The sequence below is a fragment of the Erinaceus europaeus genome, chromosome 3 (assembly GCF_950295315.1).
Source record: "Erinaceus europaeus chromosome 3, mEriEur2.1, whole genome shotgun sequence".
Taxonomy (NCBI): domain Eukaryota; kingdom Metazoa; phylum Chordata; class Mammalia; order Eulipotyphla; family Erinaceidae; genus Erinaceus; species Erinaceus europaeus.
Window position 1 is genome coordinate 65041476 of NC_080164.1, and position 144179 is coordinate 65185654.

The 144179-nt window shown below is 41.0% G+C and overlaps 3 protein-coding genes, 1 non-coding gene and 1 pseudogene across 5 annotated transcripts in view; 1 reads left to right on the top strand and 4 right to left on the bottom strand.

Moving 5' to 3' along the window:
* Nucleotides 1–11794: 11794 nt before the first annotated feature.
* ZC3H6 (zinc finger CCCH-type containing 6) lies at nucleotides 11795–85406 on the bottom strand. Of its 2 annotated transcripts, none has more exons than XM_060187331.1 (12): nucleotides 85002–85406; nucleotides 59965–60145; nucleotides 46775–46897; nucleotides 40252–40528; nucleotides 35533–35666; nucleotides 33832–33948; nucleotides 32684–32797; nucleotides 24095–24202; nucleotides 21297–21550; nucleotides 15594–16105; nucleotides 14788–15021; nucleotides 11795–14238 (listed from the first exon to the last, which is right to left on the bottom strand). In XM_060187331.1, the coding sequence occupies exons 1-12, from the start codon at nucleotides 85031–85033 to the stop codon at nucleotides 12782–12784; spliced, it is 3543 nt and encodes a 1180-aa protein (XP_060043314.1). In that variant the 5' UTR covers nucleotides 85034–85406; the 3' UTR covers nucleotides 11795–12781. The 2 variants fall into 2 exon arrangements, with proteins under 2 accessions (XP_060043314.1, XP_060043315.1); XM_060187332.1 differs by having other exon boundaries at nucleotides 40336–40528; nucleotides 85002–85405.
* Nucleotides 38004–38106, bottom strand: LOC132537875 (U6 spliceosomal RNA). Its single transcript, XR_009549298.1, has one exon. It is a non-coding gene; the product is annotated as a U6 spliceosomal RNA (small nuclear RNA).
* A 7388-nt stretch (nucleotides 85407–92794) lies between the features above and the next one.
* ZC3H8 (zinc finger CCCH-type containing 8) lies at nucleotides 92795–121526 on the top strand. Its single transcript, XM_060187336.1, has 9 exons — nucleotides 92795–92930; nucleotides 103304–103400; nucleotides 104732–104969; nucleotides 106998–107131; nucleotides 109582–109704; nucleotides 111040–111151; nucleotides 111949–112058; nucleotides 114056–114104; nucleotides 116890–121526. The coding sequence occupies exons 1-8, from the start codon at nucleotides 92851–92853 to the stop codon at nucleotides 114083–114085; spliced, it is 924 nt and encodes a 307-aa protein (XP_060043319.1). The 5' UTR covers nucleotides 92795–92850; the 3' UTR covers nucleotides 114086–114104; nucleotides 116890–121526.
* On the bottom strand, nucleotides 101461–102867 carry LOC132537489 (small nuclear ribonucleoprotein G-like; annotated as a pseudogene).
* Nucleotides 121527–126063: 4537 nt separating the features above from the next.
* The window catches only part of FBLN7 (fibulin 7), a 59290-nt gene continuing 41174 nt past the window's right edge, over nucleotides 126064–144179 (bottom strand). Inside the window, exons 4-8 of the mRNA XM_016192149.2 lie at nucleotides 142518–142643; nucleotides 136313–136453; nucleotides 135580–135717; nucleotides 129179–129317; nucleotides 126064–126996 (exon numbers count right to left, since the gene is read on the bottom strand). Of these exons, the coding sequence (XP_016047635.1) occupies nucleotides 126624–126996; nucleotides 129179–129317; nucleotides 135580–135717; nucleotides 136313–136453; nucleotides 142518–142643 (917 nt within the window). The 3' untranslated portion in view covers nucleotides 126064–126623. The remainder of the gene's footprint in view (nucleotides 126997–129178; nucleotides 129318–135579; nucleotides 135718–136312; nucleotides 136454–142517; nucleotides 142644–144179) is intronic.

Here is a 144179-nt window from a genome sequence, read left to right on the forward strand (position 1 = left end):
TCCCTTTATGATCAGAACACTACAAAAAATGGGAATAGATGGAAAATTCCTGAAGATAGTGGAGTCTATATATAGCAAACCTACAGCCAACATCATACTCAATGGTGAAAAACTGGAAGCATTTCCCCTCAGATCAAGTACTAGACAGGGCTGTCCACTATCACCATTCCTAGTCAACATAGTGTTGGAAGTTCTTGCCATAGCAATCAGGCAGGAGCAAGGAATTAAAGGCATACAGATTGGAAGAGAAGAAGTCAAACTCTCCTTATTTGCAGATGACATGATAGTATACACAGAAAAACCTAAGGAATCCAGCAAGAAGCTTTTGGAAATCATCAGGCAATACAGTAATGTGTCAGGCTATAAAATTAACATTCAAAAGTCAGTGGCATTCCTCTATGCAAACACTAAGTTAGAAGAAATTGAAATCCAGAAATCAGTTCCTTTTTCTATAGCAACAAAAACAATAAAATATCTAGGAGTAAACCTAACCAAAGAAGTGAAAGACTTGTATACTGAAAATTATGAGTCACTACTCAAAGAAATTGAAAAAGACACAAAGAAGTGGAAAGATATTCCATGTTCATGGGTTGGAAGAATTAACATCATCAAAATGAATATATTACTCAGAGCCATCTACAAATTTAATGCTATCCCCATCAAGATCCCAAGCACATTTTTTAGGAGAATAGAACAAATGCTACAAATGTTTATCTGGAACCAGAAAAGACCTAGAATTGCCAAAACAATCTTGAGAAAAAAGAACAGAACTGGAGGCATCACACTCCCAGATCTCAAACTGTATTATAGGGCCATTGTCATCAAAACTGCTTGGTACTGGAACATGAACAGACACACTGACCAGTGGAATAGAATTGAGAGCCCAGAAATGAGGCCCCACACCTATGGACATCTAATCTTTGACAAAGGGGCCCAGACTATTACATGGGGAAAGCAGAGTCTCTTCAACAAATGGTATTAGAAACAATGGGTTGAAACATGCAGAAGAATGAAACTGAATCACTGTATTTCACCAAATACAAAAGTAAATTCCAAGTGGATCAAGGACTTGGATGTTAGACCAGAAACTATCAGATACTTAGAGGAAAATATTGGAAGAACTTTTTTCCGCATAAATTTTAAAGACATTTTCAATGAAACGAATCCAATTACAAGGAAGACAAAGGCAAGTATAAACCTATGGGACTACATCAAATTAAAAAGCTTCTTCACAGCAAAAGAAACCACTACCCAAATCAAGAGACCCCTCACAGAATGGGAGAAGATCTTTACATGCCATACATCAGATAAGAGTTTAATAACCAACATATATAAAGAGTTTGCCAGACTCAACAACAAGACAACAAATAACCCCATCCAAAAATGGGGGGAGGACTTGGACAGAATATTCACCACAGAAGAGATCCAAAAGGCCGAGAAACACATGAAAAAATGCTCCAAGTCTCTGATTGTCAGAGAAATGCAAATCAAGACAACAATGAGATATCACTTCACTCCTGTGAGAATTTCACACATCAGAAAAGGTAACAGCAGCAAATGCTGGAGAGGGTGTGGGGTCAAAGGAACCCTCCTGCACTGCTGGTGGGAATGTCAATTGGTCCAACCTCTGTGGAGAACAGTCTGGAGAACTCTCAGAAGGCTAGAAATGGACCTACCCTATGACCCTGCAATTCCCCTCCTGGGGATATATCCTAAGGAACCCAACACATCCATCCAAAAAGATCTGTGTACACATATGTTCTTAGCAGCACAATTTGTAATAGCCAAAACCTGGAAGCAACCCAGGTGTCCAACAACAGATGAGTGGCTGAGCAAGTTGTGGTATATATACACAATGGAATACTACTCAGCTGTAAAAAATGGTGACTTCACCGTTTTCAGCCGATCTTGGATGGACCTTGAAAAAATCATGTTGAGTGAAATAAGTCAGAAACTGAAGGATGAATATGGGATGATCTCACTCTCAGGCCGAACTTGAAAAACAAGATTAGAAAAGAAAACACAAGTCGAACCTGAAATGGAATTGGAGTATTACACCAAAGTAAAAGACTCTGGGGTGGGTGGGTGGGTGGGGAGAATACAGGTCCATGAAAGATGATGAATGACATAGTGGGGTTGTATTGTTAAATGGGAATCTGGGGAATGTTATGCATGTACAAACTATTGTATTTACTGTTGAATGTAAAACATTAATTCCCCAATAAAGAAATAAATTATTTAAAAAAAAAAAAGAATTCACCAGGAGTCAGGCAGTAGTGCAGCAGGTTTAAGCACACATGGCACACAGCGCAAGGATCAGCATAAGGATCCTGGTTCTAGCCCCCAGCTTCCCACCTGCTAGAGAGTCACTTCACAGGTGGTGAATCACGTCTGCAGGTGTCTATGTTTCTCTGCCTCTCTCTGTCTTCCCCTCCTCTCTCCATTTCTCTCTGTTCTGTCCAACGATGACGACATCAATAACTACAACAACAATGAAAAACAACAAGGGCAGCAAAAGGGAAAATAAGTAAATATATGTATATATAGGAATTCACCTTGCTCAGATAATTTAGCAGCATTCCAGTTCTCACAACATGAGGAGAATGAGCATATGTGAGTCTGGGACACAATTCAGGGGCTGCTTGTCTGGAGCCCTTGAACTGATATTTACTAGGTTTTATTTTATTTTATTGTTATCACCAAAGCTTCACCACTCTGGGATAACTTCCAGACAGAGAGACAGAGACAGAGGGAAGGAAGTAGTCAGAGCACTGAAGATTCCTCCAATGTAATGGGACTGGGCTTGAACCTGGGTTGCAAGCATGGCACATCAGGCATACCACCCAAGTGAGCTATTTTATCATCCTCCTCTTTGGTACATTTTGCTTTAGTATGTGTAGTGGAGAAGAACTCTTCTCAGAGTCAGTGCAGATGGACCAAGATTTGTGTTCACAAGTGCCAGGGAGAGGTTACAGTACCAAGGTCAGTTCAGCCTAGATGGTGACCAATAATCTGAATTTGCAGGTGCTCTGCAGTTACTAGGTTGCTGTGAGTCTGAATTCAGGTCTAAAAGGATGCTGGGACCTCACTTTAAGTCAAATGACAGCATGTACACTCTGGTACTGGTAGGAGACAGCATCTGGCAAGGGAACAGAGTAAGCAGTGAAGCACCTTGCAAGCTGGCTATGCTCTGGTCAGCAAATCGTTTGCTGGCTATAAGGGTGTGATTTATTTGCTGGTAGGCAGATGGTCTGGGAAGGACCCCTTTGCCAGTAGCTACTAGCACTCTGGCTAACTGTCTTACTTTCTTTGATTGAGTGGGCTCCTAGCTAGGGATGGAAAACTCCTCCTGCACTCTGCCCTAGGGGTTTGTTACTTCACTATCATCTCTCAGTCCTGCTATCAGCAGGGTTCTAACAGTTGTCAGGACGCTTGATGCTATGACTCCGTTTGATTTATAGCTTTTAGTTTCTTGTTTCTCATGATGTGAAGCTGTAGGTGTAAAATTCTAATAGAATCGGGGTGCTGAGAATTCAGTGGTGACACACCTGGTTTTGCTTAGCACATACATTAAATTGCACAAGGATCCAGGTTCAAACCCCTGGTCCCCTCCTGCAGGGGGAAAGAAAGCTTCATGAGTGGTGAAACAGGGCTGCAGGTATTTCTCTCTCTCTCTGTCTGTCTCCCCCTTCCCTCTCAAATTTTTCTCTGGATCTATCCAATAATAAATAAATAAAACAAACATTTAAAGTATTTTAAAAAAATTCAGTACAACCTGTCCCCGTCTTCCTCAGATAGAAAAGCTCTGAACCTTACCGATTTTTCTGATTGTTATAGTTTTTTCTTTGTCTCTCGTGAAGGATGTCTCTGTGTTCTTATCAACTGGATACTGACCTTTTCTCCCTTGCTCTGAAAGCTTGTGTGGGATTCACCTATATTTCTGCGAGGGTTTTTCCTTCCATGTACTGTTGTAGTTTATTCTTGAAGGAAGAAAAACCATAGATCCTCCCTACTGGCTAGCTTGGCTCCACTTTCAACAAATCTTCTTAAATTACTGACTACATCTCATTTTTCCAGTGGTTATGAGGAAAGTGTTGCTCAGTGAAGTCCTGACTTGTCCATTGTTCCATTGCTCAGAAGAGATTGCACTGGGCTTGATACTACTAGCTCTCAAAAAGACAGGGATTACTCAGAAATCTTGAGATGTTCTGTCTTTGGCCACACGACACTCTAGGAAAGGAGCCAGGAAACACTCTTAATGTTCCTGACCTTTGAGAGACACATGACCAGTTGCTTCTTTATGAATTCTGACACTGAAGGGAAGAATAATTTATTTGCTTTTTGAGAACTTTTCCTGTGAGGAGATCCTATTTTGACTCTCAAGAGTTCCCACTCTGTTCCCATTTGCCAGCAACCTCTCAGACACAGATCCTTTAATGGAAAATTAATTTAAGGTAATGCAAGAGATACTTCTCAGGATAGGGCTGGCATCAGGAGATAGACCTTAGATACTGTTAATGTGTTTGGCTAAGTGAAGTAATATTTCTGTGTACAAAAGTTAAATTGATGCTCAGTTCACTTCCATTTCCATCTTTTAAGAAGATCTGGGTGGGTCCCATTTAAAGTTAATACATACCATGGTTACACTATATTCTGTCTTTAAATCTGGAGATTTATTGAAACAAGTCAAAATACTGCAAAAGAGATATTAATAGAATCACTTTTATTCAGACAATAGAAAGATGCCACAGAAAAAAATTACAGAAACTTGCTACAATAGAGTACAACTTAGAAAATTAGTGAGGAAAAAAAGTATTTATGATTTTACCAAGCAAATTGTTAGTTATTTATCTATTCAAAGTATACTCTTGCTGGTATTTTTTGACCAATTAGCATTTACTAAAACCTTTGAAAGTGAAATAATCAAGGCATCATTTCCCCAACATTTGAGATAGAACTTAAGGAGTTGAAATATCACTAGGAAGTTTAAATGCAAACAAAATACGTCATGTTGAAAAAGATTAACTTGGATTTCAGCCCACAGCTACTTGTGAATCTGATTTAAAAAAAAAAAAAGGTGGGGGGCAGGGAGGCAATTATAAGTATGGACACAGTTTTCCATCTATCTCTCTCTCTCTCACCTCTTTCTCTCTTCTCTCTTCTCTCTCTCTGCTAAAAACAAAACAAAATGATCTGGGCTCTGGAACTCTGGAACACTTGCCCTTTATGAAGAGAGAGGAGGGCAGTAGATTTACAGTCAAGAATGTAAATACTTTTTAAACTTTGGCAAGTAAGTATACAAATGATTATTTCCTGATTGTCACATTTAAAAAGAAATATTTTACTTCCTGAAGAGATAATCTTCTAGCTTACTTCCCTCAAACACTTGGAGGGAAACTCTTGTAAAATAGAGGTGGAATAAATTATTTTACCTGTAATAGTGTTTAGATTATTATTTTTTCCCTTTTCTATTTAAAAAACATACAAAATATATAGTTTATTGTTGGCAACTAACCCAAAGATATTGCTCATTAATGAAAGTTTGGGAAAAACATGGCTAATCTTTTAAAATTAGATCTTTGTATATTTAATTCCTTTATAACAAACTATATGTCAGACTGCAAATTATATCAGCAAAAGTATTTCTACATCTTAACCCTAATACCTTTAAAAAGGCTTTAAAAGTAGTAATGAGTCAAGAAGTTGATAATTCACACAGCTGACTTTTTCTAAAATGCTACAATTAACTTTAACAGTATATTGATTTCATTACATACAATTAACTTTATTCACATAAAACTCTAAGCTTGAAAAACAAGTCAAGGATAAGTAATGCTATAAAATACTATTCTAAAAACTGGCAATTTGATTTGAGGAAACAGACATTTTATGCCCACAATGATTTGGCCAGCTGTAGCACATGACTGTGCTACTCTAGAGGGTAATGAAGGATGTGTGAGAACAACTTCATAACACCCAAATTCATGGGCAAGGGTAGATAGCATAATGGTTATACAAAAAGACTCTCATGCTCAAGGCTCCGAGGTCCCAGGTTCAATCCCCCACACCATCATAACCCAGAGCTGATCAGTGCTCTGGTTAAAAAAAAAAAAAAAAATCTAATTTATGACTTGAAAGGGAAAATTAGCGCTTATGGCATTAGAATAAAAAAAAAAATCAATGTAACTATGATTCACTATGCTAGGCCTATCTTCATACTTTTGGTTGATAGTTTGAGAACAACAGTGAGAAATTAAGAGAAACATTTTAAATGAAAGTATAATAAAACTGATTAAGCAGTTCTTTCTGGTTACATATGTATATATGAATACATCATACATCTGTAACAATGAATTCTTAATCTATTCATAGTTCTATATTGAAGGAGTAAAATTATCTTGCATATTTGAAGGACTCTTAAGAATTTTGAATTACTACAGAAACATTTCACTCCCAAATTAAGCTACCATAATGATAACTTCAAATTGTTTAGTTGGGAAGGGGGGAAGAGGAAACAAAAACAAAACAAAAAAAGTAGGTGCCCTGCACCTACCAAAAGAGGTATTTATGAGGTCTACTTTCACAATTTTCTTATAGACTGTAGTTAAAGCTTCACCCTGTTTTTTCTCTCTCGTCTCACCTTAAGTAAAGTTTAATACATTTTAGAAAATGTTTTGACCATTACAATCCATTTTCAGAAAACTTCTATCACCACAGAATTAATGTGTGTGTGTGTGTGGGTGTGTGCGCGCGCGCGCGTGTATTTTATAAAAATGTTCACAAAAAAGGTAGAAATATGGAGATAAAAAGTAGATGATTACCATACCACTTGGAGCAATATTTGGAAATGGGAACTGATTACCAAAAAATCCAAAAGAGCATTTTGTGTTTTATGGTGGTTTGTGGGATTGAACCTGAAACTTTGGAGTCTTAGACATGAGATTCTGTTTGTATAACCATTATCCAATCTTCCCTGCTCGACATGTACTTTTTTCTAATATAATCATGAGATGGCTCTGCCACAACTATTGTATTAATTGGCAGCACCTGTAAAATCTAAACTTGGATGGATATCAAGAAGCAATTAACAATTAACAAAGTACTCACCATGTGCCTAAAACTAGGCTTGCTGCTTTTAGGAGACACAAATGGGTCCTCTCTTCAAAAGTGTAAAATAACAGCATAAAGTTTGCTTTTTGTTTCTTATTTTAAAATTACAAATTATAAACATTATGTTGATATTCACCTAAAAGTAGGTTAATTTGAGTTTAATTAAAATTGCCAGATACTGTTAATAACATAGTCAAACACAAAACTCTAGCAATAAAGTTATTAGGAGGTATTGAAACTGGTCCAGAAAAATCACATTAAAATACTTGGGGAAAGCACATAGCATAAACACTAAATATAACATCTCTAAACACTCAAAATCTGTTTAGTTATATTTGCCAAGGCTTAGGCTTCTCAAATGAAACTTTATTTAAGCTAATTAAGTTTACTAATGACATCTCCTACTAGATATAATTTTGAACATATCATCAAATGCTACCAAACCATTTTGAATAGATTATCACAACTATTAATTTTAGAAATTCACAGAAAGTCCAATTACTACAAGTTGCAGGGATCCTATCGGTAGACTGCTTGCTTATAGCCCACTGCTCTAAGGTGCAGTCTTGAGCACAGACCATAAAGTTAGCCCTCAGTACAGAAGAGTAAATTCAGAGAGAATATCACCTCCACAAGACTGTGTCATACTAATGGGAAGATTTTGACAAGATCTCATGTGTAATTTCGTAGGAACTTTGAAACTTCAAGTCACCAATATCCAAAGGAAAATGGCATCTTTATCTGGTAAGATATTACTCAGGAAAACCTCAATGTCACATGCTTATAGAAATATATACACTAAGAGGTGTGCATAAATATTGGTTTTCAATGGTTCTGATGTTGAATGATTTGGTCAGTTTGCCCACACATCACATGCTATGACTGAAGCAAACGTACCATGCACTATAATGGTCATAGTATTTTTGGTTCTCCATCTATATCCAGTCTATAGTAAAAAAAGGCAAACAGATCAGATCTAGAATAGACATTCTACACCTATACAGCCTGAAGCAGGGAAGTCCTGCGTCCTATTGATGTACAAAATATTTAAGGAAACCACTAACATGATAGGTTAATATTCTCTAAAACAGCAGACAATTCATTCTATTGTGCCTTCAGGGCGTATCATCTGAAATGTCATAAAACTGCTGAGTCACATAAACCATAATATGTTTTATTAAATTTGTACAATCCCATGCACCTTAGAGTGGGTGTACTGATTGTGAAAGTTATAAAGCAATTTTATATCTACAAATACTAAATAATAATCAATTCCTTCCTAACATCGAATTTTGGCAGTCAAAATTATACTCATTTCACAGATCTGGAACTAGGCATTGAGAAAAATGCCTATAAGTTAATTCAGAATATCAGTTCATTATCTGTAATCCTCTTGCCATTACAAGTTTTTCCTTTCTCTCTAATTCAGCAACAAGGCTCAGATGAAACCTCATACAGAATTTCCTTACTAATTAACAATTCTTTCCCTCTTAAGTAGAACTAGCAAGAGAAACTACTCTTTATAGAGACTTATGGCAAGTTAAAAAGACAAAAAGTAATCGAAGAAAGTATTTCATAATTAGGCTACTGCTTGCAGACTATTTCTGGAGTTTGTTACATACTTCTGGGTAACACAGAGGATCCAAATAGAAGCAGACCTAATTTCTGAGATCTTGACATCATGTCAGTGTTTGGAGGTCCTAGCCAGGAAGGCTACAGAGATAGTTCAGAGCGAAAACTAAACTAGATGTGGGAGAATCAAATGCTCAGTCTAAATTATGACTGCATGTGTAACCCAATTCAACACCCTGATATAAGTTACTCTATTCAACATCAAAGTGAACAGTTATAAAATTTCTATCACAAACTAGTAGGAGTAGTTAAGTTACATCTCAAAGAGTCTAGTTTTTTTAAAGACACAAGCTTTATCTCTAAATGAGTGATTTCTAAGAATAGGGAAATATTTTTCAGTGCACTTCTCACTTACTTGGTAAATGTAGTGTTACATTTTCAAGGTAAATCAAGGCACATGAATTCTAAAAATACCAATTCACCTTAAAGAGAAACTTATTCATTAGGGAAAGAGGCTAACTGTTAAAGTTTGGTGATAGAACAGGAAAAAAGAATAATATTTAAATAATTCAGGCATAGAATATCCTCTAAGCTAAAGTTATCTCAACAAAAATATATCAAAATAAAACCATTATTTCAGATATAAATAAAGCATTTTCATAGAAAATATATAGTTATATTTGAAAGCTCAAACTTTCTTGTTAAATAGCCTCAGGACAATAGCTGGTATATAGGAGCTCAAGAATACTGAGTAAATAAACATTATATAGTTTGCATTTATATTTTTGTACCTTATTTTTTTAATCTTTTAATATTTTTCTTAGGCAAATCTTCTATATATTTGAATTCCATTTTGATCCTTCAGAAGCCAAATTTTCTTTCTTGTATGATATTTTAAAATATAAGCAGCATATTTAAGACAATAATTATAAAGTATAAGAATGAAGATTTGCTAAGATTTTTTTTAACTTAAAGTAATTCAATGACTTTAAGTGATTTAACTCTGATAAAGGAATATTATATTTATTTTTGTCAGTTTTCTCCATTTTATTGACTAAAATTACTAGTAAAGTATATTTGGAGAGAAAATTTTTTTTGTCTTTTTTTTTTTTCCACTACGGTTATAACTGAGGCTTTGTAACTGCAGAATTGCAGTTTTCCTTTTTGATAGAGCATGAGAAACAGAGAGAAAGAGACAGAAATAGAAGAGGACACACACCACACCACTATTCCACTGCTCATGAGACTTCCTGCCTGCAGGGTCTGAACTCAGGTGCATGATAGGTAACATGTGCTCCAGAAATTGACTTACTTGTTGGTCCCTAGGGAAAAAAAACTTTCTACAGTGGCTTTCAACTGCCTTTAAACCAGAAAAAATGTTATCCAGGTCATTTGAGGAAACAATGTAACCAAAATATAAACAATAAGAATTCACATTCTCTAGAATGCTAACAAAATTCTTAGGCAGGCAGCGTTCTTGTTCACTTAATTGCTATCCAATTTTAGCATCAAATTAAAACAAAGAAAAGTTAAAAAGCAAAAAAGTGAATAGAAGGACATGTAGGGGCAGGAGATAGATAGCAGAGTTTCTCATGCCTGAGGCTCCAGAGTCCCAGGTTCAATCCCCTGCACCACCATAAACCAGAGCTGAGCAGTGCTTGGTGAAAAAAAAAAAAGAAAAGACATATAGGAGGGGGTCAGGTGGCACACCTGGTAAAGAACACAAACTACCATACGTAAAGGACCCGAGTTCAAGCCTTAGGTGGAAAACAGTGCTACAGGTGTGTTTCTCTCCCTCCCTCCCTAGTTCCATTCCCCTCTCAATTTCTTTCCATCCTGTTAAATTAAAAAAGAAAAAGGCCACCAGGAGTGGTGGTCATTTTGTTGTGCAAGCACTGACAGGGGCTGGGAGATGGTGCACTCACAGAGCTTACATCATGTTACCATGAGCAGGGACCTGGGTCTAAGTCTTTGGTCCTTACCTGCAGGGGGGAAGTTGTATAAGCAGTGAAGTAGTACTGCAGGTGTCACTTTCTCTCCCTCACTTGCCTCTCAACTACTGTCTCTATAAAGAAAGAAGAGGCGAGGCGAGGCGAGGCGAGGCGAGGAGAGGAAGGGAGGGGAGGGGAGGGAAGAGAGGAGGGGAAAAGCAGGGGAGAGAAGGGGAGAGGAAAGGAGAGGGGAGGGGAGATTAGGGGAGGAGAGAGGAGAGAGAGGAGAGAGAGGAGAGGAGAGGAGGGGAGAGGGGAGGGGAGAGGAAAGGAGAGGAGAGGGGAGAGGGGAGGGGAGAGGGGAGGGGAGAGAGGAAGAGAGGGGAAGGGAGGGGAGGAGAGGGGAGGGGAGAGGGGAGGAGAGGGGAGGGGAGAGGGGAAGAGAGGGGAGGGAAGGAGAGGGGAGGGAAGGAGAGATTGGAGAGAGATTGGAGGAGAGGAGAGGAGGAGGGGAGGGGAGGGGAGGGGAGGGGAGGGGAGGGGAGGAGAGGAGAGGAGAGGAGGAAAAAATAATGGCCACCAAGAGTAGTGGATTCATTGTGTAAGCACCAAACCCCAGCAATAACCCTGGTGGCAGTGAGAGAGAGGGAGGGAGGGAGGCAGGGACGGGGGGGGGGGGGAGAGAGAGAGAGAGAGAGATTGGAAGAAATGGAGGAAAGGAGGGAGGAAGGAAAGAAAGGACAGACATGCACTAAATGCCACCTGTTAGGTTCCTACAGAAATATTTTGCTATTTACATGTTTTTTATCATAGCCCCTATGTATTTCTAAAATTACTTCTCATGGGTAGCTGTTTTCATACAAGGACTGACTTCCTTTAGTTTATCTTTTATGATATGCTTCATTTCAGTCTACCTATTGAAGTTGTTATAAGCACACACTGCCATATATCTCAAGTTCAAGATATGAATATCAGTATGTAATATTTAGTTTCAATAATAAAGAATATACATATATATAACAAATAGGGATTCCATTATTTACATACTATAGTAAATACATTAGAATGTGTACAAATTACTTTTCATAAAATTACAATTTTTAATCAATTTAGTAGATTTCACTGTGAAAACATTACTTAAAACACTAGGCAGTCTCCTCTGCTATAGGATGCCAGTCAGATGAGATCGAAAGATATTCTTTATTGATAGTATACAGTTAACTATACCTTCAATCTCTGTTTATGCTTGTTATCTAGGGAAAAATATAGAACTTGTACATTTAAAACATTATCAATGCAATAATCACTACAGAGCCTCACTGGATCTTTTAAAACTTGTCTGAAAATTTCCAAAGTCATGATGAATACAATTATTGCAGTTATATCATTTGTAAAAGTAATAAATTATGCTGCTAAAAAACAAAAAAAAGTGAAACACATTAACATCATAATATAACACAACAGTGATTCATATCTATTTAATATGAAAATTGTAAGTCATGTTAGAGAACTTGGGATTTTTTTTCACTTTAACAAAAACAACTTGTATTTCTCTAACTTCTATATACAGTATACAATAAAATACTTCAAAGATAAGACATTTAAATGTTTCACTTACACAAATACTATTGCCAATACTAATAAAAGTGATGCCCTTAAACATGAACTTCTTTGCTCATTGAAATTAAGAAAATGTTTATTTTACAATTTTGTTAGCAGTGAGCATTACATTTAATCTTTTCTGTGTTGACAAATAGAGGATTCTAGTCAAAATACTGTTTCTCAAAAGTAATATATATCATATTGCTTAAAACTAACAACCATATAAAAGTGGTAATCATTTATCTAAACAGTGATTATGAAAGACAACTGGCATATATTCAAGCAGAATGCAGAGTTCATGATGGTTTATTAACAATAATGGTACTTTCACTGAAGCTAACATGATATGTAGATCTATGTCAATTACTACAGTCTCTCAAAGTTATAAAAATATTATATAAAATACCACAGGCTTTAGAGGATATAACTTCTTGTGGTTCTGATACTAGCAGCTGAAAAGTATTTATAATTTAAAAATAAATAAACTATAGAGGTAACCAGTTACAAAACAGCAGAGGACTGCAATAGTCACAAAAAAGAAAAAGAATTGCTTAAATACACAACAGTTAACAAAATGGTGAAGCAGTTGGGTCAAAAGTTTTAAAAACCTCTTTTAGAGATTTGTCATCTGCTTCTCTACTGGGATCATTATCTGGAGTGGGGCTCACCTGTTCTGACTGTTTTCCCTGCCTTGGATCGCTATACTGGGGTCTTATTAAGCCTGATAATGCCTGAATAGGAAGACTGTGAACTGCTGGGACCTGAACCACATTGGAACCCCCGAGACTATCTGCCTGTGGGCCAACTGGCTCATCCGCAGTGACTTCCACATTTACAGAGGTTTTCTGTGGCAGGACTGCACCTCCTGGAGAAGGTTCATTTTTGTCACTACTTTTTAAAACACCAGCTTTTTTCTGGTTGTCTGTATGTTCTGTTACTAGATCTGATGTAGATGATGAACCATGGTCCCTAGGGTCATACAGACTAATACCACTAAGAACTGAACTTGTAGTTACCAGTGAAAGGCCAGCTGAAGAGGAGAGTTTAGGGGCATATGGAGGCAAGGCCCTAGGACTAGAATTGCTAATTACTGTCCCTGAGGGCTGTGAGGAGCCAGAGTTTGATCGAACTAAATGAGGGGCACTCTTTGACATATGTGAATCCTTCAGAACAGCTTGATGAGACTCTGTATTATGCAGTCTGTGGAGTCTAGGATCAAAATTTTTTTGCAGCCTAGGATCTCCTAATTTGCTTCCTGAACTATGTAAGTCTCCAAATTGCTCTAGGTAGCCTTCTCTGTTTGTTGTGTTAATTTTGGTTTTGGCTGCTAATTTTGAATCACTGGGCCCTGTGTTTTGATGATCACTTTTTGTATTCCATAATCGATTTAGCCTCTGGTCTGCTATCAGAGGGGGCAGAGGTAAATTGATTGAAGATACTGGATCAGGCTTAGGTAAAGGAACTGGAAGTAAATCTTCTGGAGCCCACACGATGTGTTTTGCAAAGTTGGGTTTGGCTAGGATAATATCCATTTTAATGTGACTGAACTGCCTCAATTGAGATCTTGGGTCCTGGAGCACTACACCAGGGGGAGAATCCAAAGGTATTAAGAAAGCTTTTTCTCTAAGTTCTCTCTCTGTGTCTTCATCATCATCATATCCTCTTCTGTTTTTGACATTAGTGTCAGCATTTGCATGATGTAAATCTAACTTTGCTCCACCAACAGAACCACTTCCACTTCCATTTCCTCTTGACTTCCTGGGATCCCATGCAAGTCTAAAATCCAGTGGAGAAGACTCAGGTTTTCTAATGTCTTGTCTTGGGATAGTCCTCAGTCTAGGATCAACAACTTGGCTTCTTTTTCTTTTGTCTTTAGCAAGTCTTGGATCTGTAGGAGTGCTGAGTTCTGTGGAAGCTTGTTGATTTCTTAATGTTTCTGTTTGTTTCTGTAATGTTTTCAATATTGACTTGACACTGCTTCCTTCTTCCTCTTCACTACTTGAATACCAGTTAACAGTATCATCTAAATGTAGACAAAAACTTATTATAAAAAATGAAGGATTTATATTTGGCTTTGGTTGAGGTTTTAAAGCACACTATTTCTTTTTTTTTTTTTTAAAGCACACTATTTCTAAAATAAATGTAACTCCAATGTAATAAATATGTCACAGTTTCAACAATAAATAAGATGTAACATGAAAATTACTTCATTCACTACTTCTATAAAGAAATAGTTATAGTATTAGAACATGTGTAAAGTCCTCCCAGTTAGGAAAAAGTCAAGACCTTCCATTCTAAGGGGTCGATGGGGGCTTTGTGCCACCCACACTTAACCCACTGTGCTACTGCCCGACTGCCCCTAAACTGAATCTTTTGCAATGAACTGTTAGTGCATTAAAGGCAACTGAAAATCACAATCAGTTGTTCCAAGAAGAAAGAAGCTATGAAGTAAATTGAAAATATAATAGGTCACTCAAAGACACTCAGTTCTCCAGTTTTAACCTACTCAAGACCATTTCAGAAATAAATGGTGATATAAATAGGTAAGATATTTCTATAACACTCGACTTACCTTCTTCTTTGCTTGGTGCCTTTTGAGGTTGAATGCTACTTGGTTCTTCACCTTCTTGGCATTTCTGAGTAAGTCTGACAAAAAGTGCTCTTTGTACTGCTGGAAGGAGAGCTGATGTAGCTAGGGGACTATGACCTGCCACATTGCTGGTGCCTTCAGACTCACTTCCATGATTAGGCGAGTCTTGAACAACGGGAGGCTGATGCTGGGCAAATTCATAATGCCACATCCCATCTACACACACAACACAGACACAGACATTGATGTAACATAAAACTTCACTACAGAATACCACTGTGATAAAAACTGAAGCTCCAATTATCACATTTGATTATCCGATTACTATGTGGTTACAAGTTATCTAAAGTTTTGTTGTTATGCATACTTGGTTAAATTCAAATCACATTTTAAGGTTTCAATTTTATCATTCTTTATTTAAATTTAGCTTTATTTCAAACATACACTCTTGGGAGTTGGGCGGTAGCGCAGCAGGTTAAGCACACATGGTGCGAAGCACAAGGACTGCCTTAAAGATCCTGGTTCAAGCCCCGGCTCCCCACCTGCAGGGAAGTTGCTTCACAAGCAGTGAAGCAGGTCTGCAGGTGTCTTTCTCTCCCCCTCTCTGTCTTCCCCTCCTCTCTCCATTTCTCTCTGTCCTATCCAACAATGACTACAACAATAAACAACAAGGGCAACAAAAGGGAATAAATAAATATTTAAAAAACAGATTCTTGTTATGATTTAAATAAACAGAATATACTAAATGTTTAAAATTAGAAATGAGTTATTTCAAAATATAAACTTACCACTGGAGCTACTGGGTGACTGAAAATTTTGTAGAGCATGCTGTGAATAGTAGCTATCATAAAACTCAGCTGGATTTTGCAGAGATTCATAACTGGTATTGAGCTGCATTTCACCTGGATTTTGCAGGTGTGATAAACCTGGAGAACAGTGATTTTCTCTAGGTACTTTCATCATGTGTTCTGGAAAACCTGAACAATGGTAAGCATCATTCATATTTGGTGGTGTCAAAGGCATATCCGGTTGGACAATTACTCCAGCTTGAGTAGGAGGGCCTACAATTCCAGGTGGACCAGGTGGCAAAGGTGGGCTCTGTGGCACAGGGAGACCAGGAGGTCCTGCACATGGTTGATGTCTGGGGGAGCCTGGGTGCATTACAGGGCTGTTGTGTTCCTGAGACATATTAGGTCCAGGACCTGGACTTGACTCAGAACTATAGATGTGTTGAGAATGTGGGCTGTTTTCCTGAAACTGTGGTCCTGGTGGTGAGGCACTGTTATAAAATGCTGGTGGCCTACAGATAAAATAAAATGTATTAGTTCAAAGAAAGTAGAAAATAAGAATGTTACATTTCTAAACAGATATTGGTTAAGTGTGTTTTTCTATATTAGAGTGGATTATTATGTTTTCAAGAATCAATTTACAGAAATTTATGGAAACACCAATATATACATCTTGCCTCTGGCTTTCTTTTTTTCCACCAGGGTTACTGCTAGGACTTGGTGCCTTCAAAGCTCCATTGTTCCTTATAGCAACTCTTTTGTGATAGAGGGTGAGAGACAGAGAAATGGAGAGACACCTGCAGTACTGCTCTACTGCATGCAAAACTTCCTCCTGCAGATGGAATCTAGGGACTTGAACTTGAGTCCTTGTGCATGATTACATGCACTCTACCAGGTAGGCCACCACATAATTCAAGTGTCTCTCAATTGTTGCGTACTTTCAACTGTTCTAAAATTTAATACTGTTATTTTGAAAAATACAGAAAAAGTACAAAGATATGTAAGAATTACCTCTAATTCCCACAGTCATAAAAGTTTTTGTTGATTTTCTTTTTGTTCTTTTTTTACACATACATAGACTTTTTTTTCTCCTATAACAAAGCTAGGCTTACATAAACATATAACTTTCATTACACTTTTAAAATGACTACTGCTGGCATTAAAAAAAAAGGTTTTGGGAGTAGGGTGGTAGTGCAGCAGGTTAAGTACACATGGTGCAAAGTGTAGGATCCCGGTTAGAGCCTCCTGCTCCCCACCTGCAGGGGAGCAGAGAGGCAGGTCTGCAGGAGACTTTCTCTCCTCTCTCCATTTCTCTCTATCCTATCCAACAACAACGACATCAATAAGACAAGGGCAACAAAAGGGAATAAATAAATAAATAAGACTGTTTTTGAATGCTGTCCTCTTGGACATCTTAAAAATTTAACTACTATCTTAAATCCTTTTTAAAAATTTCAGACAGGGAGTTGAGCGGTAGCACAGTGAGTAAAGTGCAGGTGGCACAAAGCACAAGGACCAGCAGAAGGTTTTTGGTTCAAGCCGCCGCTCCCCACCTGTAGGGAAGGTGCTTCATAGGTGGTGAAGCAGGTCTACAGGTGTCTCTCTTTCTCTCCCCCTCTCTGTCTTGCCCTCCTCTCTCCATTTCTCTCTGTCCTATCCAACAACGACATCAGTAACAACAACAATAACTACAACAATAAAAAAGGGCAACAAAGGGAATAAATAAATATTTAAAAAACTTTTCAGACAGAGGTGAGTCAGGTGGAACTGAGTACACATTATATTATGTGTACTCAGTTGAGTACACATAATATAATGTGCAAGGACCTGGGTTCAAGCCCGTAGTCCCCACCTGCAGGAGTAAAACTTGACCAGTGTAGAAGCAGCTGCAGATGTCTCCCTTATCTCCGTCTCCCCTTCCCCTCTTGATTTCTGTCTCTATCCAATAATAAATAATAAATAGTTTTACATAAACATTTTTCAGATAGAGATAAAGCGTCTTTTTCTGGCCTGCCCACTCCTGGTCTTTTAGTGGTATACTATCATTTGCTTTTGTTATTTTTTATTAATTAAACTAAAAATATATTATGCTAGAAGCAGAAAGAAATAGGGCATGAGATGGAGAAAGAGACAAGAGAGACCCCTGAAGCTCTGCTTCAAGCAGTTGAGAAGCCTCCCTCCTAAAGGTGGGGGAAGGGGCTCAAACCTAGTCCTTGTACATGGTAACTTGTGCACTTTATCCATTGAGCCACTACCTGGCCCCTGCTTTTGCCATAACCTTCCTCTCCCACCCCTCTGCTTCTCTTTAATATTAAAATTTCTGCTTTCACTCTCTTTTCTTCAGCAGCTGCCAAAAGACCACTCTTATGATCAATTACAACTGAAACTTCTGAAGAAATCCACTGAGCCACAGGTAAGTACAGGCACATGTGGCAAAAGGTACAGGAGAAACTCTCAAGACAAAAATCGCTTGAACTAGGAGCTGGCAGCTGGCAATCAGTTCCATTTTGGTAGCTATACAGTAGAAAATAGGTTTGGCCCCAAGAAGGTGGGGAATCTATAAGGGAAAAGTCAGGTTGAAAACTAAACCCATGTGGCCTGCCCATATTGTGGCAGCTGACTTTCAGAGACCAGACTACAAACTGAAACAAGGCAGCAAGACTCTATTTTGTCTGTGGTCCAGGAGGTGGTACAGTGCATAAGGCATTGGACTCTCATGCATGAGGCCCTGAGTTCAATCCCTGGTAGCACATGTACCAGAGTGATGTCTGGTTCTTTCTCTCTCTTTCCTCCTATATTTTCATAAATACATAAATAAATAAATAAATAAAATGTTAAAATAAATTTTAAAAGACTCTATCTGTCTCACTAAATCTATGGATGAATCTCCCCTCCCCACCACTATGACTAAATATATAAAACAAAGCCACAGTGTCACTTGCTGGCTACACAGCACATAACATGTTTAACCAAAACATGGGGGAAAAACACAGTTGTTCAAATATGTAATGAACTGGAAAAAAAAAAGTGAGACTTTTTAATTCAGAAAAGTCATTATGAAGGCAATTCACAAGTCTAATCACAACATACAGACACAAATTCAAGAACTCAGAGGTCATTTCATCGAAGAGTTATAAGACACACAAAGAAAACTTTGAGTAGAGCTACAGGATGCAAAGGACACTCTGGGTGGAGTTAAGTCCTATATAAGAAGTCTAGTAAATATTGGGTTGTTAGAAAAAGTATGACAGATTTTTGCACAAAGAAACAGAAAAAATACACTATGATTTTTTTCCAACATCCTGATAGAATAAATCATCTTGAGGTGAGAATATCAGAGCTGGAAAATAAAACCACCACACTTTCTGAGTTCAGAGTTGTTGGAGAGGAAAGGATTATGAAAAAAATGAAGCAATTATCTGTGAAACAACAGACTGCATCAGAAAAATGAATGTAAGAGTCTTTGAAATAACTGAGGACGAGAGGGAGAGAGGGTCAGAGAACATATTCAAAGAAATCATAGCAGCAAAATTCCCACCGCTGTGCAACATTAAAAAAAAAAAAAAAAGCGAGTCAGGCGGTAGCGCAGCGCGTTATGCTCACGTGGCGCGCAAAGCGCAAGGTCCCATTCAAGCCCCTGGCTCCCCATCTGCAGGGGAGTCGCTTCACAGGCAGTGCAGCAGGTCTGCAGGTGTCTGTCTTTCTCTCCCCTTCTCTGTCTTCCCCTCCTCTCTCCATTTCTCTCTGTCCTATCCAACACCAACAACATCAATAATAACTACAACAATAAAACAACAAGGGCAACAAAAGGAAATAAATAAATATTTTAAAAAAGACATGCAGGAAGCTTAATGAACACACAAGTTCTTGAATCCTAGAAGGCTCAATCACAACACATCAAAACAAAACTATCCAAAAACAAGGACAAGGAAAAAAATATTGCAAGCTGCAGGGGGAATAAAAATCTGATACACAGAGATAGAACCATCAAACTTTCATCAGTTTTCTTATTACAAACTCTAGAGGCAAGAATGGAGTGGAATGTCATATTCAAAGTATTAAAATATAAGAACTTCCAGCCACTTCCAAATATCCTATCCTGCCAAATTATCCTTCAAGTATGAAGGATAAGTAAAAAAATTTTCCAAAATACAGAAATTGAAGGAATTCACCACCACCAATCATGTCTTGCAATAACTACTAAAGTGAATCCCACATGAAAAAAAGCAAAGAAATTCCCACTCTGAATGATGTGCTTATTGTTAGAAAGAACCAGGAACACAAACAACAACATGCTATTAAAAAAAAAAAAGGAGAAAATAAAGACATAGGAAAGGAGAGGGCAAATGGACAGAGTAATACAACTAATGTTGGTGAACCAAGACCAACTTAAAAGAGACTATAATACCCACCTGCAGGGAAGTTGCTTCACAGAAGATGAAGCAGGTCTGGAGGTGAAGCAGGTCTACAGGTGTCTTATCTTTATCTCCCCCTCTGTCTTCCCCTCCTCTCTCCATTTCTCTCTGTCCTATCTAACAACGACATCAGTAACAACAACAACTACTACAGCAACAATAAAAAGACAACAAGGGCAACAAAAGGGTAAATAAATAAAATAATTAAAAAATAAAAAAAACTATAATAAACATTGTAAGTTAGACACAACACTCATGGTAACTCAATGCCATTCTTTCAGGACATTGAACTTGGCCAAAAATTTGTGTGGAACCACAAAAGAATTATAAACTGCCAAAGCATCATGGAGAAAACAAAAGAAATTTTAGGGTATTATGGTCCCCAACTTCAGTTTATACTACAAAGCAACAGTGATTTAAGTAGTGTGTTACTGTAATAGAAAAAAGCATGTGAATCAATGGAACAGAATAAAAACCCAGGTGCCCACAGATACACATATAACAAATGTAGGACAAAGGGGCCAAGACCAGTCATAAGGGGAAAAAAGTTCCCTCAATAAATGGTGATGGGAAAACTGGACATCTGAGGTCCTAAGTTGGTGATGGGAATGTTTTTCAGACACCCATCACACATAGTTGGGAAATTGGGCCTATATGTAGACAAATGTGCTGTAAACCATTAACCTTCCAATAAAGTGAAATAAAGCAAGCAAACAACAACAGAAAAAATCAAGAACAACACTTCCCATTTACCCAGCAGTGTCCTTCTATGTGAAGGGATTTTTGAAACTGCATTAAGAATCCTTCCATCACCACCAACAAAAAAGAAAAAAGTACTAATGGTTGACAGTAGAGTGGGAACAAAGAGGAAGGAGGAAGATGCCAGCTAGATATATATCAGCCATCTATGTTAAGTGACATAGTGACAACAAGAAAAAGTTAATTTCTTGAATTTTTAGGGGGAAAATGCTATTTTCGGTTTTTTAAAAATTTTTAAAAAATTATTTATTTTCCCTTTTGTTGCCCTTTTTTATTGTTGTTGTAGTTATTGTTGTTGTTATTGCTGTTGTCATTGTTAGAGAGGACAGAGAGAAATGGAGAGAGGAGGGGAAGACAGAGAGGGGGAGAGAAAGACAGACACCTGCAGACCTGCTTCATCGCCTGTGAAGCGACTCCCCTGCAGGTGGGGAGCTGGAGGCTTGAACCAGGATCCTTATGCTTTGTGCCATGTGCGCTTAACCCACTGCACTACCACCTGACTCCCTATTTTAGATATTTTAAAACTTACTTTTTTCCAATCTTATGTGCTAAGTCCACAGTAGGTTTTACAACTATTTCAAAAAGAGATGGAATTTTCTTGAAATCATCAGAGAGATCTGCCTGAAAATCATCTTCAGGATCAGAAAAGGGAAAATGCTCTGATGGGGTTGGCAGAAGCCCAACTCCTGGAGGTGGCTTGGGCAGAGGAATTATGCCTCGCTTTCTAAGTTCTTCTAGTTCTCTTTCATCTTCATTTGCAGCTTCTTCATCAGTATTCAACACCTAAAAATAATTGACAAAAATTACTATTTCAAAACACCTTCCTCAATTTAAAACTGTGAGGACTTTAGTAAATATTTTTTTTGGGGGGGAAGAGTGTCCTCAAACATGTGATTTCATTGCCTCTGAGTCAAATTTTCATTCAAACAGAGACAGAAGAAGAGATATCACAGCACTAGTTCCCCTACTACATTGGATCCCCATGTGGTGCTGGGACTCAAACCTGGGTAATGCACAGGTAAGGAACTCCATGCCCTGCCCTGTAAGCATATTAGCTTTCTCTTCTTTTTAACAAAAAATGAGTTAACTGTCTCTGATTCATTTTAATAATTTTCAGCTTACTGTATGATAACTCAGAAAGATAACTCACAAAGCAGGGCATGATCCCTGCCCCACTAGGGAAAGAGAGAGGCAGACTGGAAATATGGATCCATCTGCCAATGCCCATGTTCAGTAGGGAAGCAGTTACAAAAGCCAGACCTTCTGCACCCCACAATTATCCTGGTTCCATACTCCCAGAGGGATAAAGAATAGGAAAGCTATCAAGGGAGGGGATTAGATATGGAGCTCTGGGGGTGGGCAATGTTTTATCCTATGGTCTTGTCAATGTTTTCATTTTATAAATAAATAATAAAAAATAAAAAAAGAAGAGAACAACAACTACCAGGTGGCTTAACTCATATGTGGAATACAGAGACTTGAAACACATGAACTTGTAAAAAAAGGTCAAATAGTTTCTAAGACTGTGTGAGAACTATGGTGGTTGCTGGAGTGGTGGTGGGGTGGTGGGGTGTCAAAGAACTTTTGGTGGTGGATGTGATGTGGAACTATATCTTTCTAATCTTTTTTTTTTTTTACACATTTTTTGTTTTTATTTAATCATATAGAGACAGAGAGAAATTGAGATGGGGAAGGGAGGTAGGGAGTGAGAGAGACAGAAAGACACCTGCAGTCTTGTTTTACTACTCGTGAAGTTTCCCCCTGCAGGTGGGGAATGGGGGCTTGAACCCAGGTCCTTGCGCACTGTAATGTGTGTTCAACCAAGTGCACTACCACCCAGCCCCCTGTAAGCTATTATGTGTAAACTATTATTAAATCACTAGTAAAAATAAACAAATAATAAAATAATAAAAAAACACAGGTCCAGGGCCAGCGAAATAGCTCACTTGGACAATGTGTTGCTTTGTGCCACCCAGGTTTGTTCCTGACCGCTGCACTGATGGAAAGGAAGTTTAAGTATTGAGGTCTCTTTCTATCTCTCTGCCTCTCTAGTAGAAGAGGAGGAGGAGAAGTAGGTTCAAAAAAGTAAAGGATATTTCCCCCCAAAATTACTTTTTAAATGGCAGAACAAGAGTAAGAAGATTCTTAAGTTCTTTTTTTCCTCCTTAAATTTTTTTTTTTAATTACCTCTAAGGTTATTGCTGGAGCTTGGTGCCTGCATGGCAAATCCACTGTTCCTGATGGCCATTTTATTCCTTTTTTCTTTTCTTTTCTTTTTATTTATAAAATGGAAATATTGACAAGACTATAGGCTAAGAGGGGTATAATTCCATACAATTCCCACTACCAGAATTCTGTATCCCATCCTGCTGGGAGAGACTCCAAGCTGTCAGAGGTGAAGTCAATGGGCTGTTGAAGTTGATTCTCTATGAGTCCAGCACCATCCCTTCCCTTGATCGCTTTCCTATTCTTTATCCCTCTGGGAGTATGGACCCAGGATCATTATGGGGTACAGAAGGTGGAAGGTCTGGCTTTTGTAATTGCTTCCCTGCTGAACATGGGTGTTGGCAGGTAGGGCTCTTGGACACATTGGTGGGGTCATCTCCTTTTCTTTTTTACATAGAAATTGAGGAGACAGAGACACTTGCAGCACACCTTTACTGCTCCTGAAGCTCTCCCCCTCACCCCTGCAGATGGGGGCTGAGGATTGGGATCAGGGACTTGAACCAGGGTCCTTGCACAGGGTAGCATGTGTACTCTACCAGGTATATGACTGCTTGGCCCTAATTCTTAATTTCTAATCCAATATTTGCTTTGTTTTGTTAGTCATTTTTGAAGTCTCACCACTATGGATTTTTCCCCTCCCCCTAGATAGAAAAAGTGAGACAGAGAGAAGGAAAGAAACCACAGCACTGAAGTTTCCTTCAATGCAGGGGGAGGCTGGGTTCAGACCTGGTCTCAGACAGGGCAAAGCAAAACACTATTATTTCTGCCTTTCTAGAAAGCTATATCAAGAAAATAAAACAAATAAAAATAGAAGTTCTTCACTTTATCATTGATTCCTCAGGTGTTTCATAAAATATGATTTATAAACTAGAATTCAAGCCAAACAAATCTATGGAGAGATCTCACATTTAATCAAAGTGTAAAAATATTACTCATTGTGGTCTGGGAGGTGGCGCAGTGGATAAAGCATTGGACTCTCAGGTATGAAGTCCTGAGTTCAATCCCCGGCAACACATATACCAGAGTGATATCAGTCTGGTTCTTTCTCTCTGTCCTATCTTTCTCATAAATAAATAAAATAATTTAAAAAATATTACTCACTTTATCCAAAAGTTTCTTTGTTTCTTTAGTTAGATCATCATGTGAAAATTTGCAATTGTCTCCTTGGTAACATTTTGCTCCACTATGATAGAACTTGCATGGAAATTCATGTAAACAAAAATGTCAAGGAACAAAGCAACTAGAATCAAACTCTAAATTTTTAAAAAGTATGTATTATTAAAAAAATAATTCCTATTAACATGAAAGAGAGATACAGACACACAGAACCAGAGCATCAACTGTCATATGGGATGCTAGTGACTTAATTCAGGACCTCATGCTTCTACATCCAACACTCCACACACTGTGCCACATCTCAGCCCACTATTTGTTATTTATTTATTTCCCCTTTTTGTTGCCCTTGTTTTTTCATTGTTGTTGTAGTTGTTGTTACTGATGTCATCGTGGTTGGATAGGACAGAGAGAAATGGAGAGAGGAGGGGAAGACAGAGAGGGGGAGAGAAAGACAGACACCAGCAGACCTGCTTCACCACCTGTGAAGCGACCTTCCTGCAGGTTGGGAGCTGGGGGCTTGAACCGGGATCCTTGCTCGGGTCCTTGTGCTTTTTTTTGCACTACATTCACTTAACCTGCTGCGCTACTGCCCAACTCCCAAATAAAGATAACTTAAAAAATTTAAAAATCTTATGTACTATGTGGAATCTAGAGATCTGATTTACATGAATTTTCCAAGAAAAAATAAATCCAAACAAAACAGAAGCAAGCAAATTGTAAGACTTGTGAGAACTATGGTGGTTATCTTTGGGAGGTGGGAGGGTAGGGACATGAAACTGGTGGTGGGTGTGATGTGGAAATATACATTGTAATTTTACAATTTATTTTGTTTTTACCAGAGCACTGCTCAGCTCTTGCTTATGGTGGTACAGGGGATTGAACCTGGGAATTCAGGGCCTCAGGCATGAGGCTCTCTTTGCATAACCATTATGCTATCTCCCCTTGCCGTAATCTTACAATTTTGTAACTTACTATTAATAAATAAGTAAATTATAAAACTAAAAAATATGTAAATCATACAGTTGAGTAGATTTAAAAAGTTACAATCATAGCTCTATCATACTTTTGTCAAAATATGTAAAGATGCATATACATATTCACTCATATATAAATACCTTAACATAGAAAAATATCTGACTTTAGGGGCCAGGTGGTGGCACATCTGTTTGAGCACACATGTCACAATGCATAAGGCCTTTGGTTTGAGCCCCAGTCCCCACCTGCAGGGGGAAAGCTTCACAAGTGGTGAAGCAGTGCTACAGGTGTCTCTCTATCACCCCCTTCCCTCTCAATTTCTGGCTATCTCTATCCAACAAATACATAAAAATAAAAAAAAAAGTTTAGTTTGAAATATATTAAGTATACCAGAATGGAGAGAATAATAAAATAAGTGTTATTATGCTGGCCACATAGAATACTCTAGTTCTCATCTTCACAACTCTTTCTCCAAACATTAAAGTATTTTAAAACACATTTCAAATACGTTTTATCTGGGAGTTGGGTGGCAGCGCAGCGGGTTAAGTGCACATGGTGCAAAGCGCAAGGACCAGCGTAAGGATCCCAGTTTGAGCCCCCGGCTCCCCACCTGCAGGGAAGTCGCTTCACAGGCAGTGAAGCAGGTCTGCAGGTGTCTATCTTTCTCTCCCCTTCTCTGTCTTCTCCTCCTCTCTCCATTTCTCTCTGTTCTACTCAACAATGACGACATCAACAACAATAATAATTACAACAAAACAAGGGCAACAAAAAGGGAATATTAAAAAATACATTTTATCTGTAAATGTTTTCATACTTGTTTCAAATAAATAAGAAATATTAAAAATATAACTTTACTACCTATCTGAAAAAATAATGTATTAATTTCATCTAATACCCTGTCAATACACAAAATTTCCACCTTGCTTACAAAAATGTAAGTAAAAAGTTTCTTCTGCCTCCCCCCCTTTATAAACCAGAGCACTGCTCAGCTTTGGCTTATGGTGATACTGGGGACTGAACCTCAGACCTCAGAATCTCGGGCATAAACATCCTTTTTGCATAACCATTATGCTAGCTCCCCAGCCATAATATATATATATATATATGTAGTTGCTTTATTCAGATTAGGGTCCAAACAAGATCCACAAATTGTATATAGCTAATATATTGTTCAAGTTTCTCTTACTGATCTCTAAAATTTTCTTCCCTCCTTTTGTGATGTATAACTTATTTAATTAGACATTTATAGTGTTTAAATACTTAGCACTGCATTGTATCAGGAAGCATTTAGTGTCTGCTTGTTTCATTTTAGTCAAGTTAAGATTGATCAGTTGGTTTAGGTCTATCATTAATGACAATGTTTCTCATTAATTTTTCAACTAGTGATTTTAGCAGACATCTGTAATCACTGCTAAGATTCATTAATTCATTATAATTTGCAGAATGATAGGACTGCTAAGTCAAAGGATATGTTCATGTGTAATTTTTACAGGTACTACCAAGCTTCCTTCCAGTAGCGTTCACTATTTCAAATTTCTATCAACAAGCTGAATGCATTTTGTATTTTATTTATTATTTTTTTTGTCTCAGGATTATTGCTGGAGTCTTACTGCTCCCACAGCCACTTTTTCTTTTCCCTTTCTTTCTTTGATATAAAGAAACTGAGAGGGGAAAGGGGAGACAGAGAGAGAGAGAGAGACAGACACCTGAGTATTTGCTTCACCACTTGTGAAGCTTCCCCTCTACAGGTGGGGAATGGGGCTCAAAACCAGGTCCTTGTACACAGTAAAGTGCGCTCTTAGCCAGTACAACTATTTTTTAAGGCCTTGCTAACAAACTTTGTTTTTTTGTTGTTGCTTTTTACCAAATCTGATTAACTGCAAATAGTATCTCAGTGGATGAAATCGCATTCCTCATACTATAAGCAGAATAAAGCATATTTGGGGGTTGGGCAGTGTCACACTCTGTTAAACTCACATAGTACTAAGTGCAAAGAGCCATGAAAGGATCTGAGTTCAAGCCCTCCTACCACTGCAGGGGGGACACTTCACAAATGGCGAAGCAGGTCTGCAGGTCTATCTCTGTATCTCCCACTTCCTTCTTAATTTCTGTCTTATCCAATAAAATGGAAATGGCCACCAGTAACAATGGATTCATACGTATAAACATAGTGCCAACACCCAGCCCCAGTGCTAATTTTATAGGCAAAATATTATTAATTTTTTAACCAGAGCACTGCTCAGCTCTGGGTTATGGTGGTGCAGGGGATAGAACCTGGGACTCTGGAGCCTCAGGCATGAGGGTCTCTTTGCATAACCATTATGCTATCTACCCCTAGAAGTACATTTTCATACCTCTTTTTTTTTTTTTAAGAATTTGTTTATTTATTCATGAGAAAGATAGGCAGAGAGAGAAAGAACCAGACATCACTCTGGCACATGTGCTGCCGGGAATTGAAGTCAGGACATCATGGTTGAGAATCTAACGCTTTATCCACTGTGCCACCTCCCAGACCACCATAACTCTTTCAAAAATGTCACTATGCCAGACCACCAAAGTACCATTAACCTCCCACTGAAGTTTATTGGACCTCTCTATCCTTTTTTTGCATTATAAGAGTATGATACATACATGATTTCACCACTCCTAAACTGAAATTTTTTATTCTTTTTTTTTCAAATAGAGAAAATGAGAGAGAGAGACAGAGAGAGGAAGAGAAACCACAGCACTGGGACTTCTCCTGGTGCCATGGTTCTGACTTTGGTAACCTCAGTTCTGCAGTCTAAAATTCAAAGGTGTGTCTTAATTTGTTTTTTTTCCTCCAGGGTATCGCTGGGGCTCGGTGTCTACACTACGAATCCATTGCTAATGTGGCCATTCTCTCTGTTGTTATTGAATATGACAGAGAGAAATTAAAGAGGGAAGTGGGAGATAAGGAGAAAGATAAGACACCTGCTGACCTTTGTTTCTTTATATACTCTCTATATAGTAGGATAATTACATATTTCCCCATTACTTAAGAACTTTAATATCGTGGTCCGGGAGGTGGCGCAGTGATAAAGCTTTGAACTCTCAAGCATGAGGTCCTGAGTTTGATCCCTGGCAGCACATGTACCAGAGTGATGTCTGGTTTTTTTTCTCTCTCCTCCTATCTTTCTCATTAATAAATAATTTTTTTAAAAAAAAAGAACTTTAATATCTCTTGAGATAATGAATCCCTTTGTTGCTTGTCAAAAAAGCTTTTTCTTTTCTTTTTTGCCTCCAGGGTTATTGTTGAGCTCAGTGCTGGCATTATGAATCCACTGCTCCTGGCAGCCATTTTTTCTCCCACATTTTTATTCAATAGGAGAGAAACTGAGAGTAATGGGGAGATAGAGGAAGAAAGACACCTGCAGACCCGCTTCACTGATTGTGAAGCACTCCCCCTGCAGGTAGGGAGTGGGGGCTCCAACCTAGATCCTTGCACAGGTCCTTGTGCTTCCTACTATGTGCACTTAACCAATTGCACCACCACCCACCCCACCTGAAAAGTTTTTTTGTATTCCTTAAAATCTAAGTCATAACCTAGCAGGGTACAGTATTCTTGGGTGGAGGTGTGTTCCATTCAAAAATTTTAAATATTTTATGTCATTCCTTTTTGGTCTTTATAGTTTTTAGCAAGAAACAGTTGATAGTTTTATAAGGGCTTGTTTATAAGTAACTCACTGCTTTTCACTTGCTTTTATTTTTTAAAGATTAAGTCATATATTTGTGAGAAAGAGAGAAAAAGAACCAGAACATCACTCCAGCATATAGGTTGCTAGGGCTTAAACTCGGGACCGTGAAGAGCCCAATGCCTGATTCACTGGGCCTCCTTTCTTGATGCTTTCAGGATTCTCTTTGATCCCTGCTATTTATTTCTACGTTTCCTTATGTTTGCCATTGCTTGGGTTTCACTGCTTCGGGTCAACTTTTTCACATAGAGGGGAAGAAGGAAAGATACAACAGCACCAATACTTCCTTCAGGCAGTGGTGGCTGGGCTCAAATCCAGGTTGCGTACATGACAAAACAGGCACACTATCAATAGGTGTTATCTGGCTGGCCTGATCTTTGCCATTTTAACTATAATGTGTCTTGCTGTGTAGTAGTGTGGGTTCACTTTGCTTGGAACTCTTATTACTTACTGGATCTGAGGTTCTGTTTTAATACTGGGAAATTCTCAGTTACTTTTTCTTTTTTTCAAGTAAGATTTATTACTTTCTTTCCTCCCTGTGGCACTCCTCTGATATGTTGTTCCTCTTGATGTTTTTCCACAACTCTTCTGTATTTCTGCCTGAATTAACTTCATTTGCTTTATTTTTTTATTGGTAGGAACAGTAATAAATTGAGAAGGGGAGAGAGAGAGACACCTGCTGTACTGTTTCTCCACATGTGAAGCTTCCCCTCTGCAGGTGGGTACTGGAGACCTGAACCCAGTCCTTGTGCACTCCGCTCCTATGTGTACTCCACTAGATGCGCCACCACTTGGCCCCACTGCATTTGTATTAGTTCTTCATTGTGTTCTGTTCTATATGGTTTCCTCTGCCTTCTCACCCAGCTCCCACCCTTTACTGCCTTTCTAGTTGTATTCCTTATCTGGAGTCATATTTCCTGTTGCCTTGTCGAATTTTTTCACTGAACTCATTTTTGTTGAGTATTCTTAGAACCACCGCTCTGAAGTCTTCTTTAGGAAATTTACATAATTCTGTTGAATTTGAAGGTTTTCTGGGCTATTGTCTTGATCCACCTGTGGGGTGGTTTCTTCTGTCTTCCTATTTGGTGCTCTGTCAATATCTGGGCTGTGGACCTGGACAGTGACAAAGGGCTACTTGGGTGGTAACCAGTGGTACAAGGTTTTGATGCCCAGAAGTGACTACATGGCTATGGATGAAGGGTCAGGTTTAAAAGGAGGCTGAAGTCTCAGTCCTAGGTAGTAACATAATGCATACTCTGAGCCTGGCAAGGAGCAGAGTCTGCAAAGTGTGAATCTACAAGGAAGCAAGGTTAGCCGTGGAGTCCCTTTGCTATAATTTGGGAGGTCTTAAGGGTGCTTGCTGTTTGTAAGAGTGAAACTTGTTAGCTACTAACCTGCTGTGGGCTGGGTCTACCCAACATATAGCCTGCAGGAGGTAGCACTCTTGATAAATGTCAGCTAAATTCATTAAGGTTAGAACTATTCTAGAATTTGCCCCCAGAATCTATTACTTAATTCCAGTATGTGGCCCAACAGTCCTGTTCTCAGCAATATTTCTGAGGTATCAGTTAGATGGCTATTACAATTTCCACTAGATACAGTTTCTTGACTCTTATTTCAGTTGTCAGTATAGAATCATAGTAGAATTGGGATGTGGGAATTCAGTATAACCTACCCCGTTCCCCAGATTTAAAATTTCATATATTGGATTTTTTTTTTCTTGACTGAAGCTTGTTGAAACAAAGGGGTTTCTTTTTTTTTTCTTCTTTTTTTAAAATATATTTATTTATTCCCTTTTGTTGCCTTTGTTGTAATTCTTATTGTTGTCATCATTGTTGGATAGGACAGAGAGAAATGGAGGGAGGAGGGGAAGACAGAGAGGGGGAGAGAAAGACAGACACCTACAGACCTGCTTCACTGCTTGTGAAGCAACTCCCCTGCAGGTGGAGAGCCAGGGGCTTGAACCGGGATCCTTACGCTGGTCCTTGTGCTTTGTGCCACATGCACTTAACCTGATGCACTACCACCTGACTCCCAGGGGTTTCTTTCTTAGGGAGGGAGTCTCTCTGTATCTCATGGCATGGATATTAACTTTTTATCTCTTGCTATGGAAATGTGTTCATCTAGGTCTCAGGGATGTCTCTGTGCTGTTTCATGTTTTGATGTAGCTTTGCTCTTATTGTGGGAGGAGATAAGCACAGGTCCACCCTATCTGGCCACTGTGGCCCCTAACCAACAATTAGGACTTCTATTTTTTAACTAAGTGAAGCATTTTGCCAGCACCTTTAGGAAACAGTCTCTTGAAATACCTATAGGTTGAGTATATTTGATATAAAATGTATTTACTTTATAGATTTCTCCCCACAAAGGAAGGTTATTTTCCTTCTCTGAAGAAAAATTGTATTTGTCCTTCTTAAGTATAATGGATGACTAAACTTATCTCATGTAATAGACTTTTAAATTTAAACTTTTAAATCTTTCTAGGTTGTACTTATGGTTTATTTTTAATTTTTAAATTATTTTTGCCACCAGGGTTATTGCTGGGGCTTGGTGCCTGCACAACAAATCCAGTGGTCATTTCTCCTTTTGTCTCCAGGGTTATTGCTGGGGCTTGGTGTCTGCAATACAAATCCACTGCTCCTGGAGGTCATTTTTCCCCTTTTGTTGCTCTTGTTATCATTGTTATTATTATTGTTGTTATTAGATAGGGCAGAGAGAAATTGAGAGAAGATATGGGAAGACAGAGAGGGGGAAAGACACCTGCAGACCTGCTTCAGCACTTTGATCCATGTGCGCTTAACCTGCTGTACTACCACCCAACCCCCCACATTTTTTAAACCTCCGTGTGCCTTAAAGCTTTATTTACTTATTTATTTATTTCTGCCACCAAGTTTATTGCTGGGGCTCAGTGCTGGCTCTATGAATCCACTGCTCCCAGCAGCCCCCCCTTTTTTTTGTCTGTCTGCTTTATTTGATAGGACAGAGAGAAAGAAATTTAGAGAGGAGGGGAGACAGACAGAAAGATAGATGACAGACAGATAGATAGATAGATAGATAGACAGACAGATAAAGACACCTGCAGGCGTACTTCACTGCTCGTGCAGTATCCACCCTGCAGGTGAGGAGGAGTGGGAGCTTGAACCTGGATACTTGCACATGGTAACATATGCATTTAACCTGGTGGGCCACCAGCCAGTCCCACAACCTTTAATAATTTTGACTACCATATCTTTCCTTTTCCTTTCCCTTTCCCTTCTCCTTCCTTCCTTCGTTCCTTCCTTCCCTTCCCTTCTTTCATTCCTTCCAGTTTATCACTGGGGCTTGGTGCCAGCACTACGAATCCACTGCTCCTGGTGGCTGTTTTTTTCCATTTTATTTAACAGGATAGAGAGAAACTGAGAGGGGAGGGGAGACAGAAAGGGAGAAAGATACCTGCAGAACTGTGTCGCAGCTTGTAAAGCATCCTCCCTTCAGGTGGGGAGCCAGGCACTTCAACCTGGATCCTTGCACTTAATACTATGTGTACTTAACCGGGTGTGCCACCACCCGGCCCCCAATATTTTCTCCCTCCCTTCCTCCCTTCCTTACCTCCTTCTTCCTTCCCTCCCTCCATTCCTTTTTTCCTTCTGTCCTTTCAGGGTTTCGCTGAGGATTCCTGCCTACATTATTCCACTCTTTCAAGCAGACTTCCTTCCTCTTCTTTTTTCTAGATAGAGGATAAGGTGGGGGCACAATACTGATTCCTGATTCAAGAAGTTTCACCTTTTCATGGAACTCTCATGTGGTGGCTATGGGCTCAAACCCGCCTACTCAAGCATGGTAGAGTGTGTGGTCTACCAAGTGAGCTATCTCTCAGCCCCTGGTTAACATACTTTTGAGAAAGGATATTATGCATATAAATACAGTTCTCTCCTTTCGTACAGTATCCTTGTAAATAAAATCTGCAGATCTCTTTTCTCTTCTCCAATTCAGCATCATGATCAAATTTACATTGGTCTCCCTGTTCACAGAAAAATAAAAAATAAATAATCGCATTAAAATTCCTCCATGGTGTTTCAAGGTAGAACTATGTACAACCTCCATAATGCCCAGGAACATTTGACTTCTTTGAATAATGAGTTAGTCATTCAAATAGTTCTTTAGAATTGGAGCAGTATTACAATGACCATAATCCCAGATGACTCTACCTGGGTTCCACCAGCATTTCTAGATGAGCTACTATGGGCGCTGAGTTAATTTACATAACCTTTTAGTTTCTGTATAAAATGGGGGTTAATAAAGGAAGTTCCTTCAGAGGATCACTGTAAGGGTTAAAACATTTAATATTAGTAATGTACTTTGAAGTCTACTTACTACACAGCATATACATTTGTTAAATAAAATCTGGCTTTATTATCCTAGAATGTAACTGAATGAGCTCTTACATGTATTTCCATGTAAGATACATGTTGAAGAACCAGTTTATTATAAGATTAAAAAATGAATCATCTCCAAAAGACTTTTTCTTCTTAAAATATTATTAAATTTTATTTACCTGATAGGACAGAGAGAAAATGAGAGGGAGAAACAGAGAGAGAGACAGAGAGACACCTGTACCTGCAGCACTGCTTCACTGCTCATGAAGTTTTCCCCTGCAGGTGGAGATCAGGAGCTTAAACCTGGGTCCCTGCATGTGGTAACACATGCAGTTAACCAGGTGCACCACCACCCAACCCCCCTCCCCAATTTATTTTCAATTTTTAATAACTTATTTTTATGATAAAGAGAAGGGGAAAGCAAAACAGAGCATCACTTAGAAAGGCACTTAATTTTTAAAAATGTAGTGCCAGGGATCAAACACTGGGCCTTTTGCTTGCATTCTACCACCAACCTACCTCAATTCAGTTTTTATTTTATATTTTATGAGAAACAAAAAGTAAGAAAGGAGAGACATCAAAGCATTGCTCCACCAATCAAGAATTTCTACCCATTTCTAAGACTCTGGAAGATAAAAATTATAAGTTAAAATGATTTATGATATCCTTATCAATTTACCTTAATACATCTCCCTTCCAGAAAATATTTACAGATTTGTTTTCCTTTGTGTTCCACTGTGTGCTGATTAATGAATTCCTGAGTCATAACCTTCCATTTTTTCCCTGGTTTACTATACTGCAAGGAAGAAAAAAAAAACATTTGAATGCAACACATGAATGTTGAATAGGTACTAAAACACAGTCAAATGGGGCTCAGAAATTAAAGGTGGTCAAGACTGAACATTTTGAAATTATTTACATGTGGAAAGAGATATGCTTCCAGTATTCTGATTGCTAAAGATGCTCACTTCTATTTTAGTTATGAAGCATAATTATATTTGAAAATTATGAAAAACTTAAAAGTTAAAAAAATTCTCAGTTTGGGTAAAACTAAAATAAAATATGCATTAGATGTATTGGTGACAGATTTTTTTCAAATTGTTTTAGTACGGAAATAATGACTTATGAGATAGTTGTCACATTAGTGCAGTTTCTTATTTCTCTGTGGTAGACATGTGATAGAAAACTTAAAATATTCATATTATTTGAAATTGAATTTGGAAGGATTATTTTTATTCCCTATTTTTTGTTGAGGGACTAATGGTTTACAGTATAATCTTTTTTTTTTTCCTTACCACTCCCATTACCAAAGGTCTGTGTCCCTATCAGTTCTCCCAGTCTTACATATAGGTTGACTTTTTTTTTTGCATTTATATTTTCAATTCTCTATATTTTCATGAGTGAAACCATTCTGTATTTGTCCTTCACTTTCTTACTTGCTTCACTAAGCTAATATTCTCCAATTCCATCCATTTTATTCCACAGGACATATCATCTTTTTTTTAATCACTGTGTAATACTCCATTGAGTATCGAAAGGATTATTTCAAAGGAAGGCACATGAAGATTTATTCATAAAAATAATTACTATAAACCCTCCTGCAGACTTATTCATAAAAATAATTACTACAAACCCTCCTGTACTGCTGGTAGACATGTAAATTGATCTAACGTCTGGAGAACTCTCAGAAGGCTAGAAGTGGACCTACCCTATGACCCTGCAATTCCTCTCTCGGGGATATATCCTAAGGAACCAAACACACCCACCCAAAAAGATTTGTGTATACCTATGTTCATAGCAGCACAATTTGTAATAGCCAAAACCTGGGAGCAACCCAGGTATCCAACAACAGATTGAGTGGCTGAGCAAGTTGTGGTCTATATACACAATGGAATACTACTCAGCTATTGAAAATTGATGATTTCTTTACCTCATCTTGGATGGAACTTAAAGGAATCATGTTAAGTCAGATAAGCCAAAAAGAGAAGGCTGAATATGGGATGATCCCACTCATAGACAGAAGTGGAAAAATAAGATCAGAAGAGAAAACACTAAGCAGAACTTGGACTGGAGTTGGTGTACTGCACCAAAGTAAAGACAGGGGTGGAGTGGAGGGAAGTGTTCAGATCCTGGACCAGGATGGCAGAGGAGGACCATGTGGGGGTTGAACTGTTATGTGGAAAGCTGAGAAATACTACACATGTACCAACTATTGTATTTTACAGTAAACCATTAATTCCCCAATAAAGAAAAGTATAATAATATATAAAGTAGCATTATAATCACATATACAATAAAGTAGCATTATAATTACAGTGCCTTCTTTTGCAGCCAAATGGATTAAAATATGAAAAAGCTCCTCTCATTAAGTTCTCAGTACCTCTTGAAAGTCATCTGTTCCTGAAAAAATATTAGACCCTTTATTGGTTCTTCCCCCACGGTCTTTGCGTTTGATTTTCTTCAGCAAACCACGTCCACGACCAACATTGTAACTTTTAGTCCTCTGTTCAATACCTTAAAAAAAAAGTGAACAAACACTTCAAACTTTGAAGAAAAAGCACGCCTGTTAATCTGTTAGTTTATAGAGAATATCATATTTGACACTGTCCATAGTATACACTGTATTCTTTTTTCCTTGAAATGCAATCAAAATTAAATGTTTACACTTTACTTCCTAAGTACTGTTTTTCTTCTCCTTCCTCTTCTTCTTCTTCATTTTTATTTATTTGACAGGACAGAGAGAAATTGAGAGGGGAAGGAAAGATAGGGAGAGTGAAAGATAGACACCTGAAGACCTGCTTTACCACTCATGAAGCTTCTTCCCTGCAGGTGGGGAGCAGGGGGTCAAGCCTGGATACTTGCACATGGTGCTATGTGCACTTAACCAAGTGTACCACCACCTTGCCCCCAGTACTGCTTCTTACCCTTTTTAAAAAATATATTTATTTATTTTCCCTTTTGTTGCCCTTGTTGTTTTATTGTTGTAGTTATTATTGTTGTTGTTATTGATGTCATTGTTAGGACAAAGAGAAATGGAGAGAGATAGGGAAGACAGAGAGGAGGAGAGAAAGACAGACACCTGCAGACCTGCTTCACTGCCTGTGAAATGACTCCTCTGCAGGTGGGGAGCTGAAGGCTCTGACCGGGATTCTTACGCCAGTCCTTGTGCTTCATGCCACGTACGCTTAACCCACTGCACTACTGCCCAACTTCCTACTCTTTTTTTTTTTTTAAATGCTGTCCCAGGTACGAACTTAGGGCCTCATGTATATATGATGCCATTGAGCAATTTCTCTAGCTCATTTTTTGTCAGTGTATATCCTTACAAGACAGAGATGCAAATAGACAAACACCAAAACACTGCACTATCCATCATGCTCTCATGTGTTTATGGGGATCAAAACAGGAGTCTCATAACTAGTATACATTCTACCTACTGAGCTTTCTCCTGGTCCCCATTCTTTTGTTATTTAAGGAAGATTAATATAAAGAAGGCAGAGAACAAGTGCATGTGGCTAGAGAAGGCAAATCTAATTTTATTATTTTTCAACTTTCTTTAGAATGAAAAATAAAGCTTTTTGCTTTTAAGAGAACCAACATTATATTCACTTCTAAGAAAGACATTGTCATTGACTTATTTGTAGCAAATCATAATTCTACTGATAGTTTATAGTAGTTATAATATATCTATAAGTAAAATCTATATCTTTTAACTTGGAAAAAACTTGGCATTTAAAGTTATCTAAAAATGCCCTCAAATTGTAAAAGTTATTATTATACAATAAGCTATAGTACAAAATTATTTCTCATTTTACCAAGGTCATATTGAACTAATAAGTTTTCAAATAACCTTTACCTATAAAAAAAACATTTTAAAACAATTCACTTCATTCAAATAAATATGAAAACTTTAAAATAACATACCAACTCAAAGAATCATGCTGATGGAGATTTTGAGAAATTTCATACACTTGCAGGGTATCATAGTGGTCCAACTTTTTGGGTATCATTGACTTATGGATAAAAATATATTACAAAATTTTAATTCCTTTATTATTTTTATTAATTTATTGGATAGAGATAACCAGAAATCAAGAGGGAAGAGGGTGACAGGGAGGGAGAGACACAGAGAAGCCTGCAACACAGCTTCACCACTTGCAAAGCTTTCCTCATGCAGGTAGGGACTAGGGGCTCAAACCCAGGTCTTTGCACACTGTAACATGTGTGTTCAACCAGGTGCACCACTATTTTTGTGTGTTCTTTGTTTGGTTACCTTTTTTTTTTTTTTAGAATTTATTTATTTATTCATGAGAGAGATAGGAGAGAAAGAACCAAATATCACTCTGGTACCTGTGCTGCCGGGGATCGAACCTGGGACCCCATGGTTGAGGATCCAATGCTCTAGATCTACTGCGCTACCTCCTGGAACACGGTTATCTTTTTTGGTTTTTTTTTATTTTTTTAAATATTTATTTTCCCTTTTGTTGCCCTTGTTTTTTTATTGTTGTTGTAGTTATTACTGTTGTTGTTATTGATGTCATTATTGTTAGATAGGACAGAGAGAAGTGCAGAGAGGAGGGGAAGACAAAGAGAAGGAGAGAAAGATAAACACCTGTAAACCTGCTTTACTGCCTGTGAAGTAACTCCCCTGCAAGTGGGGAGCTGGGGGCTCGAACCAGGATCCTTGCGCTCTGTGCCACATGTGCTTAACCCGCTGTGCTACCACCCGACTCCCCTTTTTTCTTTTTCTTAAATATTTTTGTTTTAGTTCTAATGAGAAAGATACAGAAAGGTCCAGAGAGAAAGACAAGAACACTGCTCAGCTCTGGTTTATGGTGGTGCTGTGGATTGAACCTGGGACCTTGAGTCTCAGGCATGAGAGTCTTTTGTGCAGGGGCCATGCTAATCTTCTCTGTATCCTTACAATTTTAGTATATTCTTGAAGTAAGCATGATAATCTTTTACGTAACCATTATGTTGTCTTCCCAGCCCCTTGGTTATCTTTTCTACACAAAGAAAATGTTTTCTGCATTTGATCATTATTGCTTTCATAACTCAGGAGTAGGGGTGTGGGTGGTTATGCATAATGGTTATACAAAGAGACTCTCATTCCTGAGGCTCCAGTCTCAGGTTCAATCCCCCACACCATCATAAGTCAGAGTTAAGCAGTGCTCAGGGATCAGTCCACTTGGGGAGTGTGGGGGGGAATGTAGAGAGACCTTAACTACTTGTTTCTATTGTGTTTTTTTTCAAGTTCTTTCTGTTTGTTCTGTTAAATAATTGACTGTTTTATTTTATTTTTGACATTCATCTTTCATTCTGAGTTTTTTGTTTGTTTTGTTTTTACCAGACATAACCGTCATACCTCGACTCCAAGAACAAACTTACTTATTAAAATAGCATATACAGGGCCAGAGAAACAGCTCACTGGGTAGATGCCAGGTACATCATCTAGGTTCAAATCCTACTACTACGTAAGATGTGCTATGGCACTGGGAGAAGCTCTGGTGTTGTGGTCTCTCTCTTTCTCTGAATGAAAAACTGGCCTAGGGCATTAAAATCATGCATGTGTGAGGCGGCTTCAACTCTGCCAACAAATAAGTAATAAATAAAACAAAATAGCATATGCACAGACAAATTTCTTTTGCCTTGGTTCTTCTAGATTCTTATTTTCCAAATGAATTTAGCTGGGAATTAAAAAAAAAAAAAGCAAAAATCTATGTAAATAACAAAATGTAATCATAATTGTACAACAATAATTAAGGGATAGTCACATAGAGTTTGGCTGCTTATTATATAACTTCACCCCAGTCTCATCCTATTCAAATTTTCTTCAAGCAAACATACTGACTGGAAAATCTTTAGGACTGATCTGTCACATGACCCATAGTTTCTATGACAAACTGATCTAGTTCTATCCTTACTGAATTATATTAACATAGTCATACAAACTGAAACAATAAGCCAAGGGCTCGAACTGGGATCATTACACGGGTCCTTGTACTTTACACCATGTGCACTTAACCCACTACGCTAGCTACCTCAGGCCAATTAGGGTAAATTTCTAATTAAAATGTTAAGATGTTTAGATTGAGATCTTTACAGATTTTTGTCCTCAAGGTCTCAGGAATTTTTGAATTCAGGATCCACAAGAATAAAGTGATCTTGAAAAGGGACAAAAAGAGAGTCAGGCAGTAGCACAGCGGGTTAAGCGCATGTGGCACAAAGCCCAAGGACCGGTGTAAGGGTCTTGGTTTGAGTCCCTGTGAAATAGGTCTTCACGTGTCTGTCTTTCTCTCCTCCTCTCTACCTCCCCTCCTCGCTCCATTTCTCTCTGTCCTATCCAATCACAATAACAACAATAACTACAACAATAAAACAACAGGGCAACAAAATGGAATAATTTTTTTTTTTTAATTTAAAAAACATTTAAAAAAAGAAAAGGGACAAAGAAATGTAAGGGTTTTTTTGCCTCCAGGCTTATCGATGGGGCCCTGGTACCTGCACTACAAATCCACTGCGCCTGCAGGTACCTTTTCTTATCCTTGTTGTTGCTATTGCTGTCGTTATTGGATAAGACAGAGAGAAATGGAGAGAGGAGGGGAAAACAGAGAGTGGGAGAGAAAGACAGACACCTGCAGACCTGCTTCACCACTTGTGAAGCAACCCCCCTGCAGGTAGGAAGCCAGGGGATTGAACCGGGATCCTTATGCTGGTTCTTGCGCTTTGCGCCATGTGTGCTTAACCTGGTGCACTACCTCCCACCCCCCCATAACTACTCATTTTAATTGGGTTCTCAAATTCTAAAGCTAATTTATAATTTTATTTATTTATTTGTTTGTTAGTTATCACTAACGCTCAGTGCATGCACAATGACCCCATCATTCCTGACAGTATTTATTTCCTTTTTCTCTTACTCTGATAGATACAGAGAGAAATAGAGATAGAAAGACACCTGCAGCACTTATCCACTGCTCATGAAGCTTCCCAACCTACAGGTAGGGGCTGGGGACTTAAAGCCAGGTCTTTGTCCAAGGTACTCTGTGTGCCCTACCAGCTGTGCCACTGCCTGGCCCCAGACTGACAATTTTAAACTTACCTTGTTGACCTCCTTTCACTCTTTGTTTTTTTCCTTGTTCTTTAGAATATGATGATCCTAAACCAGTATTTGAGGTTTCTTTACCTTGTCTGTATTGCTTTAGCTGATTGGCAAAATCTTCCTCTGTTTCCTGATTATAGTTACCAAAGTTGTCATCACTGTAGATACCAAAGTTGTCATCACTGTAGTTACTGTATTCATCATACTCTTTACTCTTAAATTTTTTGTTATGTTGGCTCTTCTTTGATGTCACATAGCTTCCTGATATATGACCATGCTAAATGAAAACGGACAATCATATTAGTATTTTTCAATCATCTATAGTAATTCATAATAACATAAAATACCTTTTTTAATGAAAAAAGAGGAAAAAAAAACAGTTGTAAGTTTTTCTCTCTTGGCTAGCACTTAATGTATGACACTATTTAAAACAAAGTTGATGGGGTCAAGTGGTGGCAGTGCACTGATTGAGCACACATGTTACACTGTACAAGGACCTGTGTTCAACCCCCAGCCCACATCTGTAGGGGGAAAGCTTTGTAAGCAGTGAAGCTATGCTGCAGGTATCTCCGTCTCTCTTCCTCTCTATCTCTCCTTTCCCTCTCAATTTAATAAGTAAATAAAATGAATTTATTTTTTAAAAGTTCAAAAAGCTAAATGTTACTCTAATATTATTAAATAGTATAATGTTCCAAGATCTTAGTGTGTTTTGTTGCTGTCTTGTTTTCTGTGTCCATGTACTTTTTTTTTCTGCTTCATGTCTTATTTTATACAAATAGGAATACTTAAAAAAAACAGTATTTAACAGGGTTCCCTACCCCAAGAAATTAAAAGGTCTTTTTCTTTTCAGTAATTACAGAGCTAAAGTAGTAAGCAAAAATCAATTTAAAATTTTGAAGACATTGTACTGGGTTTTTTAATTGTCTTAAGCAGTGCTTTAAAAGTTTATAAACTGTTCTCAGTTTAGAACTTCAGATATTCAGAAAGGTATTGATACTGCTAAAAGGCAGTTATTTGTACCTTTACTAGCACATTTGTTACCTTTGTTTTAAGGTTTATTTATTTATTTATTTATTTATTTATTTACTGCCTCCAGGGTTATCTCTAGGGCTCGGTGCCTGTGCTACAAATCCACTGCTCCTGGAGGCTAATTTTTTCCATTTTGTTGCCCTTGTTATTACTGGATAGGACAGAGAGAAATCGAGAGAGGAAGGGAAGACAGAGGGGGAGAGAAAGATAGACACCTGCAGACCTGCTTCACCACCTGTGAAGTGACTCCTCTGCAGGTGGGGAGCCAGGGGCTTGAACCGGGATCCTTTTGCCCATCCTCGCACTTTGCATCATGTACACTTAACCTGCTTCGCTACCACCTGGCCCCCTATTTGTTTGTTTTATGAGAGTAAAAGAGAGGGAGAGACAGGAAGTGGACCACTACTGTGACATGTATCGTCCTAGGGATGGGACCCAGAGTCTCACATATGCTGGAAATGTGCTCAATCTACTACTATGTCACCTCTGAGGCTACTGCCACGATTTTTTAAAAGCCACGGTGAAAAGTCAAACAAAAAGTAATTATTTAAGTTGGTGATTTGCTTAATGGTGCTTCATTTGCTTTTAAAAAATTGTTTTTTAATTTGTTCATTTCATGTGACATAGAGTTTCACATGAGAGAGGGAAAAAAGACACAGCCCCAGTCTGGCACATACATCATTGGAGATAGAACTGAGAGTCTCAGACACAAGTTCTGTGCACTGCCAACTGAAGCACTTCCCTACCTAAAGAATGTGATTAAGTTAGTTTGTCAATAATATATTTTAATCTTTTATGACTTAAAAAATGATAGCTGAAGCTCCCAGACCTATGGTCATCTAATTTTTGACAAGGAGCCCAAACTACTAAGTGGAGAAAAAGGAAAGTCTCTTCAATAAATGGTATTGGGAAAATTGGGTTGAAATAAATATGCAGGAGAATGAAACTGAACCACTACATTTCACTTCCACACAACAGTAAACTCTAAATGGATCAAGGACTTGGATATTAGATCAGAAACTATCAGATACTTAGAGGAAAATACTGACAGAACTCTTTTCCATTTAAATTTTATAGATATCTTCAATGACACAAGTCCAATTCCAAGAATGACTAAAACAAACAAGCAAATAAATAAACAAACCAATGGGACTACATCAAATTGAAAAGCTTCTGCATAGCAAAAGAAACCATGACCCAATAAAGAGACCGTGTACAGAATAGGAGAAGATCTTTACATGCCATACATCAGACAAAAGGTAATAACCAAAATATAAGGAGCTTACCAAATTCAGCAAACAAAAAACAAACAAACCCATCCAAAAATGGGGAGAGGATATGAACAGACTATTTACCAAGGAAAAGATCCAAAAGGCCAACAGACATATGAAAAAATAATTCAAATCATTGATTGTCAGAGAAATGCAAATAGTGACAATAATGAGATACCACTTCCTTCCTGTGAGAATGTCATTCATCAGAAAAGGTAGCAACAGCAAATGCTGGAGAGGCTGTGAAGGCAAAGGAACCTTCCTGAATTGCTGTTGGGAATGTAAATTGGCCCAACCCCTGTGGAGAGCAGTCTGGAGTACTCTCAGAAGGCTAGAAATGAAGCAAAAATGGGAGTCAGGCGCTAGAACAGCAGGTTAAGTACAGGTGGCACAAAGCACAAGGACTGGCATAAGGATCCCGGTTTGAGCCCCCAGCTCCCCACTTGCAGGGGAGTCACTTCACAAGTGGTGAAGCAGGTCTGCAGGTGTCTTTCTCTCCTCATCTCTCTGTCCTGTCTAACAATAATGACATCAATTACAACAATAAAACAACAAGAGCAACAAAAGGGAATATATATATATGAAATGAACCTAAGATATGACCCAGCAATTTTTCTTCTAGGTATATATCTTAAAAAAATTTTTTTTAATGATCTTTATTTATTAGATAGGGATAGTCAGAAATTGAGAGTAAGGAGGAATAGAAAAGAAGCGAGAGAGAGAGAGACACACCTTCACCATTTGCAAAGCTTTCCCCCTGCAAATGGAGACTGGGGTCTCAAACCTGGTTCTTGTGCGTAACATGTGCACTCAACTAAGTACACCACCACCCAGCCCCTCAGGGTATTTATTCTAAGGAATCAAACATACCCATCCAAAAAGATCTATAAACACCTATATTCATAGCAGCACAATCTGTAATAGCCAGAACCTGGAAGCAACCTAGGTGTCCAACAACAGATGAGTGGCTGAGTAAGTTGTGGTACATATACACAATGGAGTACTACTTAGCTGTTAAGAACAATGAATTCAAAAAAAATTAAAAAAAAAACAAAACAAACAAACAAAAAAGTGGGTGGGGGTATAGCATAATGGTTATGCAAAGAGACTTTCATGCCTGAGGCTCTCAAGTGCCAGGTTCAATCCCCCACACCACCATAAGCCAGAGCTGAACAGTGCTCTGGTAAAAAAAAAAAAAAAAAAAAAAGAACAATGAATCCACCTTCATCTCATCTTGAAGGTGCTTGAAGGGATCATGTTAAGTGAGGTAAGCCAGAAAGAGAAAAATGAACATGAGATTATCTCACTCATGGGCAGAAGTTGAGAAATAAGAGCAGGAAGGAGAAACAGAAAGTAAAACTTGGACTGGGTTTGGTGTATTGCACCAGAGTAAAGGACTCTGGGGAGAGGGAGTGTTTTCAGGTCCTGGTCCATAATAGTGGAGAAGTACCTAGGCTGGGGGTGAGAGTGTTTTGCAGAAAACTAAAAAATTTTATGAGAGCAGGCCGCGGACTCTGGCAAAAGAATCAATGATGAAATAGATGATACCAAAGTTAAAGAAACACAGGAAGAGAAAATTAAATGTGAAGTAAAAACAGGAATGTAAACAAATTTCAAAAAAAACCCCAAGTTAGGCACTCAAGAAACTCTACATCACTGAAGACTTTGCAACATACAAAATCAAGAAGTAAGGAATATGATGCATATAGTGATAATGTCTACAGTCAGAACTCAGAAGATAATGTTGCCAAAGAACTTCAACAGTATACACAAGCTAAAGAAATGGCAAATGATCTCAGTCTTTGCCATCTCCTGAAGAATCTATGAAGAAAGGCAGAGCAAAGGATACCCAAAAAGCTGTTAAGCAAAATAATAAAAACGTTAAAACTATTCACAAGAAGAGGCCAGGCGGTGGTGCACCTGGTTGAGCACACGTTACAGTGCACATGGACCCAGGTTCGAGTCTCTGGTCCCCACCTGCAGGGGGAAAGCTTAACGAGTGGTGAAGCAGTGATGCAGCATCTCTCTGTCTCTCTCTCTCTCTCTCTATCACCGCCTTCCTTCTCAATTTCTGCCTGTGTGTCTAACCAATAAATATATAAAGATTAAACAATTTAAATTAAAAAAACCAAAACTATTCACAAGAATGGTAAACAGAAGAAAACAATGTGAAAATGGCCTGGCTCTGGAGACAAAAGAACAAATGTTTCACTAAGGAAGAGTGGCTCACAGCAACAGGATGCCAATGCTAATGAGAAGCTGCAGCAAGTGAGAATGAGTCAACAATTCACCAACCAATATAAGTGGAATGCAATGGAAAACATATTTGTAAATATTTTCTTGAATGGAAATGCATTTTGGGAGATCAATATAAATTTGATCATGATGAAGAGAGATAGAGAAGAAAAATGAAATGTGCAAGTTTTATGTACAAGGATATTGTACCAGAGGTGAAAATTGTCTATATTTGCATAATGAATATCCCTGCAAGTTTTACCATACAGGAGCAAAATGTTAGGGAGAGTACTGCAAGTTTCCTCATGATCCACTGACTGCTGAGACACAAGAACTGTTGGCTAAAGCTTAGATTCAGGAAAGAAATCACGATGAAAATAAAATACATAAAAAGCTGGACAGAGCTTGTGTCTTCAAGACTGTTCAAGGCTAGAGATTTGGAGTGGTTTGATTCCTTATTTAAAGCGCCCTCTTGTGTCATGATGGTGTGCAACTTTCGTGAATGGCTGGGAGACAAAATTTAGTATATAAATGAAGGAGTTAGTCTTCACTGAAAGTTACGAGAGATGAATATATGGTAAATGCTGGCTGGTGGATAAATGTGATAATAATAAAAATACAGTAACAGCAATAACAACAACAATGATAAACAACAAGGGCAACAAAAGGGAAAATAAATAAATATTTTAAAAAATATTTTAAATCTTAAAAAAAAAAAAAAAGCCTTGTGGTCCGGGAGGTGGCACAGTGGATAAAGCATTGGACTCTCAAACATGAGGTCCCGAGTTCAATCCCTGGCAGAACATGTACCAGAGTGATAGCTGGTTCCTTCTATCTCTCATTCTATCTTTCTAAGAAAGGAAGAAAGAAAGAAAGAAAGAAAGAAAGAAAGAAAGAAAGAAAGGCCTTAAAACCATAATGAGGGAGTCGGGCAGTAGCGCAGCAGGTTAAGTGCATATGGCATGAAGCCCCTGCCTCCTCACCTGCAAACACTTAGATCCCCCCTTCCCTCTCAATTTCTGTCTCTATCCAATGATGAATAAATAAAAATATTTCTTTTAAAAAAAGAAAGAAAACCTATATGTTAACAAAACCAAATCAGAAAGTAACAAGGGAAAAACTGAAAAAACCTGTATCTTGTCGGTGAAGACTACAGTCATTGAGAAAAAAAAAAGTTCCGGGGAGTCCGGCAGTAGCGCAGCACGTTAAATGCATGTGGCACAAAGCGCAAGGAACAGCATAAGGGTCCCAGTTTGAGCCCCCCCCCGGATCCCTAGCTGCAGCGGAGTTGTTTCACAGGCAGTGAAGCAGGTCTGCAGGTGTCTTTTTCTCCCCCTATCTGCCCTCCCCTCCTCTCTCCACTTTTCTCTGTCCTGTCTAACAACAATGACATCAATAACAACAACAATAACTACAACAATAAAACAACAAGGGCAACAAAAGGGAATGAATAAATACAAAATATATATAAAATTTTTTTAAAAAAAGTTATTCAGAAAGTTAAAAATGTAATTAATTATCAGGTGATCCAGCAATTCCACTCCCAGGCATATAACTTAAATAACTAAAAACTGGGTCTCAAAAAGTCATCGGTGTACCAATGTTCATAGCAAAACTATTTGTAATAATAAAAAAATAGAAGCATACTGCACCAAAGGATTATCTAACCTTAAAAATGTATGAAATTCTAATACAACATGATCAACCTTGATAAAATTATAAGTAAATTACATGCTAGATACAAAAGGACAAGTACCCCATGATTCTATCTATATGAGATACCTAGGGTAGAAAAATTTATAGAGACATACACTGAGGAATGGTATACACAGTTTTTGTCTGGGATGTTCAAAAAGTCCTGGAAATAGTGATAATGGCTGTACAACACTGTAAATATACCTAATGCCACTCAATTCACTGAACTGTATATTTTAGCATGGTAAATTTTACATTATATAAACTTTATTGCAATTTTTAAAAGGCAATACCTGAGAAAATGGAATGTCATAATCCCTGTAGGAGCCACTTCTCTTCTTGTGGTAACTTTCACTATGTTCAACATCTGAATCCAGGCTGTAGTCTGAACTATCATCACTAGATGGAGAATTATGCTAAAAGAAAGAAAAAGATCTGTTTATACATGTAGAAAGAAAATTCAACTAGTAAGTAGACAAGTTTTTAACTCAAAAACTGCCAAAGGTCATAACTGTTCCATTTTTACTAAAAACGTTGGAGGAAAAAGTACTGGGTTGTCGAGAAAAGTCATGAAGTTGTTTTTTTTTTTTCTTCCAGGGTTATTGATGGGCTCAGTGCCTGCACCATGAATCCACCGCTCCTGGAGGCCATTTTTTCACCCTTTTGTTGCCCTTGTTGTTGTAGCCTCGTTGTGGTTATTATTATTGCCATTGTTGATGTTGTTCATTGTTGGACAGGACAGAGAGAAATGGAGAGAGGAGGGGAAGACAGAGAGGGGGAGAGAAAGATAGACACCTGCAGACCTGCTTCATCGCCTGTGAAGCGACTCCCCTGCAGGTGGGGAGCTGGGGGCTCCCGGATCCTTATGCCAGTCCTTGCGCTTTGCGCCACCTGCGCTTAACCCACTGCGCCACCACCGGACCCCCTATGAAGTATTTTTCTATGCAAAATGTGTTCTAACTTCCCTGAGCAGATGACCTCAGCAGTGTGTCCTGGAACCCCACCTCCCCAGAGCCCTGTCCCACTAGGGAAAGGTAAAAACAGGCTGGGGATATGGATCAATAGGTCAACGACCATGTCCAGTGGAGAAGCAATTATAGAAGCCAGACCTCCCACCTTCTGCATAAAGATCTCTGGTCCACACTCCCAGAGGGATAAAGAACAGAGAACCGATGGGATACAGAACTCAGGTGCTGTGAATTGAATGGGATTGTACTGCTCTTATCCTACAATCTTGTCGATCATTAATTAATAATTAAAAAGGTGTCATAACTTCCCTGACAACTCAATATGTCTTCCCATCTTCTCAGTAGCTTTATGCAAACATTTCCCTTTGGCTCAAGGGATATGTCATCTTATCTTTAAGTGAATATTAAGTAAAATTGGTTCCTTATCACTGAAGGAGGGATCCTAGAACATGGAGTATGAATTAATTCATTTCCTTAAAGTGGTTTTAGACTCCATATTCCATTGCATAAGTACTCAAAGGCTAAATAACAAAACACTACAAAGTATAAATATGAAATAAATCCAAACCACAATATTGAACAAAATAAGTGGAAACTACAAGTGACTGATGACTAACACATAGTAAGAGTAAGCTTTTTCAAGTATAAGTGCAATTCCAAATAATAAAATTCACCAAATAGTCTACATCCAGTAAAAATAATTAACACACACACACACACTTCTTTAAAGAGTTCTTCAAGTTCTTATCAATGAAGACACTGGCTCTTTTTTTATTCATGCATGAATTTCCAGTATCTAGGTCTAGAACAACCTCAGGAAAAAAAAAAAGCTGCTGAATTAAATCTGATTTCACAGAAGTGTGTTTTCCTTTATCTCTAAATCTTCTTTAAAGGAAGGCAAACTATTACATTTTGTTCTTAAATGCTTTGTGGCTTCCTACTAAGTGAAAATGCAAAATATAAAACTAATTATATGGGTTGGGCAGTGATGTAACTCTTTGAGAGCATACAATGAATGCCCAAGGGCCCAAGTTCAAATCCCCAGCCACCACTTGTGTGTGTGTGTGTGTGTGGGGGGGGTTTACAGGTGATGAAGCAGTGCTGTATGTGTCTCTTTCTCTTTCCTTCTCTCCCTCTCTTAATTTCTCTGTCCTATCAAATAAACAAAATTAAAAACAAATAATTGGTTTTATTTATTTTTTATATTTTATTTGGTAGAGAAATTTAGAGGGAAGGGAAATATGGAGAGGGTGAGAGAGAGACAGAGACAGAGAAACACTGCAGGGACTTGAACCCTGGTCTTAGAGCACAGTAACAGATGCATTTAACCAAGTGGATTACTGCCCAACACATATAATAAAACCAATTGTAAGTATTCCTCCAATATTAAAAAAAAAATCTCTTAGAATAAACCAAAATGTTAGTGGCTGTTACTGTAGTTAAATTTAGGTGGTTTCAAAATTATTTTTTTATTTAATTAAAAAAAATTTTTTTTAATTGCCACCAGTGTCATCACTGTGGCTCAGTGCCTATACAGCTCTGGGTAGCCATTTTTTCTTCCTGTCCCTTTCTATTTTATTGGATAGGACAGAAAAAACTTGAAAGAGAGGAGTGGATAGAGAGAGGGAGAGAGGAAGATAGATACCTACAGACCTGCTTCACTGTTCATGAAGCATCCCCCCTGCAGGTGGGGAGCAGAGGCTCAAACCTGGGTCCTTGTACCTGGTATTATGTGCATTTAACTGGGCATGCCACCAGTATTTAATTGTCTAATTTTCTTGGAAACATACATTTACCTTTAGAAATTATCATTATTATTATTACCACCAAGGTTATTGCTGGGGCTTGGTGCCAGCACTATGAATCCATAGCTCCTAGCATATATATTTGCTTTTCTTTTGTTTTTATTTGACAAGACAGAGGGAAACTGAAAAGGAATGGGAGACAGAGAGGTACAGAGACAGACAGACAGACAGACAGACAGAGATAGGGAGGGGGGAGAGACACCTGTAGACCTGCTTCACTGCAGAGTCTCAAAATGTGCTCCTTGCTCATGGTAGTATGTGCACTTAGCCTGGTGTGCCAATGAGTCCTCCTCCCCCTTTAGAAATTATTTTAAAGCCTATATTAATAACTGTTTTCTTCATCCACTGCGTCATCTTCCGGACCACCTTAATAACTGTTTTCTTTTGCTGTGCTGTTTTTCTACTTTTCCAAGTTAGGTGTTAAACTCTATTTCATCTTTATCGCTGATTATTTAATACTATGATGCTATATTTTTTCATCTGATAATTGCTTTATTTACATTTCAAAAATAATTAAGATGTTATTCTCATTATTTTCACAGAACTCAACAATTTTATAAAAGATGTAGGACTGGGGAGATAGCATAATGGTTTGCAAAAGTACTTTTATGTCTGAGGCTCTGGGGCCCCAGGTTCAATCAACAGCACCACTATGAACCAGAATTGAGCAGTGCTTTTGGGGGTGTGGGTATATCCCCTGCTCTGTGTCTTTCTCTCTGTAAAAAATAAACAAAATAATTTAAAGTTGGTTTTTTTTTTCCTACCAGAGCACTGCTCAGCTCTGGCTTATGGTGGTTTGTGAGCTTGAACCTGGGACTTTGGAACCTCAGGCAAGAGAGTCTCTTTGCATAACCATTATGCTGTATACCCCACCCTCTCCACCTCCCCCCCCCCTTTTTTTTAATGAGAGAAATCAGAGCACTACTCTGCTCTGACATGTGGTGTCAGGGATCATAGTTGGGGTCTCACGCTTCCATGTCTTATGTCCTACTCTTTATCTCCCAGGAAAAATCCTACAGGTTTTTTTTTTTTTTTTTTAAGGATGTGAAAGAGAGAGATAGAAGTGAAAGAAACACTACTCAGCTATAAAAATGGTGACTTCACCATTTTTAGCCAATCTTGGATGGACCTTGAAAAATTCATGTTAAGTGAAGTAAGTCAGAAACAGAAGGATGAATATGGGATGATCTTACTCTCAGGCAGAAGTTGTAAAACAAGATCAGAAGAGAAAACACAAGTAGAACCTGAACTGAATTGGCATACTGAACCAAAGTAAAAGACTATGGGGGAGGGGGGAATACAGGTCCAAGAAGGACCTAGTGGGGGTTGTATTGTTATATGGAAAACTGAGAAATGTTATGCATGTACAAACTACTGTATTTACTGTAGAATGTAAAACATTAATTCCCCAATAAAGAAATTTAAAAAAAAAGAATTTCACTGATGTTTCCAGCGTCAGGGAAGTAAAAGCATATGAGAATTGTTTTCTCCTGAATTCTCAAAGAACAGACATATAATTATCAATTTTATTAATGTTTATAATAAAATGAAAAGATGACTTTTGGTAAAGAAAGGAAAAGAAAATGACCAAAAAGAAACAAAAGGAAAGCATGATGATTAAGTAATTATTGTTAGCTCGAGATTATGTAATTCTTAAGAAAAACAAACATCAAAAGCAATAAAGTCAATGTTTTTTCTTTTCTCTGAAAAAAAAAAAGAAGAAGAAGTGAAAGAAACAAAGACATACTTGCAGAACTACACCACTCATGAAGTTTTTTCCATACAGGTAGAGACTGGGGGATTGAACCTAGATTCTTGAGCATGGCAGGTGGTGGGTGTATACCACCATCCAACCTCAAAATTCTCCAGTTTTAAAGTGTTTCTCCCACTGACACTAGTTTTAAAGTGTGTTTCTCCCACTGACACTAGTTTTAAAGTGTTTCTCCCATTGACACTATTTCTAACCAAATGTCATATGACAAAACAGAAAGCCAAGCTTGTTTACTGATATAACTAGTAATGTCTCATTTTATTGCACTGTGGTTTAAAATTATTATTTGTACTATATCAAATAAATTAGAATTTTTTAAAAACTTTTAAAAATATTTATTTACTCCTTTTGTTGCCCTTGTTTTATTGTTGTAGTTATTATTGTTGTTACTGATGTTGTTGTCATTGGACAGGACAGAGAGAAATGGAGAGAGGAGCGGAAGAAAAGAGGGGGAGAGAAAGCTAGACCCCTGCAGACCTGCTTCACCGCTTGTGAAGCAACTCCCCTGCAGGTGGGGAGCCAGGGGCTCAATCTGGGATCCTTACACCGAACTCATGCCACCTGCACTTAACCTGCTGCTACCGTCTAACTCCCTACAATTTTCTTTATGGGCTATTATATAGTTTGTTTTGATGAATATCCCAGTATAATTGAGAAGAAGATATACTGCCAAGATTCAGAGGCTAAAATATGTTTCTCTTAATTTTTTTTTTTTGCCTCCAGGGTTATTGCATGGGCTCAGTGCCTTGTACTACCAGTCCATTGCTCCTGAAGGCCATTTTTTCCATTACTGTTGTGGGATAGGACAGAGAGAATTGAGAGAGGAGAGGAAGGTTGGGAGGGAGAGAAAGACAGCTGTAAACCTGTTTCACTGCTTGTGAAGCGACACCCTCCCCCTCCCCCACAGGTGGGGAGCCAGATCCTTGGGCTGGTCCTTGCACTTCCTGTGGGCTTAGTCTTGTTTCCCTACCGCTCAGCGCCCTATAATATCTTTTAATATTCTAATTTCTTCCACTTGACGTATCTCTTTGGGCTAAAAAAGGTTATTGTTTGAAGATTTCAGGGAGTTGGGTGGTAGTGCAGTGGGTTAAGCGCAGGTGGCAGGTGGTGCAAAGCACAAGGACCAGCTGAAGGATCCCTACCTGCAGGGGGGTTGCCTCACAGTGAAGCAGGTCTGCAGGTGTCTATCTTCCTCTCCGTATTCCCCTCCTCTCTCAAATTCTGTCCTATCCAAACAACAACAATAATAATAACAACAGCAATAATAAGGGCAACAAAAGGGTAAAAATAGCCTCCAAGGGCAGTAGATTCCTAGTGCAGGCACCAAGTCCCAGCAATAACCCTGGAGGCAAAAAAAGAAAGAAAGAAAGAAAGAAAGAAAGGAAGGAAGGAAGGAAGGAAGGAAGGAAGGAAGGAGAGAAAAGAAAAGAAGCGAAAAGAAAAAGACACCTGCTTCACAGCTTGTGAAACGAATTCCCTGCAGGTGGGGGGGGGGAGGTGAAGGGAGGGCTCAAACCAGGATCCTTACATGAATCCTTGCGTTTTGCACTATGTGCACTTAACCCAGTGCGCCACCGTGCAGCCCCTCCTAATTTGTTTATGCGCTTATTTTTAGATAGTGAGAGATTACATAACTGAAGCTCCTTTCTGTGTGATGGGGAGCAGGTTCAAACCTGAGGTGAGTATATTGCAACGCAGCACACTATTCTACTGAGCTATTTCACTAGTCTGTTCCTATTTTATGAAAGTTACTGTTACTGGTGGGTATATAGTTAAAATATATAATTTTTATGTTTCTTATGCACTTTAATATTTAACATTATAAAATGCCAATTTTGTATTTTTTAACCTAAATTAGATGCTTTCATATATAAGCACTGTAACTCTTCCTTCCCCTTCTTTGCATTTATTTACTGTAACTACTCATTTTAAAAATCTTTCTTTTGAAGGGTCGGAGCTTCCAGCTTCCCACCTGTAGGGGTTCACTTCACGGATGGTGTCTTTATATTCCCCTCTCTGTCTTCCCCTCCTTTCTCGATTTTTCTCTGTCCTATCCAGCAATAACAACAAGGGCAAAAAAAAAAAAAAAAAAGGGAAAAATGGCCTCCTGGAGTAGTGGATTCATAGTGCAGACACTGAACCCTGGAAGCAAAAAAAAAAAAAATCTTTCTTTTGTAGCTAGAGCTAGATTTGATTTTACTGAGGGTATTATATTTTGTTATTTTTAAATTTATTTTCCTTTTTGTTGCCCTTGTTTTTTTATCGTTGTTGTGGTTATTATTGTTGTTGTTATTGATGTCGTTGCTGCTGTATAGGACAGAAACAGAAAGAGGAGGGGAAGACAGAGAGGGGGAGAGAAAGATAGACAACTGCAGACCTGCTTCACCGCCTATGAAGCGACTCCCCTGCAGATGGGGAGGTGGGGGCTTGAACTGGGATCCTTCCACTTTGCCCTGTGTGCGCTTAACCCGTTGTGCTACCTACTGCCTGACCCCCATATTTTGTTATTTTAAAGATTGATTTTTATTTCAAAATTGTTTCCCTCATACCGCCTTTTTGGAGTGTCGGGCATTAGAGTCTGTTTGCACTGCCTTTTTAAAGTAACCTTAGTAACTGTTTCATCTATGCATATACTACTTTTTAACTAGTGGGACCAATCTTGAAATTAGCAATAACTTCTGCTTTTGCTTGTTCTCAGGGTAATAATCTAAAGTAATACCCTATACTCTCACTTTGTAACTGAAAGGCAATCCGTAAGCTTAGTTTGCTTACTATATTCTCTTCCTACTTTTTCAAAGTTCTCATATATAATATACTGCTCAGTGTATGTCCATGTCTTAAAGTGACAAGGAAATACTCAAGTATAATTACCACCAAGTTAGCCATTTTGGCTTTCTGAACTTATTCTCTAGTAGATTTTTTAAAAAATATTTTCATTTATTTTATTGAGAAAGAGTAGATACAGAGGGAAAGATACTTAGAGAAAGAGACCAGAACACTGCTCGGTTCTGGCTTATGGTGGTGCTGGGGATTGAACCTGAGATCTCAGAGCCTCAGGCTTTTAAGGCATTTGCATAACCATTATGCAACCTCCCCAGCCCCTCTCTAGTTGATTCTATAGAAAGGCTAATAGTAACAAGCTTTTGTAAGACCTAGTATCTATAGCTCATTATTTTATTTCTTTAACTGCATTCTTCAAATGTATTTCCCCATTGTTTTCTGACTTAAAATACTAATGTCAAAATTTTGTATGAATATGATTTCTTTCTCTCTCTCTTTTTAAAGATGTGTGTGTTTATCTTCACAACAGAAAGAAACTAAAGCACTGTTCAACTCTGGTACTTGGATTGAACCATGAAAATCAGGGGCCTCAGGCATATAAATCTGGTATATATCTCTGGCCCTATCTTTTTTTCCATATAAGGAATTTTCTCTTCTTATCTAGATAAGCAAAAGATTACATCAAATTCTACTTGTTGTTTAATCATAGTTTTTATTCCTTTAAATAGTTTTTATTGGATAGAGGAAAAGAGGAATCGAGAAAATAGTGGAGAGGCAGAGGAGGAAAGGGAAAAGAAGGAGGGAAGAAGGGAGAGAGACCTGCAAAACTGCTTCACTGCTTGCAAAGCACTCCCCCCTCCCATGGGGGACAGTAGCTTGACCCTTGTGCATTGTAATATATGCATTTAACTGGGTGTGCCACCACCCAGACCCTATTATTTTTCTTTTAAAAGCTTTTAAGAGAAAAAGAAGTAAACAGAGGATTGTTTAGCTCTGATATAAGATGATGTTAAGACCTGAATCTGCAACTTTTTCTTCTATTTTAAATAGAAAGAGGGAGGCAGAGAGTCGTCAGCACCCTCCATCATCTGTGGCCCTTCCCCTGTTGCTCTCATCTGGTGCCAGGACTCAAACATAGGTCCCTGAGCATGATACGGTATGCATTCATCATTTTGAAATATTAGACCAAGTTTTTTGTGTTTCACAGGCATTCTCCTTTTTCTGAAAAAAATATACTCTCCACTCTTATTTCAAAAAATAATAATGTATATAGAATGTGACCATAGCTTTAACTTGTTGCTCATGTAAAAGTGGGAATGGGCCAGGGAAACTTAAGCTTTCCTGTCTTCAGTTCTCTAGTGTTACTGCATATGCATATCTTCTGTGATGTTTCCTCTGTCCCCACCCCCACTTTTTTTTTTTCTACCACCAGGGTTATCGATGGGACCAGGTGCCTGAAGAATGAATCCACCACTCTCCAAGGCCACTTTTACCCCTCCTTCTCCTTTCTTGTTTTGGTAGGACAGAGAGAAGCTGAGAGCAGGGAGGGAGACAAAGATTGAATAAGAGAAAAAGAAAGATACCTACAGCACTGTTTCACCACTAGTGTTTCCCTTTTCATGTAGACAGTGGGATCTTAAACCTGGGTCCTTGCATATGGCGATGTGTCCACTCAACAGTGTGTGCCACTGCCTGACCCCCTGACCCCCTTTTCATCTGATATTTTTGTTCCTTGGTCCTTACTATGCATGGTTTGTCAATTTATATTACACTCCCAGCAGTTATCTCTGTGTAGATTCTATCTTAGAAAGAGATATGGGCAGCTGGGGATGTGACTCAGTAGCAGAGCACAGGATTTGCAGGCATGAACTCGCTGGTTAGATTCTTGGTACTACACAAGCCAAAAAGATGCTCTGATTCTCTTTATCTCTCTCTCTCTCTCTGTACACAGATATATATTTTTCCACAAGTCTTACAGTTTGACTGCTTTTTTTTCTTTTTAACAACTGTGTATGTTTCAGTTCTTTATAGTGCACTTATGAAGCAAAACCAAATGGTAGTGATCTTTCAGAGAATTTCAGGATATTTGATAACAGATAGAAATATAACAACAAGAGTCTCTGAACCAAAGAGAAAATGGAAGAACTTTAAGGTATTATGAGGGGTGGGGGGAAGGATATAGAGGTTTAAAAAGTACTAGATTGAAAATGACTTCACTGAACAAGACATAGAGGACTGCATGCATGTAATTTCTGTCCTCTATTTCTGATGCTCTCTCTTCTACATGGGTAAGTCTATTTTCTTGAGTTGCTATTTGAGACTGGGATGCAAAGTATCATTCATACTCTGTAATTCTGTTTTTAAGCTTTCCACTTTTCCTACCGAGTGAATATTTAAATTCATGGATTTCTGTCTTAATCCACTTATTATTAAATTGAGAATTTTTTATTTCTTCAAATTTCCTGACAATGCATTTCCTAAATTAAATTCTTTCTCTGACAGCTTCTCTGAATATGCATCATGAAGTGCCTTACCCTCATTTTGATTTTTCAAAACCAGTCTTTCCCTAGTTTTACTCACCTGTTTTTGGTTTCTATTGTTGACCAGCAGGTGGCACTGGGTTCTGCTTTATATATAAATTGTGTGGTAGGGGAGGAATTTTAAGAAGTGACAACAGTTCTAAGGTGCATGCTGTCCCTAAAACAGAGCCCTAGTCTGGGAGCTAGGTAGGGAGAAATGCTAGACCTCCTTCTCTTTCCTGACTGAATTCTGAAAGTGGGGGCACTGCTGTGAGGTCAAAGTCGCTTTTCTCACCTGCAGGGCAGTCTAATCCCATTCACCACAGTCTCTATGGCAGTCAGAACATCTTAGAGTTTGATTTGTTTCCTTGCTGCCATAGAAGTACAGTATTCAGTTCCTGTTTCCCCTGGAAGGACTCCTGGGGTTCATTCAAGAGCCTTTGTCTTCTACAACTTTAAATAACAGTCCTGAGCTCCTTTTCTTTTTCATATTTATGTATTTATTGGTTAGAGACGACCAGAAATTGAGGGAAGGAGGTGTTAAGGAGAGAGACAGAGAGATACCTGCATGACTGCTTCACCACTCTTCAAGCTTTCCCCCTGCAGGTGGGGACTAGGGATTCAAACCTGGGTCCTTGTGCACTGTAACATGTGTGCTCAACAGGTGGAGCCACCACCTGGCCCCTGAGCTCCTTTTAGTAAGCCATCTAGTTCCTGAGTGGCTCTGAGCAGGCTGTTTCAATCTGCTGGCAATTGTAAATATGACACCCACTGGCAAAGCAGTGACGTGTTTCTGATCCCTCTCCTTAACTCCATTTCCTATGTTGCAACCACCTACCTTCAGATAGTGATGTTTCTTTACCAGAAATCTCAGCTGTTCTCTGATGAAATTGGTTATTTTGTTGTAATATTTATTTTGTTGGGGAAAACCAATTTCCCGAGCAATATTTATTTATTTATTTATTTATTTATTTATTTATTTATTTTTGCCTCCAGGGTTATTGCTGGGGCTTGGTGCCTGCATTACAAATCCACTGCTCCTGGTAGCCATCTTCCCCCCCCCCCCCATTGCTGTTGGTTAGGACAGAGAGAAACTAAGAGGAGGGGCAGACAGAGAGAGGGAGAGAAAGATAGACACCTGTAGACCTGTTTCACTGCTTGTGGACCCCCTAGCAGGTGGGGAGCCCAGACTCAACGGAAATGGGATCCTTGTACCAGTCCCTGGCTTTTTCCTATGGACACTTAGCCCAGTGTGCTACTGCCTGGTTCCCCCGCCCCCTTTTTTTTTTAAAGAGTTTATTTATTCATGAGAAAGGCAGAAGGAGAGAAAGAACCAAACATCACTCTAGTACATGTGCTGCTGAGGATTGAACTCTGGACCTCATGCTTGAGAGTCCAATGCTTTATCCACTGTGCCACTTCCTGGACCACCCCTTAATTTTTTGTTAATGATAGATTTGATTGATTCATATTTGGAGCTCACCAGGCCCATATCAGCATCAGCTAATTTTACATGGTTATCTTTTTTCCCTTCTTTTAAAAATGTTTTTTATTTTTATTTATAAAAAGGAAAACATGCTTATCTTGTGTGTGAAGTGAAAGTAGAAAAGCTCCTTCCTTGTTTCTACTGCTGTTTTTCATCTGATATAGCTACTGGTAATGTTTAATGTTTATTACAAATACCCTTATCTTCACTTTTTTTCATTACATATAGTTGTCCTTATAATGCTTGTTGGTTGTATTAAAATTATTTATTATATATAAAGAGAATAACCAGAACACTGCTCAGTTCTAGCTTGTGGTGGCAGGAACTGAACCTGAGATCTTTGAGTCTCAAGCATAAAAGTCCAGCATTTGATCTATTTCCTTGGCCCCCTACACTGGTTTTTGGTGCTATCTGTAGTCTGGCTTCATTCATTTATATATTTTTCATTTGTGGAGATAGCTTGCTTTTTTAGTTGTTGTAGATATGGCCAGTGAGTTTCTGGTTTTTCTACCTTAATTGTTCTCTTATATGTCTGTTTTTTGTTTTTAGTTTTGTTACTGAGAGTAAAGTATTGTCCTCCATTCATGATGTTCTGGTTTTGTTTTTCTTGTTTTTATGTGGTGCTAGGATTGAACTCAGAGCCTTACACATGGGCAAAGCATATTCTCTACCACTGAGTTACCTCTGTAGACCCTAACTTGCTCTGTGATTTTCTCTGGGAATTCAAGGGGTTTCAAAAACTACCCTACTACCAATGCCACTTTTCTCTGTTTTCTGTCAACACAAGTTTCCCTTATTCTCAAAGTAAATGACATGTTCTCTAACCAGATGTTATTATTTTCTTGGTAGTACTTACATTTCATATTTATTTATTTATTTATTTGCCACCAGAGTTATCACTAGGGTTTGGTTGACAGCACTACAAATCCATGGCTCCTGGCATCCAGTTTTGCCATTTTTCCCCCTTTCTACTTTATTTGACAGGACAGAGAAATTGAGAGAGGGAGAGAGACAGAGAGGAAGAGAGAAAGATAAAGACACTTGCAGACCCGCTTCACTGCTCATGAAGAGTCCTCCCTGCAGGTGGGGAGTGGGGCTCAAACCAGGTCCTTGCACATGGTGATATGTGCACTTAACCGAGTGTGCCACTGCCTGTTCCCTTTTCATTTATGTAATGGTAACAACTATGTAAGAGCAAAGACATATTTGTCCATTTATTTCTTTCCTTTTTTTTTTTTTTTTTTGATAAAAATTTAAGGGAAGGAAGGATAAAGAAAGAGAGAAGACAAAGACACCTGAGCATGGCTGCACTGCTTGTAGAGCTTCCTCACTGCAGGTGGGACCAGTGGCTTGAATCTGGGTCTATGAGGATGGTTAATATGTATGCTCTACTGAGTGTGTCACCACCCAGCCACTTATTCATCCATTTCTGTAACACCTAGCATATAGCACAGCAATTTTTAAAAAGTATTTTTATTTACTTTTTGATGAAAGAGACACAGAGAGACCAGAACACTGCTCAGTTCTGGCTTACAGTGGTGCTGGGGATTGAACCTGGGGTCTCAGAGCCTCAGGCATGAAAATCTTTTGCATAACCAGTATGCTGTCTCCCCCAGCTAAGCACAGCAATTTTCATAGAAGCACTTTATCAACAAATGTCAACACTGATAATCTATATCAATAGAGAATAAAACTTTCCTTAATTAACGTTTCAGCACTTTGAACATTACATCATTTCAAAAAATTTAATTTACATTAAAAGTTACCTTATTTTTAGACCTTTAATATAATACATGTAACATGTACGTTCAGAAGTTATTAATGATGTAAATATATTTCATATATATAGTTATAAGGAAGTAGACAATTAATTATACTTCCTAATTCTTGGTGCTTAAAATTTCATAAAAACTTATCAAGGGGCCAGGCCCTCGTGCACCTGGTTATGCATACAAATTACAGTGTACAAGAACCCAGGTTGAAGCCCCTAGTCCCCACCTACAAGGGGAAAACTTCACAAGCGGTAAAGCAGTGCTGCAGGTGTGTCTCTGACTCTCCCACTCTATCTCTCAGTTTCTGTCTCTATCCAATAATAAATAAATAAATAATATTTTTAAATTACCAAAATAATAAAAAGGTAGATTCTAACTAACCTTATGCTTTTCACGTTTTCTTCTTTTGGATTTTTTCTTCTCTCTTTCTTTCTTGTGTTTTTTTCTTGATTTTCTATATACTTTCTCATTTTTCTGCTTTTCATCTTCTTTTGCTTCCTGTTCTTGTGTTTCATCAAATCCTGCATCATCTATTTCACCATCTTCTAATTCACCATCTTCTCTGTAGAAGACAATGAAAATTTTAATTTTTAATTTTCAAATATCCATTATAAAGTGAGCTTACACAAACAGGAAGGATCTGTTATATTCATTTAGATCAGGAGTTGGCAAACTTATTCTGTAAAGGGTCAAATAGTAAATATTGTGTATGCAGGTCATATATGAGTTCTGCTGCAACCTCTTCTGCCTTTTAAAAATACTTAAAAATATAAGAAACAGGGCTGGAAGGACAACATAGTAGTTTATACAATAAACTAAAAAAAAATTTTTTTTAAGAGAACAATGTTAAGATCTATCTTCTAGGGTTGCTGGAGGTTGTATCTTGGACCTCTAGTGCCTTAGCAAGAAAGTCTTTCTGCATAACCACTATGCTAACTCCCCCGCCAGTTTTTTTGTTTGTTTGTTTTTGATACAGGCATTGAGAGAGTCAAAGAGACCACAGCACTGAAACTTCCTTCAACTTGGTGAAGACTGGACTCGAACCTGGGTCACACACATGACAAAGCAATACACTATCCAAGTGGTGGTACACCTTTTTTTTTTTTTCCCAATCCACTTTATTTGGGAGAAATAATGATTCACAATAGTTGTTGTCCCATGAGTACAGTTTCTTCTCTCTCCATGAAAGGTGTCACTGATCACTCCCACCACCAACTGAAGTTTTATCTGCTATATTTGCTTTTTAATTCTAATATATGTACTAATGACAGGGCAGAGGAGAGAATACTAGAGCATCACTCTGGTACATGCCTCAGGTCCCAGAGGTGTCAGGTTCAATTCCTGAGTCTAAACCTGCTGAAAGTAGTTTTTTTTATTATTATTCTTTTAACCAGAGTGCTGCCAGATGCCAGGGATTGTTCCTGGAACCAAATGCCTTAGTTATGAAAGTCTGCTATGGAAAGGGGAAAGTTTTGCAAGTGGTGAAGCAAGGCTGCAGGAGTCTCTCTGTCTCTCTCCTTCTCTATCACCCCCTTCCCTCTCGATTTCTGGCTGTCTCTATCCAATAAATAGATAATGAAAAATTATTTTTTAAAAAATTCTGCTGTGTACTCTGGGAAAAGAAAAAACTTGGGTGTCAGGCGGTAACGCAGCAGGGTAAGTACACATGGCGCAAAAGCGCAAGTACCAGTGTAAAAATCCTGGTTTGAGCCCCCAGCTCCCCAACTGCAGGAGGGTCACTTTACAGGCAGTGAAGCAGGTCTGCAGGTGTCTGTCTTTTTTCCCCTTCTCCGTCTCCCCCTCCTCTCTTGATTTCTCTCTGTCCTATCCAACAACAATAACATCAATGACAACAATAGTAGTAGTAACAACAAGGGCAACAAAATGGGAAAAATGGCCTCCAGGAACAGTGGATTCATAGTGTGGGCAACGAGCCCCAGCAATAACCCTGGAGGAAAAAAAAAAACTCAAGTCTAGCATCAGAGAAAAAAACAAATGATAATATATCAGTCTGAATGCTTCTGTTCAACAAAGGGCACCACTACCAAAACAGAAACATATCCTACAAAATTGGAGATCTTTATACCCTATACAACAGTTATCGGGCTAGTAACCAAAACATATAAAGAATTCACTAAACTTAGCAGCAACATACAAAAATTTCATTTAAAATTAAGAGGACACAGAATCTTCACAAAAGAAGAGACCCAGAGGAGCAATAGATATGAAAATGCTCAAAGTCACTGATTATCAGAGAAATATAAACAAAGACGAGATACCATTTTACACTTGTAAGAATGTCAGATATTATAAAGGACAGAAAAAGTGTTGAGGATATGGGGAGAAGCCCTTCTACACCGCTGGTAGGAAGGTAAGTTGATCCAATCCCTGTGGAGAATAGTCTGAAGATTACTCAGAACACTAGACATTGACCTACCCTATGATCAAACAAGTTCTCTCCTGGGGATTTATCTACAGGGGGAAAAAAAAACAGCAATGCAAAGCCATCTATGTATACCTATGTTCCTAACATTGCTATATGCATTTTTAGATAGAGGTAGAGAGATAAAGAGTGGAAAAGACCACAGCACTGGGGCTTTTTTCAATGTGACAGGGGCCAGGTACATAGCAAAACTGCACACTAGCCAAGTGAGCTATTTTACTGGTCCAATAGCAGTGCTATTTGTAATAGCCCAAACTTAGAAGCAACCTAGATGCCTGCCCAACAAAAGATAAGCTAAGGAAAATTATATATATATATATATATATATACTCAGATTTCAAAAATGATAAAATCATCTTCTTTGCCTCATCTTGGATAGAATGTGAAGAATCATATTAAGTGTGATAAACCAAAAAGGGAAGGATGAGTATCAGACAATCTTTTTTTTTAATTTGGTATGATTTGTCCTATTCTTTTTTTTTTAAATATTTATTTCCATTTTGTTGCCCTTGTTTTATTGTTGTTGTAGTTATTATTGTTGATGTCGTCATTGTTGGATAGGACAGAGAGAAATGGAGAGAGGAAGGGAAGTCAGAGAGGGGGAGAGAAAGACAAGACACCTGCAGACCTGCTTCACCGCCTGTGAAGCGACTCCCTGCAGGTGGTGGGGAGCCAGGGGCTCGAAATGGGATCCTTACAGCGGTCCTTGCGCTTTGCGCCACGTGTACTTAACCTGCTGCGCTACCGCTAGGCTCCCAAGTATCAGACTATCTTTTTTATTAGTGGAACCCAAACAAAGACAGATGTCCAGTAGAAAAGCAATTACAGAAACCAGAACTCCTACCTCCTGCATCCCAAAAAATTTTGGTACATACACCTAGAGGGAGAAATATCAGGAAAAGACCAGAGGGCTCAGAACCCTAGTTCTACCAGGACCCAGAACATTTTTGCATCATCACTGAAAAGGAAGAGAATCTGGAGAACACCTAGGGAAGTCAGGCACTATTTCCCTTACCTGAGAGGGAAAAAGAAAAAAGAAGGAAGTTGAAATAGGTGTGGCTTAAAAATAAGGAAGTAAAGACAGGACCACAGTAAAAATGGGCAAATATATATAAATATAGTTATAGAAATAATAGTCAACCCGTATCCGTGTTCTTAGAACTAATGCAGTTTCCCAATGAAGGGAATGGGGACACAAGTCTGGTTGTGGGAACAGTGTGGAACTGTACCTGTTATCTTATAATTTTGTAATTCAATATTAAATTGCCAAATATATTTTTTAAAAAAAGAAGTAAAGGCAAGGCCTTAAAAGTGACCCCAATTTCCACTTGGGGTCAGCCATCTTTACCCAAATGGCCTACTAGCTTCTCTGGTACATACCTTTTCATTGTCCTGATTAAAAGTTTAAAATATGGGGGCAGGGACACTAAGAGGAATACTTAGAATTGGGAGAGGAGCCTTTAACAATGGAATAAATCACTAATTTTTATCTTATAAACATGAAAAAAAAAGTCATGGGACATATACTCAATGATTTCACTCATACGTAGAATACAAAGAATTGAAACGCATGAACTTGTAAAAAAAAGAAAAAATATATAGGCAACCCATATGTATGACCTCGGGAAAACTATGGTGGTTACTGTTAAGAGGTGAGTGAGGGCACAGAACTTTCAAGCCACTGGTCTCTACCTACAGGGAGAAGCTTCCCGAGCAGTGAAATAGTGATGCAGGTCTCTCTTTTTTTTAACCAGAGCACTGCTCAGCTCTGGTTTACCGTGGGAGGGGGCAGGGATTAAACCTGGGACTTTGGAGCCTCAGGCCTGAGTCTCTTTGCATAACTACTATGCTATCTACCCTTACCCCTGCAGGTATACTTCTCTCCCTTTTTTTCAATTATTATTTATTTTCCCTTCTGTTGCCCTTGTTGTTTTATTGTTGTTGTGGCTATTGTTGCTATTAATGATGTCATTGTTCGATAGGACAGAGAGAAATGGAGAGAGGAGGGGAAGACAGAGAGGGGGAGAGAAAGACAACAGCAGACTGGCTTCACCGCCCGTGAAGTGACTCCCCTACAGGTGGGGAGCCCGGTCTTGAGCCGGATCTTTATGCCAGTCCTTGAGCTTCACGCCATGTGCGCTCAACCCGCTACACTACTGCCCGACCCCCACTTCTCTCTCCCTTTCTACCTCTCCTTTCTTCTCAACTTCTGTCTCTATCCAAAATAAATAAATATCCAAATAAATAAATAAAAATATTTTTTAAAAAGTGGTTCACAACTCCATCTTTCAAGTGCGGCTCTGGCAGCCTACCCTCCAGAAGCCAGGACCCCTGCTACCCTCCCCACCCCCCCTTTTAGCCCAAGCCTGGTTCAGTTCAGGGTATATAGCTCAGTTCCAGACAGGCCCCCTCCCTCTATGGCTATTATCTGGTTCAATTTAGGGCCCTACTACCCAGTGCCTAAACTACACTTGTGGATTATCAATCACAAGGGGAAGACTGTGTTTTACCTGCAAAGACTAAAGGCAGACCAAGACCAAGGCTCAAAACAACTCTCAATTCAACAGAACACATTACAGTGCACAAGGACCAGGGTTCAAGGACCTGGTTCTTACCTACAAGGAGGAAGTTGCACGAGTGGTTGAGCAAGGTTGCAGGTGTCTGTCTCTCTCCCTGTCTTCCCCTTCTCTTTCATTTTTTATCTATTCATTTTTTCTATCTATTTTTTATCTATTCATTTTATCTATTCATTTTTTATCTATTTTTATCTATTCATTTTATCTATTCATTTTTATCTATTCATTTTATCTATTCATTTTTTTCATCCCTTTCATTTTTTTTATCTATTTCCCTTTCATTTTTATCTAAAACAAACAACCTCCACCTGCAACTTTAGCCACACATGGAAGGCATTGTATAGCATGATGGAAAGAGGAAATCTAAATGGTAGATAGATACTAATCTAGTTCTTTTCTTCTTTTCTCAGAGCACTGAGCAGCTCTGGTTTATGGTGGTACAGGGGATTGAATCTGGGACTTTAGAGACTCAGGCATGAGGGTCTCTTTGCATAACCACTATGCTATCTATTCCTGCTCTAATCTAGCTCTTGAAAAATTAAAAAAATATAATAGAATGAAGAATACTTGGTATACAATTTTCTAACAAACTATAACAAATAAAAAATAATAAAGAATACTCGGTGGACCAGCAAATTAGTTCAGTGTGCCGTTTTAAGTGCATAGGTCAGTCAGGTTTGAGCCCAGACCCCACCACACTGAAATCTTCCATATTGTGGTTTGGTTTCTCTCACTCTTTTTCTACCTCTCTTTGCCAAACAAACAAACAAAGTTGGGATTTTTTTTTTTTCTTATTTACCAGAGCACTGGTTTATGGTGGTGCCAAGGACTAAATCTGAGATTTTGGCGCCTCGGGAATGAAACCCTTTTATATAACCATTATGGTATCTCCCCAGCCCTATTAGATTTTTTTTTTTTTCTCCTCCAGGGTTATTGCTGGGCTTGGTGCCTGCACCATGAATCCACCGCTCCTGAAGGCCATTATTTTTTCCCCCTTTTGTTGCCCTTGTTGTAGCTTCGTTGTCGTTGTGGTTATTATTATTGCCCTTGTTGATGCAATTTGTTGTTGGATAGGACAGAGAGAAATGGAGAGAGGAGGGGAAGACAGAGAAGGGGAGAGAAAGATAGACACCTGCAGACCTGCTTCACCGCCTGTGAAGCGACTCCCCTGCAGGTGGGGAGCCGGGGGCTCGAACCGGGATCCTTACGCCAGTTCCTACGCTTTACGCCACATGCGCTTAACCCACTGCGCCACCGCCCAACCCCCGCCCTACTAGATTTCAAATTAGCTCTATTACAGAAACTTTTACTAAACCCAAATTAATTTTTATTGTTTCTTCTTAAAGATTTGTTTGCTTACTTCTTAAGATTTTTTTTAAATATCTTTTTATATTTATTTGTATTCCCTTTTGTTGCCCTTGTTGTTTTTCATTGGTGTTGTAGTTGTTATTGATTATCATCATTGTTAGATAGGACAGTAAGAAGTGGAGAGAGAAGGGGAAGAATGAGAAGGGGAAATAAAGACAGACACCTGCAGACCTGCTTCACTGCCTGTGAAGCGACTCCCCTGCAGGTGGGGAGCCAGGGATTGAACCGGGATCCTTATGCCCGGTCTTGTGCTTTTCGCCATGTGCGCTTAACCAGCTGCGCTACCACCTGACTCCCTTTTTTTTTTCTTTTTGGTTATTTTTTTATTAGAGGGAGAGAGAACCACAGTATCACTATGGCACATACTTGAGGATCCAACATTTTATTCTCTGGACTAGCTCCAAGACTGAAATTTACTTATTTGTATGAGAGAAATACTAGACGTAGTGACTAGGATTGAACATGGGACATTTTGCAGGTAAGTCCTGTGTTCTAACACTAAGATAACTTCCTAGATCCTAAGATAATTTTTTAAATTTTTATTTATCTCCTTTTTGTTGCCCTTGTTTTTATTGTTGTGGTTATTGTTATTGATGTTATCGTTGGATAGAACAGAGAAATGGAGATGAAGGGAAGACAGAGAGGAGGAGAGAAAGACACCTGCAAACCTGCTTCACCGCCTGTGAAGCGACTTCCTTGTAGGTGGGGATCCAGGGGTTCAAACTGGGATCCTCATACCAGTCCTTGCACTTTGCGCCACATGCGCTTAGCCCACTGCGCTACCGCCCGACTTCCCCTAAAATAATTTTTAATAAGCTAAAAAAAAAAATGAGGTTGGGAGATAGTTCACTTGGTAGTTCACCTTACCATGCATGAGGCCCAGTTTTTTTTATTATTATTTCTTTATTGGGGAATTAATGGTTTACAGTCAACAGTAAAATACAATAGTTTGTACATGTGTAACATTCCTCAGTTTTCCGCATAACAATTCAAACCTCAGTAGGTCCTCCTCTGTCTGAGGCCCAATTTTAAGGCCAGCACTACATGGGAGCCCCACAGTATCAGGGAAAGCTCCATGGATGGAGAAGTAGTATTGTGGTGCCTCTACCTACCTCTATTTTTAAGGCACTAAGGCCTTGTTCAAATATGATTCCATGGTTACAGAGATGGCTGTTTTCTTTTAGAGGATGAGAGAGAGATAAACAGAGACATCACAGCACTGCTCTACCATCCTGTAGTTCCCTCCAGGCCTGTGATGCTCCCATTTAGTGCCAGGAATTGAAGCTGGAGAATCTCACATGGGAAGGTGGGCACCCACTGGGTGAGCTATCTCCTGGTCCTCCTCTCTGCTCCTCTGTCAACACCTCTCTGTCAGAATTAAAAATAATAAAAAACATTGTCCCAAGAGCATTAAAAAAAGTTTAAAAAGTCTCCTTCTGAGTTCTGTGTCAAGAGCCAAATTGTCTTTTCTTTTAATTTATATATGGGTTGATCCCTGTGGTACTACTTCATGGGCAACAGGAAGTGAGCAAAGTTGTAAATTTATAATTACGTTATAATTATTTTATTGACTTGGCAGCAGGAAATGTCTGACTGTGCTACTGTTTACCACTATGTGGATCAAAGGCTTAGTTTGTTATATTTCTAAGACTTTACAGTATGATATTTATCTTTATAGTCAGTCACTCAAACCAGGTATTTCAGATCAGAGCTGGTATGGCCAAAGCTCAGGCCTCGGCTAATTTTATGTCACGGGTATTGAAAAGATTCCACCAGTTTATTATTTATGTAAAAACAAATAAAAGATCAGTATGGTGTTAACTCCTCATATTCCTTATTTCACAGGATAACACTGAAACCGAAGAGCTCAGATGATCATAGGCATCCTGACTGGTAATCTGCTGCTGAGGAAGAGTTTCCATATTAATGTTAAATAGGTTTCTTATTTTTAGCCTGTATCAGTATTGTAAGGAGCAAGCAAGTTGCTAAATCTCATACCTCTCTGGTATGTAGTAATAACAATAAGAAGCTTCACAGTAGCCTCCCATAAAAGAGAGATGGATAAGAAGTATCTCATAGGGAACCTGGCAGTGAGTGGTGCACTGGGTTGTATAAGTATCACATGCTAACCAATTGCACCACTGGAGCTCCTAGTGGCACACTGGGTTAAGCGCACATAGTACAAAGCGCAAGGATCAGGGTTCGAGGCCCTAGTTCCCCACCTGAAGGGGTGTCGCTTCACAAGCCGTGAAGCAGGTTTGCTGAAGGTGTCTCTCTCCCTCTCAATTTCTCTCTGTCCTATCCAAACAAAGAAATATCTCATTGCACACCTCCCAACTTCCCATCTTTCCATACTCTAGAAGATCAGAGGATATTTTGCCAGTCTTATGGTTGAGTCTTTCTTATGTGGCCTATATAGAAACATGTAAGTGTGACAGTGCATTAGTTTCCATACATTATTATTCATGGAAAGGGAGAAATGACAAAGTGAATTTGAACAAAGCATGAAAAAAATATCTGTAATGGCTTCCAGTATCTTGGAAATGTTTGTTCTATTGGTTTCAAGCTATGTGTTCTCCTTCTATAAACTTGTCTGCTCTTAGATTGCCAGAAAACCCTCTGTATGCTGACAGTTACTGGGTTGCACACATGACAAAGCAGCACTTTAGCCAAGAGAACTATTTCAATAGCCCATAGCAATCTTTCTTACTTTCTTCCTTCATTTTCAGCATAAAGAAACACACTAAAGGGGCTAGGTAGTGGAGCACCTGGTTGAGTGCACATGTTACAGTGTTTAAGCCCCCAGTCCCTACCTGTGGGGGAAAGCTTTACGATTGGTGTAGCAGGACTGCGGGTGTTTGTCTCTCTTCCTCTCTCTCTTTTGCATCACTCTCGATATCTGACTATATCAAATTAGTATAGATAATAAAAATATTTTAAAATATATTTAAAAAGGGAGTTGGGCGGTAGCACACTGGGTTAAGCACACACAGTGAGAAGCACAAGTATCAGCCTAAGGATCCCAGTTCGAGCCCCCCACCCCCACCCGGCTCCCTACCTACAGAGGGGTTGCTTCACTGGCGGTGAAGGAGGTCTGCAGGTGTCTATCTTTCTCTCCACCTCTGTCTTCCCATCCTCTCTCAGTTTCTCTCTGTCTTATCCAACAACAACAGCAAAGACAATAATAATAATAATAACGACAACAACAAGGGAAACAAAATGGGAAAAATGGCCTCCAGGAGCAGTGGATTCGTAGTGCAGGTACTGAGCCCCAGCCATAATCCTGAAGGCAATCAATCAATCAATCAATAAATAAAGTTTTAAAAAGAAACACACTAAATTTGTTTTTTACTCAACAAGCAAATCAACCTTTTTTTTTTAATGTTAAAACTTTCTTGTGGAGAGTTATTCAAGGAGGCTGGGTGGTGGTGCACCTGGCTAAGTGCACAATCATAAATGAGAAGGAGACATGGTTTCTTCTCTCGTGACGTTTTTGACACATTGATGAGGTTAAGAGACACATCAGTCAAAAAGTAACACAAGTAAATCTAAAACAATAACCATTTGAGTAAGTACAGGAGATAAACAGAACAGACATCTGGCAGCAAAGGCTTTTTCTGAGGAAATCATAAATGAATCGAGATGAAGAGTTAGCCTTAGAGATAGGGCATAAGTTAACATACAACATAAAATGAACAAATCTTCTGTATAGAACTCAAACATCATGTCACTAGATGATTTTTTTATATAAAACTTTTAATGCCAACTTTTTTTTGGTATTACCTTTATTTATTTATTAGACAGAGACAGAAAGAAATTGAGAGGGAAAGGGGTAATAGAGAGGGGGACAAAGGGACACCCGCAACACTGCTTCACCACTCGAAAAGCTTTCCTCCTACAGGTGGGGACTGGGGGCTTAAACCTGGGTGCCTGCACATTGTAGCATGTGCACCACCAACTGGACCCACCAGATGATTTTAAAAAGGGAGAACCTGGTTCAAACTTATACTGGGGTGTTAGGTTGCACTAGATCACACAGAATTTTGACTATAAGAAATGAAAAACACAAACAAAAAACAACAAAAATGAAACAACACTGAAATGTTTCCTTAAAAGGAGATGAAGTAGTTAGATCTCTGTTCTGAAAGATAATTCTGAGAATACAAAACAGATATGGAAGGAAAGCAAAACAGATGTAGAATATTACCAACATACCTGATGTATACTTTTAACATGTCACCTTAGGGGCGAGAGACAATGCACCCTATAGACTATGGGCCTTACCATGACTGAGGCCTTGGGTTTGAGCTCTTACACCACGTGGGAGCACGTGCACAGCACTTGGGGAGCGCCATGGGTAGTGGTGCAATGGTGTCCCCCTTCACTTTCTCAACCTTATTCTGCTTTCTCTAAACAAAATTGAAAAACTGGGCCTAAAAGGTCACTCAAAAGTATCACTTCTGTGTGATGCCCTGAGTTCATTCCCGAGTCATGTTAATAATAATAATAATAAAAATAAAACATTTTTACAATGTGGACTATAAGATAAGTCACCCAGTAGGCCACACATCTTACCATGTTCAAAACCCCAGATTTGAAACCTGGTACCAAATGGGAGCACCACAATCAAGGAAGCTCCAAGGATGGTGGATCACTGCTGTGATCTAGCTTCTCTCTCCCTGTTTGCCTATCTGAAATAAAAAGAATGAGAAATTTGACCTGGGAGGGGTGAGATCATGCATGTGTAAGGTCCTGGCACCATGAAGAGGAAGGAAGGAAGGAAGGGAGGGAGTGAGGGAGGGAGGACTGGGAGCGCACTGAGAGCGCACATAGTGCAAGAAGTGCAAGGGTCCCAGCTCCCCACCTGCAGGAGGATAGCTTCAAAGGCAGTGAAGTAGGTCTGCAGGTGTCTATTTTTCTCTCCCCGTCTCCCCCTCCTCTCTCAATTTCTTTCGGTCCTATCCAACAACAGCAGCAGAAACACCAACAACAATGGGGAAAAAAAGATGGCCACCAGGAGCAGTTGATTTGTGGTGCAGGCACAGAGCCCCAATGATAACCCTAAAAGCAAAAAAAAAAAAAAGAAAAAAATAGGAAAGAAGGAAGGAAGGGCAAAGAAAGGAAGGATAGCTTCTTGGCCTTTTGGCTAAGATTAAGTGTGAGAAAGAGAAGGAAGCCAGTTAGCCAGCCAGCCAGGTAGCCAGCCTACCTTTACTGTTTTATTATTATTATTATTATTATTATTATTAGTCAGAGACAGAGAGAAACTGAGAGGGGAGGGGGAAATAAAGAAGGACAGAGAGACACCTTCAGTCCTACTTCCCCACTTGTGAAGCTTCCCCCCTGCAGGTGGAGACCAGAGGCTTGAACACTGGTCCTTGTACACTATAATGTGTGCACTTAACAGGTGTGTCACCACCTGGCCCCCTGCACTTCTGTTAAGGCTATTCCTTTGACTAAGATCAAGACTTTCCTTACAAACACTAAAGAAGGGACCAGAAAGAGAGATTATCTGGAGGGCACCAGCTTTGCCATGTGCACAACCCAGGACCCAGTATGTGGCACATAACAAGGAAGTACTGAAGTACTGTAACACTGGAAGATGCTTTGATGCTGTGGTGTCCCTCCCTCCCTCTCTGATAAAATAGGCCTGACAAACCTGGTAGTGGCATACCTGGTAAAGGGCACACTGCCACACACAAGGATGGTGTTTGTGTGTATGTGTGTGTGTGGGGGTTCAAGCCCCTGGTCCCCACCTGCAAGGGGACACTTCACGAGTGGTAAAGAAATGTTCCAAGTATCTTTTTCTCTCTCCGTCTCACCTTCCCCTCTAAATTTCTGTATCAAAAGAAGGAAGGTAGGAAGGAAGGAAAAAATGACTGCCAATAGCAGTGAAACCAGCATGCAGGCATCAAGCCCCAGCAATAATCCTGGTGGCAATTTTAAAAAGTTGGTCTAAAGTGGCGAAATACTGGCAATGACAAAGAAGTAAAGCCAGAAAAGCAGTAAAGAGCAACCCAAGAGGTAGCACAGTGGGTAGGCCACCTGACTGGTGTATGAGGTCCCAAGTCAGATGTCCAGCATCACATGTGCCAAAGTGATGCCCTGGCTCTTTCTCCATCCCTTCCCTTTTCATGTTAATAAAGAAATCTTTTGGGCCTGGGTGGTAGTGGGGTGGGTTAGGCACACATGATGCGAAGGTCAATGGTGTAAAGCGCAAGGACCACATAAGGATCCCAGTTCGAGCCCCCAGCTTCACAGGCGGTGAAGTAGGTCTGCAGGTGTCTTTCTCCCTCTGTCTTCTCCTCCTCTCTCCATTTCTCTCTGTCCTATCCAACAACATGACAGCAATAACAACAATAAACAAGGGCAACAAAAGGGAAAATATGACTCCCAGAAGCAGTGGATTTGTAGTGTAAGCATCAAGTCCCAGAGATAACCCTGGAAGAAAAAAAAATCTTTAAAGAAACAGTAAGAAGATAAAGAAATATTTTCTTTATCACAGAAGTATATAATCTAAAAAAAAAAAAAAAGAAGTATATAATCTAAAATTGGCATTATACTGATAAGTTATAAGAACACATAATCCCAGCAATCTTAGCCTTAATTTAAAAACAAACAAAAAGTGGTCTGGGTAAAGCACTGGACTCTCAAGCATGAGGTCCTGAGTTCAGTTCCCAGAACACATGTACCAGAGTAATGTCTGATTTTTCCCTCTCTCCTCCTTTCTCATTAACAGATAAATAAAATATTTTAAAAAATAATAACTGTCATTCATACCACTCACATGTGGAGACTGAATTTTTTCCAAACTTGAAGTATAGGTGTGAACAGTGTCTCCCAAAGGATTAAGAAATTTAAAAATAAAAATAACAAGAGTTTCCACCTCAAATTTTCAAAGCAGACAATTATCTGATACAGACAATTAATATATCAATAGCATATTGATGAAACATCTAAATTCAAGCAATAAAGTTCCCAATATAAATTTAATGCAGAATAAACTATGAAGTTATCTTAAAGCAATGGGGCCCTTTGAGCCTGATTTATGCTTTTACTTAAAAATATTTTTCAGGAAATAAAATTTTAAAAACAAGTTCTCAATGAGACCCACAAGAAACACTAATGGGGTTTATAAAATGAAAAAAATAAAATTACCTCACCCATAGGAGGTAGATAAACAAAGCAAGGAAAACAAGCAAAACCCAACTAAGACTACGGACTCAAGAGTGGAGAATTAGGTTAGCAAAGGGCAGTGTGTGTGTGTGGGGGGTGGCGTGGGGGGGGAGAAGAGTGTAAGGGAGGTGGTCCAATGGACTTAGGTGGAGGGATATTGACACTTGGAGATAGGAAAGTGATGGGAAATACATATTTAAGAGACAAGAAACTATACTTCTAAAATATTTATAGATCTGTAAACCAAGGTCACCTCAAAAACAAAAAAGGTCAAGGTAAAGAGCACTACATTTTAAATAAATGAACTATACATTCAACTACCAAACTTGGATGTGGGCACTCAAAATAACAAGGAAACTAATAAATGAATAAAAGGACAGAAATCAACAAAATAATAAAAATTACAAGTAAAATTAGAGTCTATTTTCTTCCCATCCTTATAGGTTATTTTCCAAAAGCATCATCATCATTTACCAGTTTGTCTTAGTGATTCTACAATCATTTAAATCTAGATATGGGAATCAGACACTAGAGCACACAGACTACCATGCGCAAGGACCCAGGTCACCACCTGACCAGATGAAGTTTCAGCAGTAGTGAAGGAGTGCTATAAGTGTCTCTCTTTCACTCTCCCTCTCTACCTCCCCCACCTCTCTCAAGTTTTTTTTTTCTATCAAAGAAAGAAAGAAGAAAAAAAAAAAATGGCTGCCAGGAATGGTAGATTCATCATGTAGACATCCAGCTCCTGTGATAACCCTGGTGGCAATGCAAGAAAACAACCTAGATATGAACATAGAATGTAAAGGACTGGGGCCTGGTGGTAGTGCATCAGGTTAAGCACACATACAATAAAACACAAGGACTGGCACAAGGATCCCAGTTCCCCACCTGCAGGGGGCTGGGAGGCCACTATGTAAGCAGAGAAGCAGGACTGCAGATGTCTATCTTTCCCCTTCCTCTCTCAACTTCTTTCTTATCCAACAAAAACAACAGCAGCAACAACAATGTAAAAAAAAAAAAAAAAAAAAAGGCCACCAGGAGCAGTGGATTTGTAGTGAAGCCACCCAGCCCCAGCGATAACCATGGAGTCAAAAAAAATATTAATAATGTAAAGGACTTTATATTTTTCTTATTATTAAAAATATATTTTTTATTTATTAGTGAGAGGGATAGGAGGAGAGACAGAAAGAGCCAGACATCAGTCTGGTACATGTGCTGCCAGGGATTAAACTCAGGACCTCATAGCTTGAGTCAACACTTTATCCATTGCTCCACATCCCGGATCACAGGACTTTATCTTTTCTTTTCTCTTTTTTTTTTAATTTCTTTATTGGGGAATTAATGTTTTACATACAATAGTTTGTACATAGACTTTATCTTTTCTAATTAGATGTTAACACTATTATAAGGTCAAAATTCTGTCTAGAATTTTTTTTTAATCAGATATGATCACTATTTAAAAAAATTTTTTTAATATATTTATTTTCCCTTTTGTTGCCCTTTTTTATTGTTGTTGTAGTTATAATTGTTGTTATTGATGTCATCGTTAGGTAGGAATGGAGAGAGGAAGGGAAGACAAAGAAGCAGAGAGAAAGACACCTGCAGACCTGCTTCACCACCTGTGAAGCGACTCCCCTGCAGGTGGGGAGCTGGGGGCTCCTTAAGCCGGTCCTTGTCCCTGCACTTTGCACCACGTGTGCTTAACCTGCTGCGCTACCCCCAATTCCCTGATTACTATTTATTATCAGAGCACTGCTCAGCTATTTTATTCTGGTGCCACAGATGGAACCTAAACAATACCTTTAAAAAAATATTTATTTATTCCTTTTTGTTGCCCTTGTTTTATTGTTGTAGTACTTATTGTTGTTGTTATTGATGTTGTAGGACAGAAATGGAGAGAGATGGGAAGAGATGGGGAAGATGGAGAGAAAGATACACACCTGCAAACCTGCTTCATGGCCTGTGAAACGACTCCTCTACAGGTGGGGAGCCGGGGGCTCGAACCGGGATCATTATGCCAGTCCTTGTGCTTAACTCCCTGTGCTACCACCTGACTCCCTGAACAATGCCTTTTTTTTTATTCCCTTTTGTTGCCCTTGTTTTATTGTTGTAGTTACTATTGATGTCATCGTTGTTGGATAGGACAGAGAGAAATGGAGAGAGGAAGGGAAGACAGAGAGGGGGAAGAGAAGGATAGACACCTGCAGACCTGCTTCACCACTTGTGAAGCAATCCCCCTGCAGGTGGGGAGCCAGGGCTCAAACTGGGGTCCTTAGGCTAGTCCTTGTGCTTTGCACCACCTGCGCTTAACCCGCTGTGCTACAGCACAACTCCTTGAACAATACTTTTTTTTGAACAATACCTTTTAAATGCATAAGGTCTCCAGAGATTTATGGTATTTGACTAATGAATAATTAAAAATGGGTTGGGGAGATAGCATGATGGTTATGTAAACAGACTCTCTTGCCTGAGGCTTCCAGGTCCCAGGTAAAAAATAAAACTTAAATAATTTACTTTTAAAATATTTTACTTATTTATTTGATAGAGATTGAAATCAAGAGAAGATAGAGAGGAAGGGAGACAGACACATTTGTACCATATTGCTAGCTTTTTTTTTTCTTTTGCAAAGCTTTCCCCTTGCAGGTGGGGGTGGGGGACTTGAGCCTGGCTCCTTATGCATTGTAACATGTGCCCTCAACCAGGTGCACCACCACCAAGCTAAAAATAAAATAATTTGAACTTGATTCTTTTTTATTTATTTATTTATTTTAATGGGGCACTGCTCAACTCTAGTTTATGGTAGTGTGGAGGATTGAACCAGGTACTTTATAGAGCCTTAGGCACGCAAGTCTTTTGCATAACTATTATGCTATCTCTCCTCCCCCCAAAATAAAATAATTTAAAAATAATTCTCATACCCATATGACAGACTGATCCTCTAGTGTGTCCTTCTCACAAACATTTTAATAAATAAGAATTTTTGAGAAAAAAATTTCTTTGGCTTGTGCAACAGCTCACTTGGACTATATGCACTGCCTTGCCCATGTGCAAGCCACAGGCTACCACTGCACTGAAGGATGTTCTGGTGTCATTGCTCCCCTGGCCCCCATATATAACAATAGCTATTATTATTTTTGGTAAGTTTTAGTCTACATTTTCGTATTATCAGTTCTTTCACTAAGTCTATCTTTGAGTCCAACTGGTATATTCATAAGACGATAGTAATTTTGAAGTAAAATAACATCTTGATCCAAGCTTGTAGTAAAAATACAATAGTAACTATTGAGTACTAAGATGACAAACATGTTGGGTCAGTTCACTTCATCATCATGTTAACTTTATTCTGTTAGATGACAGAGATAGAAACCAAACCCAAGCAGCTTGATTCCCTCTCAGGAGAAAAACTGTAAATAGACAAACCAGTTAACTGTGTCAGCTGATGTAAACAAGATTAATAACCACACTAACTCCAGGGTATAATATGGGTATGTTTATTGTAAAAAATCTTCCGACTTCTTTGTTTGAAAATTTTCATTAAAATTTGTGAAGAAAAACTAGCTGGGTGATATTTTAAGAGGATATAAAGGAACTATTTTGGTTTGACATACAAACATAAATATGAGCTACTTCAATTCCATAGAAACTATTTTAACATTCATCAGGAAATTATAGTAGTGCTTAGCAGTATACTTGGTAAATAAAAGCCTCTTGCTTAAATGGAAATAGAATAAGTGAATGAAATAATAACCAGAATAGAATAGTGGGACTAGTAACATGGAATTTGGAATTATGAGAAACTATAGAATATGAAATGCTTTTTAAAACTTTGGTGAGACTGAGATTGTCACATCCTTTGATGCTTGACCCCAAGCTATTTAATCCCCTTCCTTTTTTTTTTTTTAAGATTATATTTATTAATGAGAAAGACAGGAGGAAAGAACCAGACATCATTCTGGTACATACGCTACTGGGGATTGAACTCAGGACCTCATGCTTGAGAGTCCAATGCTTCATCCACTGTGCCACCTCCCAGACCACTTTAATCCCTTTCCTTATTCCTTAAAATATGGTGTGCACTCCATATACTAACATATTTATTGTTCCTGACATTCCTGAGCCTGCCATACCATTTCATTTCTCTCTTCTGGTTGTCACCAGGACTTGACTGTTCTGGGTCTGCTTTTCCAGATGGGGGATGGGATGGGGAGATATCCTAACACCAAAGCTTCTCCCAATGTAGTAGGGTTGGGTTCAAACCTGGGTCCAATTCATGGTAAACCAGGCGCTCTCCCAGGTAAACTAATCACCAGCCAGTTACTTCACTTTATCATACTTCTCATGTATTTCTACTACCTGATTGGTCAAACTGCTATTCATGCTTCAGGTCTGGCTATTACATGCCTCCCGGAAGGTACCATCTACTGCCACCACTGCTCTCAGTTCATACTTCCATTATAGCACTAGTGCTGTAATTATGTTTTTTTTTTCTTTTTGCCTCCAGGGTTATTGCTGGGGCTTGGTGCCTGCACTACAAAGCCACTGTTCCTGGAGGCTATTTTTTCCCTTTAGTTACCCTTGTTGTTTATCATTGTTGTTGTTATTATTGTTGCTATTGCTGCTGTTGTTGCTGGATAGGACTGAGAGAAATGGAGAGAAGAGGGGAAGACAGAGAGTGGGAGAGAAAGACACCTGCAGACTTGCTTCACCGATCGTGAAGCAACGACCCTGCAGGTGGGGAGCCAGGGGCTCAAACCGGAATCCTTACAGATGGTCCTTGCGCTTTGCGCCATGTGCACTTAACCCACTACCGCCTGGCCCCTTAATTATATTTACCACTCTGTTTCTCCCAGTAGATTATAAGACCTGGACAAGTAAGATCAGTAATGCTGTTAATAATTTAATAATAATTAATAGTTAATAATTTCCCCAGTGCTTAGCAGTATACTTGGTAAATAAAAGCCTCTTGCTTAAATGGAAATAGAATAAGTGAATGAAATAATTTATGAAGACCTGTATAGAGAAAAATGTTTTGAAATAAAAGTCACCCCATATCCAAGACCTTGGGAAAATGGTGACTATTGGGGTGGGTGTGTGGAAGTGGTACAGAACTATACCCATTATCGGGAGTCGGGTGTAGCGCAGCGGGTTAAGCACATGTGGTGCAAAGCGTAGGACCGTCCAGATTGGAGCCCCGGGCTCCCCACCTGCAGGGGAGCTGCTTCACAGGCGGTGAAGCAGGTCTGCAGGTTTCTTTCTCTCCCCGTCTTCCCCTCCTCTCTCCATTTCTCTCTGTCTGATCCAATAACGTCAGCAACAACAATAAACAACAAGGGCAACAAAAGTGAAAATAAATAAATAAAATAAACTTTACAAAAAAAAGGACTATACCCATTATCTTATAATCACTATTAAATCACTAATAAAAAATAAGTAAGGGGGAGTCGGGCTGTAGCTCAGCGGGCTAAGCGCAGGTGGCGCAAAGTACAAGGTCGGCATAAGGATCCCGGTTCGAGCCCCTGGCTCCCCACCTTCAGGGGAGTCGCTTCATAAGCGGTGAAGCAGGTCTGCAGGTGTCTATCTTTCTCTCCCCCTCTCTGACTTCCCCTCCTCTCTCCATTTCTCTCTGTACTATCTAACAATGACAACATCAATAACAATAATAACTACAACAACAATGAAAAACAAGGACAACAAAAGAAAATAAATAAATAAAATATTAAAAAATATATATAAGTAAGGAGGCCAGGTGGTGGTGCACCTGGTTGAATACACATTAGTTACAATGTGCAAGGACTAGGGTTCAAGCCTCCAGTCCCCACCTGCAGAGGGAAAGCTTCACAAGTGGTAAAGCTATGCTACAGGTGTCTCTGTCTCTCCCCTCTTTATCTCTCTTCTTCTCAATTTTTGGCTATCTCGATCCAATAAATAAATTTTCTAAAAAAATTGTAATTTAAAACAGAAATAAAGGAGGGAGGGAAGGAGAGAATGAGGAGGGAGGGGAGGAAAGGAAAGGAAGGAAGTTTAGGATTAGGGAAATACAACAGAAGTAGTACATCAGACTTGCATGCTTGAGGCCCTGGAGACCCCAGGTTCAATACCCAGCACCAGCATATGTCAGTATTTTGTAGTGCTCTGGACACTCATTCTATCTCTCCCCATAAAAATAAATAAATATATATTTAAAAAAGAAAAAGATCTTCATAAAAATCAAATCTAGGGCTGGGGTGATAACATAATATTTATGCAAACAACTTCCATGTCTGAAGGCCTGGAGGTCTCTCAGGTTCAATCCCTAGCACAGCACCACCATAAGCCAGAGCTGAGCAGTGTTCTGGCAAATAAATAACTAAATACAAATACTTATATAGAAAAAGAATAAAAACTAAGGTCAGTATTAAACCTAAACATGATGTATAATTTGAGTACTATACATTGCCAAAGAAAAGTTCATTTTAACTGTTAAATTAGGAAACACAGGAATGAAAAATAAACAAATGATGGCGTTTCATTCAGTTTTGTAAGATGAGTTCTGAAGCAGCTGAAGAAAAAGCTCAAATTTCAGTTCAATCCCCGGCTTTGCATATGCCTGAGTGATGCTCTGGGTGCTCTCATTAATAAAACAGAAACTCTACCAGTTCAAAGGAAATAGCTCTCAGTTCAACCCCCCAGCATCACTTGTAGTGCTAGAGCAGTGCTCTGATCTCTCTCTTAACGTTTGAAACTTTATAAGGTCAGTGAAATACTAGGCTGTCAGAAAAGCCATGATGTGTTTTTCTTTTTTCATTATTATTACCTTTATTTATTTGGTAGACAGCCAGAAATTAAGATGGAAGGGGGGAGAGAGAGGGAGAGACACACCTGTAGCCCTGCTTCACCACTCGCAAAACCTTGCCCTGCAGGTGGGGACTGGGGCTCAAACCTGGGTCCTTGCACACTGTAACATGTGCTCAACCAGGTGCACCACCACCTGGCCCTCCCTGTACTTTTCTATGCAAAACTGTCATGACATTTCCAACAACTCAATAGCTCACTTGGCTAGAGTGTTACTTTGTCACGTACTCCACCCAGCTTCAGACCCACCCAGCCTCCACTACACTGAAGGAAGTTTTGCTGCTATGGTATTCCTGTGCCTTCTCTTATTTATTATTATATTTAGTTCTGGTTTTAATAGTGGTGCTAGGGACTGAACCTGGGACTCTGGAGTCCCAGGCATGATAGTCTCTTTGCCTACTCACTATGCTAACACCCTTGCCCTGAAAAAAAATCTTTTAAAAAAGAGTCCTGGAGGGAGTCAGGCAGTAGCGCTGTGGGTTAAGCGCAGGTGGCCCGAAGTCAAGGACCGGCACAAGGACCCTGGTTTGAGCCCCCGGCTCCCCACCTGCAGGGGAGTCACTTCAAAAGCAGTGAAGCAGGTCTGCAGGTGTCTATGTTTCTCTCCCCATTTCTGCCTTCCCCTCCTCTCTCCATTTCTCCCTGTCCTAGCCAACAAATATGACATCAACAACAACAACAATAAAAAAACAAGGGCAACAAAAGGGAATAAATATTAAAAAAAAAAAAAAAAAGAGTTCTGGAGATTGGTTCCCTAACAATGAATGTATCTAACTCAACTGTATACTTAAAAAATGTTTAATATGGTGATTAAAATATATACATATACTTATTATCATGAGTCGGAATATCACTCTGGCACATATGATGCCAGGGACTGAACCCAGGACGTCATGCATGCTTGAGACTTCAATGCACCATCCACTGTATCACCTCTCAGGCCACATTAACATGGTAAATTTTATGTTATGTGTATTTTAGCACAATTAAAAATAAAATTGAAATTTGAATTTGAATAGCCTACTGAGGGAAAAGTTTTTACTTTTGTAATATACTACTTACAAATAGTTGAGAACCACTGGTCTTACAGAACTTGAAAAATTCTCCTAGAACCCTCTTACTAAGAAAGTAGATCTGGGTGACCCAGAGATAGTAAAGTGGTCGAATGCAGTCCTTTCAAGAGTGAAGTTCCAATTCAATCCCTGGCTCTGCATATACCAGAGTGATGCCCTGGGTCCTCTCAATAAAACAGAAACTAGGTCAGCTAAAGTACAAAGTTACTTAGCAAAAACTGACTTAATTATTTCAGTTTGCTTCCCCTCACCCCCTTTTAAGACCAATTAATGGGAGGGAGAATGAGAGAGGCAGAACCAGAGCATTCTTCTGGCAAATCTGATCCCAGGGATCAAACTCAGGACCTCATACTTGAGAGTCCAACATGTTGTTTATCCATTGTGCCAAATTTCTAGATCTACATTTTGCTTTTTAGTAGTTTTCATATAGGCTGACAAAAAAGTTTGAAATATACATAAAATATATCTTTGCCTCAGAATAATACTGCCACTTAACAATTAGATAATGTGAAATGGAGCTAAGTGCTTTGTTTCAGATTATCACTAGACAATTAGCTTTTTGGTCCAAATATAAAAGAAACTACTACTTCATTTTCATACCTGTAAAGAACTTTAACTTGAGGTGGGGGTAAATAGCATAATGGTTATGCAGAGACTCAGAAGCCTGAGGCTCCAAAGTCCCAGGTTCAATCCCCCACCCCACCATAAGCCAGCGCTGAGTAGTGCTCTGGTAACAATAAAATAAATAAATAAATAAATAAATAAATAAATAAATATAACAAGAATTTTGGCTCATATTCCCAGAGGGGTAAATGTTAGGGGGAGATGATCTGAGAGCTTTGAACTACAATTCTATCAGGGCCCAGAGAGAGAAGAGGGGGGGAAAGGGCACTCAGAAGTAGTAGGTGTGACTTAGAAAGAGAAGACAGGTTCATAGAAAAAAATGGGCAAATATATATAAATATAAGTTATAGAAATAATAGTCAACTCATATCTGTGATCTTGGGAGAACTATTGCAGTTCCTAATGGAGGGAATGGGGACACAAAACTCTGGTGGTGAGAAAGGTGTGGAATTATCTTGTAATTTTGTAAGTCAATATTAAATCACTAATATTAAAAAAAAAAAAAAAAACTTTAAAAAATATGGTGGAGGGGGTTGGGTGGTGGCGCAGTAGGCTAAACGCATGTGGCGCAAAGCGCAAGGACCGGTGTGAGGATCCCAGTTCCAGCCCCCGGCTCCCCACCTGCAGGGGAGTCGATTCACAGGCGGTGAAGCAGGTCTGCAGGTGTCTTTCTCTCCCCCTCTCTGTCTTCCCCTCCTCTCTCCGTTTCTCTCTGTCCTATCCAACAACGAACAACATCAACAATGGCAATAATAATAATCACAACGAGGCTACAACAAGGGCAACAAAAGGGTGAAAAATGGCCTCCAGGAGCAGTGGATTCATGGTGCAGGCACCGAACCCAGCAATAACCCTGGAGGAAAAAATATATATATATATATGTATATATATATATGGTGGCAAGAGGCCAGGTGGTGGCGCATCTGGTTGAGCGCACGTTACAGTGCACAAGGACCCAGGTTCGAGCCCCTGGTCCCCACCTGCAGGGGGAAGTTTCACAAGTGGTGAAGCAGTGCTGTAGGTGTCTGTCTCTCTCCCTCTCTATCACCCCCTTCCCTCTCAATTTCTGACTGTCTCTATCCAACAAATAAAAGATTAAAAAAAAAATTTTTTTTTAAATGGTGGCATACCTGGTTGAGGACATGTTACAAAGCACAGGGACCCTACGTTTAAGCCCCTGATCCCCGCCTGCAGGGGTGATGAAGCAGTATTGCAGGTGTCTCTCCTTCCCCTCTCAATTTCTGTTTCTACCTAATACATAAAATATTTTTTAAAAAATTCAGTAGTTTATGTTTCAATAATTTTTATCTTAAAAGTAGTTCTGTTTCCAAAAACTACTTCACAGGCTGGAGAAATAGCTTATCCCCTAAAGCAGGTGTGTTGCCATGAGCAAACTGGAAAGGCCTGTCAGTGGGAGGAAGCTAGGGTCCTACTAGGGTCCGTCCTCCCCCACCCCTCCACCCCAATAAAAAAGCAGTCCAGGACTAGTAAAATAACACAGGTGCCAGCCTGGAAGTAAGCAAATAAATAATCGTAAATTACTACATTCTAGACTTGCTTTTTTGGTGATGCGCTTTAATGAATAAATGCCAATTTTTTACTCTCCTTGAGATCGCCAAGTATTGACAGTGAATTCCAGTGGTGGTCACTACTGCTACTTCTGTGTTTAAAAGGTGTTGGAGCAGCTGGGGAAATAGCTCAACTAGTTTTCCAGACATGGTTCCCAGTATAACCTCCTGTGCCACATGTACTAGAGTGATTCTCTGGCTTGTCTTTCTGTCTCGTATATGCAGTAAACCAATTTTATTTAAAAAATAAAAGAAAATAAAAGGTGTTTGGAACACTTTATCCAAAGTAGAACATATTACTGGACAGGCAAAAGCTTCAGCAATTTGCATATAACCTAAAGTACTATGTGAATACTCTTATTTCTGGTCAAAAAGAGGGCCAGATTTTATATTTTTAGTTTTTGCCGCCAGGGCTTTCCCTGAGGCTTTGTACTTGCACCCACTCTTCCTAATGAACTCTTTCTCCCTGGACCTGGACCGGGACAGGGACCCCTAAAGGGTGAGAAACTGGGAGAGGAAGGAAGGAACACTACATAACCTGTGCCGGCGCTCCCATGGAGTGGTCTCCAGCCTTAAGCTGGGTCCTCACACCTCACCAGGCGAGCTATCTCTCGTTCCCCAGATTCACATGCAGTGAACTTTTTCTCCCCAGTAATTCTATCATCCCTTTTTAAAAAAAAAAAAAAGTGTAATGGTGGCCCAGGAAGATGGCACAGTGGGTAGCGCTCTGAATTAGCAAGCATAGGGTTCCCAGTCATTTATCAGAAGGCTGCTCTGGCCTATCTCGCTCAGCACTCTCTCTTTGTAGCTCATAAAATGATACACATATCTTAGGAATGACTTAATGACTTCAGATACCAAGAGAAATTTTAAACCTAAGTCTACTATTTGCACTCTTTAAAACATTTATAAATATTCACAAACCATTACATGGAATTCCCCCCCTCAAAAAAAAAAAGAAATGCCCCTAAGGCATGGCAAAATACTAAAAACAGTAGTAATAAAATAAAAAAAAAAAATCAGAACCTCACTCAAATGTTCCAGTGACATAATAGTATTTAAAACTCGGGCTGACTAACAACCCATGTTGGTCCTCCCTGCAGAGAAGTACACTTGCAAAGCCTGAGTACGTCGTGTCAGCCTTTTTTCACTTCAAAGTCTGTCACTTCCAACTCGGAGGACCAGGACTCTTAATAAAAGACACGCACGGCCTTTGGGGAGGAGGGGTGGGGGAGGGAGGGGATTTTGCTGAGAACAAAACAAAAGGAAAAAAGAAAGAAAGAAAAAAAATTCCCCGATCCTGCTTCTTAAGGCCTGTGCCAAGCGCAGTCAGTCGTCAGAGCAAGCAAAGCCCAGTCGACTGCTCAGGTTCGGGGCTGGAGCTCCAGGCGGGCGGGCGGGCGGGCGGGCGGGCAGGCAGCGCCCGAGGCTGCCCCGGGCGGGCGCCGACTACTCCCCGCGGGCCCGCAGCGCCGCGCACCTGCACCCGAGCCGCCGCCGCCGCCCCCGCCGCCCGGGAGCGGGGGGCCCGCACGTGCCGGCGGGCCGGGCGCGGGACGTGGGGGGGGGTAGGGAGCGGGGAGGCCGGCCCCGCGGCCGCGATCCTGGGGTGGACGGACGGAAGGGCGCGTGTCACGCGGCTGATGGGGCCGCGCCGCCACGGCCGAGTCATGCAGGAGGCGCGCGGCCCAGGCCCGCTCCCGCCGCCCCAGACCCCTCCTCTCATCCGACAGAAAGACAGACAAGAAGGGTTCCCGACCTGTCGTGCCCTGCATGTTCAGAGTCTGTCATGTTTGGTCAAGAACGGGGCGGGGCTGGAGGGCAGGTCTGCGAGGCCGGCGGCGGCGGGGCGCGGGGAGGACCCCTGCGCCGCCTGCGGGTACCTGCTCCCGGCCGCCGCCGGGAGGTGACGAAGTGGTAAAAACTCACGGTTACTAGTGAGCGACACAGACACAGACTTTCCAGTCTATTAACAACCACGCCAGAGAGATGGGGCTCTAACTGCAAACACTGGGCAACGGCCCCGCGCTGCCGGCGCTGCCGCTTTAGTCTCTATTCGCCGCCGGTGGCTGAGGCTTTGGAGCGGGCGGGCGGCGTGCAGCGACGCGGGGATTTGGACAGTAGCCGTAACGGTGATTTCTCCTCACCAACATGGCGGCACCCGAGACAGCTGCTCTATAAAATGGCGCCGGCCGCAACACCTAGCCCGGGACTAGAGTGCCAGAGAGATTCCTCCGCGCGCCTCGCCCGCTGCCCGGCCCGCTGGGACCGAGCGCGTTGGCCATTGGACGAGATGGCCCGCCAATCACCTGTAGGGGCGGGTTCCCAGAAACAGCCAAGCGGCGGAGGCGCACTGCAGCCTGAACGTGGCGATGCGCTGCATAGTTCAGGGGGGCGAAGGCCGAGCGGGCGCTTTCCCTGGCCGACCCCGCCCCCGCCCCCTCCGAGAACCTCGCCGAAGCTGGGGTGTTCTCACGGAGCGCTAAAGTCATTAAGCTGGGGTCGGATAATAAAGAACGTAGCTGATGAGTCGTATTAAAAAATGTATATGCCAACAACAACGACAGCAATAATAACAATAAATATATACATATTTGTTGTTTAAGTAATTGAGAAATGTACTTTCTCTTTCCAGCTTGTAGAGATGCTGCTCTTTTAAAATGCTTTCTTAGTGCTCAGAATCATGTTTTAAAGAGGATAGCTTGGGCCTCTTTATGTAGGGCGTAGTTCACTTTTTTTTTTTTTTTTTTTTTTTTTTTAAGAAAGGAGACATTAACAAAACCGTAGGATAGGAGGGGCACAATTCCCACCACTGATCTCCATATCCCATCCTCTCCCCTGATAGCTTTCCCAGTCTCTATCCCTCTGGGAGCATGGACCCGGGGTCATTGTGGGATGCAGAAGGTGGAAGGTCTGGCTTCTGTAATTGCTTCCCCGCTGAACATGGGTGTTGACAGGTCGAGCCATACTCCCTGCCTCTCTCTTTCCCTAGTGGGGTGGGTCTCTGGGGAAGCGGGGCTCCAGGCACATTGGTGGGGTCTTCAGTCCAGGGAAGTCTGGTCGGCATCATGCTGGCATCTGGAACCTGGTGGCTGAGAAGAGAGTTAACATACAAAACCAAACAAGTTTTTGAACAATCATGGACCTAAAGGCTGGAATAGTGCAGACGAAGTGTTGGGGATTACTCACTGCAGACTCTTGTGTACTTCTGCTTTCAGGTATGTATTTTTCCCTGGTTTATGGGCACGTGTGAACATACACTCTATCTCAGGGGACCTGGTCTATATCTAGGTTAGGGGACTTTATTGGGGAGTAGACCACCTGGAATGGAATTAGAGAATACTATGAAAGGAAAGGTCTCACCCGAGTAATGAGGGTGAAGGGTTGTCATTCCACACCTGAAGTCTCTGGACACAGTCTAAAGTGAAGCATGTTGGGGTGGCACTCGTTGCCTTGATTAGGTTGCGATCAGCGGATGCAATATTATTTGATATGAATTGAGAGAAGCATGCAGGAAAGTGGGCCCCACCCTAAGGTTCCAGGACTGGGGGAAATATAGGCTCTATAGTGGAAATGTGAGGTTCCTGCTGTCTTAGGGTTCAAGAGGACAATGGATAGTAATTGTTATCATCACATTATTTGGGTTAACTTTGAAAAGTCCCTTTGTTAGAGTTTGCTGTATAATACCCAACATCTTGTATATAGCTGTGCCACCGGTTGCTTCTGTTCTACCTGGTCTAGACTTTTGAGAGAGTCAGCATATCAAAGACTCAGCCTATGTATTTAAAAGACTCAGTCTATGTTTTAAAAAGTTCGAGACATACGATCAATTTTCCCCCTCTCATATTAATTAAATAATGGTTTATATGACTACACTTTAATAGGAGTGTACATAGACACCATTCCCACCACCAAAAGACTGTCCCATCCCCCCCACCCCCACCCACCATGTCCTGGGAAGCCAAATGTCCAACCTCCTCCTCACCACAGGGTTTTTACTTTGGTGCCCTACTCTTGTAGTTCACTTTTATCAGGGTATACCCTCTATGTCTGTCCTAGGGTCAATGTCTTATTTAAGAATTTATTGGGGGGGTAGATAGCATAAGGTTATTATGCAAAGAGGCTCTCATACTTGAGGCTTCAAAGCCCCAGGTTAAATAACCTCCTCCCTTCTACACCATCATAAACCAGAACTGAGCAGTGCTCTGAAAGAAGAAGAAAAAATATGATTCCTATGGTCTGGGATAAAGCATTGGACTCTGAAGCTTAGGTCTTGAGTTCAATCCCTGGCAGCACATGTAACAGAGTGATGTCTGGTTCTCTCTCTCTCCTTCTAGCTGTCTCATTAATAAATTAATTAATTTAAAATATTTTTAAATGTTTCTTTTTTTAAGTTATTTATTCCCTTTTGTAGCCCTTATTGTTTTTATTGTTGTAGTTATTGTTGTTGTTATTGATGTCCTCGTCATTGTTGGATAGGACAAGAGAAATGGAGAAAGGAGGGGAAGACAGAGAGGGGGAAAGATAGACACCTGCAGACCTGATTCACCGCTGTGAAGTGACTCTCTTGCAGGTGGGGAGCCCAGGGCTCAAATTGGGAGCTTTACACTGGTCCTTCTACTTGCGCCACCTGTGCTTAACCCGTGCTTAACCCGCTATGCTACTGCCCAACTCCCAGTAAAAAAATATATTTAAAAAAATGTATTCCTGGGAGTCCGGCGGTAGCACAGCGGGTTAAGCGCACATGGCGCAAAGCACAAGGACCAGCATAAGGATCCCAGCTCGAGCCCCCGGCTCCCCACCTGCTGGGAAATCGCTTCACAGGCGGTGAAGCAGGTCTGCAGGTGTCTATCTTTCTCTCCCCCTCTCTGACTTCCCCTCCTCTCTCCATTTCTCTCTGTCCTATCCAACAATGATGACAACAATAAAACAAAGGCAACAAAAAGGAATTAATTAATTAATTAAATGTATTCCTTAGGCCAGGCAATGGCTCCTGGAGGCTATTTTTTCCCTTTTGTTACCATTGTTGTTGTTATTGCTGTCGTTGCTGGATAGGAATTAATTTCCTTCTAATCGATTATTTAGTAATAAGAAAGGATGTGAACTAAACTATCTCTCTGGCACATGTGATGCCAGAGATTAAACTCAGGACCTCATGTTTGGAGTTCAATAATTGAATCACTTTGCTACCTGCCTAGCTACTTCTTTGTGCTGTGGAGTTTCTTGCTGTAAAGTTATATATTTATTTTTATATGTTTAGGCTGTATGGACTCTACAAGTCATGTTACCTGTTCTTACCTCTGCTTATTGTGCTGAAAAATGTGAATGTTATATATAATATATAGTGATAGGGAATTTCCAAAATTTTAGCCTCCGAATATGTGCTTATGATTGTGTTTTGTTTGTATGAAGGCCTCCACACAAAGCAGAATAACAAAGTAAAGGGTTGAGAATTTGTAGAAAGGTGGGAGTCAGGCAGTAGAGCAGTGGACTAAGCACATGTGGTTCAAAGCCCAAGTATGGGCATAAGGATCCCAGTTTGAGCCCCCAGCTCCCCCCACACCTACAGGGGAGTCACTTCACAGTCTGTCTTTCACTCCCCCTCTGTCTTCCCCTCCTCTCTCCATTTCTCCCTGTCCTATCCAACAATGACGACACCACCAACAACAGTCATAACTACATAACTACAACAATAAAAGAAGGGCAACAAAAGGGAATAAATAAATATTTAAAAAATTTTTAAATAATGTGTAGAAAGACTGAGTATGTATAGGAATTTTGAGATAGAGCAGGTAATTATGCAAAAGATCGAAATAAGTGAAAACAAAGAATTGAGAACTTTCAGGTTGAACTTTATAAGCAGAGGGCCAAGAAAGGAAAATGATATATATATATATGAATGTGCCAAACTGTATCTATGGTAACCAAGGTTACTGCCATATTTCATCTCTAATTTCTTGTCACATCAGCTTCTGTAAACCTGGCTAGCTTCTGCCTTCCTAAAAGTTACCCACACACACACATCTTGTGCTGAGGCTAAACTTTCCCAGACACTGCTATACAGGAAAGATAACAAGTAATCATAACAGTAACTAAGGCAACCAGACCCTGAGCAATGGCTATAATGGCTATAAGCTCCACCCCCTTAACCTTGCAGCCTCTCAAGCCTGCAACCCGCCTATATAAGCTTGCGCTATCCCTTTGTTCGAGGTTAGTTTTTTTTTTTAAGATTTTTTTTTTAAGATTTTATTTATTTATGAGAAAGATAGGAGGAGAGAAAAAGAACCAGACACCACTCTGGGACATGTGCTGCTGGGGATCAAACTCCAGACCTCATGATTGAGAGTCCAAAGCTGCACCACTGCGCCACCTCCCAGAACACGAGGTTAGAGGATTTTTTTTTTTTGCCTGCAGAGTTATTGCTGGGGCTCAGTGCCTGCACCATGAATCTACTGCTCCTGGAGGCCATTTTTTCCCCTCCTTTTGTTGCCCTTGTTGTTGTAGCCTTGTTGTGGTTATTATTGTTGTTGTTGATGTCGTTTGTTGTTGGATAGGACAGAGAGAATTGGAGAGAGGAGGGGAAGACAGGGGGGAGAGAAAGGTAGACACCTGCAGACCTGCTTCACCGCTTGTGAAGCGACTCCCTTCCAGGTGGGGAGCCGGAGGCTTGAACCGGGATCCTTTCAGGGGTCCTTTCGCTTTGCGCCAAGTGCGCTTAACCAGCTACGCTACTGCCCGACGGCCACAGGTTAGAGGTTTTGTTTGTTTTTCCCCCTTTTGTTGCCCTTGTTGTTGTAGCCTCGTTGTGGTTATTATTATTGCCATTGTTGATGTTGTTCGTTGTTGGACAGGACAGAGAGAAATGGAGAGAGGAGGGGAAGACAGAGAGGGGGAGAGAAAGACAGACACCTGCAGTCCTGCCTCACCGCCTGTGAAGTGACTCCCCTGCAGGTGGGGAGCCAGGAGCTCGAACCGGGATCCTTATGCCGGTCCTTGCGCTTTGCGCCACATGTGCTTAACCCACTGCGCCATTAACCCACTGCGCCACCCCCCGACCCCCAGATTAGAGTTTTTAAGAGCGATCTGAACTCTTGGCCCCGAGCGAATAAAAGCTCCTTTCTTTCTTCACCCACTCTACCCCCAGTCTTCTTGATTTACAGATTTCCTTTAACAATAATTTGACAGCCATATGGTGGTGCCCTCAGTTGAGCACACACATTACTATGTGCAAGAACTTGGGTTCCAGTCCTTGCTCCCCACCCAAAGGGCTGCCGCTTCTCACATGGTAAAGCAGGTTGGCAGATAGCTCTCTGTCTCTCTCCCTACCCCCCACCCCTACCCCCATCTTCTCAATTTCTCTTTCTTTTTGTCGGGCTCTGGGGGTGGGAGGAGGCAATCTCGGGTCTAGACCTCTAAGTGTGACCATTCTGTTGGCCACCTGAGAAAGGCGCCAGCGAGAATCTGGCCCAAGGCAGCAGCGTGGGTACGCTGGGATACTTGTGCGACCCGCGAAAACAGACGAGACCAAAGATCACCCCAGGAGACTATGGTGGCAAGTAGTCTGTTTATTGAGCAGCAGAGCTGAGTATTTAAAGGGTGGTAGGGGTAAACAGTTTGTTTATACCTAATATGGTTAAGGCACTAGGAGATTAAGAAAGGGTGAGGGTTTTTCCAGTAACTGCTGGGCGGGTGGTCTAGCTGGTTCTGTGGATGAGGAAGTGAGATTATCAGCAGGCACAGGGAGAGAGAGGGAGGGGGGTCTTTGCGTGGGTAGGGGGAATTGAACCATATATGGTCAGAAGAACGGGAGACAGGGAAGAGGTGAGGGGGTTTCTAGTAGCTGAGTAAGCGGGACTAACCGGTTAGAGAACAAGGAAGTGAACCTTTGTGCTTAGAGAATGTGGGGCCTTGTGGGGCGGGGGAGACTGATATGGGGACTGAATCCAGAAAGCCAAGGCCCTCCTCTGCTCCACCCCGAGGTGGGGGGGAGACTGATGAGGTGGCTGTACTTTCAGGCACTCATTTTTCATAGGCGGTCCACATCATGCTCAACCTCAGCCTTACAGTTCCCGACATCTTCTCAAATAAAATAGGGGGAAAAAAAGTACATAGTTTACAAAGTTGCTATGAGGATTAGATAAGCTAAAGTGTTGACTCATGCCTGGTATAATTTTTATTTATTTAAAAAAAATTTAACCAAGGGGGCGGGTGGTAGTGCAGCGGGTTAAGTGCATATGGCGCCAAGCATAAGGACTGGTGCAAGGATCCCGGTTCCGAAGCCCGGCTGCCCACCTGCAGGGGGCGTCGCTTCACGGGCAGTGAAAAGGGTCTGCAGGTATCTTCTCTCCCCCTCTATCTTCCCCTCCTCTCTCGATTTCTCTCTGTCCTATCCAATAACAACAACAATAACAACAACATGGGCAACAGAATGGAAAAAAGGGCCCCCGGGAGCCATGGATTCGTAGTGCACGCACCGAGCCCCAGCGACAACACTGGAGGCAAAAGAAAGAAAGAAAAAATCTATTAGACAGAGATAGTCAGAAATCGAGAGGGAAAGGAGAGATAGGGAGGGACAGGAAAGAGACACCTGCAGGGCGGGGCTAGGTAGCATAATAATTATGCAAAGAGACTCTCAGGCTTGAGGCTCCAAAGTCAGAAAGAAACGGACCTGTAGCACTGTTTCAGCACTCCTAAAGATTTCCCCCTGCAGGTGGGTCCTTGAGCATTGGAACATATGCTCTCAACCAGATGTTCCACTACCCAGCCTCAATATTTAAATATTTATTTTATTTATTTATTCCCTTTTGTTGCCCTTGTTTTATTGTTGTAGTTATTGATGTCGCCGTTGTTGGATAGGACAGAGAGAAATGGAGAATGGAGGGGAAGACAGAAAGGGGGAAAGAAAGACCCCTGCAGACCTGCTCCACCGCCTGTGAAGCGACTTCCCTGTAGGTGGGGAGCCCGGGGCTCAAAATCTTTACTTACTCCATCCAGTCCTTGCGCTTTGCACCACCTGCGCTTAACCCGCTGCGTTTAACCCTCCGGACTCCCAATATTTAAATTTTTTTATATTTTTACCAGAGCATTGCTTAGCTCTGTCTTATGGTGGTGTAGGGATCGAACGTAGAACTTTAGAGCCTCAGGCATGAGAGTCTCTTTGCATAACTATTATATTATACTATCTATCTCCATCTTTACTGGATAGAGATTGAAACTGAGAGCGGAGGGGGAGCTAGGGAAACACCTGCAGCCCTGCTTCACCACTCGTGAAGCTTCCTCCATGCAGGTGGGGACCAGGGGCTTGAACCTGGGTCTTTGAGCATTGTAATATGTGCGCTACGGCCTGGTCCCTATAAGGAAAAAGTTCTAAAATTCACTAAACACTTGTAATCACCGGCCAAACTGTGCGTGGGACAGAGTGTGTTTCCAGTACAAGCCAGGCAGGCAAGCAAGCAAGGCCACCGGTGCGTGGAGAGAGAAGGCGGGGCGGGGGGCGGGGCTCGAGCGGGGGCGGGGCAGGGCGGCCCGCGCAGAAAGAGGCGGGGAGGCACATGCGCCGTGAGTCACGCGGCTCCGCCACGCTAGTTACTGACGGCCGCTTTGGAGCGATGATGGATTTCGAGAATCTCTTCTCCAAGCCCCCAAACCCCGCTCTTGGCAGAGAGCTGGCTGTGGACTCTGGAGAAAGGTGAGCCCCTGGCTTCTCGTATTTTGAACGCAAACTCCTCACCCGGGAGGCTGCCGGGGCGTGCGGGGGCGGGGACGGGGTGAGCTGAGGAAGGCCCGGGGAGGGGGGGCTGCACCCGAGGACTACGACGGGGGGCGGGGCTGCACCCGAGGACTGCGACGGGGGGCGGGGCTGCACCCGAGGACTGCGGCGGGGGGCGGGGCTGCACCCGAGGACTGCGACGGGGGGCGGGGCTGCACCCGAGGACTGCGGCGGGGGGCGGGGCTGCACCCGAGGATTGCGGCGGGGCACGCGGAGGCGGGGCTGCTCCCCTCTGGGCTCCTCGGTGTGGGGTCTGGAGCCCCTAGTGCCCCTGGCACTTGCGCTTCTAGACCCTCAGCCCCTGGAGGGCAGAGATCATCTTGATCTTTAATTGACAGTCGAGGCACTTACAAGGAAAGACAAAACCTCGTGTCTGAGGCTTCGAGGTTCTTAGTTCGGTCCCAAGCACCAGCCTAAGCCAGAGCTGAGCTGTGCTTTGTATAGTGGGGGTTGTATTGTTATGTGGAAAACTGAGAAATGTCGTGCATGTACGAACTATTTGTACTTACTGGCGTCTGTAAAACATTAATCCCCCAATAGAGGAAAAAAAGTGTTTAAAAAAAGGACAAAATCTAAGCACTGTAAACAACAGTCTACTTTTATTCCACCACTGGCACCGTAAGACTTCCCCCCTCAACCACACCAAAGAGCACATGTAATAAAAGTTAAGCAGGAAACAGCATTCGGTTACATTTATTTGAATTTTTTATTATTACCTTTATTTATTGGATAGAGACCGTCAGAAATCGAGAGGGAAGGTGGAAATACAGAGGAAGAAAGGCAGAGAGACACCTGCAGCCCTGCTTTGCCACTCGCAAAGCTTTCCCCTTGGCAGGTGGGGACCAGGAGCTCAAACCCAGGGTCTTATGCATTGTAACATGTGTGTTCAACCAGGTGTGTCACCACCTAGCCCCCGGCTACATTTACTGTAGGTTGAAAAAAAATTAGTTGAGATTTTGGGCCAAGGGGGGCTAATTCTTGGAGATGTGTAGTTTTTATGCTCAGATATTCATTTATGTTTTTTTTTTCTCTGTGAGTTTGAAGTGCCAAAGCCTAACATTTCTTTCTAAAACTAGGTCTTTCCCCCAGTTTCTTTAAAGATTCACTTTATTCTTTGCATATGAGACAGGTAGTAGGAAAGAAGACAGTGCCCCACTTCAGTAGACAGGGTTTGTGGGGGAAGAGGAGGGGCTAGGCACAGAAACTGGCAGCCTCAGGCTTGAAAGTTTGATGCTCCAATTTCTTTCTCTCTTTCCCTTCCCTCCTTTCTTTCTCTCTCTCTTTTTTTTTTTGTTTTTGTTTTTGTTTACCAGAGCACTGCTTAGCTCTGGCTTATGGTGGTTTGGGGGATTGAACCTGGGATTTTGGAGCCTCAGGCATGAGAGTCATTTTGTATAACCATTATGCTGTCTAACCCTGCCCGATGTTCCAATTCCTTTAAACTGAAACCAGACACACATCTTTTAGTCCTTTATTCCCTTACCTAGGATATAACCTATTCTAAGTTATTTTACCCTTTGATCACTCAACTCTGTTTGAGTGATCTTTGCCTCAAGTAAATTAAGAGGTTAACTTTAATTTACGTTATCAAGAGCTTTTACTACATGCTTGACATGAAATGTGTTATTTAATCCTTTTTAATATTTATTTACTAGGGGCCAGGCAGTGGCGCACCTGGTAGAGCACACTTGTCAACAATGCACTAGGACCCAGGTTCAAGCCCTGTCTTATTTTCCCTTCGATCTCGGTTCTCTATGCAATAAACAAATAATGATATTTATTACCATAGCACAGATAATCTCTAGTTTATAGTGTTGACTGGGATTGAATCTGAGACCTATAGCAATAAATAAAAAAAAATCCTTGTGCCTATGAGATTTATATGAGGACAGCTACACACAATCTTTTAGATAATGATAAATTTTATAGAGGGTGGTCTAGGAGGTGGTGCAGTAGATAAAGCATTGGCCTATCAAGCATGAGGTCCTGAGTTTGATCCCTGGCAGTACATGCACCAGAGTGATAATCTGGTTCTTTGTCTCCTTTCTCATTAATAAATAAATAAAATCTTAAAAAAAAATTCCATAGAGGACATTAAAACAAGGTGGGGGGGGAGTAAGAGAGACTATTTATTTATTTATTTATTTATTTGTTGCCTCCAGGTTTATTGCTGGGGCTTGGTGACTGCACTACAGATCCACTGCTCCTGAGGCCATTTTTTCCCTTTTGTTGCCGTTGTTGTTTTGTTGTTGTTATAGTTATAGTTGTTGTTGTTGATGTCATTGTTGTTGGATAGGACAGAGGAGAAATCTAGAGAGGAAAGGAAGACGGGGAGAGAAAGATACACCTGCAGACCTGCTTTACAACTTGTGAAGCTACCCCCCTCCTAGTGGGGAGCCAGGGACTCGAACCAGGATTCCTGCGCAGGTCCTTGCCCTTTGTGCCATGTGTGCTTAATCTGCTGTGCTACCACCTGGCCCCCAATGATGTAGATATTTTAAAGAAAGCAGTTAAGGAAAACCATATTAGTAACGTTGATATCAGTAGGAACCTGTTCTCAAGATAATCAGTAGGAACCCAAAGGAAGTCGGAGAAGTTGATATCTCTTTTTTATTTTTAATGTTTTATTTATTTCTTTTAATGAGAGATATAGAGAGGAAAGAGAGACCAGAGCACTGCTCAGCTCTGGATTATAGTGGTGCTGGGGATTGAACCTGGGACCTTGGAGCCTCAGGCATGGGAGTCTCTTAGCATAACCATTATGCTGTCTCCCCAGCCCAGAAGTTGTTATCTCATAGGAAGATTGTGTCATATAAAAAAAGGTCCTTCCTTGGTCAGTAAAATAATTAACTTGGATAATGTGCTGCTTTGCCATGTGCATGACCCAGTTTTGAAGCAAGACCCCATCACAATGAAGGAAGCTTCAGTAGTGTGGTTTCTTCCACACTCCCTCTCTGTCTTTTCCTTTATTTATTATTTAAAAAAATTTTTTTTAATTATCTTTATTCATTGGATTGTAACAACCAGAAATTGAGAGGCAAGGAGGTTATAGAGAGGGAGAGAGACCGAGAGACACCTGCAGACCTGCTTCACTTATGAAACTTCCCCCCACAGGTGGGGACCAGGAGCCTTGAACCTGGGTCCTTGCACATTGTAACATGTGCACTCAACCAGGTGTGCCACCACCCAGCCCCTATTTATTCATTTTAAATTTTATTAGTGATTTAATTTTGATTTACAAAATTACAAGACACCAGGAGTACAACTCCATACCATTCCCACCACTAGAGTTCTAAATCCCCAGTCCCTCCATTGTAAGCTACAATAGTTCTCTTGAGGTTATAGATATGGGTTAACTATTATTTCTACAACTATCTTTGTATATTTTACATATTTGCCCCCCCTTTTCCTATGATCCCACCTTTTCCTTTTAAGTCACACATATACCCATTATTACATCCAGATGTCTCTCCCTTTTTCCTCTTGTCTCTCCAGTACCTGATGAGGTTGGAGTTCAGAGCCCCCTGACCATCTTCCCCCTCTAATTTCTCCACCACTGGGAGTATGGATCAAAATTTTTCTTGGGGTGCAGTAGTTCTGGCTTCTGTAATTGCTTCTCTGCTGGATATGGGCATTGGCAGGTCAGTCTATCCCCAGCTTGTCTCTTATCTTTCCCGAGTTGGGTAGAGCTCTGGAGAGGTAGGGTTTCACAAAACATTGGTGAGATCGTCTGCCCTGGGAAGTCAGAATGGAATCATGATAGCATCTGCAATTTGGTAGCTGAAAGACAGCCAGATATAAAGCAGAACAAAATGATTAATGAACAGGAACCGTAAGTAGGAACAGAGCAGATGATAATAGAGATATTAGGGTGGAAGGAAGCTAGAAGGTCCATTTTAGGCATGTTCCTAGGGACCCAGGACTATCATAGTTTTTACTTGAGTTTGATAGCTAACATAGAGTTGGACAAGAAAATATTGTTGGGAGTCAGACGGTAGTGCAGTGGGTTAAGCGCACGTGGTGCGAAAAGCAAGGACCGGCCTAAGGATCCCGGTTTGAGCCCTGGGCTCCCCACCTGCAGGGGAGTCACTTCACAAGCGGTGAAGCAGGTCTGCAGGTGTCTTTCTGTCCGCCTCTCTGTCTTCCCCTCCTCTCTCGATTTCTCTCTGTCCTATCCAACAGCGACATCAATAACAACAACAATAATAACTACAACAATAAAACAACAAGGGCCACAAAAGTGAATAAATAAATATAAAAAATTAAAAAAAAATTGTCTGAGAAGTTGGTATCACAATAGAGAAAAGGGCTAGAAAGTTGGATTAGGGCAGAGAGTAGCTCCCATTCTTGGAAAAATCTATGAATAAAATTAACTGTTCATCTCATCCACCTGACCCAAGGCCCATATATATTTATATTTAGCACAGGGTCCTGTGTAACCTTTGAGTCCCTGCTGGTCTGAGCTTGCAGTCCATGGGCACAGCTGGGAAAATTCTAGGCAGCACTCATTTCAGGACCAGTCTTCCTCAAGTGGCAGGGCAAGAAGACCCAGCCTCCCTTCAGACCTTCAGAGACTGGACTGCCTCTACCTCTATTTGGTGGTGGTGGTGGTGGTGGGATCCTGAATTAGAGTGTAGAGTGAGCTTGGTGTGGTTGGATTGTGGGAGGAAAGTGGTCTGAATGACTACAAGAATGGAGTTAAAAGTAGGATTCAAAGAGAAGTAGGACTTTATAGGTATTGGGATAGGGATGGTAGAGGCAGGTCATGTAGGAATTTATTTATTTATTTATTTATTTGCCTCCAAGGTTATTTTTGGGACTTGGTGCCTGCACTATGAGTCCACCGCTCCTGACAGCCATCTTTTTTTCATTGTTGCTGCTGTTGTTGGCTAAGACAAAAATTGAGAGAGGCAGGGGAGAGAAAGATAGACACCTGTAGTCCTGCTTCACCACTTGCAAAGCGACACCCCTGCAGGTGGGGAGCCGGGGTCTTGAACCGGGGTCCTATACCAGTCCTTGCACTTTGCACTATGTGTGATTAACCCTATGTGCCATCACCCAGCCCCCCTGTAGGGTTTTTTTATATCAGTAATTGCCATAGTTTTGACTTTAAATTGAAATGAGATAAGAGACTCAGAGGGCCCAGATGGTGGTGCACCCAGTAGCGCTCACATGTTGTGGGGCATAAGTACTTAAGTTCAAGCCCTTGGCCTTCACCTGCAGTGGGGAAGCTTCATGAGCAGTAAGTTGTGCTGCAGTTGTGTCGTCCCCCATCCCTCCCTCCCCCTCACAATTTGTTTCCATCCCTCCCTCCTCTCTCAATTTGTTTCTTTTTTTAAAATTTTATTTATTTATTTTCCCTTTTATTGCCCTTTTTAAAAAAAAATTGTAGTTATTGTTACTGATGTCGTCATTGTTGGATAGGACAGAGAGAAATGGAGAGAGTGAGGGGAAGACAGAGAGGGGGAGAGAAAGATAGACACCTGCAGACCTGCTTCACCGCCTGTGAAGTGACTCCCCTGCAGGTGGGGAGCCGGGGAGCTCGAACTGGGATCCTTATGCTGGTCCTTGTGCTTCGTGCTACCTGCGCTTAACCCGCTGTGCTACCGCCCGTTTTTTTTTTTTTTAAAAGCTTTTTTTTATTTCCCCTTTTGTTGCCCTTGTTGTTTTGTTGTAGTTATTATTGTTGTTATTGGTGTCATCATTGTTGGATAGGACAGAGAGAAATGGAGAGAGGAGGGGAAGACAGAGGGGGAGAGAAAGACAGACACCTGCAGACCTGCTTCACCGCCTGTGGAGGGACTTCCCTGCAGGTGGGGACCTGGGACTTGAACCCGGATTCTTACTCCGTTCCTTGTGCTTTGCGCCACGTGCATTTAACCCACATGCACTTAATTGCGCTACTGCTCGACTCCGTTTTTTTTTTTAATATTTTTTATTAAACTTTGTTTTATTATTTTCCCTGTTGTTGCCTTTATTGTTTTATTGTTGTTGTAGTTATTATTGTTGTAATTTCTCTGTTTCTATACAAAAAGAAAGAATACAGGTTGGTTGGTTTGTTTTAAAGAGAGACTTTTGGAGCGTTTTCACCAGAGTGATATTTTTAGCAGGATCATTCTGCTTGTGTGTATGGGGTCAAGAGTAGCTTGGCTCATAACATTAGTCATATGGATGCTTGCTGAAGACATACTACTTCCTTACACACTGAACTGAGGGTGTACACCAAGAGAGGTGTGGAAGTTGACTAAAGTTTTTTGGTCAGTGTTACTAGAAAAGTAGAATTGCTGTTTAAGATGGGGTAAGGCCAGGTTGTGGCGCACCTGGTTGAGTGCATGTGTTACCCAGGTTCAAGCCTCTGGTCCCCACCTGCAAGGGGAAAGCTTCACAAGTGAAGCAGTGCTGCAGGTGTCTCTCTGCCTCTTTCCCTCTCTAGCACCCTCTTCCCCCTCGATTTCTGGCTGTCTCTATCAAATAAATAAATAAAGATTACCAAAAAAATTTTTAAAAGGGGGATAGATTGGGGGAGTCGGGCGGTAGAGCAGTGGGTTAAGCGCACGTGGCGCAAAGCCCAAGGACCAGCTTAAGGATCCCAGTTCCAGTCCCCGGCTTCCCACATGAAGGGGAGTGGCTTCACAAGTGGTGAAGCAGGTCTGCAGGTGTCTATCTTTCTCTCCCCCTCTCTGTCTTCCCCTCCTCTCTCCATTTCTCTCTGTCCTATCCAACAACGACAACATCAATAACAACAACAATAATTACTACAACAATAAAAAAATACAAGGGCAACAAAAGAGAATAAATAAATATTTAAAAAAAAGGTAGGGGTTAGATCAAGAGTTCAGTCTGGGATATATTAGGACTATGTTTTGTGGCCTGGGAAGTGGCACAGTGGCTGGAGTGCTGGATTTGAAAGCAAGAAGTCCTGAATTTGATCCCTGGCAAGAGCTGTGCCAGAATGATGCTCTGGTTTTCTCCCCCCCCCCCCCCACCTATGTATATATTTTTCTTTAACCAGAACACTGCTCAGCTCTGACTTGTACTGGGGATTGAACCTGGAAACTCAAGAGCCTCAGCCATGAAAGTCTCCTTAGGCCTTTCTCTTCTCATGTTATTACATCTTATTTTTAAACAGTTTTTAAAATTTTATTTATTTGGGTAGGGACAGAAATCAATAGGGGAGTGGAGAGACACCTATAGCACTGCTTCATTACTTGTGAAGCTTCCCCTTGCAGGTGGGGGCCAGGGGCTTGAACCAAGGTCCTTGTGTGTTGCAGCATGTGCACTCAACCAGGTGTGCCACCAGATGATCCCAATGAACAAATTAAAAAAAAAAGACTATGCCTAGTAGATGTTCAGGTGGATATGTTGAGTGGAAAGTTGACTTTGACTCAAGTCTCAGCTTCATCTTTTGCTAGATCTGTGACAGGTTACATACCTCTCTGTGTAATTCATTTTCCTCGTCTGTAAAACAGGTTTACTTTTTTTTTTTTTTTGCCTGTAGGGTTATTGCTGGGATTTGGTGCCTGCACCATGAATCCACTGCTCCTGGAGGCTATTTTTCCCCCTTTTGTTGCCCTGGTTGTTTAATCCTTGTAGTTATTATTGTTTTTATTGCTGTTGTTGTTGGATAGGACAGAGAGAAATGGAGAGAGGAGGGGAAGACAGAGAGAGGGAGAGAAAGATAGACACCTGCAGACCTGCTTCATTGCCTGTGAAGCGACTCCTCTGCAGATGGGGAGCCAGGGGCTCAAACCAGGATCCTTATGTCCGTCCTTGTGCTTTGCGCCACGTGCGCTTAACCTGCTGTGCTACCACCCGACTCCCATTTTTTTTACATTACTATCGATGTCTTATGGTTGTTGAGATAAATGTACTGTGTATGTGACAGTAACTAGAATAGAGTAAGCATTATGTATTAGCTACTCCTGTTACTACGATTGTCGTCATTGCTTTGACAAAGGAGAGGTTGTTTCCTTTGCTGTAAGATGATTCATTAATGAAAACTGAAACAATGAAGGTTCAGAGTATTTGGTTTATTGGCTCTTAGAATGATGACTTCTCTAGAGGTGTCACACTTGTACCTCCTCTGACAAATGTAACTTGAAAGCTCTCAGTAGGGACAGAAAGGGTCAACTGTCAGCATTGGATGAAGCTTTGAAGTCTATACTCCTGTAACTTTGAAAGTACCACAAAGTTGCTATTCACCTTTTTGTGCTAGCAGTGCTTTCCATTTGTTGTCCTTTTGAATGCATTCATTGTCTAGTGCTTGCTCAGGCATGGACTTTATATCTTAATTCAAAGCCTTTCTTCCAGTAGTCATCACTTGCTAACACACATCCCATTGTATCTATTGAATCAACCATTACTTTGATTTACCTGTAAATTTTATTGATTTTTGTTCACTGGTTTCTTCATTATTTTTTGACTCTTACAAAAGCTTACTTAACAGAGTTCAATAAGAAAATGTATATGAACCAGTTCTTACACTAAAAAGATGCAGTGGAGGAGAGGACCTGTGGAAGCATCTGAGTTCTCTGTTGAGCACAGTCATTGTGCATATTTGTTCTAGTGCTTCTAACATGATGATACGATTTGTGATCACCACCCTTCCGTTATTGTTGTTTTGTCCACTAGTTACCATCTGTATTTGTTGATCTGCCACAAGATTCATAAAGGAGTCAACTTTTTGTAGTATCCCTTAAACATGCTTGCCATCATTTAATTTTAGTGACAACTTCTTGACCCTGAGTTTTTTTCCACTAAAAGTGTGGATGGACTTTTGCTCATAGTGTCTACTCTGAGAGCTCAAAGACACCTTCCACCACTGGTTTCTTTATTTCCTATCTTCCTATTACTTGGGAGTCTTTTTTTTTTTCTTGGTTTTGCTGGAATATTCTCAAGTAATTATCTTAGATGACATCTATGAATGCTAATTCCTTAATTCTTGTCAAGTCTGGAAACAGTTTTTCTTTTTCATCTGCCTACCTGAATAAAATTGGCTCTCTTATCTTAGAAAATACTTTGCATTCTACTTGTAATACTCCTCTCCCTTATTTCCTCTTTGTTTGCTAACTCCTTGAAAACTGCATTTATGGGGTGGTAGCGCAGCGGGTTAAGCGCAGGTTATGCAGAGCACAAGGACCGGCTGAAGGATCCTGGTTCAAGCCCCTAGCTCCCTACCTGCAGGGGAGTCGCTTCACAGGCGGTGAAGCAGGTCTGCAGGTGTCTTTATCTTTCTCTCCTCATCTCTGTCTTCCCCTCCTCTCTCCATTTCTCTCTGTCCTATCCAACAACGACAACATCAATAACAACAACAACTACGACAATAAAACAACAAGGACAACAAAAGGGGAAAAAAAAACCCTGCATTTATTTTAATATATAAATTAAAGGGGGGGGGGAGGGAGAGAGAGAGAACCAGGACATCGCTGTAGCACATTCTGTACTAGGGCTTGAGCCCAGGATCTCATGCTAGCAAATCCAGTGCTTTATCCAGTGAGCACCTCGCAGGCTGCTCATAAGAATCTTTTACACCGGGAGTCGGGCTGTAGTGCAGCGGGTTAAGCGCAGGTGGGTTAAGTGCAAGGATGGGCGTAAGGATCCGGGTTCGAGCCCCCAGCTCCCCACTTGCAGGGGAGTCACTTCACAGGTGGTAAAGCAGGTCTGCAGGTGTCTACCTTTCTCTCCCCCTCTGCCCCCATCTCTCCATTTCTCTCTGTCCTATCCAACAATGATGACATCAATAACAATAATAACTACAACAATAAAACAAAGGCAGCAAAAGGGAATAAATAAATAAATAAATCTTTTTTTTTTTTTTAAGAAGAATCTTTTACACCCAGGAAACCTTCGGCCTCATATACGCATTGTAGTTGCCATACCATATTCAGATAACTTTTTTTTTCTTGTATAGGAAAGTTTTCAGAAGACAGGCATAAGGCCTTTCTTTTTTTGCTGTTGTAAAGTCCAGAGCCAGTGTTACATATGGTGTCTATTCATTATTTGGTGAATGATGAATGAATGAAAGAATGGATAATTCATTTAATTATAAATACTTGAACAGTAAAGTGATGTAATCTAAATGTTCAGCTTTATAGTTTATTCATGAATATATATTGACATTTATAGTTCATCATCATTTTATATCTATTTCTCTGGAATAGTTGGGACAGTTTGAACTTGGTATTTATTTGAGGACAAGTTGAAAATAAGCCAAAGCAGTGAATTTCAAATGATGTGGCATGTATTCTTTACAGGTTGGGAAAACCTTGTGTTATTTGATATTTTTGCTACAGAACCGATGATGAAATTGATGATACTGAAGTTGAAGAAACACAGGAAGAGAAAATAAAATGTGAAGTAAAACAGGAATGTGAACAAATTTCAAAAAAAGTAAGGTTGAATTGGCCCATTAAGGGGCCGGGTGGTAGTGCACCTGGTTAAGCATGCATATTATTAAGCACAGGGATTTGTCTATCTTTCCCTAGTGGGGTAGAGTGGGGGTGTGACCAGACAGTGGCACACCTGGTAGAATGCACACATTACCATATCCAAGGACCCAGCTTCTAGCACCTGGTCCCCACCTGCAGGAAAGAAGCTTCATGAGTGGTGAAGCAGAGCTGCAGGTATCTCTTATCCTCTCTCTGTCTCTATCTCCCTTTCCCCTCTTAATTTCTCTCTTTCCTATCAAATATATATATTTGTAGCATGTATGTATGCATGCTACCGGGACGAGCGGTAGATTAGTTGTGCAGGCACTAAGCCCCAGCAGTAACCTTGAAGGCAATAAAAAAAGAGCAAAAAGGAATTGGAGCTAGGCAATGATACACCTGGTGGAACACAAATGCTACCATGCCCAGCAACCCATGTTCAAGCCCCTGCTTGAACATGGGAAGCTACAAGCATGGTGAAGTAGTGCTACAAATATCTCTCTCCCTCACTATATCTTTCCTTCTCCTCTCAATTTCTCTCTGTTCTATTGAATGAAAGAGAAAGGTGAGAGTTGAGTAGACAGCACAATAGTTATGTAAAGGACTTTAATGCCTGGGGCTCCGAGTTTCCAGGTTCAGTCCCCGACACCAACATAAACTAGAGATGAGCAGTGCTCTATTCTTTTTGTACATCTCTTTAAATAAGAGGGTCGGGTGGTAGCACAGTGGGTTAAGCGCACATGGCGCAAAGCACAAAGGACCGGCTTAAAGATCCGGGTTGGAGCCCCCGGCTCCCCACCTGCAGGGGGGTCTCTTCACAAATGGTGAAGCAGATCTACAAGTGTCTTTCTCTTCCTCTCTTTATCTTCCCTTCCTCTCTCAGTTTCTCTCTGTCCTATCCAACAACAATGACAGCAGTGACAACAATAACAGTCACAACAAAGCCTTCAAAAGGGGAAAAATAGTCTCCAGGAGCAGTGGATTAGTGGTGCAGGCACTGGGTCCCAGCAATAACCTTGGAGGCAAAATAAATTAATTAATTAAATAAAAATACCCTGATAGCAATAAAGACAAAAAACAAAACAAAACAAAAAATCTGGAGAAGTGGTTCAACTAGTAGATGCTAGATTTCCTAAATTGATGTTTTAATTTTTGCTAAGTGTAGTTTTGTTTTGTTTGTTTATTTTTATCAGAGTACTTCTCAACTTTGGCTATGGTGTTGGGGATTGCATCTGGGACTTTTGATGCCTCAGGCATGAAAGTTCTGTTACCTAACTATTATGCTATCTCCAGCCCAAGTTTAGGCACTCGAGAAACTCTACATCACTGAAGACTTTGCAACCCAGAAAATCAAGAAGTAAGGACTATGATGCATATAGTGATAATGATGTCTGCAGTCAGGACTCAGAAGATAATTTTGCTAAAGAACTTCAACAGTATATACAAGCTAAAGAAATGGCAAATGCATCTCAGTCTTTGCCATCTCCTGAAGAATCTATGAAGAAAGGTAGAGCAAAGGATACCCAGAAAGGTAAGGGTCAGACTGGTTTTTATCATATATCTAGAGAAGCAGTCACTCATACGTGAATGGGGCTCTGTATTTTGCATCATAAAATCATGATTTTTTAAAAATTTTTTTTTTTTTTTTTGGTAGAGCTGTGTAGTTAATGTATGTGCAGTTTTACTACTCTTGGACTTGTTTTTGTTTGTTTTTCCATTCAGATAGAAATAGGTACTAGAGTAGCACCTTCCATGTGATATGGGGGCTCAAACTTGGTCCAGTTGTGTGGCAAGGCACGTGGCCTAGTTGGTGAATGGTCTCTGGCCATTCACAGAGCTTCATACCAGATAGTCAGCACTTACATGACTTGAGACTCTTCTGCCCCAAGGCCTGGCCATTCAGCATATTTATATTGGCTTATTCAGTATGTGGAGCAGGTGGTGCTGGGAATTATCAAATATCATGACTACTTTGAAATGGAGACTGTTATATCTCCAACTTTTGTATGCATATACCTGCTAGTATTGTCACTCAAAAGTGAATTTATTTAATTAATGTTAGGGGTGTTATTGTGTTAGACCAAACTCAGAATATAAAAGCAAATTCTTTTAGACTACCAAAATGAAATTTTGTCATAGATACGAGGGTGGGTTATAACTGTAAATTAAATTCTCGATTGTTGTCTTTTATTGCTTTTTAATCTATAAATGTCTTTTCTATTTAAGATAGGTATATAGATAAGCTTTTTCTTTTTTTCTCTTTTTTTAAAAATTTTATTTATTTTCTTCCTTTTGTTGCCCTTGTTTTATTGTTGTAGTTATTATTGTTATTGATGTCGTCGTTGTTGGATAGGACAGAGAGAAATGGAGAGAGGAGAGGAAGACTGAGGGGGAGAGAAAGAGACTTATTTGACCACTTGTGAAGTGACTCCCCTGCAGGTGGGGAGCTGGGGGCTTGAACCAGGATCTTTATGCTGGTCCTTGCACTTTGCAACACGTGTGCTTACCCTGCTGCACTACTGCCCAACTCCCTCTTTTTTCTGTTTCTATAGAAGATGAGTTATATATAGAGAGAGAGTTGGAGAAGGAGAGATGCCCTCAGCACTGCTCTGCCACTGTGAAGCTTACCTCCTATAGGTGGGGATAGGGACGTGAAACTGGGCACTCTCACATGGTAATGTGTGTACTCTTATCATGTGCACTACCACCCAGCCCCTAGAGATAAATTGTTAAAACTATATAAATCTATAGTAAAGATCTACATTTTAAAAATAGATTTTATTTATTTCATGAGTAAGGTGGTAAGAGAGGCCAGAGCAGCATTAACGAAAACCATTCTTGTCAGGACTTCATGCTTCCTAGGCCGACCTCTGTGCTGTGCCACCTCTTGATCTTTACATGTATTTTTCTTTTTTTTATTGTTGTAGTTATTGTTGTCATCATTGTTAGGACAGAGAGAAATGGTGAGAGAAGGTAGATAACAATGGTTATGCAAAGAGACTAATGTCTGAGGTTCCAAAGTCCCAGGTTCAATCCCCTGCACCACCATAACCCAGAGCTGATTAGTGCTCTGGCAAAAAAAAAAAAAAAAAAAAGAGGATGATGAAGAAAAATGAATTATGGATCTAGGATGTGTTCATCTTGTTTTTAATTTCTTACAGCTTCTAGAAAGACAGGTCTACTTCATTCTTCATTCATTGAGAATTTTTCCTGGATTAATTAAATAATCTGTGGTGCTGGGGTCTCATGCATGTGAGATTCCACCATTCCCAGACCTACTTTTTCATTGCTTTTATTTCAGATAGATAGATGGGGAGAGAGGGGAGGAGCAGCACCACTCCACCACTTATGGAGTTGCCGTTGGCGTCACCCAGGATGCTCCTGTATGGTGCTGGCTCTTGAATCTAGGTTTTCATGCATGGTAAGGCATGTTCTCTACCAGGTGTGCTATCTCTTGGCCCCCTTTCCTAGATTATTATAGACAATAATTGTTAAAACTGCTATTGCATTTATATGCCACCTTTTAAAGTAACTTAGTCTTTTTTTTTTTTTTTTTTAGCTGTTAAGCAAAATAATAAAAATATTAAAAATATTCACAAGAATGGTAAGCAGAAGAAAATAAAGCGAAAACGGCCTGGCTCTGGAGACAAAGGATCAAATGTTTCATTAAGGAAGAGGGGCTCACAGCAACAGGTATAAGAATAGATGCGGGGGCTGGGGTGAGTACACATGTTACAGTGCACAAGGCCCCAGGTTTGAACCCCTGGTCCCCACCTGTAGGGGGAAAGTTTCACGAATGGTGAAGCAGGGCTGCAGCTGTCTTTCTGTCTCTCTCACTCTCTGTCTTCCCCTTTCCTCTCTATTTCTCACTGTCTCTAGCCAATAAATAAAGATAATAGAAAAAAAAAAATAGATGTATGTAGGAGGATAGTTACATACTGCTGATTTCTTTTTTTTTTAATCTTATATCGTAGACACAAGTCTTTTTGAGGTGGAGATACCACACAATAGTGAGTGTTAGTGTGTTCTTTATCTTCTTTATTCTCTCTCTCTCTCTCTTTAATTACTTATTTATTCATGAGAACGATAGGAGGGGGGCCAGGTGGTGGCACACCTGGTTGAGTGCACATATTACACACACAAGGACTCAGGTTCGAGCCCCTGGTCCCCACCTGCAGGGGGAAAGCTTTGCTAGTGGTGAAGCAGGGCTGCAGGTGTCTCTCTGTCTCTCTCCTCTGTCTCCCCCCTCTCAATTTCTGACTGTATCCAACAAAAAAGTAAAGATAATAAAAAAGAAAGGAAGGAAGGAGGAGGAGGGAGAGAAAGAATCAGACATCACTTTGGTACATGTGCTGCTGGGGATTGAACTTGGGACCTCATGCTTGAGAATCTAATACTTTATCCACTGTGCCACCTCCTGGATCACCTTTCTCCTCACTTTGTACGGTCAGTGACTGGTTAAAGAGACAGAAGAAGCAGGAAAAAAAATAAGTCATAGGGACTTTTCAAAGGCCATAAAGTCTTAGAAAATTTATACTGTTTAGACTGATTTCCCCTGGAAATTAAAATTTTCTGAGCATTCTTACCAACTGTCCTTTCTTGTGTTTTACTTTGTAGAGGCTCCTTTTTAATTAATTTAATTATTATTGTAAGAGACAGAGAAATTGAGAGAGGGGAGGGGCCAATAGAGAAAGAGACAGAAACACCACCTGCAGCCCTGCTTCACTACTCATGAAGTTTTCCCCCTTACAGGTGGGGACCAGGGGCTTGGCCCAGATCCTTGCATATTGTAGTGTGTACACTTAACTGGGTACACCATTGCCTGGCCCCTATACAGGCTCCTCTTTACTGATGTAAAGATGAGCTGAGGGTAGGACCTTAAGTGATTTCTTTTGTACTCTACTTGCTTCTCTGAGGACTTTTAAACTTACGGATTTTTTTTCACCTTTGACTTGATCACAGGGACATAATTTAGGGGTAGTAAAATTGGAACTATTAGTATAGACAGAAATATTTATGTAGATCTAACTGTATAGAGTCTGATCAAATAAAAAAATTAAAAATAAATAACATAGAAACAAAGATTTAAACTGATAAATACTTTGATGGTGCTAAGTGGAAATTTGACATTATAAAACAGGTCACCTGCCAGCTCCATGCTTTTCATGTCGTGTATTCCTAACAGCATATTCAGAAATTTGGTTTGCAGAAACTAGGCACTGCAACTCTGCACATAAACCAAAAGTGGTTTATGTTTCTAGAAAGCTGAAAATGTGCTATAAGATCCCTTGTTTTAAATATGAAAGTCCTCTTTTGTTTTTAAAACTTTATTGCTAGCGTTGAGAGTATATTTCTATGTTTGTTACGACAGATGCTAGTGAGTATACTCAGCTCGTTATGGCCTCTGATGTTGAGATGGGAGATTATAGTGTTTTTAGTTCATCATATGACTTTCAGTTTCCTCTCCATTTGTTCTAAAACTAGTCTTTAAAATGTTTACACAGGGAAGTCGGGCGGTAGCGCGCAGGTTAAGCGCAGGTTATGCAAAACACAAGCACCAGCTGAAGGATCCCGGTTCGAGCCCCTGGCTCCCCACCTGCAGGGGAGTCGCTTCACAGGCAGTGAAGCAGGTCTGCAGGTGTCTGTCTTTCTCTCCTCCTCTCTGTCTTCCCTTCCTCTCTCCATTTCTCTCTGTCCTATCCAACAACGATGACATCAGTAACAACAATAATAACTACAACAATAAAACAAGGGCAACAAAAGGGAATAAATATTTTTTTTAAATTTTTGCGCAAACACCATTGTTCAGTGATGGTGCAAAGCAGGCTGACTAAGAAAAGTCATTTTTGGGGGCCAGGCAATGGCACTATGGTTTAAGTGCAAACTTTACAGTGCGTAAGGGCCTGGGTTAAAGCCCCTGGTCCCCACCTGCAGGGGAAAAGCTTGACAAGTGGTGAAACAGGGCTGCAGGAACCTCTCTGTCTCCCCTATTCTTCTCAATTGCTCTTTGTCTACATTCAATAATAAATAATAAAAAATTTAAAAAGTCATCTAATGTTTTAAAGGTGAGTTAAAATGATTTCGTACAATGAAATGATTCATTTTTTTATTTCTCACATTTAATTTTGCTTTTATTTGTAAAGGATGCCAAAGCTAATGAGAAGCCACAGCAAGTGAGAATGAGTCAAGAATTCATCAACCAGCATACAGTGGAACGCAAGGGAAAACATATTTGTAAATATTTTCTTGAAAGGAAATGTATTAAGGTACAAAATAATATATAAGCAAAAAATATACTGAAATGTAAAGTGTAGCAAAATGTATTAAAAGCTCTCCTTTTTCTATTAGACATTCTAAAAGTATACTGTGTTTTTAAGACTTCTGGGAAAGATTCAATTGGAAATGTTCTGTTTTTGTCTTGGGCATCTCAGGGCTTCACTACAAACTGACTCAGATAATGGCACAGAGAATGACAGAGAAAGAGACAGGTATGGGGAGTGGGGGGAGAGCACCCCACAGTTCCCTTCAGCATAGTGGGGTTCAGGTTCCAACCAGGGTCACACTCATGGCAAAATAGTGAGCTATTTTGCTCATCCTTCAGCTAGAAAATTTCAGTGGAGTATTATTTTATATATATATATATATATATATATATATATATATATATATATATTTTTTTTTTTTTTTTTTTTTTTTGCCTCCAGGGTTATTGCTGGGCTCGGTGCCTGCACCATGAATCCACCGCTCCTGGAGGCCATTTTTCCCCCTTTTTGTTGCCCTAGTTGTTGCAGCCTTGTTGCGGTTATTATTGCCATTGTTGACGTTGCTTTGTTGTTGGATAGGACAGAGAGAAATGGAGAGAGGAGGGGAAGACAGAGAGAGAGGGGAGAGAAAGATAGACACCTGCAGACCTGCTTCACCGCCCGTGAAGTGACTCCCCTGCAAGTGGGGAGCTGGGGGCTCGAACCGGGATCCTTACGCCGGTCCCTGCGCTTTGCGCCATGTGCGCTTAACCCACTGCGCCACCGCCCGACTCCCATTATTTTATATTTTTAAAAAGTAATTTAAAATAATTGGTTGTATTAAAAGTGTTTAGAACTTAAGATTATAAGCACATACGTTGTTACAGCTCATTAATAACTGGACCCTGATGATTCAAAAACTTGTTTTTTCCACAATCACTTACTGTAAGTTTAGTAGAAATAGTAATGACTAGGGGGTCGAGCGGTAGTGTAGTGGGCTAAGCACAGGTGGTGCAAAGCGTAAGGACCGACATAAGGATCCCGGTTCGAGCCCCCGGCTCCCCACCTGCAAAGGAGTCGCTTCACCGGTGGTGAAGCAGGTCTGCAGGTGTCTATCTTTCTCTCCCCCTCTCTGTCTTCCTCCTCTCTCAATTTTTCTCTGTCCTATCCAACAACAAACGATATGAACAACAATAACAACCACAACAAGGCTACAACAACAAGGGCAACAAAAGGGGGGAAAAATGGCCTCCAGGAGCGGTGGATTCATGGTACAGGCACTAAGCCCCAGCAATAACCCTGGAGGCAAAAAAAAAGAAATAGTAATGACTTAACTTTTCCTTATTTCTTTTGGCACAGGGAGACCAGTGTAAATTTGATCATGATGCAGAGATAGAGAAGAAAAAGGAAATGTGCAAGTTTTATGTACAAGGATATTGTACCAGAGGTGAAAATTGTCTGTACTTGCATAATATCCTTTATCAGAAGACATAGTAATTTCTTTTTCATGTTTTAGCTTTGTACCAGAGTGATAATCTGGTTCTTTCTCTCCTCCCATCTTTGTCATGAATAAATAAATAGATTCTTTAAAAAAAAAAAAAAAGAATGGAAATGAAACAAAAGATGTCTAAATCATCCTATAGTTAGATTTTTTTCATGTAATTCAATTAATTAATGATCTTGGGTTGGGGTAGATGTTGTGTTTTTCTTTTACTAGAGCACTGCTCAGCTCTGGCTCCTGCTGGTGCTGAGGATTGCACCTGAGACCTAGGCTTGAAAGTCTTTTTGCGTGGGCCAGACAGTAGTGGAGCTGGTTAAGCGCACATGGTGCAAAGTGTAAGGATCCTGGTTCGAGCCGCTGGCTCCCCACCTGCAGGGAGGTCGCTTCATAGGCGGTGAAGCAGGTCTGCAGGTTTCTCTCTCTCTTTATGTCTTCCCCTCTTTTCTCGATTTCTCTCTGTCCAATCCAACAACAGCAGTAATACCAACAGTAATAACAACAACAAAAATAAACAAGGGCAACAAAAGAGGAAGAATAGCCTCCAGGAGCGATTCATAGTGTAGGCACTGAGCCCCAGCAATAACCTTGGAGGCAAAAAAACAAAACAAAAGAAAAAGTCTTTTTGCATAGGTACTATGCTATCCTCCTAACCCCTTGACTCATAACTTAAATAGAAAATTCTACCAGTAGAAAAGATCTTTTATGTGTAAGAAAATAAAGTCATTAAATCAATAACAGATTGTTCCCTTCCTTAACATTTGTGATACATGAATATCCTTGCAAGTTTTACCATACAGGAGCAAAATGTTATCAGGGAGAGTACTGCAAATTTTCTCATGATCCACTGACTGCTGAGACACAAGAACTGTTGGCTAAAGTAAGTATGGCTTTAATATTATTTTGTTTTTATTTCTTTCAAGAATATGTTTGCACTAAGAGTAAGAATTTGTAAAGAGGGGCCAGGCAGTGGCACACCTGGTTAAGCTCACACATCACAGTGCGCAAGGACCTAGGTTCAAGCTTCTGGTCCCCACCTGAAGAGGGAAAACTCCAGAAGTGGTGAAGTAGGGCTGCAGGTGCCTCTCTGTTTCTCTCCCTATCTCCCTCCCCCCCCCTCTCAATTTCTCTATCCAATAATAAATAAAAATCAGAAAAAAAAGTTAAGCGCACATGGCGCAAAGCACAAGGACTAGTGTAAGGATCCCGGTTTGAGCCCCCGGCTCCCCATCTGCAGGGAGGTCGCTTCGTAGGCGGTGAAGCAGATCTGCAGGTTTCTCTCTCTTTTCTGTCTTCCCCTCTTTTCTCGATTTCTCTCTGTCCTATCCAACAATGACATCAATAACAACAACAATAACTACAACAATAAAATAAGACAAGGGCAATAAAAGGGAATAAATAAATAACATTTAAAAAGAATGCAGAACATTAATTTAAAAATCAGGAAAAAATTGTAAAGATACTGTTCTTTAAGGAAAATGTCTCAGAGATTATCACTTTGGATACTTAGGATTGCTTACTAAGGCTTTCCTTTAGAAAATTAATATTCTTTTTATTTTTTTAATTTGAAGGAGATTTTCTACTTATTGCTAGTGTAAATTGGAATTCTTAAAACTTAGAGAACAGCCTTAATAGCTAAGATAAGCAAGGAAAACAAAGCAAATAGAATAGTACTCCTATTATACTCTTAGAAAGAATATGAATTGTATTGGTAGAGAAATATTTTAGAGTTACACTACAAATACTCAAGTAGTTCTTTCAAAGTAGTTCAAATATTTTTCAGTCTTAGAAAAGGTAATTTAAGTGGTCTGGAAGGTGGCGCAGTGGATAAAGCATTAGACTCTCAAGCATGAGGTCTTTAGTTCAATCCCTGGCAGCACAAGTACCAGAGAGATGTCTGGTTTTTTCTCTCTACTATCTTTCTCATCAGTAAATAAAATATTAAAAATTAAAAGGTAACTTAAAAATGGTAGTTGCTTATATTATTTTATATTCTGTATTTTGAAAGTCAAAAGTCAGTTGCTTCAAAATTAAATTGAAATATAAATGAAAACAAAAGTTTTTGTTTTGTTTCCACACCAGAGCTCAGCTTTGGCTTGTGATAGTGCTGGGGATTGAACCTGTGACATCAGAGCTTTAGACATTCAGGTCATTTTGCATAACCATTATGCTATTTCTCCAGCCCAAAGATTCTTTTAAAATCAAACTAAGTCATCTTGGCAAAAATTGCCCAGAGCATATGCAAGAAATACAAAGTCAAAGGTAAAAAAAGAAAAGAAAGTCTGGGGGCTGGGCGGTAGCACAGTGGGTTAAGCACACTTGATGCAAAGTGCAAGGACCATTGTTAGGATCCCAGTTCAAACTCCTGGCACCCCACCTGCAGGGGGTTGCTTCATGGTTGGTGAAGCAGGTGTCTATCTTTCGCTCCCCCTCTTTGTTTTTCCCTCCTCTCTTGATTTCTCTCTGTCCTATCCAACAACAATAACAGCAATGGCAGCAATAAAAATATAACAAGGGCAACAAAAATGGGAAAACTGGCTTCCAGGAGCAGTGGATTCACAGTGCAGACACTGAGTCCCAGCAATAACCCCAGAGGTGAGGGGGTGGGGTGGGGGTAGGGGAAGAATCAAGTCAAAGGTACTTGTTTCTGTATATTTTCGGCTGTAAAATAAAGGATTACCCTGGAATTAGAAGTTATACCAAATATGTGTTATGTTATTAATATGAAATAAATAAGTGATATGTAAAATTAGTTTTCTAACTTACAGTATTAGATGGCTAATGGTGTTAATATTAAGGAAATATAAATTACACGAGTATGAATTTGACATTAATGCATAAAGATGATCATGTGATTTTTTTTTTTTTTAATACTAGGTTTTAGATTCAGGAAAGAAGTCACCATGAAAATAAAATACATAAAAAGGTAAAGTAAGTTTTTAGTGTTATTACATTTCCCTATCCTCTAAAGCATCTCTAAAAGTTGGCATAGAAATGTTTTTTCTGTTTTCTCAAACAAGTCTTCTTCTCTTTAACCTCTAAAGTATAATAAATATTAGATGCTTATACATAAATGTCAAATTCAGGTATATAATCATATTTATGTGATTTTTGGGGCGTGGTGCTGGTGATATTAAGGACTGGTGATAGTAAAGAATGTGATTTTCCCTCTTTTTTTAAAATTACTGTATTTATTGGATATAGATAGCTAGAAATTGAGAGGAAGGGGAAGACTGAGAGGGAGAGAGACACCTGCAGCACTGCTTTGCCATTTTTTTTTTTAATAAATTTTTTTTTAAGTATTTTATTTATTTTATTTTTGAGAGAGATGCAGAGAGAGAAAGACACAGAAACACCAGAGCACTGCACAGCTCTGGCTTATTGTGGTGCAGGGGATTGAAACTGGGACTTTGGAGCCTCAGACATGAGAGTCTCTTTTGCATAACCATTATGCTATCTACCCCGCCCCTGCTTTACCACTCATGAAGCTTTCCTCCTGCAGTTGGGGACTGGGGGCTTGAACCTGGGTCCTTGTGCACTATAACTTGTGTTCAATGAAGTACAATACCACCTAGCCCCCAAGAATGTGATTTTTCAAGATCTAGTATGATGCTCACCAGATAGGATACACTTTACCATGTGTAAGGACATGAGTTTGAGCCTCTTGTCTACCACTTGGCAGCTTCTGCACAGAGAAGTTTTATTATAAGCCAGAGCTGAGCAGTTCTGTTCTTAAAACAAAAAGAGGGGCCAGGTGGTACCTGGATATGTGCACATATTACCATGTACAAGAACCTGAGTTTAAGCTCTCACTCCCCACCTGCAGGAGGAACACTTCACAAGCAGTGAAACAGGTCTACAGGTTTCTATCTTTCTCTCTCCCTCTCATTATCTGCCCCTTCTTTCTCAGTTTCTCTTCATCTTATCAATTAAAATAGAAAAAAAAATCAAGAAAAGAAAAAAACTGGTCTCTAGGAGCAGTGGATTTATAATGCTGGCACTAAGCCCCAGTGATAACCCTGGTGCAAAAATAAATACATACATACATATAAAATCCAGAGAAACAGTACATGCTGTTAAAAAAAAATAATAAGGGAGTCGGGTGGTAGTGCACCGGGTTAAACGCATGTGGCGCAAAGCGCAAGGACTGGCTGAAGGATCCTGGTTCAAGCCCCCAGCTCCCCACCTGCAGGGGAGTTGCTTCACAAGCAGTGAAGCAGGTTTGCAGGTGTCTTTCTATCTCCCTCCCCTCTACATTTCTCTCAGTCCTTCCCAACAACGAAGACATCAGTATAACTACAACAACAAAATAAGGGCAACAAAAGGGAATAAATAAATATAAAAAAAAAAAAAACTTAAAAAAAATGAGTGGATGTGTGGTCTGGGAGCTGGCGCAGTGGATAAAGCGTGGACTATCAAGCAGGAGGTCCTGAGTAACCTATAATATAGACCAATGAATCTTAATCTCACTTTACCTTGGAATGTCTCCTTGCTGCTGTCCATGGTGCTTCCTTGTGGTGCTAAGGACTCACATAGATAAAACATAACACACTGAGCTATTTCCTGGCCCTTAGGGCTGTTTTTTTTTGTTTGTTTATTTGTTGGTTTATTTAATATGACGTTTGTTTTTTGATGTTAGTCAGCTTTTGTCTCATTTCTTCCTAATTATTAAAATCATTAACATTTAGCAAAAATGGTACTACAGCATACATTTACTTTTATTCTTTAGTCTTGTTTAAAATAATCTATAATAATGGGTAGGGGAGATAGCATAAAACTTTCATGCCGAAGGCTCCAAAGTACTAGATTCAGTTCCCACTCTACTATAAGACAGAGTTGAGCAGTGCTCTAGTAAAACAGCCAAGAAAAAAATATATATATTAATATCTTTCCTTCTTTAGCTTACCTTTCAGTGTCTTTTGTGGAGCTCTGGCCTCAACCACCATGATTTCACCACTCCAACTCCCTTTTTCATTCAGATAGACATAGACTACAGCCCAGGGCAGTGGTAGATAACATAATGGTTATACAAAGAGACTGTCATGACTGAGTCTCTGAATTCCAGGTTCAGTCCCCTGCACCACTGTAAGCCAGAGCTGATCAGTACTCTGGTTCAAAACAACAACAACAACAAAACCCATAGCCTAGTACCATAATAATAATACTTTCCACATGGTGCCATGACAGGCATGCACCCTACCTGCTGAGTTCTTTCTCAGTTTCTTATCTCTCCTATTCACCCATATAAGGGATAATATTAACAATATTGTATATATTTATCCCATTATCTATGGTTGCATAGTCACATATAAAAATTTACATGTTTCTGCTCAGTTATGATCTTGGTTTTGATTCAGTTTGTTTTCCAGATTCTTTTTTTTTTTTTTTTAAGGAGAGATTAATTACACATAGAGAGAGGCAAACCAGAGCAACACTCGGTGCATGTAGTGTGTGCCAGGAATTGAACTGGGAACATGCAAGTCTGATGTTCTACCAGTTGAGTGATTTTTCCCAGCTCCTTTACTTTCCTTCCCTTTTTCCTCTTTCTTTCATTCATTATTTCATTCAGCTCAGTTTGGACTTCTTGTGTTAATTTTCTTCTGCCACGTATTTATTTATTTTTGGAAAAGAGGATGGGAGGTGGCAAAGATGGCAATATTCACCATCTAATGTAAATAGTAACTATTTTTTTGTTCTGTTCTCTTCTGTAGCTTTGTCTAGCTGAAGAGTGCTTGTATCAAGATTGTTTAAGACTGTTCAAGACTGGCGATTTGAAGTGGTTTGATTCCTTATTTAAAGCACCCTCTTGTGTCACGATGGTGTGCAACTTTTGTGAATGGCTTGGGAGACAGAATTTAGTATATAAGTGAAGGAGTTGATCTTCACCAAGAGTTACAGGAGATGAAAAAAATATATATATATATGGCAGATGCTGGCTGGTGGATAAATGTGATAATAGCAGAAGTCTCTCCTGAAAGACTGAGTCTTCCCATTTGGTTGGACTGAGTGAGGATGCATGAGTAGGGGTTAAAGATCTAAAGAGAGAAACTGCTAGGCTTCTTTAGGAAGACACTTAATAGTAGATAAGCAGTGAATTAACTGTTTATACCATGTCATGTCAAATGCTTTTCATAATCTTTTTTTTTTTTTTTTTAAACCAAAGCACTGTTCAGCTCTGGTTTATGGTGGTGTGAGGGATTGAATTTGGGACTTTGGAGCCTCAGGCATGAGAGTCTGTTTGCATAACCATTATGCTATCTACCCTCCCAAACTTTTTTTTTTTTTCAAAAGTCATTTTTATTTTGATGTCTGGGATCAAAACCAGGTCCTCATACATACAGAGCTTATACTTTACTCCCTACCTCACATGTTTTTAGTGGTTGTTCACAGTTCTGTTATCGCTTCATTTATGTTAAAAATAAGTAGGGGATAAAAATCTCTGTGAGTAATTATTTCATGAAAGCATCTTTTATGTAGGTCATCATTACAGAAAACACTAAGAAGACTGGACAAAATTATCCATTTTATGCCACAGTTTTCATGTATTTTTTTTTTTATCAGTTTCTAAAAGCCATGTTATAATAAAGGTCAGTTATTGACACTTGCTAAAACAATATGCCAAATATGTTGTCTTCTGATCCTTTTAACTTGATCAGTTGTAGAACTTAAAGAATTCAGCATAATTGTCTTAGTTCACTGACCATTTTTGATAACCATAGCCATTGGAAAATAACAGCTTTCCATGGTCAAAATACCTGTGTAATTCAGTGCTTTGACTTAAATAGAAGTGTGCGCACTACTTTAGAATTTGATGAGATCAGAATATTTTAAGTTAAGCATCTACTGAATACTAAGGATCATAGATGCTAAAACTTTAAAAACCTGTTATAATTCTATAATAGGAATTATCTCAGTAGTAATAGTTACTACTATTTATAGATGAACAAGCCCTGTCAGTAAGAAGATATTACCTAGTTTGGGTACTATATCTTATATTCTTAGTTGTGTACTAACTATTCTAACTATTCTTAGTTGTGTACTCACTCCCCTCCCCTCCAAAACTGAATTTCAGTTTTGTTTAGGTATCTGTATGACATCCACTGTGCTTTGTGGATAGTGGCTTCCAACCCGTAGGGCTGTTATTAACAAGGATCTAACGTTGTAGTTCTTAACCTTGACCTGACACTGAAATCACCTAGGAAACTTTTTACAAATTACTACTATTGCTGGGGACCCAGTCACAGAAATTCTGATTTGGGATGTAAGGAAGACTTGGAGGTGGATATGAGATTTCCAGTAGCTCTCAGGTGATTCTAAAGCATAGCTAAGGTTGAAAACTCCTGGTCTTCACATAAAACAAAAGTGTCATTCTTCTTGCCAATAGTTGGTTTAGGCTTGAAATAGAGTGCATAACCAACTGATGTGTAGAAGTCAAAGATCAGAAACATCTGAGAGATTATTATTATTATTATTATTAACCCTGGGGAAATAAGCTGTGGTGTTTTGAGGGCAGTGTGTCAAGAACTGAGAGCAGGGAGTCGGGTGATAGCGCAGTGGGTTAAGCGCAAGGACCGGCGTAAGGACCCCGGTTCGAGCCCCTGCTCCCCACCTGCAGGGGAGTTGCTTCACAGGCAGTGAAGCAGGTCTGCAGGTGTCTGTCTTTCTCTCCCCCTCTCTGTCTTCCCCTCCTCTCTCCATTTCTCTCTGTCCTATCCAACAACGATGACATCAAGAACAAAAATAATAACTACAACAGTAAAACAACAAGGGCAACAAAGGGAAAAATAAATAAATATTTAAATAAAAAAAAGAACTGAGAGCAAGGTAGGTGAAATAGTTTACCTGGGGGGGGCCAGGTGGTAGTGCAGTGGGTTAAGGCACACAGATTGTGCAAGGCGGAAGGATCCCAGTTCGAGCCCCCGGCTTCCTACCTGCAGGGGAGTCGCTTCACAGGTGGTGAAGCAGGTCTGCAGGTGTCTATCTTTCTCTCCCCCTCTTGTCTATCTTTCTCTCCCCCTCCTCTCTCCATTTCTCTCTGTCATATCCAACAACAATGACAACAACAACGATCAACCAGGGAAAAAAATGGTCTCCAGGAGCAGTGGAGTTGTAGTGCAGGCACTGAGCCTCAGCAATAACCCTGATAACCCTGAAGGCAAAATAAATAAATAAATAAATAAATAAATAGTTTACTTGGGTTGTAGTGTACTACTTTGTCATGTGCATGACCCAGGTTTGAGCACAGCCCACACATTGAAGGAAACTTTGATGCTATGGTCTCTTTCACTCTCTCTCTTCCTCTCTGTCTGTCTTTATCTTAAAGTTAGGAGCAGCTTTCTAGTGATGTAGAAGTTACTGATTCTGCCAACAACCTGAATGAACTAGGGAGAGTTGCTCCAGATTCATTTTTGTGTTTTCTCTTTCCAGTCTCAAATCGGCCACATTTCAAGAAATCTAGATTCCTTTTTATAGAGAAAAATATTTACAGTTCAAGATCTGGATGTACTCATCTATTGAGTCTAGTCAGATGAAGCATACGTGAGAATGTAGCTGCTTGATGGGCTTTTGTACAGATGAGGAAGTATGAAAGATATTGGGGTGGATATGGATAGTGGTACTATTATTATTAATTTAACAGGAGGGGAGTGGGTTGAAGAGTGAAAGAACCTGGGCTAGGAAGATAGCACAATGGTTATGCAAAAAAAAATAAATAAATAACTTTCTTGTCTGAGAGGTCCTAAAGGTACTAGGTTTAATCCCTAGTGTCACTATACATCAGAGTTGATCTGTGCTGTGGTTTAAGGAAAAAAAAAAAAAAAAAAGAACCAGCATCATTCTGGCATATGTGATGTTGGGTGCTCCTGGGACTTTTGAGGAGCTCCAAATTGTTTTTTTTTCTTCTCTTTACTAGAGACTCCGTTTTTGGTTTATGGTGGTGCAGGGGACTGAACCTGGGACCTCAGGTCCTCGGGCATGAGAGTCTATTTGCATAACCATATGCTTTCCCCCCTGCTCAGATCTGTTCTGTTCACTCCATTGACTTTTAGGGTACTAGTTTTCATTTATTATAGTTGCATGTCTGGTGATCTTCAAGGCTATTGTTGCTGGAGATGGAAATGAAAGTCGGGCAAACTAAAATGCCACTAGGCATGTTACAGCTGAATCTTGACCTCGCTGTTTTTCTAAATAAATTCTCTTTGAATTGTTGTAAGCCTTTAATTTGCAGAGTATTGGTAATGTTGATTTTGACTATTTTTGCCTTTTGTGGAGTAGTGAATTTTCAGAGATGTTTAGTCTGCCCCTCCAGAACTGAAAACTTCGACTTGATTGCTTGTTGTCTATCTCCCCCTACTCCCACCCCGACACACTTATCTTCATTTCAGGATTATTTGCTTACAGCTGATAAGAAGACAGTCTTCTAGTTATTTTATTTCAGAATTTCCCTTCCCTACCTGAGTGTCCAAGGCATTCATCTTCCTGGAAGGATGTCCCTCTTTTTCTGAGTGATTGGGACCTTCTTTCTTGCTCCAGGTTTTAAACTACCTCTTTAAGGGATTCCACAGAAGTGACCTTATTTACCATTCATATTAGTCTTAAATAGAGTTTTGTATCACAGCTGTATTCTGTGAAAAAAAAATTCAAATTTACTTGACTGATGTGTTGCTTGGCAGGCATATTGTTACATAATAATGTAAACTGGTCTTCAGACTTCTTGAACAAATTTGTGATTCAGTCCCACATCTGCTGACACACCAGCTCTGTTCAGCTTCCCGAATGCCTGCAGACTGCAAGCCAATTTAAACTTCCTAGTGTAGCTGAGTTCAGTTAGGCTAACCCGGAATCAACAGAAATACTTATTTTAGCCAGTGTACATAACACAGTCATTTTAGTCTGTGAAGGAGACAAACCTGGCCCCGGTGAATTCCCAGTTGTCTGAGTGAGTGAATACCCATCCTTGTGCAGCTGAGAAACGTTCTATGTTCTCTCCACGCAGAGCAGCCCCTCAGAAAACAAACCTGCCCAGCTTCCCCTGGTCTGTTTCTACAGACTGCCAGAAGTTCTGCAGGAAAGATTGTATTTCCTGGGTTTGCTCTACAGCTGTATCTGTAGCAAGAAAATGTGGAAAGGGACAAATGGCCTTGTGATGTGCGGACCTTCCCATTTAGTGGCTGGAAAGCAAGACAGGGAAGGGAACACCTGTAACAAATGGGAAGACCTGCAAGGTTTAGCTGGGAGACACTGCTGGTGCCCATGGTCTGTTAAGTCTCAGCAAGAGCACTGTCCGGCTACCGTGAAAACTGAATATGTTTATAGCAATAAATCCTCACTAAAGGGTTGGGTGAATTGACCTGTGATTACTGTCTTTATTCTTACATACAATTAAGTATTTAAATCAGTTTATTCTATAAATATTTAATTTTCTACTAGTATTTCACAAACTTTTATTCATTTTAATGTATATAATGCCTATTTAATAATATTAAGATTTTATAACAACAATATTAAAGATAATATATCTACTTTGAATCAGACTAATTTTTTAATACTTTTACATAATGTAAAGTGATAATTTGATTGTTTTCATGCTTAAGTGTTTAATAAAAATCTAGTATATAATTACTGTGTTAGAGTTATACATGGTATAGGTTATTATTACATTGTTGATGTATTTTCAAGATAAATTGTAAACATAAGAAATATAGAAATTTTTTTATAAATTAAAAAATGAATAATATTGATATTATAGGTGTGAGAACTGCATGAAGGCTCATGAATTAGTAAGGACCCAACCAGGATTAACAAAAGACTGAACTTTCTAGGTCAGATCAAGGTCTGGCAAGTGGGGAGTTCAGGACAGCAGACATGCCTATAGACCTGTGTCTCCATTTCCTTTCCTCTTGCTGCTAAGGTCTCAACCACATTTCCTGTGTTGGCAAAGGACAGTTTCAGTGGCCAGCAGGCAAGGACACTTGTTGCCCACTTTTAGTCCTTAGCAGCCCTTACTCCCCTGGTGTTGAATTATCCTCATGTTCTGGACACACAGCACAAGGGTGTTCAGGACTTGTGTTTTGACTGGGTTTGTATTCCCTGTAAGGATCTGGCACATAAAATGTCTTCAGTGTTCGTAAAGTCATTAAAATACTAAAACATTAAAAGAGTACTGTCTCCTCCCCAACTGTATGGAAAGTAAGTCATGGACTTTTAGGTAAATGAACAAAAAGAGCTTTTTAAAACGTCTAAATTTGACCAGAAAGGTAACTCACCTTGTTGGATGCCAGCCTTGCCAAATGCTTAATCCAATCTTGAGCCCTACCACACCACATAGAAGTAAATGCTATAGCCTCAGAGGAAGCTTCAGTGCTGTGGTATCTCTACCTCTGTCTCTGGCTGCCTGTCTCTCTACCTGAAAAAGTTAACCTGAGTGATGAAATTGCATATGTACAAGGCCCTTGGCAATATCAAAAAGAAAAATTAAGTCTTGGAGTGATAGAGGCAGAACTGTGAAACAAAGTAGATGGGGATTGTATGTCCAGCTCAACTAACTCAGATATGAAGGAGGTGACTGAAAAAGAGCACTCGACATAGCTGTTGGCTTCCCCATGCACCAGCCAGGTACATACATGTCTTCCTGTGTCTGATTTTTATATTCACATATGTGTTGGCTTCCAAGACTAATTATTCCTGAACTAAGCATTGTCCTGGCTCTTAACTACCACTCACCCATTAACTGGTGGATCACATAGTGAGGATCAGTGGTTGCTCAAGTTGGGGGGGTAATGCCCGTCAGACACCATGAAACTAAATTTATTAGAGTCCAAGTCTAGGTTTATTGCAGCTAGAGACAACTCTGCGTGTCAGAGTTTCAGTGGGAGGGGTGTAAGGAAAGATAATTACAGAATTTTTCAGACTTGGAGTCATGGAGTGACCTTGCCAGCACTTAGAGAATTTCTGGGAATCTGGGCAGTGGTATACAAGGAAGAATGCATACATTATCATACATGATCTGGGCGGGAACCCTTGGTCCCCATTTAAGGGAATACTTAAAAAGAGGGGATGTCTCCCCGTCTGCCTCTCCCTGTCTCAGAAAAGGAAGGACTGCTGAAAGATTCTGTCCTCTGGTCAAATGTTATAAATGATGTGCAATGATCTGTGATCTTTATGTTATGAACAGGTTTTGAGTTTAGTGATTCCCATAGAAGCTCTGGTTTATGGTTGTTCAGAGGACTGAACCTGGGACTGTGGAAGCTCAGGCATGAAAATCTCTTTGTATAACCATTATGCTATCTCCCCCACCATAAAGATCTTGTTAGAGCATACAGTTCAGCTTTCAACACTTTCTGCGCCTCCTCTCCCCCGGGCAAGAAGTTGCCATAGAATGAATAGTCTTTATGACATTTTTTAAAAAATATATTTATTTTAAATATTCCCTTTTGTTGCCCTTGTTTTATTGATGTCGTCGTCGTTGGATAGGACAGAGAGAAATGGGGAGAGGAGGGGAAGACAGAGATGGGGAGAGAAAGATAAGATACTTGCAGACCTGCTTCACCACTTGTGAAGGGACTCCCCTGCAGGTGGGGAGCCGGAGGCTTGAACATCCTTGCGCTTCGCGCTATGTGCGCTTAACCTGCTGCACTACCGCCCGGCTCCCTCTTGATGACATTTTAATAGTCCTCTGTGATGGTGGGAAACCTACCTTTGATGTTGAGACATACCAGATCTGCCCAGTTTTTCCCTTTTGTTGCCCTTGTTCATTTTTGCAGTTATTATTATTGTCATTGCTGTTGTTGTTGGAGAGGACAGAGAGAAATCGGGAGTGAGGGGACGGGGGTGGGGGGTGGGAGAGAAAGACACCTGCAGACCTGCTTGACCATCTGTGAAGCGACTCCCCTGCAGGTAGGGAGCCGGGACTCCAACCAGGATTCTTATGTCGGTCCTAGCGCTTGCGCACCATGTGGGCTTAACCCACTGTGCTGCTGCCTGGCCCCCAGTCCTTGCATAGTCTAGTGTGTACTCACCAGGTGTGCCACCACTTGGCCCCAATAAATAAAAATCTTTAAAAAAATTTTTTCATCTTAAATGGGGAGAAAGCATGTTGGTTATGTAGACTTTCCTGAGGCTCCAAGGTCTCAGAGTCAATCTCCCGTACAACCATAAGCCAGAGTTGAGCACTGAGTACTCTGGGTGGTGGCTGGGGGGGGGGGTGGGTATTTAGGGCAGCTCACCTGGGAAGGTGCATGCTCCACCACACACAGGACCCAGATTCAAGTTTCCATTACACCACATGGGAGTGCTATGACACTTGAAACAGCTTCAGTACTGTGGTCTCTCATGTTTGTTTTTTAGGGTTTACTTAGGGGGTGGGTGGTAGAGGACCAGAGCATCACTGGCACATGCATTGCTGGGGCTAGAAGGGACTGCATGCTTGAGCGTGGCAACATGTACACTTAACCAGGTGTGCCACCATCCAGCCCCACAACTGCATGCTTGAGAGCCCAACTTCTTATGCATTGTACCACCTTCCAGGCTGCCTTATGCATCTTTCTAAGATTCTTTTCCAATCAATCCATTGTCTTAGGACTCTACTTGTCAGAAAATAAAAGACCGAGTTACTTATGGCAGTGACGGTGGCACATTTTAGATAATTCAGATTGGCCTTCACAGTTCAAGATTCTCCAGTCATCAGTCCATAGACAAGTACGGAGCATCCACTGTGAAGCAGACAAACCTCCATGCTCTTCTTACATATATTACAGTGTGAGAACCAGTGCTGTAGATTGATGAAGCACATCAACACATTAGAGTTATTAGATAGTGAGAACCACTCAGAAACTTGAACAGTGGTGGGCTATTGCTAATTTTAATATTGTGATTAATATGAGGCTATGCCTTTTTGTTGTTGTTGCCTCCAGGGTTATTGCTGGGGTTCAGTGCCTGCATATGAATTCACTGCTCCTGATGGCCATTTTTTCCATTTTATTGGATAGGACATAAATTGAGAGGGGAGGGATAGAGAGGAGAGAAAAAGACACTTGCGGACTGGCTTCACTGCTTATGAAGTGTCTTCCCTGCAGGTTGGGAGCAGGGGCTTGAACCAGGATCTTTGCACGGGTCCTTGTGCTTAGTATTATGTGCACTTAACCGTGTGCACCACTGCCAGGCCCCAGTGCTATGCTTTTTAAAGGCCATCATTTGGAGATAAGTGCTGAAATATTTACAAATAAAATGATAGCCAAAATCTGCTTCAACTTCTATTTTGTTTTTGATGAGTCACCAAAGTCCTATTCCATCTAAGGAGTTTCACTCATTTAAGTTCAAACTTGAATTGTCACTCCCATCCAACCACACCCCACTCCCAGTCCAGTCAGTGTTTTCTTTAGACACCTAGAAGATGTCACTTCTTTGACTTCTTTCTTATTTATCAGACTAGAGACAGAAAAATTGAGAGGGATGGGGGGAGATAGACACCTGCAGCACTGCTTCACTACTCGTGAAGATTTCCTTCTGCAGGTGGGGACCAGGGTCTTGAACCTGAGTCCTTGCGCACTGTAATGTGTGTGCTTAACCAGGTGTGCCACCACCTGGCCCCTTGACTTTTCCATCCAGAGTGCTATATCTGGGAACCAATGGCAATTCAAATGTTTTCTTGAGCTTCCCATGACCAGATGTTGCCTTATTAATCTCCCATTTAACCAGATTTCTATTGCAAGAGTAATCTTCATATCACCTCTGTGTTTTCCTTAGTGGGTGTAACCTAGGCAGAAAGAACTAGAACTGGACTGAAAGGACTGGATGAGCCAGGTGGGCAGAGAGGACCAATGTACTGTATTTTTCCAGTTACGGTTTTGGGTTGTACTTTAAGAAATGATTTTGCAAAAGGAAATTAATTCAGACAGAATCTATGCTTTAATGTTCATCTCTTGATCTAGAAGAATCTGCATGGGGGTTTCAGGCACTTGTGTGACCCTGTGAAAAGTCTGGTAGGCACATTGCAGAGGGGAATGCAGACAGAACCAACACGCCTGGCCATGGCAGGAGACCCACCCGATTCCTATGCCACATACACAGGAGTGTGATTTGACCCAAGCATGACTAGAACCACTTCATTATAAGGCCTGACCATAACAATACAGGAGGATTTAATCATCTCAGAGCTATACTGCCAACTTTGTCAACTTTTTCATCTCCAGCTCAATGCCATCCATATTACATTTTGAAAAGCTTCCCACTTCTGTTAAAGAAAAAAAAAGATTGGAGATGACGAATGCACATTTTTTAAAGAAGGGTCTTAAAGCAGGGTGGAAAAATGGCAGCAATTTGGGTTTTGTGGAGACGGTGTCAGGTGTGGCCATTGTGAAGAGCAGGTGTGCTGCCTCTGGCTACCCTGCTCACAGCTGAGTCTCTGAGAAGAGAAATGAGCTCTGCACCTGGCCCCTGCAAGTCACCCTTAGAAGTCATAAGGAGACACAAAGATGGTGACCTTGGACACGTGGTTGGCTTGGAAGGATCGGTCCAAGTATTCAGACATATCAACATCCACCTCCAACGTCTGAGGCCCCTCCAGGGTCTGGACAAGGATGAGCTCCCCTGTCTGCCGGTCTGAGCGCTGCATCACAAAATGGCCTCGGCTGTTTCCTCCCACAATCCCAAACCGCAAGCTGCTGGGTCCAGGTCTGCCCGGGGCTGAGGCTGTGGCCATACGGAAGAGTGTGATAGGCGTCTTCAGGTTGGAGGGCAGAGAGAGATAATGGAAGGAGATGGTCTTGGGCAAGTGGCGGCATGGTCTGCTATCCATGGGGCAGGGGTTCCGCTCACACTGGCTGAAGCAGAGAAGCAAAATGGAGAAGTCAGCCCTGGGGAAAGTTCACGAGGAGCTATTCTGACCTGGGTTGCACCTGCCCTCTTGCACAGCCTTGGGCCCATCAAAACAGGAGCACAAGTGACTAGAACTGCTCTCAGCTGTAACCAGAGGAGCCCTGTACTCCTGACCTAGCTGCGTATGTACACACATGAGGGTGTGAGTGCACGAATATATACAAAAGCTTTTATTATCCTTCTTACAGGAGAACTAAGGGAGTGAGGAAGAAATAACAAGGGTGATGCTGGTATTCAAACCAGGTGCCTCATCTCCACATGCTGAGACCTCTCTCAGGATCAGTGGGACCCTAGTAATTAGCAACATCTCACACATGGAGCTCCACACAGGGAGCTTTCCAAATACCCAGTACTTAGTCATAAAGCAGGAACCCCCATCTTCCTGAGCCACTTGGCATCAGGGAATTGTGGAAGTGCCTTTGACATTTCTCTACTTTATCAAGCATAAGACAAGTGCACATATTTGTTTATATAGGCTGAATATCACACTTGACTGTCAGGGATGTCCCCCCAAATTAGGATATACTGTTCCTTCACTCATTCCTGGTATCTTTACTGTCACAATAGATGCCACCCTCTAGGGTCACTGACTTTCTTATTGCTCCTAATTTGCTGTTAGCCTGTAAACAATTTAAGTATCTTAGCAATTTATCAATAATCACCAACTTGTGAAGTCAGTTCATTCTAAAGATAGTGCTAGGATTCCTGTGACTACTTTTTCTCTTTCTCCTCTCTCCTCTCTTTTATTTGGCAGGACAGAGAAAATGAGAAGGCAGAGGAGATAGGGTGAGAGAAAGCCAGATACCTGCAGACCTGCTTCACCACTCATGAAGCATTCTCCCTGCAGGTGAGGAGTAGGGGCTCAAAGCTTGGTCCTTAAACCTGGTGAATCCTTGAGCATGGTGATATGTACGCTTAACCGAGTCTCCTGACCCCATTTCTTTTTCAGAAAATGCTTATACTTCATGATAATTTTAGTTCACATTTGGTAGGACCCCTCCCACAACAAAACCATTTACTCTATAGATGAGGTGTGGCTGGTAAGTGGCTCACCCGGTAGAATGCACACATGCTTGTGGGCCAGGGTTCAGTCCCCAGGCCATCACATGGGAACACCTGCAGGTGGAAAACTTCCTGAGTGATGCAGCGATGCTGCAGTGTCCTCTCTTTCTTTCTTCCTTTCTTTTTTTTTCCTCTGGGATTATTGTTGGAGCTCAGTGCCTGTACTACAAATCCACTGCTCGTGGAGGCTATTTTTCCCATTTTGTTGCCCTTGTTATGCTTATTGTAGTTGTTATTGTTATCATTGTCATAGCTGCTGTTGTTGGACAGGACAGAGAGAAATTGAGAGAGGAGGGGAAGATAGAGAGGAGGAGAGAAAGATAGACACCTGCAGACCTGCATCACTGCCCCTGAAGTGACCCCCCCTGCAGGTGGGGAGTTAGGGGCTCAAACTGGGATCCTTACGCCAGCTCTTACGCTTTGAGTCATCTGCACTTAACCCGCTGTGCTACTGTCCAGCCCCCGTGTCCTCTCTTTCTCTCCCTCTCCCTCTCTCTCACCTTCTATCAAAAAAAAAAAAAAAAAGTGATTTCAGGCACTAGACCTCATAGCTAACCCTGATAACCCTGATAGCAAAAAGAAAAAAAAAAGATTGCTAAGAGTTGAACCTTCTACCTCTGGAGGATCAGAGTGATGGAGTGTGAAGTGTGTGGGGTATGCAATGTGACTGCAGTCTACCAGCCACGAGTGCTGTGAATGTGAGAAAGTGAACCTCTCCAAATCAGTGTAATGTCACCACCACATTCTCTAGCACTGTGTCGCAGTGACCTTCTCTGACAGTGTCGCACCAGGGGAGACTGCCAATCCTACCACCCACGTCAACAGGGGAGCATTTGGAACCTTACTCCTCTGAGGACAAATTGGGTTATTACTATATGGAGAAGCTGTGCGTTAGATGAAACCACTAAGAGGAAAGAGAAGTCCAGAGAAGTCAGACTCCCAGATCCCTCAGACACAACCGTACCTTCTTCCAGGGGCTTTGAGGAAGAATCCAGCCCAGCCACCCTGGGAGGCCTGGGTGAGGGATGTCTGTGCCCAGCCCTGCAGGGCCCTAGCTGTACTCACAAGGGAGAGGTCTTCACATAGCTCACGTTGCCACTGCCCTCGGGACACTCTGGGCTGACGCACTGGAAGCCTCCTCCAGTGTTGATGCACGTGGTGCCCTGGGGACACACCTGCTGTGGATTCGCACACTCATCGATATCTGAAATATGGGACACTGAATGAGGGGGGAGGTCCCTTGATGTTCTCTCCATCCCTCATTAGACAGGGCCACTCAGATAGTCTGACAGGCACTAGAATGTGATTGTTCTATTTTTTTAATACTATTTCTTTATTATTGGATAGAGGGAAATTGAGAGGGGAGGGGGAGGGAGAGAGACACCTGTAGCCCTGCTTCACCACTCATGAAGCTTTCCCCCTGCAGGTGGGGACCAGGGGCTTGAGCCTGGTTCCTTGTGTACTGTAATGTGTGTGCTTAACTATGTGTGCCACCACCTGGCACTTCTCTTCTTTCTTTCTTTCTTTCTTTCTTTCTTTCTTTCTTTCTTTCTTTCTTTCTTTCTCTCTTCCTCCAGGGTTATTGCTGGGGCTCGGTGCCTGCACTACAAATCCACTGCTCCTAGAGGCCATTTTTCCCTTTTGTTGCCCTTGTTTTATTGTTGTTGTTATTGATGTCTTTGTTATTGGACAGGACAGAGAAATGGAGAGAGGAGGGGAAGACAGAGAGGAAGAGAGAAAGATAGACACCTGCAGACCTGCTTCACTGCCTGTGAAGCGACACCCTCTCTGAAGGTGGGGAGCCGGGGGCTTGAACCAGGATTCTTATGCCTGTCCTTGTGCTTCACGCTATGTGCACTTAACCTGCTGCGCTACTGCCTGACACCCTCTTCTTTCTTTTTAATTGATGCCACCAGGGTTATCACTGGGGCTCTGACACAGCTCAATTCTTCTGCTCCTTGTGGACTTTTATTAATTTATTTTAGATAGAAAGTGATCCAGAGGTAGGAGAAGAGAGGAGAGGAGCAGCATAACACTGCTCCACCATTTGTGAATCTTCCCTTATGCAATTACTCCCACGGTGTGGTAGGGCTAGAACCCTGGTCCTTGTGCATGGTAAGGGTGGACTCTTCTGTGTGAACCATCTCCCAGCTCCTCAAGACTTGTTCTTATAAAGTTGAAAATCCCTTCTCCCATAACCATCTGAAATGCAGGTCTTATGGAAATGCCGCAGAGCTGTGCTAGGGAACTCTCCTCGCTGGATCCCAACTCCATCCCTGGTTGCAGAAGTGTTAGTGAGTGTGAAATGACAGCCATGCTTCCCTCAGACATGCCTCCTCAGCCAAGGGGTCCTGAAGCTTCCCTCTATGACTGCTATAATGCCTCTTAATCCTGGACAGTCTTTCTTCTTTTCCCATCTATTTTTTTTAAGATTTATTTATTTATTAATGAGAAACATAGGAGGAGAGAGAAAGAGCCAGACATCACTCAGGTACATGTGCTGCCGGGGATTGAACTCAGGACCTCATGCTTGAGAGTCCAATGCTTTATCCACTGTGCCACCTCCTGGACCACTCTCTTACTTTTCTTCTTTCCTTTCTTCTTCCTTACTTCTAGCCCCTTTATTTCACTTTAAAATATATACATAAATATTTATTTATTTAAATTTTTTAATATTTATTTTCCATTATGTTGTCCTTGTTGTTTTTCATTGTTGTTGTAGTTATTGTTGTTGTTATTGATGTTGTTGTTGTTGTTAGATAAGACAGAGAAATGGAGAGAGGAGGGGAAGACAGAGAGGGAGAGAGAAAGATAGACACCTGCAGACCTGCTTCACCGCCTGTGAAGCGACTCCCTTGCAGGTGGGGAGCCAGGGCCTCGATCTCGGATCCCTATCCCGGTCCTTGTGCTTTGCACCACATGCGCTTAACCTGCTGCACTACCGCCCGACTCTCAAGAGTCACTTTGTATAATCATTATGCTCTCTACCCTCCACCCATATTTTTTGTTTTTATTTATTGAGTAGAGACAGAGAAATTGAGAGGGCAAAGCAATAGGGAGAAAAAAGAGAAACCTACAGCATTGTTTCACTGCTTATGAAGCTTCCCCTCTGCAGGTGGGAACTGGGGACTTGAACCTGGGCTTTTGCACATAGTAGTATATATGCTCAAGTCAGTGTGCCCTAATTTCTTCCCTCTCTTCTTCCCTCTCTCTTTTCTCTTCTCCCCTTCTCTCTCACTCTATTTCCCAGAGCACTGTGCAGCATCAATGTTGACCTGTGATGGTGGTAGGGATTGAACATGGTCCAACCCTTATGGAGAACAGTCTGGAGAAATCTCAGAAGGCTAGAATTGGACTTACCCTATGACCCTGCAATTCCTCTCCTGGGGATATATCCTAAGGAACCACACACACATCCAAAAAGATCTGTGTATATCTATGTTCATAGCAGCACAATTTGTAATAGCCAAAAACCTGGAAGCGACCCAGGTGTCCAACAACAGATGAGTGGCTGTGCAAGTTGTGGTATATATACACAACGGAATACTACTCAGCTATTAAAAATGGTGAATTCGGGGGTTGGGCAGTAGCACAGCGGGTTAAGTGCATGTGGTGCAGAGCGCAAGGACCAGTAGAAGGAACCCGGTTCGAGGGCCCGGCTCCCCACCTGCAGGGGAGTCATTTCATAGGCGGTAAAGAAGGTCTGTAGGTGTCTGTCTTTCTTTCCCCCCTCTCTGTCTTCCCCTCCTCTCTCCATTTCTCTCAGTCCTATCAACAATGATGACAATAACAATAATAATAACTACAACAACAATGAAAAAAAGGGCAACAAAAGGGAAAAATAAATATTTTTTAAAAGTAAAAAAAGGTGAATTCACCTTCTTCACCTTGTCTTGGATGGAGCTTAAAGGAATCATGGAAGTGAGATAAGCCAGAAAGAGAAGGATGAATATGGGATGATCTCACTCATAGACAGAAGTTGAAAAACAAGAACAGAAGGGAAAACACTAAGCAGAACCTGGACTGAAGTTGGTATATTGCACCAACATAAAAGGCCCTGGGGTGAGGGGGGAGAGTACAGGTCCTGGAAAACGATGACAGAGGACCTAGTGGGGGTTGTATTGTTATATAGAAAACTGAGAAATGTTAGGCATGTACAAACTATTGTATTTACTGTTGACTGTAAAACATTAATCCCCCAGTAAAGAAATTAAAAAATAATACTGAGGTGGGGGAGGGGTGTGTTCAGATCCTGGAACATGATGGCAGAGGAGGATCTAGAGGGGGGTTAAAGTATTCTGTGGAAAACCGAGAAATGTTATACATGTACCAACTTCTGTATTTTATTGTTGATGGTAAACCATTAATGCCCCCAATAAAGAAGAAAAGAAAAAGGATGAACCTGGCTATTTTCAGGCACTAAAGTCTTTTTGAATAACTGTTATTTCCCCATCCCTGGGCAACCTTTCTTTCTTTCTTTCTTTCTTTCTTTCTTTCTTTCTTTCTTTCTTTTTTTTGTCTCCAGGGTTATCGCTGGGACTAAATGCCTACACTATGAATCCACGGCTCCGGTGGCCATTTTTAAAAAATCCTTTGGATAACAGAACAGAGAGAAATTGAGAGGGGAGGGGAAGATAGAGAGGGAGAGAGAGAGACACCTGCTTCACCGCTTGTGGAGTGACTCTTCTGCAAGGGGGGAGCTGGGGGATCAAACCAGGTACTTTGCGCAGGTCCTTGCACTTCATACTATGTGTGCTTTACCCGGTGTGCCACCACCCAGCACCCCTGGGCAACCTTTCTCCTCAGTCTCTATGCCCCATGCAAAGACAGTCTCATTCTCCTTTATATAAGTTCTCTGCTCCCTTCAGTGTGTGAGCTCCCCATCTGGAACTCAACCCTGCATAGTTCTTCATGAATACCTGTGGGATGTATGTATGTATGTATGTTATCTTGATGCCTTCTAGTCTATTCCTCACTTACTTCACTCCCCTGGGCCCTGTTAGGTTGTCACTAAGGTCACTTCTCTCATCTCCCTGTCAGCCCATGCAGGTGCACTGTGCCTTCTCTCCTCTCCCTTAGTCCCCAAGGCTCAAAGTCACCTCTTAGGACCAGCTGGACTTTTTTCTGTGTCCTGTCTCCATGAGGAAGTACTGATGGGGACATTGGTCTGCCCCTCTTCCTAGTGTGAGGCAGACCTACATATTCAGACCCAGTTCTTCCCAGAGACCCACTGTAGCATCAAGGTCAAAAGCTGGAATCACAGTGATTTTTCTCTGTCTAAAGAACACAAAAACATTACCTGTTCACAGCAACACTGTATGCAATACACAGGGTTTAGAAACAATCTGAGAGATAACTCACCAGGTGGGGTGCATGCTATGCCATATACTTTGACCATGGCTTAGTTTGAGCCCTGGTACCACATGGGATGTGCCATAGCACTGGGGAAAGCCTGGGTGTTGTGGTGTTTTCATCTGAATGAAAATGCATCCCAAGTGTCACTGTGAATAAAACACTGGACTCCCAGGTGTGAATTTCTGAGTTTGATCCTCAGCATCACATGCCAGAGCGATGCTCTGGTCCCCCCCCCCCCCATGAATGAATCTTTCTGAAGGAGAAGAGGTAGAGGAGGAAGAAGGTGGGGGGATTGGGCAGTGGTACACAGGGGTAAGCACACATAGTGTGAAGCCTATGGACCCGAGCAAAGATCCTGGTTCAAGCCCCTGGCTGCCCAGTTGCAGTGGGGGTTGCTTCACAAGCGGTGAAGCAGGTCTGCAAGTGTCTGTCTTTCTCCCTCTCTTATCTCCCCTCTGTCCTATCCAATAAAAAAAAAAAAAAGGAAAAAATGGCTGCCAGGAGCAGTGGATTCATAGTGGCAGCACTGAACCCCAGTGATACCTGGAAGCAAAATAAATAAATAAACGTTAAAAAGAAGAATGCAGAGGAAAGAGGGAGGAGGAGGAAACAACCCAGGAGCAGTAAAATCATGCATTCATAAGTTTCTAAATTTGCAAAAAGGAAAGCAACCCAAGAGTCCATGACAGACCTTGAAAACAGCTGGCTGCATAAAATGGGAAGAGACTGTTTGCCACAATGGCTATAAGAAACTCACTTTCCTGGGCAGGGGTAGATAGCATAATGGTTATGCAAACAGACTGTCAAGTCTGAGGCTCCAAAATCCCGGGTTCAATCCCCTGTACTACCATAAACCAGAGCTGATCAGTGCTCTGGTAAAAAAAAAAAAAAAAAAAGAAGAAAGAAAAGAAACTCACTTTCCTACTGATGTAGGTGGTGACGATGTAATCTGAGAGGTGCTGGAGAGTGAACAGAGAATCTTGTGCTCTACTGCTAAACAATCTTTCTGACCCAACAGTATAATCTTTTAAATTTTTATTTCTTTTATATAAGAGGGAGAGAAAGTGCACATAAGTGAGTGGAAAGCACTGCTTCACCATGTATAGCATTCTATTATTTTGCCCCTCATGTCCTCATGTGGTGAGTGGCCTAGGGCCTCATAAATGCAAGGCAAACACTTCACCTCTGAGTCACCTCCCACTGATGGCATCTTTAAATTAAATGGAAAAGTTTTTTTAAAAAATATTTATTTTATTTATTTATTCCCTTTTGTTGCCCTTGTTGTTTTATTGTTGTAGTTATTATTGTTGTTGTCGTTGTTGGATAGGACAGAGAGAAATGGAGAGAGGAGGGGAAGACAGAGAGGAGGAGAGAAAGATAGACACCTGCAGACCTGCTTCACTGCCTGTGAAACGACTCCCCTGCAGGTGGGGAGCCGGGGTTCGAACCGGGATCCTTATGCCGGTCCTTGTGCTTTGCGCCACCTGCGCTTAACCCACTGCACTACAGCCCGACTCCCTAGAAAAGTTTTTAATGTAATGATCCTGTACATTTGCAAATGACTTCCCAGACCAACTTTCTCATTGTATATTTTTAGAGAGGGAAAGAGAAAAGAGAGGGAGAGGGAGGAGAGACACTATGGCATTGCTTCACTATTCATGAAGTCTGTCATTTTTTTTTTTTTTTTTTTTTGCCTCCAGGGTTATCGCTGGGGCTGTGCCTGCACTATGAACCCACTGCTCTTGGCGGCCATTTATTCCATTTTATAGGACAGGACAGAGAGAAATTGATAGAGGAGAGGGAGAGAGAAAGATCCCTGTAGACCTGCTTCACTGTTTGTGAAGCATCCATCCTGCAGGTGGGGAGCCAGAGGCTGGAAAGAGAACCTTACACAGGTCCTTGCAGTTTGTACTATGTGCACTTAATCAGATGCACCACCACCCACCCCCGAGTCAGGTAATTTCTGAAAGCCTGACTATAACTGAGACTTGAATGCTCCTAATATCCACCCCCCATTTTGAGGTCCTGGCAGGCAGGCCATATAGGCTTCAGATGGGCGGTGAAGAGCTCTGCTCTCTAGCTCCATCTACCCCTGGGGCAGTTTCACTCACCCTCACAGCTCTTTCCATCGGCCAGGGTCTTGTATCCACTGGGGCAGGTGCAGCGGTAGGATCCTGGGGTGTTCACACAGGCATGCATGCAGAGGCGGGGGCGCCCTTGATGTCCATAGATTTCGCACTCATCCACATCTGGAGACATAAATGCCAGTGTGACTCCAGGAGCCGACTGGGGGTGCAGACACATCTCTCAGAGAACCGTCTTAAGGGATGGAGTGGGAAGGTCAAATGAGGATATGTCAGCACCAACTAACCCTCTGCTAGAGTTGCTTTTAGAAGGAACTTTGGTCATCAGGAGAGGTTAACACAAGGGGGCAGGTCAGCACAGCTGAGCTGAGAATGAGCCAGGGAGCCCTAGGCCCTAGCATAGGTCAGAGATCTGTATGTCGGCACAGCCACTCCAGCCACGATGGAGGTGGGGGGTTGTTGGAGAGGCGCACGGTTTGAGTGGAGCCAGGCCAGGTTCTCCGTTTGAGATGAATCTGGGACTTCCTGGCTGCTTTCTCTTCAGCCCTGCTTTCCTACGACGGCTCCTAAGATCCAGACTTCAGTGTCTTAACCACGCTTATTGACCTCATGAAAGGCAGAGTAGTGGGGCTTTCTGTGACCGCACCCCCGGGAATCCACCCCGCCTTCCCAAATACCCGGGGCGCTCCCCCCCCACCCCCCCCCCGACGCCGTGCACATCTCCCACCGCCCCCGGCCCGGGGGGGGGGGCGCCTCCTACCCTGGCACACGCCGTGGTTCCCCGCAGCGCCGCTCAGGTGGAAGCCGGCCTCGCAGCTGCAGTGTTGCGCCCGCTCCACCTGCGCGCAGCGCGGGGCGCGGCTGAAGGCCGAGTCGCGGGCCACGCTGCCCTCGGGAGCCTCTGCGGAGAGCAGGCGAGCTGGGTGAGGTGCCCCGGCGCACCTACCTGGGCCCCATTTCGGGTCGGGCGGGAAAGGGTCTCCGCGGCCTCGCAGCCCCTTCCCGGAGCGCCTTCTGGAGTAGTGACGGGGAACCGCACACCCAGCCGATTGAGCCCACCCCTAGCGGGAAGAAGGCAGCGAGCTCTCCCCATTGTAATTTTGCATGAAAAGGCAGGCCAGGAAACTATATACAGAGGAGGGCAGTGAGGAGCCGCGACTTCACTTTAAAAACACCAAAATGGGGACCGAACCGTGGCGCCATCAGTTGAGCGCACTTGCTACCACGTGCAAGGACTGAAGCAGCCCTCCAAGGGTCTCTCTCCTTCACTTTCTCCCCACTCCCTCTCCTCCTCTCTCCCTTTCCCCTGCCTGCATCCCTCTCTATTTTCTCCTTCCATATCAGTTTTAATCTGTCTTTATCATATATATATACATACCAGGGTATTGCTCTGCTCTGGTTTATGGGGATTGAACCTGGAACTTTGGTAAATAGGTAATTAAACAAACACCAAGCACTGGAATTTAAACACTACTCTGGAAGAGGGTGTCTTTCTTGTACTTTCTAAAAGTGTCTAAGTGCTGTTTTTAACTAGGAACACATCGCTTTTGAACTAAGGGGGAAAAAGTTGTTGAAGGTTTTTTGTTTTTTTTTCTTCCAAAGCCAATTGTATTTTATTTAAACCAAGAAGCACCCACACAAAGTATCAGGGAATACACAGTCCCAGATGGTTACATTTTAAATGGTTTGGACTCAGCAGTAAGAGCTCTCACGTACTTTGGGGAGGCTGTAGAGAAACTGGTGATTAAAAGCAAAAGATATGGAAGCCTGGTGGCGACGCCGTGGTGGTGCACCTGGTTGAGTGCCCATGTTATAATGGATAAGGACCGTTTTTCGGGCCCCAGGACCGCACCTGCAGGGGGAAAGCTTGGTGGGTGGTGAAGCAGTGCTGCAGGTGTCCTTCTGTCTTTTACCTTCTCTATTTCCCCCTTCCCTCTTGATTTCTGGCTGTCTCTATTAAATAAATAAAGATAATAAAATCATTTATTTAAAAATAGCAACAGATATGCATGATGTCAAATGCTGTGATTCAAGATGTATGAGGTTCTTAGCATGGTCAAATTCATAGAGGCGGAAAGATGAATGGTAGGTGAGAGGATGGTGATTTATTGGTTTTGGGTTTATATTTTGCAAGATTCTGGAAAGAGATGGTGGTAGTGGTGAATGTACTTAATGCCACTGAGCCCTTAAAGTGGTAAATTTCATATTATGAGTATTTTACCACAATAGAAAAGAAGAGGTCTGGTATATTGCACCGAAGTAAATGGCAGAGGAGGACCTAGAGGGGCTTGTATTGTTACGCGGAAAATTGAGAAATGTTATACATGTACAAACTATTGTATTTAACTGTCAACTGTCAACTATTAATCCCTCAATAAAGAAATTTTTAAAAAAGGTGGTACAGGGGTAGGTAGCATAATTGTTATGCAAACAGACTGTCATGCCTGAGGCTCCAAAGGCCCAAGCTCAATCCCCCACACCACCATAAGTCAGAACTGTGCAGTGCTCTGGTAAAAAAAGAAAAAGAAAAGGGGCCGGGTGGTGTTGCACCTGATGGAGCGCATATGTTACAGTGCACAAGGAGCTAGGTTCGAGCCCCCACCCCCATCTGTAGGGGGAAAGCTTCACGAGTGGTTAAGCAGGGCTGCAGGTGTCTCTGCCTCTTGTTTCCCCTACCTTCTCGATTTCTGGCTGTTTCTATCCAATAAATAAAGATAATTAAAAAAAAAAACCTTGGGGGTCGGGTGGTAGCACATTGGGTTAAGTACATGTGGCACAAGGCACAAGGACCCGCGTAAGGATCCCGGTTCGAGCCCTGGCTCCCCACCTGCAGGGGAGTTGGGCGGTGAAGCAGGTCTACAGTTGTCTGTCTTTTTCTCCCCCTCTCTGTCTTCCCCTCCTCTCTCTATTTCTCTCTGTCCTATCCAACAACGAACGGCATCAACAATAACAATAACAACCACAACAAGGCTACAACAACAAGGGCAACAAAAGGGGAAAAAATGGTCTCCGGGAGCAGTGGATTCATGATGCAGGCACTGAACCCCAGCAATAATCCTGGAGGCAAAAAACAAAACAAAACAAAAAAAAAGAAAAAATGTGAAGAAATTGAAAAATAATAGAGGTTCCTGCACAGGTCAGGAAGGTGGTTCACAGTGGAATGTTGGTATAAAGTCCCCAGTTTGATCCTCGGCACGGAATATACCAGTGCTACGTGCATGCTCTCTCTCTCTCATCAATAACTACATAAATAAATGTAAATAGTAATGAAAATTTTGTATCTAAAAGAAAATGTTATCTTTGGACAGGACAATGACTTAAGAGTGCAGGACTCAATCATGAGGACTCAGATTCAAACCTGAATTGTATGCTATTGGTTCTCTTAAGAGAGGGAGATGTATGAGGTTCTTAGCATGGTCAAATTCATAGAGAGAGAGAGAGAGAGAGAGAAACAATCGAGAGAACCAGACACTGCTCAGGGGGCAGGGGAGATAGCATAATGATTATGCAAAGAGACTTTCTTTTTTTTTTTGCCTCCAGGGTTATTGTTGGGGCTCAGTGCCTGCACCATGAACCACTGCTCCTGGAGGCCACTCCCCCCCCTTTTGTTACCCTTGTTGTGGTTATTGTTGTTGTCGTTTGTTGTTAGGACAGAGAGAAATGGAGAGAGGAGGGGAAGACAGAGAGGGGGAGAGAAAGATAGACACCTACAGACCTGCTTCACCACCTGTGAAGTGACTCCCCTGCAGGTGGGGAGCCGGGGGCTCGAACCAGGGTCCTTGCCGGTCCTTGAGCTTTGCACCAGGTGCGCCTAACCCGATGCACTACCACCCGACCCCTGCAAAGAGACTTTCATGATGGGCTAGGAGGTGGCACAGTGGATAGAGCATTGGACTATCAAGCATGAAGGTCTTGAGTTTGATCCCTAGCAGCACATGTACCAGAGTGATGTCTGGTTCTCTCTCTCTCTCTCTCTGTCTCCTCCTATCTTTCTCATTAATAAACAAAATCTTAAAAAAAAATAACAGGGACTCATGCCTGAAGATCATAAGCCATGCCACCATAAGCCAGAGCTGAGCAACATAGTGCTCTGGTAAAAACAAACAAACAAACAAACAAAAAACCACTACTCAAAAAAAAAAAACAAAAAAAAAACACTACTCAGCTCTGGTATAAGGTGGTGTTTGAGACATTTGGGGCCTCAGGCATGTAAGTTGATGCTCTAACAGATTGAGCTATTGCCCTGGCCATAAATAAATAAATAAATAAAATTAAAGCAGAGCTCCAGAGCACCTGCTCACTCCCTCCTTTCTGGTAGAGATTCCTATCATGGGGATACTTTATTAAACATTTATTTATTTATTCCCTTTTGTTGCCCTTGTTGTCTTATTGTTGTAGTTATTATTGTCATCGTTGTTGACTAGGACAGAGAGAAATGAGAGAGGAGGGGAAGACAGAGAGGGGGAGAGAAAGATAGTGAAAGACCGCTTGTGAAGTGACCCCCTTGCAGGTGGGGAGCCGGGGGCTTGAACCGGGATCCTTATGCTGGTCCTCGTGCTTTGCGCCATCTGCACTTAACCTGCTGCGCTACCGCCCAACTCCCTATGGGGATACTTTAGCTGTAAAGTGAGCCCTGAACCCAAGAACTAATATGCTAAAGGTCCTGAGAGCAGAAGCCCTGACGTAGGGTTTAAAATTTTATATTCGGGACTAATACATTAGAGTTGAAAGGGGACCTATTTTCCCTTCCTGTTTGTAAGTGTGTGAGTGTGTGTGTGTGTGTGTGTGTGGGTGGGTGGGTGGGTGGGAAGCAGGAGATGTCTCTTTCTATAGAGAACAGTCCCAGAGATTGAAGCTGTTAGGTGACCTCTGGGCTCCCTGAGAGGATAGCCTCATTCAGAGGAAGCAGCCAGCAGGCCAGCTAAGCGGAACAGAATCAAGACTTATTAGGCAGAAAAGCTCTCGAGGACTACATTTAAAGTTAACCTCAGGGTAGAATCAGTGCAAGGATTTCAAGTCTTGACAAAGCTCTTATTCCCTGGACACTATATTCAGCACCAGTTCTCCCCATCTTTCACTGAGACTGACTGCCCTGATGTAGGGCAGAAATCAAGGCAACCAGAGGGGATACTGGAGGGCTTTCTGACAAAGGATCAGGGCATCTTTTCGGATTTGACTTGTTTTATTTTATTTATTATTTATTTATTCATTTATTTTTGCTTCCAGGGTTATCCTGTGGCCATTAAAAAAAAAATCTTTTTCTTGGGGGATTAGTGGTTTATAGTCAACAGTAAAATACAATAGTTTGTACATGTATAACATTTACTGTGACCATTTTTTCAATTTTTTGGATAGGACAGAGAGAAATTGAGGGGGGGAGGCAGAGAGTGAGAAAGGTAGACACCTGCAGACTTGCTTCACTGCCTATGAAGTGACCCCCATACAGATGATTTGACATGTTTGTATGAGATTTTTTTTTTTTTTTTGCCTCTAGGGTTATTGCTGGGTCTCGGTGCCTGCACTACGAATCCACTGCTACTGGAGGCTTTTATTTTTCCCCTTTTGTTGCCCTTGTTGTTTATCATTGTTGTTGTTATTATTGTTATTGCTGTCATTGTTGTTGGATAGGACAGAGAGAAATCAAGAGAGATGGGGAAGATAGAGAGGGGGAGAGAAAGAGACACCTGCAGACCTGCTTCATGGCTTGTGAAGTGACCCCCTCCTGCAGGTGGGGAGCTGGGGGTTCGATCCGGGATACTTACACCCATCCTTGTGCATGGCGCCAAGTGCGCTTAACTTGCTGCGTTACCGCCCAGCCCCCAAGAGATTTTGGTTTTATCACAGTATGAAGATTCTTATTCACCCCCCACAGATTTCTTATCATTGAAAACGTTGAGAGGGGAGAGATACAGATAGAAGGAGAGACACCTACAGCACTTCTTCACTATTCATGAAGCCTTCCCCTGCCGTTGAAGGCTGAGGGCTTGAACCCTGGTTCTTGTGCACTGTAATGTGTGTGCTCAACCTGGTGTGCCGCCATCTGATCCTTTGAATCTTTTTTCCAACTGCAAAATCAGCCACTGTCTGACCTCTACATCTTCTGGCTGGAGATATCTTTGGGACTCCAACTGTGGACAGTAATCTCATCACCTGTCTAATGTCTAGTTATCCAGCTTTGGAAGTACTTAGGCCTGTACCAGTAACTATTTTGCAGGATGTGACTGTAGCATTTGGAAGGAGAAACTGTTCTGCTCCCTGCAGAGGAAATGCCTGCTAAGTGAAGGCAGCAGCAAGGAACTTCTCAGGCCAAATCTCCCACCTGGAGAGTTTTCAGGTTGGGAGTCACTCCTGCTTGCACTCTTTCTCATAAGAAGAATGAAAACTCCGGCTACCCGCAGAGAGATAAGCTCCATCCCAAACAACCACCTCAGGCAACTATAGGAATCAATGGACAGATAAGAAAACTGGTGGTCGGGGAGGTGGTGCAGTGGCTAAGGCACTAGACTCTCAAGCATAAGGTCCTGAGTTCGATCTCCGGCAGCACATGTACCAGAGTGATGTCTGGTTCTTTCTCTCTCTCCTATCTTTAATAAATAAACCAAATCTTAAAAAAAAAAAAAAAAAAAAAACTGGAGCTAGGGAGAGAACATAATGGTTCTGCAAAAGATTCATACCTGAGGCTCTGAGGTCCCAAGGTCAGTACCCAGCACCACCAAAAGCCAGAGCTGAGCAATGCTCTGGCCAATCTCTCTCTCTCTCTCTCTTTCTCCAAAATGAATTCAAAAAAGTTTCGTCCAACAAGTGTGGGTTGCACGGCAATAAAGCTTTAAAAAAAGCACCCCCAAAATTAATACGACAAACAAAATGCCCCAACAAGAAGCTCTCACTCTTCCAGTGAGGGACTGAGCTTCTAACTGGCCTGCAAGTGGTGACCCATTTCTCTGCGTCCTCACCCAACCACCTACCAGTCTGGGCCTGATGCTGACAGTGGCTCCCAGTCTTTCCTGGAGGACAAATGCACGTGTACTGGTTGATTCCTTCTACACATGTCCCACCATTTTGACAAGGTTGGCTGGAGCATTCGCTGATGTCTAGAAAAAGAGATTATTTTTCAAATACAAGCATGCGAATTCTCATTCTACTTTTTTTTTTTAACACTTTCCTTTATTTATTAATGAGAGGGAGAGGAGGAGAGGGAAAGGACCAGACATCACTCTGGTACATGTGCTGTTGGGGATGGAATTCAAGACCTCATGCTTGAGAGTCCAATCCTTTATCCACTGTACTACCTCCTGGACCACTGAGTTCTCATTTTAAAACAAACAATACACAATGATGGGTCAGCTCTCTTTACCTTGCAGGATAAATCTACCTTCCTTTCCCCCCCCTGTTATTGCCACCTTCCCTACCCCAACTGGAAGGATGTTGTCAGGTTGAGATGCAGCCTCACTAAGCAAGCCTTGTACCATGGAAGGTGCTATCCCACCTGGAGCTCTGTCTGTGGGAGCTGTCCCCTTACCCAGCCCCATCCCGCCCTGCCCACAGGACCATTTTAAAGTTTACAGCAGGGACAGCTGTGAGCTGGCAGAAGCAACATGTGCCCACACTGCCTCTGAGTGAAGCCTTACTCAGTCCCTCACCCCAATTCTGTCCGTCAGCCTCAATCAAAATAGAACACCATTTGAACAAGAATGCAGTTCAGGGAACTTGTAAGAGGAATTTTCTGTTAGTCTGAAACCTTCCTGTAAACTAACAAGGAGTTTCTCTTGGCCATGACATATCCTCAAGGTTGGAAGAGGATATGTTTATTGATTGATACACAACAGTCCTGAGGAAAAGTTATATAGAGAGCCATGTTTAATAGTTTTCTCTATGGTAGGGTTAGAGGCCACTTTGTTCATGTGCTTGTGGTTGGTTTTTTTTTTTTTTTTTTGTATTCTTCCATTTCCATGATAAATACTTAACATTTTCTTATTAGGTTAAAAAAAAAAGTTGATAGTGGGGGCAGTAGCATAACAGTTATGCAAAAAGACTCATGTTTGAGGCTCTGATGTCCCAGGGTCAGTCCATAGCATCAACATAAGCCAGAGCTGAATAGTACTCTGGTAAAAGAGAGAAAGGGAGAGAGAGAAAAAGAAAGAAAGAAAGGAAGGAAGGAAGGAAGGAAGGAAGGAAGGAGGAGAGAAAGAGAAGAGAGAAAGGAAGGAAGGAAGGGAAAGAGAAAGAACTAATCAGCTATTAAGAATGATAAAGTCATCTTCACCTCATCTTGGATGGAACTTGAAAGAATCATGTTAAGTGAGATAAGCCAGGAAGAGAAGGATGAATATGAGATGATCTCACTCATGGACAGAAGATGTGAAATGAGAACAGAAAAGGGAAACACAAAGTACACCTTGGACTGCCTTTGTTGTATTGCACCAAAGTAAAGGCCTCTGGGCATGGGGTGGGCTAGGGGGGCTTTCAGGTCCGAGCATAGGATTGTGGAGGGGGATGTAGGTTGGGGATGAGAGTGTTTTGCAGAAAACTGAGAAATTTTACACATGTATCGATAATTGTATCTACTGTAAACCACTAATTTCCCAAGGAAGGTATGATGAATGGATGATGGAAGGAAGGAAGAAAGG

Excerpts from the sequence above, each read along its gene's own strand:
- ZC3H6 (XM_060187331.1), bottom strand. The coding sequence starts at position 85,033 with ATGACAGACTCTGAACATGCAGGGCACGACAG. Across the intron at positions 40,529-46,774 it reads ATGACATTCCATTTTCTCAG|CATGGTCATATATCAGGAAG; the intron begins GTATTGCCTTTT and ends GTTTTCATTTAG. Across the intron at positions 24,203-32,683 it reads ACTGTATTTATATGCATAAT|GAATTTCCATGCAAGTTCTA; the intron begins ATCCTTTCTCAA and ends TTTTGTTTACAT.
- ZC3H8 (XM_060187336.1), top strand. The coding sequence starts at position 92,851 with ATGATGGATTTCGAGAATCTCTTCTCCAAGCCCCCAAACCCCGCTCTT. Across the intron at positions 92,931-103,303 it reads GCTGTGGACTCTGGAGAAAG|AACCGATGATGAAATTGATG; the intron begins GTGAGCCCCTGG and ends TTTTTGCTACAG. Across the intron at positions 107,132-109,581 it reads AGAGGGGCTCACAGCAACAG|GATGCCAAAGCTAATGAGAA; the intron begins GTATAAGAATAG and ends TTATTTGTAAAG.